The sequence below is a fragment of the Varroa destructor genome, unplaced genomic scaffold (assembly GCF_002443255.2).
Source record: "Varroa destructor unplaced genomic scaffold, Vdes_3.0 BEIS01000006.1, whole genome shotgun sequence".
In the NCBI taxonomy this organism is placed as follows: domain Eukaryota; kingdom Metazoa; phylum Arthropoda; class Arachnida; order Mesostigmata; family Varroidae; genus Varroa; species Varroa destructor.
In genome coordinates, this window is record NW_019211459.1 from 13,887,427 (window position 1) to 13,996,132 (window position 108,706).

At 40.2% G+C, this 108,706-nt stretch overlaps 6 protein-coding genes and 1 long non-coding RNA gene across 18 annotated transcripts in view; 3 read left to right on the forward strand and 4 right to left on the reverse strand.

The window, feature by feature from the left end:
- Positions 1-20,788: 20,788 nt before the first annotated feature.
- Positions 20,789-26,941, reverse strand: LOC147754889 (uncharacterized). Its single transcript, XR_015330195.1, has 3 exons — positions 26,631-26,941; positions 24,328-24,605; positions 20,789-23,580 (listed from the first exon to the last, which is right to left on the reverse strand). It is a non-coding gene; the product is annotated as an uncharacterized LOC147754889 (long non-coding RNA).
- A 3,599-nt stretch (positions 26,942-30,540) lies between these two features.
- On the reverse strand, positions 30,541-33,527 carry ND-23 (NADH dehydrogenase (ubiquinone) 23 kDa subunit). 2 transcript variants are annotated; one of them, XM_022812054.2, is made up of 4 exons: positions 33,421-33,527; positions 32,311-32,472; positions 31,798-32,023; positions 30,541-31,403 (listed from the first exon to the last, which is right to left on the reverse strand). In XM_022812054.2, the coding sequence occupies exons 1-4, from the start codon at positions 33,461-33,463 to the stop codon at positions 31,196-31,198; spliced, it is 639 nt and encodes a 212-aa protein (XP_022667789.1). In that variant the 5' UTR covers positions 33,464-33,527; the 3' UTR covers positions 30,541-31,195. The 2 variants fall into 2 exon arrangements, with proteins under 2 accessions (XP_022667789.1, XP_086848958.1); XM_086992832.1 differs by having other exon boundaries at positions 32,416-32,472; positions 33,421-33,502.
- A 174-nt stretch (positions 33,528-33,701) lies between these two features.
- LOC111253104 (uncharacterized) lies at positions 33,702-41,857 on the forward strand. Its single transcript, XM_086992824.1, has 11 exons — positions 33,702-34,143; positions 35,112-35,264; positions 36,698-36,933; positions 37,324-37,440; positions 37,883-38,323; positions 38,662-38,874; positions 39,278-39,355; positions 39,549-39,761; positions 40,085-40,328; positions 40,692-40,877; positions 41,226-41,857. Exons 1-11 carry the CDS (start codon positions 34,044-34,046, stop codon positions 41,429-41,431), a joined length of 2,187 nt encoding a protein of 728 aa, XP_086848950.1. The 5' UTR covers positions 33,702-34,043; the 3' UTR covers positions 41,432-41,857.
- A 153-nt stretch (positions 41,858-42,010) lies between these two features.
- LOC111253107 (serine/threonine-protein phosphatase 4 catalytic subunit) lies at positions 42,011-49,924 on the reverse strand. Of its 7 annotated transcripts, none has more exons than XM_022812047.2 (7): positions 49,033-49,924; positions 45,833-46,118; positions 45,489-45,704; positions 45,062-45,250; positions 44,305-44,456; positions 42,696-42,782; positions 42,011-42,408 (listed from the first exon to the last, which is right to left on the reverse strand). In XM_022812047.2, exons 2-7 carry the CDS (start codon positions 46,001-46,003, stop codon positions 42,279-42,281), a joined length of 945 nt encoding a protein of 314 aa, XP_022667782.1. In that variant the 5' UTR covers positions 46,004-46,118; positions 49,033-49,924; the 3' UTR covers positions 42,011-42,278. The 7 variants fall into 7 exon arrangements, with proteins under 7 accessions (XP_022667782.1, XP_022667779.1, XP_086848956.1 ...); XM_022812044.2 differs by having other exon boundaries at positions 49,025-49,924; XM_086992830.1 differs by having other exon boundaries at positions 48,934-49,924.
- A 146-nt stretch (positions 49,925-50,070) lies between these two features.
- On the forward strand, positions 50,071-70,190 carry Flo2 (flotillin-2). Of its 2 annotated transcripts, XM_086992827.1 has the most exons (9): positions 50,071-51,596; positions 51,732-53,176; positions 60,577-60,671; positions 61,678-61,761; positions 61,984-62,454; positions 62,705-62,919; positions 63,228-63,423; positions 63,636-63,770; positions 66,336-70,190. In XM_086992827.1, exons 2-9 carry the CDS (start codon positions 53,128-53,130, stop codon positions 66,363-66,365), a joined length of 1,275 nt encoding a protein of 424 aa, XP_086848953.1. In that variant the 5' UTR covers positions 50,071-51,596; positions 51,732-53,127; the 3' UTR covers positions 66,366-70,190. The 2 variants fall into 2 exon arrangements, with proteins under 2 accessions (XP_086848953.1, XP_022667776.1); XM_022812041.2 differs by lacking the exons at positions 50,071-51,596; positions 51,732-53,176; positions 60,577-60,671 and having other exon boundaries at positions 61,685-61,786.
- A 582-nt stretch (positions 70,191-70,772) lies between these two features.
- Positions 70,773-78,732, reverse strand: LOC111253106 (acetylcholine receptor subunit epsilon-like). Of its 4 annotated transcripts, none has more exons than XM_022812042.2 (11): positions 78,486-78,731; positions 78,019-78,141; positions 76,664-76,800; positions 76,392-76,484; positions 75,706-75,815; positions 74,985-75,071; positions 74,493-74,580; positions 72,536-72,613; positions 71,827-71,915; positions 71,364-71,542; positions 70,773-71,255 (listed from the first exon to the last, which is right to left on the reverse strand). In XM_022812042.2, exons 1-11 carry the CDS (start codon positions 78,526-78,528, stop codon positions 71,056-71,058), a joined length of 1,227 nt encoding a protein of 408 aa, XP_022667777.1. In that variant the 5' UTR covers positions 78,529-78,731; the 3' UTR covers positions 70,773-71,055. The 4 variants fall into 4 exon arrangements, with proteins under 4 accessions (XP_022667777.1, XP_022667778.1, XP_086848952.1 ...); XM_022812043.2 differs by lacking the exon at positions 78,486-78,731 and adding an exon at positions 78,349-78,468; XM_086992826.1 differs by lacking the exon at positions 78,019-78,141 and having other exon boundaries at positions 78,486-78,732.
- Positions 78,733-95,534: 16,802 nt separating this feature from the next.
- The window catches only part of LOC111252459 (integrin alpha-PS4-like), a 46,240-nt gene continuing 33,068 nt past the window's right edge, over positions 95,535-108,706 (forward strand). The window contains exon 1 of the mRNA XM_022810389.2: positions 95,535-98,809. Coding sequence (XP_022666124.1) covers positions 98,478-98,809 — 332 coding nt within the window. The 5' untranslated portion in view covers positions 95,535-98,477. The remainder of the gene's footprint in view (positions 98,810-108,706) is intronic.

The window sequence follows — 108,706 nt, forward strand, 5'->3', positions numbered from 1 at the left end:
ATATATACAAGAACAATATGTACAGTAATCTTTGTGATCCTTTGTGCATGCATTCATAAGTAATAGCACAGAGTTTTCTCTAGCAAAACATTTACTTGTTATAGAAATATAGGTAAGTTTTTAGTGTAAATTGTGCGTGACTCGGACAATGGATGTCATTGCAGGTATCCTGTTATTAAGTTATGCGCTTCTAATAATAGGCCGTTAGTGAGCTCACCGAGGTAATTTTGTATAGTTGCTTCGTTATGGGTGCGCTACGGCAGCGCCATATCATTGCTTTTACTTACAGCTTGTTGTATGTATATGTCGTACCTGAGCTGTATAGAAAACACAACGGGCTAAACCTTCTATTTGTGAAAAGTCTCTTTATAAATAGGCCCTTACAGCGTCGAACATAACAAGGCAGCAGCGTATACCTGCAGACCCATATACCTTTACAAGCCCGCGATAAAACAAAGGGTGTAACGTTGGCCGCCGACACGGACTGATGTCTCTGTGGTCTATTTTCGAAATGTGAATTTTTTAAAAGGAGTACATCCGAAAGCCAAAAAATGTGTGCACTAATTCGCACGGCTAACGGCCGTCGTTCATCTCCACTCGAAGATTTTTTTGTACTGATTAGATAAGAGATGCACAATACAACTATCTTTGCACACCCAATTGCACAGTTGAGCTCGGCAACAGATTTGTGTCTGATCAGGGAGTAAGTCCAATCTACCTCAAAATTCAGATTTGCCGGTTGCAGTCTGAGTGCGAACCATACAAGCTACAAATAGATATTGTTTATGATATCTCGGGAACCGCTCTCCACCAGCCCTGATTAAGTGGGAGACCACGCCTAATTTTAATGTCACGGTAATTAGTGTGTATGTGACGTCGCGGCTATCGTACACATTACCTACCACAAACGTTGCAAACGTTTACAACAAATAACTTATTAATAAAAAAGGTAGATAACTCAATACCAAATAAAGTAGCGATTCCTACCGGACGACTACTTAACACGATTTCACTAACGATATTTAAGAGACTGTATCGGAGAGGGGTATCTACAAAATGAATTCCGTACTTTGTTTTGGAACAGCAGAACCTAAATCGACGATTTTTGTTAAATCTGGACTGGCGCAATTGCCATTTCTGTAGAAGCGCAATATGGGTCAAATTGGATGGTTTTAGCCAAAGTCATTTATCGGACCACCTGACGTATCTACAGGGCATGTTGTTCTTACTGAAACAGGATCGTCTCTTAAACGTCCTAAAACAGGATTGCCCAGCTCTGCTTCATACTAGCAGCTCAGGGCAATCCTGCCGGAGTCTAGAGCGTTGATGAAGATGCCGCAGCGTTTGTCAAGACACATTGAAGACATGGCCACACTGAACTATACAATCGTTCCTCTGCTAACTGATTGTGGATTTCGAATACGTTGATTTCGGTCACGATTTTTTAAAAACGATTTTTCGTTTGGCTTCCTTCAGAGGAATTCATACAGTTACGGCCCAACATTTCGCGAAGATGGACTATTAACAGCGAACGGCTAATGACCGTCCATGATATTTATGCAACTCTCCAGGGTCTAGTGCTGGCTCTACTCAGAAGGTAGGTTACCTGCAAGTTCCTATTTAGAATAATAAAGCAAAGCTCTCCAAACTTCGGTATGGGCCTTGCTAATCGCGTACCTTCCTCAACAAGAGGCTGCTGTAGGGCAGAGATTCCTGATCAATTCTGCTTTTGTTATAAATTTGTGCGTGAAAATGATGTCAACCCTAGTGAGATCTCGACCAACACGTAATTACAACTATATTTCAAATATTAGGCAATACCACGAATGAAAAACAGCGCTCAAAATCGGCAGTGCCACATTCAGCCTAAACGGAATACTTGAAATAGAACAAATCATGAAAGGACAATGAATCTACACGAGAATGGGGTTTGCATTTCTATAAGTTCAAAGGCTATATTCACGACCTTAGTTGAACGGAAACGAACAGACGTTACGCTCAACAAAGTTTCGTTTGTAGCTATAATATGTTTTTCGCGTGAACCTGTATAATAAATGCTTAAAGTACGCTAAGAACGAACCATACGAGCATTTTAGTCGCTGTATGACCTAGAAGAATAAAAAAAAAAAAAAAAAAAAACTAGAATAACGAAATTTCACCTAACTGCTGTCATCAGTAAAGCACTAGCTCTGTTGTGAATCTATATGGTGTATGTATATATTATGAATATATACAGTATTGAAATCGGGCAGAAGAACTAACTAGTTGAATAACTATATCAATATTAAACTAGAATCTATTTTTTAAATTGACTTAAGACACATGAATAAAATCCGACCCTATTGAATGTTCCCGCTTTTGATATAAGACAGCATTAAAAAAATGTTCCTCCATCTTCGACCTTCCAAATGGAACCACTCGTCCATGGTAGGGATTTTCAAAGCACTCAAAAAATATAACAAAATGTAGCGTATTAGATAAATCTCAATAAAAGCACCCATAAAGTAGTGTCCCACTTGACCAAGATAAAGCCCATCGGGTTAATCATAAGCAGCCCCTTGTCACTGCTGTAGAATAACAAATACAAAATAAAATAAGAATCACTGTTTCCGGTTAACAGACAAGCAGGGGCACTGGTGAAATTGATGACAGAACTAACCTTAACGACTATTTAAATCTGCGTTATTAATGACAATGGATATTGGGGTTGGTATTAGTCGACAGGAGACTAAGAAATTCAAAGTTGGGCAAAAATACAAGTATTGAGATATGTTTTGACTAAAAACAATGCACAAGCCGAAATAAACAGTGGGAAATTTGTTGCGTTTTAGAGGATACGTAAGGGTATACAAACTTTTATGATCATTATTTCTAAATATAGTAATGATCTAAATTAAATCACCGCGGGTGATGGCCCGGTCGGTAACGTATTTGGGCATTAAATTTGAGATATAGGTAGGGTTGCGAGTTCGAAGTCTGGGGTAGATGCAATTCATTTTCTCCTAAGAGAGAGTGGCGTGTGGTGGAATACCTACTGTTAGTGGCGGACGTAAAACCTGAAACCATTGCTGTTTTATAACTATAATATTTAACGATGTTTAGTCAATGCTGTGCAAACATTCAATTCATGAATGAACCTAAAAGGTGGTATAGAATGTTTCCCTTACTAAAGGCATATAAGAAAAAAATAAAAAAGCACAGATGCCTGATGCCGGCTTGTTTAACCTCAACTGGCGTTTAGGTAAGTTAGAACTACTTTTTACGTAGACAGTTCTTCCTTATATGCTCAAGATATACAGGATAGGTTTTCAAAAACCTATTCTATTTGAAGAGTAGCACAACTTCCCAATATGGCCTTTTACTAAGGCTAAATTATTTGTTTCCAAATCTGAAATGGTCCACGTCAAAGTCAAGCATAAAATGTTAACGACAAGCCAAAAACGATGAGAGCTTACTTTTGAAAAGGTTTAGAAAAAAATTAGTGCGGTATACATAGTTCAGAGGACATAAATAATGCTGTTAGTATCATAAAAGCTTGATATTTATATGATATTTGTTACTGCACTGCATAAAACGGAGTAAATCGCATAAAACGATTGATTCACGAGTGTTCCTCGATTCACAGCCAAATTAATCCAGATGACAGAACTATCGTTATTTTTGTAAATCTGAGTCATTAAATGCAACGATAAACAATTTTGTATAAACACTGTTTTTACCTGGATACAGTTTCGTGTATAAGCGTGTTTTATCGGAATACGAAATTTTTATTTTCCATTGTACACTCTTATCGGTTGACACATACAGCCGATAAAATCGACGTTCAGTTTCGTACCGAATTTTGTATGGGAAAAGTTATCTCTTCTAAAGATTACGGAACGACATAAAATGCGCGTTTCTTACCCCCTTACTTGTTGGCTGGTGGCCCCATCAGCGCGTATTTTTCAATTCTGTTTTCTTGTGTCGGAAAAAAAATGCTCTACATTCAACAGTACTGCTTGCTCATCAGTCTCGAAAGCCATAAATCATGCCGGTGTCAGCGTATCACCGAGTTGTCCTGGCAGATTTAAGATAGTCCTTTCATACGACAATAATTGTCTCAGACAAATGTTAGATGTATATTGGTATAATTGGAGCCGATTTGAAAATGCTACAGATTCAACCCGTAAATATTTGCGCACTGATCAAACATGATATCCTCTAAATAAGGAATTTACCTTTATATATAACTTTACAAAGTAAAGTTGGCTCGCGCTAGCGACCGTGAAAACTTGGTAAAGGTCAGCCTAAGGTTATCAGACGTTCATATTGATAGGAAATGTTTATGCTCACTAACAAAAATAGCAAATTAATTAATTAAGAGACCTGTGAGAAAAATCTAAAAACCGTTTTCAATAAAGATATAAATAGAAAGAAAAGAAATAAATAAAAATGGTATAAGAACCGCATTAAAAAATGTAAGACTATACATTTTTGTTGATGTTTACTTAAGACAATATTCTATGTTAAACTAGCCGACATCAGATTCAGATTTTTTCGAAAAATGCTTTTTATACTTGTTGTATAAATATGGAATAGTAAAATTTTCAGATATATGATTTCGATACAAGGCGATCCACCAAACAAACGGCAACACACAACAATGTTCTGCTTCGTTGGCGAAATCTTGTCCAAAAAACAGCGGCATACTTTACAGCCGTGTCCTCCTTATTTTAGCCAATATTAAGGGGCACACACCGTTTATGTATAAGAATACATGCGTGACTATGCCAATATTTTACTATAGACGAACACATATGGGTTATTTTGCCCCTAACAGGGTTGTATGGACCCAATATTTAGAGCAGTTACGTCGAAAATAAAGTCTAAGAAAATATTCTTTCAGACTTCGTTGTCACGATTCAGAGATCATCAGATTAAGTAAAAGAGGACTAGACTGCAAAAGTGTATCTTTGGCTAGTCCTTGTTTATGTCGAACTACGGTAGAATCCGCTTTAATTGAAGCCAATCACATATCAGGAAACGAAAAAGGAGTGGCGCTTTACACAAGTTTCCGCTGATCAGACACCCCAATCTGTAAACTATCGAAACGTCATAGATGAGGACCGATTTCTGCTTCGCCATAAATAATCTAGCAAACGATACCAATTTTTCATATTATTTAGTGCACCCGGTGTCGACGTTATGTATGCGGGGCGATTCACTTCCGTGCTTTTTCTAATTACTTGTTTATGTATTCTGTTCTATCCCAGTTATACCAACACTTGATAAGCTAATCCTTGGGGCCAAATAAAATGTGCTTTTGAAAACATAGGCTCAATAAAATGGCATAGTATCATTTTATACCTGCCGAAAAAGAGGGCTGCGATTAAACAGAGCGTGTAAAGTATGCCGTAAACTCTAATAAATATCGTATAATGGCGTATAATCCACTTCCCTACTCTCAGCTTGTGGAACACTCTATAGAAGCAAAGAAAACGCTCGGCGAAGCACGAATAGCCCTTATTTGGAGGACGGCCGACTTAGTGAAAACAGAACATGTCAATTTCTCAATGAAGATGCGTTTAACGGTAACCATTTTAACACCACAAGGTACAGACGACATACCCGTTTATATGCTTGACATCATCGTTGGCTTTGAGTGTCCGTTCGTGTTTAATTGGTCTGTCTGGCAAGCCTATTTCGGGCCCAAGTTAGCTGCAGTCTGGGTACATAGATGATGGCAATCATTGCTATGACAGATAAAGACTACTTAAAAAAAAAAGGTTTTTGTGGTGAACCGCTCTTCACATTAAAACGATTTGCTTTCCAAAGAACGGTGTTGCAAACGCTACAAACACTTTGCGTCATTTAACTATAGTGAAGTGAAAGAAAATCTGACCGTAAGCCATATATCGATTCCAGGTGGACGCCTGCTGAATCAGATCGCCGACAGCCCTTCCAAGCGACCTCGTTACAACAAAACGAGTACGGCAGAGGGGATTCGTAGCCTGGGTTCACGAAGAGATTCTCCCATGGGATACTTTTGCTAGACCTGGGCTAAAGGATCTTACAAATTCACCGACTGACTATTATTCGCGTACAACAGTCGCTGTTAGGGACGTACCTTATCGTTTGAATTACTGCTTTAAGCAAAGCCGTCAATCGATATATCTGAATTATCTGGAGGACGCACTGCATTTGCCTAAACGGGATCATTCTATTGTGGCCTATTTTCTTCTGGAACTGGAAATTCACAGCAATTCATTCTGGCCAAGGCTGGCGTACTGATGCAGACATCGCTGAACGCCGCAATGCTCTTCACGATTCAGAATCGATACTGAATCATATAATCGGGTTTCTGCCAGCTCATCATGGCTTTCGTACAAATTCGTTCAGAGAAGCCCATCAAGAAGCGCCCTGCTCAACGAGTTCGTTCTTTTGCAGGTCGATATTTTGAGAATTTCAAAAATCAAGAGAGAACGATTAGCGATTGCGCTTGGTATTCGCGAAATTCTTCAAAATCTAACGAGTCCTCTCAATAAGGCACATCAGATCCCTTCGAGTCTCGATACAGCCCTATAAGTCAGCGAATCCTTTCGTCAAGAGTTTTTCGCGAGGCAGAAACTCTTTTCGTACAGCTCCGAGCCTGACAACGAGTCTTACGTATATAAACTATATATTAGGCAATACGTCCTGAGTATTAGTGAGGGACAATGAACAGGACCTCCGAAGCAGATAATAACAACCTATTCGCTTCGGTTATTACGCTAAGCTCACGATATGGATAAATCAATCCTCTTGTTACCATATTAAACAACATAATTTAATTTTTAACTAATCATTTCAAAGGACGGTAAAAATTATTATTGGGAGGACACTGCTTCAGGTTGATGGTAAGATTATAATTTGCTCCCTTACCTTAATATATAATCTATTAATATACATATTTAATAATATATATAAAAATATATAGTTTATATAATTGTAGGGCCACTACAAACAGAATGCAATATGTTTTCAGTATAAGACAAACATGAAAGACGTAAGAGGCAATACGTGATCCTTTTTCAAAAAACATTTTTGTTTGAAAGAGAAAATTCGGATAAAACAAATAGTGATAAATAATAATAAAACAAAATAAATTGTGTTCATTTCTATTGCACTGATTTCTTACGAAATTAAGTAAGAATTCGAACAGAAAATATTATCCACGGTTTAGGCTCTGCGTCCTGCAGAGTAGACGTTTTCATATTATACGTGTTAACTGAGATTATTATTATAGGGATAATCTAATAGATAGATATAAAATCAATTTCTTCGACTGGAGAAAAACTGTAGGCAAAATAATCATATTCTAGGCATATGAACGTTTTTCATATCTCGACAAGGACTTCAAGATTCAGTATTTAAGGCTCTGCTGCTTTCACAAAAGGCCCATAAAAATGTATTCACCGTAAAACTTTTACTGTAACTGTAAGCTTAATAAGCACTAAATATAAGCCAACAACTACCTCTGTTCTTTCTTACTGACAAAATGAATTAGTGAAACAAATTGAAACTTAAAATTTAGAAAATCTAGTTGGACAAATTATGCGGACAGTTTTCCTAAACATGAAAAGAGAGTGCAAAGTTGGCCTATTCTGTTTGTAGATTGTGTAGTTGGTTCATTTTTGCAAACGATGCCTTTTCAATCATAGTCTTGATTATTCAAACTTTAAGATGCTCCGTCTTTATTTGGTGGGCCTAAACTTATTGTTCCTTTGGTTTACCTGTAAGTACAATAATGCTTTTCTGTTCTATTCTATCATTTGGCCTCTCAGACACCTGACGGTCGTAGTAATGCTTGCACTTATATGTACTGTTGATATGAACTTCTATATGACTATGACGTCGACAAGCAAGGTCCTTCGACAACCGTCAAGATTTTCAACAAATATTAATGTAAAAATGTCAATCTATCTCAAATAATTCATTTTTTGTGAAGAACTGGCTAGAATGAAGGCTTTATTTAGATTGCTTATAAAAGTTTGATGTTGCCCCAAATTTCTACAAGCGTTTATTTAGCAAAATTCGTAACCGGCTAGTTTTCATTAGTGTTTTGTGGTGGCATCGTGGGTGAAGTCATTGCACACCCTTTTCACAGGCTCTGACAGCCTTAAGAGCACATTTTTTTTTTTGTATATCTGAAAACCTGAAGGGACGAGACATGACAATAATAGAGAAAGAAACTGCCGGAAGGTTTGCGTCACATCGGCTGACATGTGCTTAAATTTATATTGTTTTCAAAATTCTATCTAAAACTTTGAACCGGTGCATAAACGAGACAAGATATCAATTTTCGATATCTTGAATTTCGGCAACAATGCGAGAACCAACTATCCATTCGAGTTATTTAGATGTCTATTACTCATCGCAAACCGTTTAGTATGGCCATATTATGCAGTTCCTTCCACATTTGGGTAAAGCACAAGCCTAGCAATGCATATTGATATCTTTACCCGAAAACTATGTTGTTTGTACGCTTCCTTAAATCTAGAGATTTCTTTGAACATTTTAGTCTTTCGCCCGCTACTCGCCTCCCGAACAACAAATTTAACTAATTTCGCATAGGGGATCTATTCAAGTATTTTTGAAATATTCGCAACTTGGCAAAAAAAAATCCAATTTGTATTTGACTCGAAATAATTTGAAATACACGAATACTAATAGGCATTTATCTCTTGAAATTATGATTGGATTATGATTATGATTAAATCTATGGAGAGGTTTTATGGATCATGTGAAATAAAAATAAAGTTAGTCCACTAAATAAACTCAAAGGAAAGGCCGAGATGTCAAAACAGCTACATAGCAAATGGATCAGCAGAAGCTTTTTGAGCCTATTGGCAACGAATATTATCAAACTTCTACTGCTGGAGCTCGCCTTTTCTGAAATAAAATTACGAAATTTAAGTGAGTAAGCACCATTAAAAAAATCTGTCAAAAAATTACGTAAATTATCTAAAGATTCAGCCGGACACCTCCAAATTATGTGTCCTACGCTCGCTCTATGCAATCTGCCACTCTTTTTCTGTTCATTCGTTTCGTTGTAATCGTCAATCGGTATGTGCACACTCGAAGACCGGCTCTACATCATTACATGGTCCAGGTTATGTTTCGTTTAATTGGTTCACGATGTCCACATTGGATAACTGCGTTAGTGATGGACACGCCTGGTCCATGAGATCTGAGACAATATGATGGCTAGTCTTGCGCGAATCAGGTTCGAAATCAGGCGCCATAAAATGTTTCCATTTCAAATTTTAACGCTCAAAAAAAGAAACATGCGCGTTGCTTAGTAAAAAAGCATTTGAATTTAGCCGAAATTCGGAACAGGTCGCATTGCAGGTATGTTCTTAAAGATTTTTATATAGCTAAACTGTTGCTTTGATGCCCTCTTCCAAATCGGAATGTCTTTCTTTTATTTTTATTTTTTTATTTAAGGATATGGGATATATTTTCGCAATTTACGCATATCACAGCTCTTTTCAGTTTCTCCCTTCCTTTCAGTAGAACACTATTCGCCTATTCCAAAGTCTATATTTAGACATGTAGTAGATATAAGTAGCAAAATGTATAGTCAAACGCAAACCTTAAATTCATTTTTTTTACCTCTCCTTCCTATCCCGGCAAGTTAAACGTTATTTTACTCTTTCTACACGGTAAGCCCTTATTGAATTTTCAGTTCGAGCGTGCCGGCATAATGATATCACGTTTCGGTGAATTTTTCTGGGCCAACATTTATTACAACCCTTTTCCTAAACGCGAATTACATGTTCCCCTGGAGAAGCTCAAGCAACTGCTTTGTACAAGTCAGAACACTGCAAATCTTCAACAAAAACCGCTATGAATCACCGAGAAACGATCGTATTCCCGGTAGCACGGAAAGACAAAGAAAGAGACAGTCACGCGCATCAGCCAAAGGATCGTGGAGCTGTTCCAAGCTTCGACGTCTGAGAGCTTTCACCATTATTTTTCTATCGAGCTATAATTAGGTTACGCTATAATGTAACACGTGACAAAGTCAGGCAGTGTATGTACACATATACAGAGAGGCGCGTTCAAATTCAGACGTACTTCGGTGGGCTGCTTGTCGCAGTAGGCACGCGTTCATTCGCTGCCCGTAGTACTAGCAAAAATGCACTTCTTTTAATAACAATCATGGCGAAAAATAATGCATCGTTTTTAAAATTTGAGCGAAGATCAGTTAAGACGTAGCGTATCTTCGCGACACTAATCCCTCACCGAGAATATAATATAGCCCGTAGGCTACAAAGCTTTGACTGATGGCTGGTCCAGTGAGGTGATGGTTCAGCTTCTCAGTCGAATTAATGTGAATTTTATAAACGCCTATGGAAATTCTTAGTTTCTATTCTGTCGCGCAAATAATTGCCCTATACATGCAAGGGCTATAAAAATTATCCTATTGATAATGACAATAACAAAAAAAAATTCATAAAAAATGACGATATGAGAAAAATTATTAGTTTTGTTAAATTGCCACGTTACGTTAACGTCTTATATCGCAAGCTGAAAACATTTTTAAAGCCTTTTTTAGACACGGATGAGAGGCGAGGTGGGCTGTACTTTAATTTTGTCCCTGCTCACCAAATGGCAGCACTCACGCAGGGTGAACCCTACTTACATGTTATTTTTATATTATTTTCTTTTTTGTTGTTTACTACTCGAAAAAAGTAACAATTGGCTATTCCATGCATAAACAGCTAGGCCAGACAGGCTTGATGTACATCGATCCTCAATTCTTAATTCCAAGGTATGCTAATGCAATGAAGTTCTCCAAATATGAATTATATCAGTACCTTTTAAGTGTTTTATTTCATCTACATAATTTTTTATACATACAATCACATGCTTGAGCGTGATTACCTATTTTATTAATCGTGTATCTAAACCAATCACTAGTGCTGCTTTGTTAACCGATACTATTGCAGAAGACATCATGCTATGTGCTACCAATAAATCGAAATTTCAACTGAATTAGTGTTTACATCTTTTTTTTTTGATGATCACGATCAGAGCTATCAACTTTCAACTTAGTGTTAAAGTAATTAGTGATCTACTAAAATAATCAGACCCATAACGATTAAGGCGGAGGCCACTCATTTTCTGCACTGAGCAAGGTTACCGAGATCGATAAGGGTATACAAAATGGCCAATTCGGAATAACTGCGGAGCTAAAAACAACCACCACCGCTATTTATACAATGTTTATTATACTTCAAAGCCAGATTTGGCAAAGCTACCCGAATCACTTGAAATCATTTTTTTCCTGGACTATAACGCTCTTGCCTGGATCCAGTTGAACCCCAAAGAAAATTATCTATGATGCCCGACTATGAATTTTTCGTTCACAAGAACAATTAGGTAGGGTTAACCTCAGTACTTATTATGGACTCCGCCGTCTAAGCCTGCTGTCGACTAAGCACAATCTGCCAACCAAGAAGGAGATCATTTTCACTTGCTATATAGTCCTCCAACCAAAATATGTCCGCCTCATGTTCAAAAAAAGAAAGCTAGAAAAAAAATCTCATCAGGTAACAAACACGTCGTTCCACCTCTCTTCTTTCCAACAGGACCTATGAATTGGCTGAAATGAACGGCTATGACGAAGAAGGCCTTATGCAATTAGAGCATATTTAAAGAAAAGTCAAAGTGGAACACAGTTTATATCATCGACAAAAGTTCTATAATATATATACACATATACAAATATGATTTTTGTCTATTGAGGAATATATATGTACGCAGAGAATATACTTTAACGGAATACCCTAGTTGGAAACATCCACTCGGTGTTAATCGCTGAGAGAAAATTGTTCATCTAGAACAATTGAACGGTTTTTGTTGACTCTAAAATATCCCAGACGATACGTACACATACGATTCCGTATTACTAGTATCTTCGTTGGTAAAAATACTATAAATAGCGTTGTTTATTTCTAACCGCAAACAGAGTACCCCTTGTGGATGTACCGCTAACCAGCTTTGTGCGGATCCCCTTTATATAGCCGCCCATTCGATTTACTCAAATATACTTCTACGCACAAGCATGCATGCGAATTCGTACCACTATTTATATACGTCGTGTACAGCGTTTTTTTTGCCGTACTTAACTTCTTTGTACTCCGTCACTCTGCTGTAGACGCTTGCGCATGAAGCGAAGTATCTCGCGTTAGAGAAAAAAAAAAGCATACATTATGTGGCGGGGCCGGGTGGGCGAACGAACAAAGAAAAGATAAACGTAAGGAAAACACAAAAACTGCTAAGAACCCACGGTGGAAGAGACGGTCACTCTTCGTATGAATATTCATATAACGCAGCTAAGAAATAAATAGCCGAACAATTTCTCATCTGTCCAGCGACTCGGCGTGAGCTGGTTGTATAGCTGACTTCGTCTTGTTTCCTCGTTGACCTCGCGCTCGTAGTTCTGATGGCTACCGCCACAAAGGCCCTGAATTTCTCATATTCGTCGTAGTCCGACTGTCACCGACTGTACAGAGAACAACGAGGCTACATTATCATACTGTTCTTCTTCTCCGCCACGTCAGTAGAAAACCTTCCAATCTATCAACAATACGCAGTAGAGGTCAAAATAAGAGAATAAGTAAACTATCCTTTCACAATTACGATTCGCCGTGCAGTCGGCGGGTGAGGGGCAAGAGAAGCAATAACGTTAACAGAACGGTTAATTGAGGTCACCCTGGTCCCTTCTAGACCCAGATCCGCTTTGGCAGAATGAGGGTTTCTGACGGTTTGAAAAGGAGACAAGATATAAAAAATACGCGTTTACCAAGAATACCTTCTGTGCAATCAACCGTAGACCATTGCAAATCCTTTTTCACCTATGCTATCCTTTCTCCCCCATTACCGCTCCCACGCATTTTCACTTACATCTCTGCCCAATACACCGCAAGCACAGAATAGGCGGTCCCCAGCCTTTTCTCATGCCCCCTGCCACACCGCCATTGCCGCCGCTGCACCAACACTAATGTGCACTTTCCGACACCATCACAGTAGCACTTTCCGAATATATCTACATGTAAAATGGAATAGCAATATGAAGAACTAACGGGTGCTCGTGCGGAGCCCAAGTCTAGCGTAGGCTGGACGTATGCCAATCGCAGCAACGATGACTGCAGTAGACAGCCAGGGCATTAATGGCAAATTGCAATATCTATGGGCTGTTTCTTTTTACATCGAGAAGCGTGTAGCCCCCTCCTCTTTTCTCTTTCAACCCACGTTTCCACTTCTTGTTCATACTCAAAAGGCAAAAGCGGCGATGTTGGAAGGGCACCGGAAATGCGTCAGTCGCGCCACAGAATTCCAAATATAAGCACCGCTAGCTACTGGTCCAAACTGGCCACTGTGCCGAGAGCTAAGTAGGTACGAAGACATTAGCCATAAAGCTTTGGGGTGCGGTCACAAGCAGCTTCGTGTCGCTGGCCTGATGGCGGACGCCAGCGTACTTGGCAAGCCCGCCTAGTCAACTTCTTCGGGAGAATGTAAAATATTCTTTTTGAGCATAGCGTATCAGATTGAGGTAATGGAATTAAAGCCGGCATGGCGTAGCGCCTCTGCTGTGGTAATTCTGCTACTGCTAGAGCTTCACTGCCACTTCAGCGGTCGTAATTAGGGGCTTGTTGACAAGGGCGCCAGCAGTATTTCAGGGCGGCCATGATAATGGTTGTTTACTAATCGCTTGTACCGTACGAAACGAATGCTTGCCTTCAGTGGTCATCTTGCTCGCTGAAATTGTTTTAGTACCGTGGCGATATTATTCCTGACCCTGCTGTATGTTCACAGTGATTCCTGCGTCGTGCCCTGCTTACGTATCGTATGTCCCATCATGCTTATGCAGTGATCGTCGACCAGGATCAATGATGATACGCAGTTCTGGTAAATCTTTCGTATATTTTTTGGTTCTTGTTAGATGCTGAACACTCATTGAAAGTACTCAATCCGAACTGAACGATAGGTAGGACCCATGATAGACTTCGAAGACCGCCACGCTACGTCGGAGGCTTAAATACATACATACTCAAACATACTGCCGAAGGGAGTGCTGCTGGTCGCTGGGGTACACGAACAGAAGAAAAACGGGAATGACTAACTAAAGAAAAACTCTGGCACTCTCAATCTATTTTTCCTGAATCGTCTGATGAAATATAGTACTCGATGCAAAACTCGAGATATTTAGATATAGTTTTATCTTGCATTGTAAGCACTTGAAAGAATCGTTGAATACTATAATAGGTAGTGACGGACTATTTTTTGTGAATATGAAATGCTGCAAAAGTTGTGAATTGTAGATCCACTCGATGGAAACAGTCGGACAAAAGGCGACCCAGTTTAAAGGTTTTATTTACGATCGGCACTGGTTAAGCACGCGACTACGGAGTGCGAACTTAACGCAAACTGTGTGAACGTAATGCCATTATGTATGACCAGTAATGTATGTTTTCGTGTTATCTTAAATGCAATTCCAGCCATTGAACAGCGTTGCAGTAAAACTTTTCTAAGAAATACAGGATCTGAATTTCTTTCGATATATCGTAGTGCTATATATATATATATATATATAGTCGGTAGACATAGTGATCTTAGAATTATTACTGATGTCATCACCGTAGTGTTATTAATTGATGTAATTATTTAAACAGATGAAACATTATCTTAAGCGAACGACCCAAATGTTAGTCGACAATATGCTGTCTCAGTTTGTTTTTTCTGTAAGTGTCGACGAAAATACAACTATGGTTAGCGCTAGCGTACGTATTTGTATTCTCATTATTAATATTTTCGACTTTGTTAATTGAAGACTGACACTACGCAATCGGCTATGTACAGGCAGCTCTGCAACGAGCTTCGTAGAAGTTGGAAACCCTTCAGAGCACACGCGTCCGCCTTTGTGTCTTTCATATGACGTACTCTGCATATCTATACGTTCTATTCGGGGCTGACTCGTTAAAAAGGTAGAATGGCAGCAGTAGTAGCAGAAGATCACGCTCGGCGCTGACGTTTACCATGCCTGAATAGCTGATGCTAAGCGAGCATGTTCACTGCAAGATGGATGGCTCGCTGACGTGCAGCTTACGTGACCAGTGCTAACTCTACGTGCGACACGTGCACGGAAGCTTGCCGAGCCGTCGACTTTATTAAACTGCAATCCGACGAATAATATTGCGCGTCCTGACAATAAGGTTGTGAATGGAAGAAGGTTTCACGACGTGGCAGAGCCATTATGTGCAGTGACCCAATGAGCTGACGCGCACTTTTTTTGACAGAAGTGTATACTCCACAGGCAGTCACAAGCATGTATTAGCAGCGCTTAGCTGAACCTCCTGATGAAACGGTTCGAGGTCGAAGAAAGACTCGGAAATCCTTATATAACATGTCAATACGTCAAACGAAACGTGACCGCTTTGATTTGCAAGTTGAGTTTCGCAATTTAAAATCTTCTACAATCGCACGCTATAGGTCATCACACTCAAATAGAACGGGCCAAAGACGTCCTCTGGTTATTATGTTGTAGGGCCGTGGCCGGGTGAAGAATGTATTTTCTAACCATTTAGAGTTGAAATTTAGACGTGCAGTCTATAAACTAACCTAAACTATTTCGGTAAAAAAAACACATGCTCTTCTATAGATACTTGTGGTTAGGTGGGTCTACGTTAAACACAACGCGTAACAATTGCCAATAAACAAGAGCGCAACATCCTTGTGCGGTGATACAAAGTGATATTATTGCTCTGCCGTATTCGATACGCTATTACCTAAGAAAACAAGATTAGTTCTAGCAATAATGTCGGAAGCAAAATACGGTCAGGATCGGCCGTGCAGCCTCCTGCGGCCGTCTCCAAGGAGATTCGATGAAAATGCTTGCGCTATACGGTAACTTGCATACTATATATGCGCGATAAGTATATAGTTACGACTTCGTTTCGTAAAGAAATGTATGTTTGTCTAAAACTTGAAAAATGTTCGGTACCCGTTTAGATTGTTAGATGCCTACGCATCTACATACGCCACACAGACATAACGAACTTGAATGATACGTACCACTAATAGGCGATATCTTGTTACAGTGCTTAATATCTAGTATATACGGCCAGCATTGGGAAAGGTTAAAATCCTAGAGCCAACGTTCGAAGTGGTGTCGCAGTAAAAGAAAATATTGTTGATACGGTGACTAGTTTACAAGAACATTCTATGTGCATTGTAGTACTATAGCAATAAAACATGTGGACAGTGCTTCAACTTCCCGCGTGGATTCAAAATAAAGTACCATTTGACAAATTGCCTTTGTAAGGGCCTTAGCTATCGCAAATCGTTGAACGATATTCGCACGCTGTTTACATGCATCTTATCATGGCATAACTAATATATATACGCTATCAAAAAACGTTCAAATTCAATAGGGAAGAGCAGCAAAAGAGACCATATGAGGTTACACAGATATTTGTAGTTCACAGAGTTTGGCTGGTAGCATCATCATTCTAGCAGGAAAACGTAGCGTATTGACTCAGGTTCATAGGGCCTTAATTTACCAATGTCATAGGCTTGCAAACACATACAAATATGTAAAAAGCGTCGTTAGGCTCTCACCTTGTCAACTTTAGTTATACATACGGTCCAGAGATGTACCTGCGTATAACGCTCTCCCTGAATTCACTCCACAGCATAGCTCTTTATAACGATTATTCGTTAATAAAAAAAAAATGTAGCATAACTGGTGCCTACCCGATAATATTCTGTAATTTAACATTAACCCATTCAATAGAAAAAAATTAAATTAAAAATGCATATAACCATGAAAAAAAACTAACAAAGTAATATATTTTCTGAGGTTAAAATTTATCACAGTTACGTCACCTTTCATCGTAAACAAAAGCGAAACGTACTAAATGGCAAAAGGCATTAACCTTCAACCCCAACCACTGAACATTCAATATCTCTCCGAGGAGAACAGTTGTTTGTCCGGTGAAATAATTGATATGGACTATGCCGACCTAATAGAGGCAACAAGAACGCTTTAAGGGTTAGGCAAAAGTGCAATGACAGTTCTTACCAAGACAGATTGTCCCGTAATAGCTCCCGCTACAGAACAGCAAGGAGACACCGCAGTTAAATGGTCGTGTAAAGAAAAATGTAGACAAGACACGCAACCCGCAAAACGACTGGCTAAAGGCTATAGACTGTTTGTCCTGAACTAGAACGGTCACAACCGCACAGTTACACGGACTAGGACAATGAAACGATGAACAGCGTAACTCAGCAGAACGAATTTATAATGCAGATGAATAATTGCGAAATGTGGAAACTCCTACGACGTATATCTAATAAAAGCACTAGGATAAATGCTAAGTATGCCTTAATCAGGAGACGAGCCACGTCACAACAAAAGACCTGCAGACAAACCAGCTTGTGTACCGTAAAATATGTACAACGCGAAAGCACAGTGTTGTATATTGAGCGTTTCTGTGTGGAACATGGACAGCGCGCAATGTGGCGCTACTGCATTTGAAAAGGATCCTGACTTATAAGAGAAGGTTCCACATGCACCTTATGACCTCATTAAGTAAAGCATTCTATATCGAAGTATTAGCAACCTCGAGAGTAGACAAACTCCTATAGCACCTGTCTATATACAGAGACGTTGGGCTATTACTATCGGTTATTACTACCTAAATATAAATCATTCAGTTAAACTGCAGGAGACATTTTGCCTACGGAGATAAGTGAATTGTGGTATACCCGTGCAGCCGCAAGGGTACTAAACCTTCGCGCATATACGACAGAAAAACGCCTTACTTATGTACTGTAGACCATTGGCAATACAATTCTCTTCGTCTATGTTTCATATGACGGCCTAATAAGAAGATGATTTTAACCCACTCTGTCAAATATAGAAAAATAGGTCAGTGTGCTTTCGTTATCGAAGAGTTACCACAGTTGTGAAGGGACCGTTGTATACTGAGAACGTCTGATGTCTTACTAAAATTTTTACGCATGCTTTTCGAATACAATTAACGAAAAAAAAATTGCTATAGAATAGAGGACGACCACTGATTATTTCAAATAGATAGATCGATTCCACCCGTACGCAAATTTCTATCCCTAACAGCGCCCCGTCTGAAACTGGGAACTTAAGACTACCGACATCGCTACCTTTGTCCTAGAAAAAATGTTCAATCACGGCCGCCGGCTGCAGGATTGACTAATCCATGATTGAGCCAAAGCTTAGAGTTTGCAAACGTACGCAGGGACCTGACTGGACGATCTGGCCCGACACTGGAAGCGCAAACACAGTGTTCTAATTGACCCAATGCTATATGATTTTTATACTTCGTTGTATCAGAACGAGACATGAAAGACAATTTAAATGCAGGACCAACATTATATCGACTCCGACGAATCGTCAGCAGCGTTTCCGTGCCTTCTAATTACATACAGTAAAAATATTATTGCATTTCTTACGGCAGACAATACAGAACAAAAAGAAAACAACATACTCTGCAACGAGGCTGCACGATTTAGATATAAAGGAGAACAAACAAACAAAGATTTATAGCAAAAACTATGCACCCTAAAGTATTATTACACGTGTCTTTTTCTCAATAACCACAATGAGTGGATATCAGCATTCAAGTCTATTGCTAGGCCCTAGAATTGTTATTACTGAACCGTGAGCAATATTTCACAAAATGTTTGTTTATTGTTACGCCGAGCAGACCATGTAAAACCCAGTAGACAAGGTAACATGATATTCGCGAAAGCCTGACAACTCAAACACGGCGCCTAACGGGCGGGAGTGCGATGCATCTGTGAACGCATTGATGGCCGCTATAACCCATAAACTGCTCCCTTAAGGGCCTTTTGAAGCACATGCTAAATGGGGGAAATGGAAAAGCGAGCCTGGCCTTTTCGCAAAAGTTAGATTATGTTGCCTGATGCTACCCGTGGCGTTGGGGTGCGAGCTCGTTGGTAAGTTTGGCTAAGTAGAAATCGCCGCAACTATTCAAACGCTCAGAATGTAACGTGACGCGATACGGTGAGCGCGGATTCATAAAACAAGGAAGTCGTAGTAACTCAATACAGCCATAATCCACCAAATGTTTGTTGGAGACATAACTTTAATGCGAAAAAGCAGTTTAAAAACAGCTGTTACGCACCAAAAGTATTTGCTCGGCTTAACATCATATCATTTTGCATCATCACATATATATATATATATAATGAGCTTACATTATAAGATATGTAGTTACTTAGGTGATTGAATATTCTGTCGCGTTGCTTGTGCGACGCTCAGATCAGAACTTTAGTTGAACGAAATAAATAAAAACGCACTTTTATGTTGTCCCACAAGCTTATGTACAGGCCCACACTGTAAACCTCTCTTACATTCTAACAAAATTTCTGCGCTCGCTACCACACAGAATTTGGAACAAGTTATAGTTGAATGCGTGAGGGTCACGCAGATTTTGGAATCACGACAATATTTTTGCCACCGCTCTCAATCTGTCATTACGGCCCTGGTTTCCCATTAGAACGTGTGCCACCGCCGCTATGGCTTCGATTCATTGTTGCTCATGGTTTTCCATGCAAAAGAGTGCAGCGATATTTGTCTAGAACGCATTATTCTGCTAGTGAGTGAGTTTGCATGAAGAATTTAGGCTTATTCCAACATAACGTTAAGTGAAGAGGCTCTTCCTTTATCTTCATAAGCATCATCAACATGATCCAAGTGCCTTAATAGCAAATAAGATAGGTACGGCCGGGAAGCCGGACAGGAGCTTTCCATCGGATTCGCCAAAGACACGAACCCTGCCGGCCAGACCGTTCTCAACCCACTATGGTCCTCCACGGTCATCCCTAAATTACGCCGTTACCAATTTCGATAAACTTGCATAATTTGGTTTTCGAACCCATATATCAGTTTGAACAGGTAATATATATGCGGTATCGACGGATCAAAAGGTGACACGTTAAGCTAACTACGCTGGAATGCCACTAATGTTAACATGGGAAAAAACGCTAAATCGAGATGATGACCAAAGGTGTGATACACTCAGCTTGAGAATATGGTGCTAAGTTCGCATTACGTAATTAGACCTGGAAGTCTGGCAGCGCAAATAAACGACCAATAATCAACGCGGCCTCTTTCGCGCTCTTTCCATTCGGATTGCTAGCGATGACTCACGAAGCTGTATTTCACAGATCTTCATGAATCACCTGCAAATTTTTTTAGCGTTGCTTTGTAAAGAAATTAGATTTTTTATTATACTTCGTTGACTATAGATAAGCCTTTTTCAGATATAAGATTGCCTGATGCGAATATTCGAGTCCAGGGTTGTTTATGGTGAAAAATGAATTATTTTTCAAGTTATTAAACAAACTTCATCATTATATGACTTCGTTGAAAGCTTCGTAGCTGTTGCTGCTATGTGCTATGGCTGAATTTTCATTTGTTTAAAGCTTTTATCTTTTTAAAGCTTACTTTAAGCGTTCCTAGCCCATAAGAATAAGAAATAAGAAGCCCTTCGTAAAGCCCATAGTTCTTGGAAAGAACTATCGTCTTTAAAAACTTGGTTTAGTTAACTGTGCACAACCGTTTTTACGACTATCTTCTAAGACCTCTATCTTCGTAAACATAGTTCTTTATTCAAGCCACTTATTGTGGAAAAATTTGACCATATTTCACAGTGAGTGCTGACGATATTATTCGGCAGAAAATTTTCTAGCTAATGGAAATCTAAGATACTTCACAGCGTCAACCTTTGTAACAGCCGGATCCTAAATAGGCCTAGTTAATGACTAGACGAGCGAACCTTTCATCAACGTCTTCATTTATTACAGCTCGTATATATTGATCCGTGAGGCCGCCTACCGCTGCAGAAAACAATATGAGAGGCCTGCACGATGGTGCCAGAGATAGCCCAAACGATGAAGCATCACAAAATAGAAACGTAATAAAGTGGAAGCTCAAATAAGCAATATCAACTAATAATTTTTCTTCTCTGCAACGTAAATGTGGTCGACTATATAAAGCTTCATGCATAACAAATAACAAGCGTAATTAGCGGCCTGAATTCGGTCTCGTCTATTTTTGCAGTCTATAAGCCAATAGACTGAGCCACCTGCGACATCTTCCTTGTCTGGTGAGGGTATTGGGCAGTCGGCCTAACAGGAAAAACTTCGTACAGGTTCACTTCGTAAGACCACGTAAGTCATCATCGCTTGTAACGTATTCGGAGATGATTTCCAAAACGGAAAGCTATTGCTCCTAATCTCAAAGCCCGGCAGGTCTAAGCCGGTGATCTAAAGAATAAAGGAAAATTATTCCAAGCACTGTAGTTCTACTGTCGTCAGGGCCTTATCGATGTTCTTTCAGAAAGTGGTATCCGGGCCAGTTAGTCAGAAGATAATGAGTTTGTTCTTTTAGCTTCATCACAATGGCTCTCCGTCTTACCAACGTAGCCGAACCAATTGAACCTTCCTAGTCTCACCTACAAAAAATATGCTTTTTTTCTACCGTAAATGATGAGGAATTTTAAAGGTCATGGGAACGCATAAAAGGCTTGGGAAATCATTTTAGAAAACAGGTGGTTACAAATAGTTGTGGCTGCCGAATAGGTTTAGCAGAAATAAAACATGTTTAAGTAGAAAGATGAGTTGGTGTAATAAAGAAAAGGTAAACCTACTCGACTCCGCGGTACCTCCTCTTTAGAAAGTGTCAAACTCAAATATGAAATAGGTGCGAAGAAAAACGCAATTATCTTGCCGTTAATTCACTTCATGTTCTAGATTTGATCCGTGTTGGTTTACAAGTCCCCCGACTAGTTTACTGTCGTTATGACGAAAAAGTTTAAAAATATGTACCGAAATGCGATTTGGGGGGTTAATTGACGCGGTGGTTAAATCGAATCGCGGTCATATTGGGTAAATATGTGCGTCTGAGGTACCATTCCGGTTCCAAATTTTGTACAAATATGGTGTCTAGCTGTACAAGCTTTTTTGAGAGTCAAAAATTTGGTTTTTCAAAATATGTCGAAAAATAACCCTTAAAGTAGATACCGCTAGCAAACTAAACGTGACATGCATTTACGACAGTTGGCTATAAAGATTAAGTATATTCAGAGGACAATAAGTTTTGAGGTTAAAATATTGTTTGGTGCTCAATATTGATACATTTTTGTTTGCCAAAAGCGAGAACATTGGTGAGATCATTAAAAGACTGATAAAAATGCTGCGAATGAAAGCGGTGAGCGAAATAACAATTAATGACCAATGTAAAAATTCAGAGGTTAACTCAATTTTTACCAAAATCTAAAAACCTACTGTCCGAGCGAATTTATGCCACATTTAAAGTAATATATAGCGTTAAATTAACTATAAAATGAATTCTGATTGGTTTTCTAAATATTATATTATAATGCGTGATCGAAACAAAAATGTACAAGGCTTTCTCCCACTCTTGTACACATACTAGACATGGATGGGCAAGCAAGCGGGAAGCTTGGCTTATTACGAAATGTTTGAAACTGATTGTAAGAACCTCATAAATCCCTCTGTCTAGTAGACATTAGCTTTCTTCTTATACATTATGGTTTTGTTAAGGTAACAGACCCTAAAATCATTTTCATCCCTCCCACACCAGTTGAACATACAGCTGTAGGTATAGTCTAAGCCGATGAAGTATTTTCTGAAAATAATGAATTTTGAATCACATCTACACACGACAGGTGTGATGAGATAGAAGCAACAGTTAAGCAGCTAGAAGTTGTCTATGTGGTTTTTTTTTGTGTTAGTAATGTATAAAAATTCTTAACAAAGAAGAGCTCTTAGTTCGTAGAAGCGCCCTCTGTTACCCGCAAGCATTCTATTAAAACAGATGGTATCCCCCGTGCCGCAGGAAGACCGCAGCAACAGATATTTTTGGCGCCGTTTTCCTTTCTGACCTTCCTCTTCGTTTTTCAGCTATGGTACTTTGAGCTAGTTTGATTCACAAATGCCAATCGATAGCATACAGCATGTTTCTTCTACAGCTCTTTTGCTGCTCCCTATCGCTTCCACATCATTCAGAAATATACGACCGCTACTGCTGATAGTAGTGCTTCTTCGTACAATGGAATCACTATCTCTAAAGTGTTGCAACCGAAGCTTCGATGGAGCGAAGACGCTAGAAGACTTCGGAGTGCGGGTCCCGCATAGTGAGTGCCAAAGAATTTGTGAGTGGCAGATTCCAGGGGTCAAGCAGGGCCAATGTTACTTGCGCTTTGCGTGACCTTCTTACTGGCCTATTCCCTCTTTTGAGCTTTCACTCTCTTCCATAACCTTAATGCCTGCCTTTTACTGCCCAAGCAAACAAATCGACTAATGGCGCTAATGAGCGTCGTCTGCATTGCCGCCATTGGCACAGCAGAAGAGCGTGGGAGCCGCAGTGGATGGATTGTTCCGCCGCCGGATTGTCATAATGTGAATAAGTTTATGTCAATCCTATTCCTTGACAAGCAGCTTACTGGCTTAGTTCCGCTGCCCCTGCAATGATCGTTACAGAGTGTGTTAGCTAGTTATTTGATCAGCAAGATCCTGAAAAAGTGGTAAAGTACGACAGTCACGAATAGCCAAATTTCAATTCAGATGGGAGCTCGGGTGAGTCTTGTCGTCCTCAAACCAACATTGTCGCTCTGAGATCATTGAAAACACAATGAGTTTTAATAATAATAATAATACTAATTAACGCAAACATAATAAACACTGTTTAAGAAGGATCGAAAAAATTGAACGACAAATATTTGATAACATGCGTTAAACTATTGGCCAATGGTCCAATCATCTATCCCTAAATATACAGTACGCCCTTATATGTATATACATTGAGTTAAACACTGCAGGATATATTAACGCGACTCGCTAGTAAAATTTAATACAGGATGACATCGTAGGTTACACTGTTGCTGCTGTTGGTAGTATTATAATACTGCTGAAACCCTTAGCCTGAATTTAGCTCGTTTCATAGCAGACAGTGACAACGGAGTACATACATATCGAAGGAAGGAGCCGAAAAAAATTAGTGTATAATATCCGCCAGTTACAGCTTGCATAGTGTGTCAACGTTATTATCTTATCTAGATAATTAGCCATATGAGTGAAATACAGACACCCGTAGAAGTTCCGCTAAACGCAATGTTATATGTTAGAAAACAGCTAGAAAATGGGTTTTTCTACTTTTAAAATCGCCGCATTAGCACAGTATTCGGATAGGAGTTCGTAATCGGACTTTACCTCAAATATAACGCTTCTGGAAAGGACCGGATCATCCTTCTCCCTCCCGATTGACTCCAGTGCGTACTCCAAGTTCTGTGGTCTGCTCATGCTCAAACACCGAAAATATCCCCTTCCGTAACATTTTTGTCCATCGATGGGAAATCATCATCAGTGGCAGACTAAAAGGATCCATTTAAATGGACGCCCACGTGCCTCTTCTTAGCATTGCATAAACATAGGTACGACTTTCTTCGCGTCTATTAATCTTGGCGTTGGTTGTTTGCGGCCCAATGAAACTGTAATAATTTTGCGATTGCCTTTACAGTGCGAAAAATCAGTTGTATAGAAAAAAAAAAAGTTCAGCATAAAGCTCCTGTATCGACGGGATAAAGCTCGAAATTAACTTCTGCAAGCATCTATACTTACGATGCTACACTTGACAATATTAGGATATTATACGCCCGCATTGGAAAAGAGCGAGCTCACCTCAATGTGGATAGCATACATATAAACTGAAAAAAAAAATTGTAAGACGCATTTACGCTTGAATTTGTATGCGATAGATTTGTGCGTTGAGACAACTGATTTGACATCGTACGATGTAGCTTCCAAAGTAACTTTAGTTAACTAGATTTACCCATAGCAAGATCCTACCTCAAGAAATTGGCGGTTTGTATAAGGTTCCGCAAAAAAAAGAAGTCAACTTTATAAAAATTATCCCATCCAGTACGTAACTTCCAAGTGTATTTTTAAAATGAATAAATTAATCGGAGCAAAAGTTTCGGGAAATTGAAGTGTTCTTAAACTGGAAGTGAGTAACTACAAAGCATAATGCTTTTAGATTTAGAAACTGGCTTTACAGGCAACAAGTTAAATCGTATCGTTCATTTCTAATATCAACAAAAGCAACATGTTGACTTTTCATACGCTAAAGTAACGAAATCAGTCGATACAACTAGTCACTTTAACTGACCACATATAATCCTTTGCTCAGATGTAATAGCATAGCGTCTTAATATTCTTCCAAAATAATATACTTGGCATAATCCATTCGTAGGACAAAAAAGGATCTGTCGATGTACCAATAATAAGCTACTCTATTATATAGAGTCAGCTTGGTAATACTCGGCCATCAAAGGCAGGGTATTGATTTCTTATAAGCAAACTTAATTTAGTTACCTAAAAAAAGTTGTTTAACCTTGATCTCAATGGCTATGATGCTCGTGCTTGAATGAAATATATCTTAACAGAACAAGCTAATTTTCAGACTGGTCGATTCATTACAACATAAAATAATGCAAAACTCTTGCGAATTTAGCTTTTTCAATAAGTGGTAGTACAATAAACTCTCATCGAAGTCGCGCCCCGACCTTCAAGACCACTGCTATCCGTTAACGATAATAAAGTTTCAAAAAATTTTTTATGCTACAGAAACGTACTATAAGAACACATTAAGGCTGCGGAGGTACCTAGACAGAGTCTTGACAAATCCCAGCAAAGCTTTTGTCCGGAGTAGTCGCTTTCTTTTGAGTTTCACGTGCAACTGTACAAACACTTGAAGTCACGTTCTCTTACTTCGCAAATAGCTACCCGAAATACGCCCTTGGGCGTTGCCTTCGTCGTAAAGTAATCGGCCGCGTATATCTAGAAACTGGACCAATCAGGATTGATACGCTATTGGCTGCTACTTTTTCAAGCATGGCTTGTGACTTTTCAGGCAGACTGAGTCGTACATGCAGTAGACAAAAAAAACTACTCAAAAGCACTTTCTGCTTCAACAAAACTTCTTAATCCAGGAAAGTTTTCTTCTGTAGTAAAGGCCGTAGCAGCTTTATCAAGCCACCAAAAAGATCGAATCTCTAACTGTAATTTTTAGTCCCGTGTGAATTTTTCCGGTCCATCGGTCCTATCATTTTCAAGAGATGCTCCGCCTAAACATTTTATGCCTAGCAAAAGAGAATGGATCGTGGAGAGATTTCAGCCCTTACGAAAAAGTTCCCCAAGAAACCTTTGATATTTTCACTTCGAACATATTTATCAGCCAGCATATGCCTCTCATCACATCATATGTAGACAATATGTTAGATATATCACCATACTGCTATTTTGTGCGAGCTATATTTCTCATATATTAACTGTCGTTTTTTAGATGCCAAAATATCAGGTATAAACTCTCAGTAACTGAGAATTCGATAGTTAAAATGCTATTTTACGATTACGGTTGACCGATCGTCGCAGCATCAGAATTTGAAGCCTCGATTTTCTTAACACTATTAGGACCTACCATGGCTGATTCATGAATATTGATACAAAGTACTCACATAAAAGTACCAAACAATAAACAAAAAGACGGACCACCCTTCTATACTGATAGTTTCGTCACCATAAATAATGTTTACTACGTATAAAATTAGTAAAAATTACACTATCAGCACTAAACAGCTTCAATGTAAAGAAGTAACGAAGGAGCGACACTCTTGTTTATATATCACTTTCAATGAGGATCTGGCTCCAGAAGCTCTATTATGGTCAATATTCACTACATGTTCTTCAAGCCACTTTGCAACGCATTGCCCACTCCCTTCCGCTATTCAAGTATATGCATACTGTTGATCTAAAGCAGCTTTTGGCACGCAAAACATAAAGCAATAACTGGCAGGTTACACACTAGGTACCTTCTCGCGGAGACACTACGCATGGGCAGACACAGCAGAAAACTAAATAACGCATGCGACCTCTCTGTGAGGTTTTTAGTTAGTTTTATTGGATATATACATATGCAATAAAACTATAAAACATATATTATACCACGGCACATATATGTATTGGTATGTATTGCATGGTTTGTAATGTGTTGAAGCTGTCCGATTTGGCCCTATTGCTGCTTAAAATACAGCCTTATTTATCTGTACTTTCAAAAGATCATTCCGAAAATTTCCAAAAATCTCTAAAACAAAAGCGAACTCATAGCTATGAATGAAATAGAGGCATTTAGAAGGAAACTTGTACGAAATAATGCGTCATCAAAATGTGAGTTACACACATTTATACAAATATACTTTCAAATCTTCATATGTTTAGTTACCTCAGTTATATCACATGTCCTTTTGTATACTATTTCTTGAAGCATGGATGCTTACTTATTATTTTCATCAAACTTTACAGAATTTAGTACTAACCTATGAATTTAAAACTGTTTATTTACTTTTGAACAGTATGCTAATCCGTAACGAAACTGTCCTAGAAAAGTAATTCATTTATGTCCTTGGGCTGTCTGGGATTCCTATCCATATTAACCTAACCTCTTGAATATTCAAGCACACTGCCTACATACAAAAGCCTCACACCACAATTTAGTTTAATTTGCAAGTGACGATGTTTCTATCGATTAGCAGGCCACTACCAGGGTCATCGACGCTGTGGTTGGCCTGACAGCAAACATCTATACCCCCCAGTCCGTTCTCGGTCGAAGCCGTACGCCGTAGGCGTAATGGCATTTCTCTTTTCTGCTCACTAAATTTGTCGTAAGTGTCATTCGCACTTTAGAAGAACATGCGATACGACTCTCCTTAGGAGAAGCTCCGCTTTTACAGCGATTGCCTCACTCTGTCAAGCTACTTTCTTTGCCAGTTTCTCGACGGTTGTACTCTCCCGTTCTCCCAATGCTGGTAAGCGATTGGGACCCAAGGAATAAGTCTGGAATTGTGTATCGCAATTGACGCTGCGGGTCACTGCAAATAGGCGCTTGCTTGCTACAAATTTAATTTCTGTTTCTGCGTTATTTCCCTACGGGGCGCCTCGGCGTCTTACCATTTCCATAAAACAGCCTTGAGCGAAACTCAAGATTGGGCAAAGTTCCTATCTCTATTTGAACAGCACTAGTCGTCGGTAAGTAGTTGTGTTACCGCTGTTTGGGTGTCAGTGTAGTAAAAATTGTCGAGGAAGAAGGTGGAAGCGACCGGAACTCCTCTGGTAGATAGGCCAATAAACTCAATGCTCTATCAGAATATAGTACTCCTGTTTTGTTCACTCGATATATAATTCAGTGTAGGGACGGTAAGTAGGTTAATAAATCGGATTTATGCTTCACAAAGTAGCAACACCATGTAAACTGTAAAATGATATGTCTTGGCATTAACATTTATTTGGCGCGCAATCTGTGCACAGCGCGGCCTCAGGAACAGAACCTATGAAGACAAACAATTATGAAGCGAGTAACGGTAAAACGAAGTCTAATATGTTAGTAATTCTCAGTTGAGATTGATTTTAGAAATTACGGTATTCAGAAATCTACAACAGCTGCCATTATAGATGAGTTTTTTTCAAAATGTTTCGGTATTTATTTCTGGAAGAATTTATCATTTAAATGATATTTACAATTGAAGAATATAGACGAGTTCTTGCAAAAGTCCAGCCGTGGCTAACGGTTTAGATAATACGTAGATTATTTGTAAAAATAATTGTATGCAGTAAAAATAAGTAATAACTAAGCTAAAAAGCAAAGGCAAAGGGAGGGAAATGTATAATCTATCGCACTACTGCCAGGGATAAAGACATGGGAATGATTACAGTGACAAATCAAAAAAAAAATATTTTGAAAATTGTGGACAATCATTCCAAGGAATGCCTAATTGGACGAGTACAACAAAAGATTTTCTAGAAAAAAAAAACTGTCGTTTGAACTAAGTTCGAAGAGAAAGCCCACTAAACAAGCATGATCGGTGCCATTGTCCGATAGTCCTTTCCCCCAGTTAATATGCGATTGTCATACTATACTTAGATCCTTCAGGAAAATGGATCAACTGATATTAGCACTACTACAAATTACGAATTTTAGAAAATATCGACAAGTCCTTAGGCAAAATGTAAAAATTATGAATATATATCGTCAGATATCATCTCTTCAGATAGGGTGGTTCCCTAGAGCATCCTTTCATCCGCTTTCAGAGTTAATTAAGATGAATTTTTAAATCCGTCGAAAGTTGATCTTCTCACCGGTCTTACCTGACAGTATACGTATTATTATTACGTACTTTATATATATATATATAAAGTACGTAATAATAATATATACATATATATATTCTTCGTTACGTATTTTTTTCGTATATCACACCGTTAAAGATACTCTCTCGCAACCTTAAATATATGTCTGTTTATGTCTGTTGTCACTTCAAACGTAATGGCTGAGGATATGCTGCTACAAACGGACGATCATATATATTAGCCGGCACTTGATTTAGAATCATAAAGAACCACATAAAATTCACACATTTGGTAAAATTGACCTTACGAGTTACAATTCACTCCACCAAAAAATTTAAGGCGACTCCAAGCTCTGTTTTATCTAGGACAAGTCCGAATCTTTTGATAAGTGACGAAGAGATCAGACTAAGTTTGGTCAGTGAGTTTTGCGCATGGCCACCGGCGCATAGGTGGAACCCACATCCAAAGTACACATTGTACTGTTCGATGATGTTGAAAGGAAGTACTCAACACTGGAAGAGTACCTCAAAACCCTGGCCAAAGAAAAATGCTCTGTAAAGCTTTCACGTGAGTACTTAATACATAACCTGCAATCAGAGTTTAACAATAGTTTACAAAAAATGTAGCTTTGCCGTACTCTCTTAAAAAAATAGTTGAGCACGCTTTCTGTCTTATCAGAAACAGAAATTAAATTGTACGGCTGTCTATTTTTAATCATAATCTGACGAAGGTAACATTTTCTTTTGTAAATACAATCGCCAGCAAAATTGTTTTAAAACACCATTCAAAACCCACTTTAGCAACTTCTATTAGGAATAATACCTGCTAGTTTCTAGTTTGTTGTCGTGTAACAATAGAATTCCTAGTACAACGAAATCCTCGGATATACCCCTGTATCGTGACCCAAATAAAAATGGTAAAAGCAAACCGTTCAGAAAATATACTCGTTACATGATTTGACACACAAGTTGGACATGGAGCCTAAATTGTGCCAATATAGGATTATTGTTTTTCAGTTTGGCATGACCTTGACAGTCCAATAAATAATTTATTCGACAGTGCTGTATGACTCTTAGCAATCGTCGCTGTTAAAAAAATAATTGTAATTGAAACAACAACGTTATAATAAAGCACAGTCACAGATTAGCCTAACATTTCCATAAAATGCTTATGCTTCAACTTCTCTCTATAAAAAAAATCTCCTTGCATGCACGACCAACAATGTCAAAAAAGACAACAAATAAATTAACTTGGGTTTGTATTCTTTGTTGTTTATTATATAATATCACTAAACAACAGATAATGTGGATTTTCTGCAAGAGATATTGAAAGATAGATTCACTAGTTATCATCTGGTCTCGATTAAATTCGTTCCTCAATAAAGCTTGCTTATTCGATTAATGACGCCCCGGTTTCCCAAAGCAGGATTTCCCTACAAAACGTCACGCGGCATAAGTCATTCTAATCTATTGATTTCAGAAGGATCCTAGGTGGTGCTCGAGACTAAATGCCAGTGTAAGGGCCATAAATTTTCAATAACACAACACGCATTGAGAATCGGAACGCAAGAGAGTGCATTACAGCGCTTGCGCTGTGGCAAAACCGGCTATTACGTATTGAAATGTCATGACACGGAGCAATGTATCATCGGTTTTTCCTAGATAAAGACTGTTCATGACAGTTAAATACATTTTTGACGCTGAATTCAGCAACCCAGGTTTTTGTTTTCCGATTTCATTAGTTTCAGATATTCTTTAACTTTCTATCATTGACAATGTACGCAGCGCCGAGCGGTTTTTCGGGTAGCTCTCTATTTGATTGCGCCACAATTAAAGTTTAGGCTCATGGTTCTCATTATCATATAACCATCTAAAAATTGTTATTGACTAAGATGTTTGTCCTAGCGGTACAAATAATCGGCCTGGATGTTCGCCTGAATCTCGGGCTCCCACTTATCGCCGTTGCTAAGGAGTTTCTCTTTGTTGTACAGGAGCTCTTCATGCGTCTCAGTTGAGTATTCGAAATTGGGCCCTTCAACAATAGCGTCAACTGGGCATGCCTCTTGACAGAAACCGCAATAAATGCACTTGGTCATATCGATGTCGTACCTGAACGCGTAGACATACAAACACACAAATATAGAGACAATGCTCTTGTTAGTTCGGCGTTCAGATTAGAGTATCTACTACGAAGTAAGGTGAATATATATAAAAGCATAGAAAAACGAATCGTGGCGCATGCTTAGATAACGAAAGACGGCTCATTATTTGTAGAATGGAGTGATTCTAAGGTAGACTTTTTCAGAGTCATTTTCATTGCCTCTACAGTGGTATGTGGGAACGGCTGCCTTCTTGTTAATTGTGATTAGAAATTAGTGTGATTTTAGGTATTCCCACTTCCTTCCGTTTAAATTATGGACTCAAGACAAAAAGGCTGCTAAGATGGCTGACTAACTTCGAGAGGGGTTGAATTACAGGCCTTACACTACAAGACAGTACCCACCTCGTTGTGCGTCGACTTCCATCAGCACGCTCTTCCGCCTCAATAGTGATTGCTTGTGCTGGACAGATGGCTTCACACAGCTTGCAAGCGATACAACGCTCCTCGCCGCTTGGGTAGCGTCGAAGTGCATGTTCACCACGAAAACGCGGCGACAACGGACCCTTTTCAAACGGGTAATTGATAGTTGCGGGCTCTTTGAAGATACTGCCAATGGTGACACCCAAGCCTGCAGAGTACCAAATGTATATGATATATCATTGCACCAGGACAAACTTGGCATATTATTAAATATTGATCGAAAAAAATGTATTCAATCTTCTTGAGCATATCTGCCTTTACAGTGCATGCATAGACCAATACTGGTTAAAATTTAAAAAAAGATCCCATATACCTACTTATGTTTGTTGTAAGTTAGATTTTTGTATTTCTAATGTCTAATTGATTCTTTGTATTGCTGAATGGCTGACTAAGTTACAAGCTCGTTCTGCGACCTCCCAACAACGGGACGCTTACCACGTATGATTTCGCTAAAAAAGAACTGAGTGGCGGCACGATCTGTGATTGCGTTCCACGACATGTCTTCTTGAACATGCTCATTGTTAACGTTCTTAAATTCACCTTTTCCTGTTAGTGGTGATGAACGCTTAAAACCTCGCGTGCCCGCAGAAAACCCGCCTGAAACACCAAACATGAACGGAACAATTAACAAAGTAAATCGCAGTCACGATTTGTACTAGTATACTCGACTCACGGCTTGTTTTTTACTCTCATGTCAAGTAAAAATCAAAATATTTTACTATACAACTTCTAAGACTGCTAATTAATACTTGATTTTTAACCTTGCGATGCATTTTTACTTTTATTAATAATTTATTACAGATACGTAACCACGACAGCAAATTTTCAGCAGTTTTCTGCATTATAGAACACAGACATAAGTGCTAATTGTGCATCTCTGTTATGGACCATTTCACAAATATATCTCAAGAATACTGGATACGATAGTATTCGCCTTCCACTGTCACCAAATTGTCCATAGAGTAGCTAGATGCTTGTTAAATAATTCAATTTTTTTGTGATTTGAGATAGCCGGCAAAATAAATAGAGATCCAATAGAACGGCCTGACAAGTTTCTCCTTTATAAGAAGAATCGCGACAAACAAACTTTCCTATAACGTAACGAGTGAAAACATTTTTTAGACGCTCTTCTTACAGTGGATTCGAGTTTTCAAAATATGATCGATTTTCTGGACCTTTTTTGGTTGGGCTTAGTATCATTGATGTTCAAGACCCCTTTTCCGTAAAGCAGCAATATCACTTTAATGCTAAATTCGCATGTTTTCGCCTGAATCGAAAACGAACAGCTTTGACTTATTCGATTTTTTATTGGCCAATTTGATGATAACTACACTAGTTTACAGTTATATGCATACGGTTACCGACATTTTCTATGGACATTTCATTGTTGACCTCCAGGAGTGACATTAAAAAAAAAGAATTTTACCCATACAAAATGAATTTTTTTGTACAATTTTCGTGTGTATAACGAATGCTAGTTTTTGTGAATCAATACATTTCGGAACAAGATGAAATTCAGTACATGAATAGCGTAAATTCGCTCACCATTGGTTCGAAGAACGGTTCGAGTCAGCCCGGACATCTTCATTGTTATTGTCAAACCTCGATTATTAGCGCATGTCTGGGACGCGCACAGTCCGTATTTTTCTTCTATTAAAGTTATAAGTAGCTATTCGAAGCGCTAAAGCACGCCTAATTTTTATCTTAAGATTGGTACCTTCCTAACAATAATTTCGTGAGCTACACTTATATCAGAACGTGCCACAATAATCAAAAAAGTTAATTTTTTATAATGTTGATAGAATGCTAGATACGTCACTGGCCCCACGTGTGGTTGTTATGGAGCGTTCAGGGGTTCGGGTGTTGGACAGGCGAACGCCGAAGATCTCGTAAAAAAAAACGTGATTTTAATTCAGCTGACCATTTAGTTAAATTACAGCCTAGTAAAGTGTTCCCGTTCGTGTAAGGTGTGTCTTGTGGACAGCCGCTGTGCGGCGCCACTTCGTGGAACAACAGAAGTTCCAAGTGCTTTTCGTGAAAAAAACTCAACCTACGAATAAGATTCTGACGTCGCTGAGTACTTTTCCGTTTATTAACAATCACGATTAGACATTTTTGTTATTTATTTAACATCATTTTTGTTATTTAGTTAACATCAGTGAGACAATATGGGTCGCAAAGCAAATTATGATGAAAAGCCGAAACGCGGCAAGGGTCGAAAATCACGAGTGCAGCCACCCCCGCCGTTGCTAAAACAACTAAAAGCAAGTAAGTCTATAATTAGTCAATTTCTAATTACTCTTGCACAGCCCATGCTGAGTTAAGACAGATTTAGGGCTTGCAATTCATTATGAACTGTCCTAGCTAAGTTACATACGAGTAAATATCTGCTCATTAAATACACTATTGATATTCAAATATTTACTGTTGTTTCATTGTCCAACATACGGGGTTAAGCACTTGCCTTGGACATTTGAGGTGCAAATGACAGCCTAATATAACATTCTATTTGTTACTGCCATTGTTGTTATTGGTTATCCGTTAGCCTATCTGTTACTTATTACATATAGTTTTTAACCGTTTGAAAGTACATATCACTCATCTATGTTAGGCAAAGCACTAGATTGACTAGTCGAAAATCATTCTGCTTTCGTCACCATACGGTAAAATCAATCCATTGAAGAGTTCTATCATACTTCACGACAAGGGAAGAGAGTGCATTCGAATTCGATTATTAAAGAGATACAAGTAACAGGTTAGTAGCTCCCGCGCACCAAACAACCGTCTTATATTCAGTTACATGTGGAAGTTTTGCGCTACTCATCTCATGCTTGCTCTAGCCTATTTTTCAACCACGTTGTGTGTTTTAAAGCACTGTAAAAACATCAAAACCAATTAATATCATCAACGTATTAAAACTAGGCACGCTATAATAAGCATGAGGACAGTCTAAAGAGATATATTGCAACGGTCATTTCGATTTGGTCATAGGATCATAAATAGGATGAACACAATAGCTTTTTGTTTATTTCGAAGTAATGTTTACAACCGGCACAAGACAAGGTTATGCACCCATGATAGCATGGAAAACCAACAACTTATAGATACTAATCCGACGGCCTTTTCCATTATGCAAAATGGGACTTCCTTTAGTTTTCATCAAATTAAGATACTTATTATCGGCGTTGGTATCTACTGTATTTTAAACGTGTTTTCGCTGCGATACAATTTTACAGAAAATGAACACAAAAAGCTATCACGGAACCAACTAAAACGGCTGAAGAAACGCCATCTCAAGGGACGATTAAGCAACGATGGAGCCAAAAAAAATACAAAGAAACCTGCCTCTCGGCTTGATAATTCCGAAGCCGAACCCGAAGCTTTTGAAGGTTTGTATAGGATTGAGCATCCTTTCTTTAGGCTAATATGTTTGGCTGCAGAAAACAATTTACTGTGAATTCCAAAGGAGTTACGTTCAAGCATTTTTTTCATCCAATACATTTCGCATAGACGTTTTTTTTAATTGTTAATGTTGTATATACTTCTACTTCGTGTCAGTGTCCTGTTTTGAATTAAAAAGTATGGAATTAGAAAATGTATCGGCTTCCTTTCGGTTCAAGGCAGAATATTAATTACGGTGTGTTTCTCAAAATATACCGTGTATAAACGCGATATATCACCAAAAGTTATATACAGTTTTAGTGATTATAACTTTAGTTTTTGTTTACATATAATTAATACTAAATATTGCAAAAGAATCTACGTCAAATGACTAATATTTCTTCTTATTGTAAATGTTCAAAATGAATGCAGCTCTGGTCGATACGCTACTGCAAACTTCAACAAATCATTAATTTGCTGTTATGGCGCATTCTCGCTCAACTGCGTCTTTTGAATCTGTTACTGTAATTGGTTTTCTGGCACAGATGCTATCTTTAAAGTATCTCTACGAGAAAGCATACATTGGCATAGGCTCTGGCGTATGGAAGGTAATTTTCGAATCCCCTTGTGAATTTCATTTGATTTTTATCAAAGTATGCTCTTACATCATGGTGATAGTATACAAATGCCTCGTTCTGTTAAAGATAAACAATCAAAATTTTCCCGAACGCGTGGTCAAAGAGATTCTCGCAGTACATTCAAATAATTGGTACCAGTGACCGCAATGTTAAAAAAGATACGTAGGTTCTGTACCTTTAATGCCGCATCGCATTGCAACTCCCCGCAAATTTAAATGGTGTCCCTACGTAACATGTGTATTCACAGTCGGCCAGTAAGCGCAATTGAATCGACTTATTACACCATTTATTTGAATGCAGCTTCCTTGCTCCAAATATATGTCTCTAAAAGCTGCATTCCGTTTATATTTTTCTAAAATAGTTTTCTTCGGTCTGCATTAACAGCATGTACCACTGTTAAAATACAAATTTTCTGTTTAGAGTGTGTTATGCGATGGACATTTGATTTGTCGACACCACGCTTAGAACTTTATTATGCTACGGATTTTTGGGGTGTTCGGCTGTAACTTTACTGTTTGCTTCTTTGGCCGGTGGATCTCGTTAATGTTTCAATATTGTACTCCCAATAGCCTTTTAAAATAAATTTGTTTATTCAAAAGTTAATCTTAATCCACTATTTTTTCCAATTGATTACACCCTGAAAAGAAAAAGTAATCAGAATCTTATGACCCGTTAAACAGTATACACATATGTTAAGACGTCCGGTACCTATAGATGTATATAATTAAACAGAAAAACTTATTACGTTTAATAATAATTATTATCACTATCATTTATGCATGTAATCGTCCATCTGTTTTCAGAATTCTCGGACAAGGAGGAGCAACAGCTGGCTAACATGGACGAGTCTATGGAAAACGACGACAAGACAAAGGCCCAGGAATACACAGATGATAACAAAAACTGGCTTAAACCCAAAACTAGGTCAGGGTCTAAAGGTGGAAAAGCATTGTTTGATGAGAGTGATGATGACAACGAGGGTGTCATGGATGACGACTTCACAACGGCCACTTCTGGAGAAAAAAAAAAACATGATGGGGTAGGTTTATCTAAATCCCAGTTAATAAAAAATGAATATATGTCAACACGAACTGCTAACATTGCCGAATTACAAGAGAACTAGCAACAATTTAATTCATGATAATTATATGTTACATCCTTATATAAAGTGGTCATTCGTTTTTCTGCCCATCATCTAGTTTTTGTTCTTTGCGTATGGATGAGACCGTGTTTTCATTGCAAATTGTTCTTTATATGTTTTTTTAGCGTCATTACAGGACATAAAATAATGTTTAGATTCGAATGTACCTTTATTAATTCAGAGGTGAGCGCTCATTGTGACGCTGAACAAGGGAAATGTATATAATAGTTATTGTTATTAGAAACCGCTTAACAAGTCATCAATACGTTTGCCTCACGTGTCATTTAGGTGGAAGGCGAGGTAGAAGATTTTTCGGATGCAGAAGAAATGCACGTTGAGCGTAAGGCAAAAGAACTTCTGAAAAAACAGCAGGAAGATGCCAAACTCGAAAAGGATGAACTGGAGGTATTATTACCTTACATTTATAATTTACTTTCTATTAGAACCTTTCTATTAGATTTAAGCGTTATAAAAGAAGTAGGCTAATATCGTAGCACATTAGATTTAATAATGAATCAAAATAAGAATGCAGTAGCACAGGAATCAAAGGTCATTAACGAAGAGTGATAACCTTAATTATACAATATATAACTTGAACATAAAAAATATCACGATCTGCACACGCCGATACCTTTTCAAAGGGCTCCAGGTCCTTTAAAGATAGTCATATATGAGGGTACTGAAATTTAAAATTTAACTTGTATTTGAATTTGAACATCTAAAGCAGTTAAGTGCTGCGCCTACTGACTGTGATCGACGGTGTGCATTGTAGCGATTAGCCGTAACAAATGTCCGTTATCCATCTTACTAAAACACCAAGTTCATAACCTGCTTCTGTTCTTAAAAGGATACTAAACGGATGGGTGGTAGATTTTCGGATGATTTTCGCCTGCCGACAGCCGAAGAAGTGGCTCGCGAACAGGAAGAGCCTCAGGACATGGCGACTATCCAGCAACGAATCAAAGACATTTTATATGTTCTCGCTGACCTTGCATACCGCGGTGAGACTGGTCGCCCCCGTCGTGATTATCTTGAACAGCTGTCAAGAGATTTCTGTACCTACTATTCTTATAATGACTTTCTTATGGAGAGATTGATGCAACTGTTTATGCCCGGTGAGCTTGCCGAGTTCCTTGAGGCAAATCAGGTTCAACGGCCGATCACTATCAGGACGAATACATTAAAAACTCGTCGGCGTGAACTTGCCCAGGCGTTGCTCAATCGAGGAGTCAATCTGGATCCGCTTGGCGAATGGTCTAAGGAAGGACTAGTCATTTATAACTCCCAGGTAGGTTTGGTACCGAAGGCGTTTGGCATGCATTGCCCAACTAGGCCTGATATTCAGTAGTGTTTTACATGGAGAATCTACTCAAGTTCTTATAGATTTCGAGCTTTCATCATGGCTAGGATAGCTTAGATAAGAAAAAAATCACACGATAATATGCGCTGCTATATTGCCAGTCGCGTGTATTTCGTAGCCTGTAAACGATCAACTTTTGTTACTTTGATGTAGACGGCAAACATATTCTTGCCTGTCCATCATTTGTCTGTTTGGAACACACAGTGTAACCACGTTGCAAGTAAATGCTATATATTTGCTCGCCTGCGTATCGGTTTTTTTCTCAGGTACCGGTTGGTGCGACTCCTGAATATCTTGCTGGTCACTACATGCTTCAGGGTGCTGCGTCAATGTTGCCAGTACTGGCATTGGCGCCTCGGGAAAGTGAAAAAGTGCTCGACCTTTGTGCTGCTCCTGGAGGAAAATCGGCCCACATTGGGGCCCTAATGAAAAACACTGGCGTTTTATTTGTTAACGATGTGCAGCCGGACCGTTGCAAGGTACTGGCTTTTTCTTAGGCTAAGTAGTTAGTCTTTGGCAGGGCGGTAACATTTTGTTTTGCTATCCATTTTATGTGCATCTATACGTAAAATATGCTTGTATCTCTTGGCAACTGGCGATCGAGAAGTGAAATAACTAATTGTTGCGACAATGACCTTTTATTTTGTATCAAAAGATACCATTATTTCAAATCCCTAAACATGAAAATCGATGATAAGGTGACTCCTTATGCAGCCGCAGTAAGAATGCATTTTTTGGATGTAAATGATAATATAGGGTGGAAAAGATATGACATGTTACATTGAACGAATGGTCAGTGTGCCGTGTACTATGACAAATATCTCCATTTTGAAAATTAGAGTGTTAATATTTAACAAGTGTTTGTTGAACTTTAATATATAGGCGATCATAGCGAACTTGCATCGTCTTGGAGTTACAAACGCTGTGGTAAGCGCGGTAGATGGGCGGAAATTTAGCAAGGTAAAAAGTAGTTACAAAAATATTAAATGCTGATGAATGAAAAAGATCCGATACATTTCCTTATTTTTAATTTATGTATATCATTATTGGCGAACTATCAACCTATTAGGAATCTGGCTTCTGGTATGTTTCGCCAAAGCCTATCATCCTCTGCAGATAATAGTAGTGCCTGTTTGTTGTTTGATGACACTAGATAATGACCGGGTTTGATCGTGTTCTGGTGGATGCCCCCTGTTCGGGTTCTGGTGTTATGTCAAAGGATGAAAGGGTAAAAACGTCGAAGGACGCTAAAGACATTCTTCGCTGCGCGCATTTGCAGCGAGAATTGCTGCTTACGGCAATAGACTGCGTGGATGCATTTTCTCCAAGTGGTGGATACATCGTCTACTCTACTTGTTCAGTTCTAGTGGGTATTCTAATTCTGTATGTAAATCGTGAACCATCATATAGGACCGAATTCTAGTTTGCGTTACCAAGTTGACGAAAAGAGATTTGGCAATGGATGTCTGACCATCATATGGATTTTTTTCTAGGGTGAAATTTGGGGTGTACTGAGATAATCACTCATTATCAAACAGGATTTTGTTTTCGTAAAACTAAGTGGTCCACTAAAGATTTGGAAAATTTAATGTCCTTTTGATGCGTTTTCTACACCACCAACTAGTTAAGCTGTGTATGCTTAGAGTTCACTTAGTTCTCAACCAATACTCTTCCATCATTTTTTTCTAGCCTGAAGAAAACGAGTGTGTCGTGGATTATGCTGTCAAGCACCGCCATGTCGAAATTGTTGATACTGGTTTGAAATTTGGCCGCGAAGGCCTCCCGCGCTATCGAGAGCATCGGTTTGGACCACAGATGAACCTCGCTAAGCGTTTCTACCCCCATACGCACAATATGGAAGGATTCTTTATCGTTAAGCTGAGAAAAGTTTCAAACGGCCCTAAACTCCCTAAAAAAATAGCTACTAGCCCAGGTAAGTTATACAGGTGTATACTCTGCGTTTTATTGCTTTCTATAAAAACAATTTTCTTTATATGGTACAAATATACACTTACACTAGGACAAATTTGGCGCGATTTTTAAATCGTTCTGTTACGAGTTGAAGTCGCATTTCCTACTTCATGCGCATATAAAACTAAACAATGTAAAAATAATATTTTTTATAAACCAACATGGTTTAATACTGTTGTTCTAATTTTAAATTTTGAGCTCTAATTTTTTTAAGCTCAGTGTTTGTTTAGAGTGCAAAAACTTTATAGATAAACGTTTAAAAATTTAAAAGGTCAGACGAAGTGGGATGCAATTTGCTAATTCACAGGTGTTTGATGCTTTTTAGAACTTACCCAACAAGCTAACAAAGCTCATTCGCGTTCGGAGAACAGAATTCTGAAAAAAAGCACTAAGAAAGCCCAACAAACCGGAGCTGAAGGTAATACTAAACCCAGGATTTTGCTCAGAAAGAAACAAAAGCTACTTGAGAATAGAAAAAAACAAAAAAGCCGACGGTCTTCTGTTGTAAACGGTAAGTCTCATAAACATCTATAACTTAGCTCAAAGAATCTAGCAAAATGTGTCTGGCCTACTATTTGTGGTAAATAATGAAATAGAGTTCAACGTAATACGGCTTCAGTAATAAAGATACTGCTAAGCTTTTGCGGCAAAAAAATTAGTGCTGTGCTTTTCAAGACCTATAATATGATATTTAAACACGTAGCACTAGTCCGTATATTCTTTTTAATATGAAATCTTTAAAATATTTTAATAAAGGTATGCTTCGTGGTAGAAACAATAGTTCAACATTTTTTTATTAATTGCTTTATAAAGTAGTACTTTGTTTCTCTAATACCAACATGCTATATTTCAATTATAGGCAAGTTGATGCAACCACAAAAAGCCCAAAAAGTTAATGACTCTAAAGGATCCGTGCCAACTTTCAAGGAGAATGAAAATGTGAAGTCAAAAGTGTCCAAGAAAGCATTGTTGAAAAAGAATGTTAATGGAGCCAAGAAAAAGTTATTACAGCCGTTAGCGGGTGTAAAAAAATTTGTGAAGCGGTCTGGAGAAGCGCTGGCGTAGTTAGAAGGTAGTCGCATATTAGACGTTGTGGAAACACATTGATTGAATAGGAACTAGCTTCGAATAAGACGTTACATGCTCTAGGGTCTCGAATATGGTGAAAAAAGGGTTACGGGCTTCTAAACGTGCTATTTAGAAGGAAGCTCCACGCGTTCGTTCACGTGTTGCTTTGTATACTGAACTCCTTAGCAAAAAAAAAAATATATATATATATAACGAAAACGAAATACAATATCGATAGTATAAAACTTAATGATTAACATAATGATAATGTTGTATAAAGTAAATTGCAAAGCGTGTTGCATTTTTTATAATTAGCAAAGATGGCACTCGAAACGTAAAATAAAATAACGCTGACACGGAAGTTAATTCTGCATACTAAAGATGCATACCTCTGTGCGGCTGCGCTGAAAAGAAATTAATAAAGTTGTTTTTAATTTCATCGTGATCTTGCTATCAAAATTGCGCTTAATGTACGATAGCGAGGGGTATCATTTTGGGCAAAGCAGACTAATTTAGCTGCAGTCTGGCAATGGCGCACCTCACATTAAATTATGATATCGATGATAAAAGGAGACATTTATTAGTAAATAATATATAGAACCCGTTGTTTTTATTTCCTATGCTCGAAAAGAGTGTACATCGATAGTTATAATAATATAACTGAAATTAATGTGCACATATAACGCCCTCATTTCCCGATACAAGTCCTGCAGTACACGTCCACTTTGAAATATATCCCCGGCCTGTTACATAGTTTTGTAGGGATTGCAGAACCGGCACAGGTCCTTATACAACCGTTTCCTCTTTCGGATATCACCCAAAAGCCAGCTCGAGTGCGTTATCTTTAGAGGAAATAGTCCGGTTGGGGCTTTTTTGTTGGGATGCCCCGGCTTTCTTGAGGGGCTGCCTCAAATATCGTGAAGTCTCGTTGAAGGTACTCGTCTAATTCCAGGATCGCTGCTACGTTTCCGCATCTACAATACATACGGTTAAATGAAGCGCACATCGATCACAAGTTAATATTAATTATATCTAATACAAAATTGTTAGTGTGAAACTTATCTGGAGATATCTTAGATGTTCTAATAGTGAAATCTAACAATACGAATTTGTATGCACAGATCATTCATCTGCGTAATTATAATTTTACAAAGTAGCAATAATTACAACGGTTAAGTATAATGAAGCATGTTATGCAAGTTTTTAATTAAATTTGTCAGAGTGTTGTTGTAAAGCTTTTTTCTAAAGGACAATGTCTTACCGGTAACAGTAATTAGGCGCGGACCAGACAGTAAGAACGAGTTCATTAAAGTGCCACTTGTAACCCTCCATAACCAGTTGATGAGCCCTAAAGTGGAAATAGGGTTTCATTACTGTTTACTAATTATTATATAAAAAATGTCCCAAAAATGTTCAACCATCAATGTCATTAATTTCTGATTGTTCTTTTTCATTATTACTATTTTGTATTATTATTATTTATTCTTATTATTACTATTTTGAATTAATATAGAGTAGATATATATTAACTTTCGAAAAGAAGAAGTATTTTGAAATACTATTCCTATGATAATGTAACAAAAGTAAAAATATAATATTGCGAGTAGCTTCAGGCGGACCGACCTAAGCGGCTTACAATTAGCCCGAAACGAAAAGTTTGAGATGTTCGGAATATTAATAGGCATTGGTCTAAATAACCAAGATTATTAACACGATTCACCAACGAGAAAAGAGGATTGTAAAATTATAGCGAAACTTTCTAGAAAGTATCCGTCGCATCTTAAAACGATGAAACCGGGAAGATTATGTTCCAACAATGAACTATGGGTGAAGATTCTTGGCGCAGTTTATGGGAAAGATTGTTTGGAGCGATGAAGCTACATTAAATTAGATGGCACAACATATCGACGTAACTGGGCACTGTATTATACTAACTGAACGACTGTAAGTCCAGATATTACACACAAACTTATTAGAAGTTATTGTGTGGTGTGGCACTTCAAGCAAAAAGTTAATTGAACTATTATTTCTCGATAATACATTAGCTGGCACCAGTTACTTCAATGTACTGCAACAATCTGTTTTACTACGTATTCAGAAAAATGGTAAAAATGGCGCATTCGTTTCAAATTTTCGCAGCAGGACAAAACGTTTCAACACTATAATCGTCATGTATGAGCATATCTTGGGTCCGGATAAGCTGGACGAAGAAACTTTATAGAATACCCTACCCGTTTTCTGGACTTAATGCCAATAAAGTCTTTCTTAAAATATACCGCAAAGTCTATGCCAGAAAACCAAAAACTTTAGAAGATTTAAAAGCTGCAACTAAACAAGAGTGAGTCACAACATTACCTGGGATGTTTGATAAAATTAGTGAATCAACAGACCGCCGTTGTCAGCAACCTATTGACCATAACAACAATAAACAATAATAATAAACAATACTAATAATAATTTTAATCATCTACGCTAGGAAGAAGGGATATTTTATCAAAATTATTTTGATTATTCAAAAAAAAATTAATTATTTAGAATATGTAAATAAAAGCTAATGCTATATTGAATCATAGTATACATTTTTGGGATAACAAAATTCATCTCAGTCAATTGCATAGTAATTATAGCAACCGTTGTAGTATCGGTATTTGTTTCTAAAAAATGCGAAAGAGCAAAGCATTGTATGCAACAGCCAAGTAAACGTAAAAAAATTCAAAGTTTGCTTCAGAAAATCTAGTGTCAGAAAACATTTGATGACGAAAAGTTCGTCTGCAATATTAGAATTTCTAATTTTCGGACGCCGAATTCACGAGGCAATCATAGGACAAATACCGTTATAATAATTGATCACTTCGAGCCACTTACTTTACCTGCAAATCATATCGATGTTATTGGCCGTGTTAAATTGTTGGACAACATCGCTGCCAAAGAGGTACCCAGCGCCACGAGGGCTAACACCCCAACCCTGTGTTTCCTCGGGGTCAGACCACAAAAGATCGCACATGGGACCGTCATGGGGCACCTATCAAACAAGCAAAACGTAAAAAGCAAAGTAATACGCGTTTCGCAATATCTGTAACGGAAATAATTTTTTCGAGCTATATGTCAGTGAAGAAGACCCGTAATTAATAAAGGTGGCCGCGACGTCCTGTAACTGTCGCACACTTTAAACCGTTAAGTATTATTCAGAACAGGTAGTTCCTAGCGCGAAACGAAGTGTGTTTACGCCCGGATTCAAACCTATATTTAAAATTACTTGACACACGCTTTAGCCACTGAGCTATCATGGGGTTGTTCCTCGGAACATATGAAAATTGACACTCCGTGGTTAAACTAGAAAATGTTTCACTCAAAAATATTCAACAAATTTTAAACGTATAACATGATTTAATTTGAATTGAATGTGTATTTTTCAACAATGACCTTTGATCTCATATGACGAAACATAGCCTTCGATGCTGGTGTAGAGAACGAAAGTCAGACTCTTCAAGTGCGTTGTTATGGGACAGCTCTAAATGGGAAAGCTAAAATTGCACACAGTTAATTGCTGTCACCGAAACGGGGTCGTCAGTATCTGAGCCTGTATGGTTACGGTTTAGCTCACAACTAATTGCCTCAAACGCATACCTCTTGTTTACGGTCGATGGTACGAATTTGGTCGAGCCTTTGGATCGATGGCGAAAGACCACCATGCACACAGAAGATCTTCCCGTCAATGATAGCCGATAACGAAAGGTAGTCAAAAATTTCTGTACAATATCGCCACACCGTAACACTGTTATATTTGCGGAGGCACTCATCGTAAAAGCCGTACACCTGTCATCATAAAACGCGATTAAATAAACAGACGTAGGCAAGCTTCCATGTATCCTCTTTCATTATACCATATATTCAGTAGAGTCGAACGAAACAAGAGCGCTGCCGCTATACGCTCCATAATAGGTACCGCATGATGCACCACAAAAAATTCAAACATGTAAACATTTCTGGTGTGAACTGAAAACGAATCGAGCTTAAAAATGATTGAACGTGTAGTTGCTAATAGACCACTAACCTGTGTAATCTGGCGACTTTCATGATTGCCACGAATTAACGTAATTCGGTCAGGATACCGCACTTTCAGTGCTAGCAGCAACAGGAACGTCTCAACGGAGTAAAAACCACGATCTACGAAGTCGCCCATAAATAGATAGTTTGTGTTGGGCACATCACCACCTACCCGAAATAGCTCTTTCAAATCGTAGAATTGGCCGTGAATATCGCCGCACACCTGCATGACGATACGGGGAAGACGCGCACAGGCGAACATCGCTAACAAACTAATAATGTTCATTGTTTTTTACTTTGATAAACGCTTATTGTAATCTATCATCGTTTGAGATTCATGTAACTACTTACTGTGACAGGGGCATCCACCGTCTGCACGTTGCTTTCCTCGATGAGAATTTCGCGCGCCTTGGCGCAAAGTGCTTTCACTTCGGCTTCCCGAATAATTTCACACCGACGTAACTGTTCGATCTGACGGTCCAAATCAGACGTGGAATTTGCCAGGCCATTTCCGTCGGCCATGATGCTACTGGAGTTGCCACTTCTTGCTCGTCAGTAATTTGCCGTTTGTTGTCTCAACAACGCGGTGGACAATAGGCCTCGAAGAGGTCAAGACTCCCCGAATCGAATGAGATCTCTAGTCGCAAATGGACCAATAAATAATTAGAACTAGACGTTTACAGCGAGCTACAGAACGCTGCAACGCATTTCATCTAAGGTGGCGAATGTCTTATAGTTTTAGGTTATAGCGAGCAAATATGATAGAGTGGGTTTGCCACAGATAACAAACGCTTTATCTTCAATATCTGAGGTTATTAATTCGTTGGCCATTCGCACTAATGGTTTAGTGTGATCAAGACGAACTAATTTATACTATAGCTTACGAGGTATTTGATAATCACGTTCTATTTTGCAGTCAATACTGTATCTGAAGAAAGAGTGATACTCTGTCAACGAAGCATAATTATTTGAAACGTGTTCGTCATTATTAGCGCTAGCTTGGCGGTCTTATTTCTTGTCACAGTCAAATGTCGCCGACAAAAAAACAATCTCGTCCAAAATACTCATCTCAAACTATTATATCTGTCCCATATAAGATGATTGTGATTTCTTGATTTCCAAACAGGCACACACTTTAACGGCATTCAAAAACAAATTTTGAGTGTGAAACGTTGATCTTTTACGGAAATATCGATTATATAGAATTAAGCAGCCGAGGCTGGTGCTTGAACATGCTCCACACATGTCACTCTGATCCTCACTAACAAAGTATATCAGACTCAGGTCAGATATTCATGCGCATCGTAAGTAACTGGGTAAGTTGCGAACTTGATTTTCAGCATAATACTTGTACTAATTAGGGCTATTATTACTAATAAATAATTGTTTCGATTTCAACACTAGGACTAAAGTAGGCGGTAGCGCCAGCGGTTGAAAGCCAGAAGGTTTGATTCTCGTCGAGCGCATGCAAACTGACGGGGGCTAGTACTTGCGCGTTTGTTATTATACTATATAGTTACGTTTTTGTGTTCATGCTTGTCATTTATGCTATACATCTCGGTCTAATAATGCGAATACACGACTAACGGCCGTTGAAGTTGTCCGAACTAATTTAGGTGTTTCTGCGGCCACATTTTTCAAGTCATCAGTCTTAACAATACCTCGTATGCAAATATTGAAATATATCGATTTCTACTGCATCGATATGACCACCAGATAGCGAATTATTTTATTGCTTTCCAATGTCATATGCAACAGTGTGCTAATGGGTGGGTAGTCGTTATGAGATGAGAAAATTAACTTTTCTCCCTAATGAACTTTTTGCTCGATTAACCTTCCTATTTACTAATTCCCACTTATATACGATACTGATTTGAACCATTTTTTTGGAATAAATTTACCAACTGAACTAGATAGAGAGATACAGATATATTAGGGAGGAGACTTGCTATCTTCGTCAAGAACTACTAACAAGATTTTTCCATTTGAGTATAAGCTAATAGTTAGTCATCGGCAACGAAGAAACCCGATTCTATAAAGGTTAAATGAATAATAATAATAATTTTAGATCGTAAATGAAGCATGTCCATAGTGTCGATGTAAATAAAATAAACGTAAGCTTTTAAAAACCTTTTCAAAATGCGAGCCCCATGCCCTATGCGTTGTAGCTATTATATTCATATGTAGATACATTATCATTTTACAGAAAATGTCTGTTCCGCGACCAGGCATGGCTCTCGTTTGGCAGTCTCCTCCACGTGTTTACCTCTGGCTGGCCACTCAATGAAGACCTTTATTAGCACTCTAAAGTCTGCAAGAAGTGCCTTTTCTACTAATACTGCTCATGGCCATATTTACCGGAAGCATTACATCAAAATAAGCTTGACCGCACTCATTCCGCAAATTCACACAGTACCTCGTTTGTACGTAATATATAGGTCCCCCGTTATATTATATTGCTTCACTGTTCACTGCCAAATGCTGTGACTTGGCGTTTTCAGTCTGACTGTTTATCCCAGTATCTCTCTGTTTCGAGTTTTATGTCCGGTATTGCCACTAGGCATTCCATCTGACGGCAGGTTGGCTTCGAAACGAAACCTATCTATGCCCGACCACAGCGTGTCCTTTGGATCAGCAGGCAAATACGTTACCCACTAAACTATCACGGGGCAGCTTCTGCTACAACTTTCTTAAACTACTCTATCTTGTTTCTCAATTAGACAAAAGAAATCGTGCCAGCTACATCGCAAGCTACCGCGAAAGTATTCGATAATTGTTTCACTGCATAAACAATACGTCCTGTCGACTTTCATACCGACTTTCGTATCGTCTTTAATTCACTCAGGTAATTCCCTCTATGAACTCGGCTTTGTATAACTTCCGTGCCTGTTTTAACCTATTCCCAACTTCCATCTCTTGATGAACTCTTTTACATACTGTTTATGGTAGTGATGCTAACTAAGAGATCCTTGCGCAGATGCAATTAGCTCGAAACACTTCCTTTCATCAAATCACAGCACTACGTCAATCGCTATAACTAGCGTTCACTACTGCCAATAAGAAAAAAAGCTTTCTTTTTCGTCTTTCTATTCCGTTTCTTTCTACCATTACAAATAATGCTATGCAATAATTACTAGCGAAACGGTTAATCACTAGCCCATTTATTTGCTTGGCTACATCAGGTTGCAAACACGCGAAGTAAGTGTTGGTTGACAGTCTTTTACCACAGAAACAGACAGAGAGCGACTAACTCATAACTGTTGATCCCCTTTCTCCGGGAAACAGAGACAGTGGCACAACGCCACGATCACGAACGGTCAGTCGTAATCGGTAGTTGACGCATCAGCAGCATGACGCCAAGGACGCTCTGGTCACCGCATTACCAACGTGTGTAGTATAATAGCTAACTGTTGCGATTATATATATATCGACTTAATGGAACGAGCACGAACCGGCCAACAACAAGCTTTCTGTAGCACTGCACTTTTACAATAGCTTCTTTACTTTACGATCACTTGGATTGTTGATGACAGTAACAAATACCTGCTTACAGATCGCCACTCTGAGCGCCAGCACATCGGCGCCCTATCCGTTCTTTTTTGTGTTTCCTCTATCTCGTGCCAGCGTCACCATTTTACGGAGGAACCGAGTAACCGCCGGCGACAGGTCGCCGGGTCCACTTCACGAGCGGTGATGGCTTGCGGTGCTGTCTCTGCCACGACAACCTTCGAATGTTACTCAAATCACCCACTGCATGCTATCATCCACCTAAAGCCTTTTATAAACCGGCTTTTCTACTATACGATTTTAAGGGATAAGCTGATAGCACCAATAGTGCTTGCCTTTCGTCGCTGTGATTGTCCCTATTGCTCGTCACAGTGCCGTCAACCAATTGCCTGCTGACTTGGTGCAAACAACAATAGCGGCGGTAGCAATCGAACGGCAGAATGGGCTGGTGTTCAACTGGACAGGAGACGGTAGGAGATGTACAGCGTTTGTCGTTGACAGGGGTGAGCAACCCAGTTGGTTGTTCAACGTAGTCACCAAAGTGGCGGCGGTATAGCAACAATAGATAAATGAGTCAGCGTACTGGAAAAGTGGCGGCTTCAAACCGGCCTGCGGTGGCGGTTCTGGGTCGCAATCGCTATTGCAGTTGCTAGTAGCCAATGGTCATTTTATTTGAGTGGTGACGGCCGCCCCGCTATCAATGCGTTGCCGGCGGGGGCAGCGGCAGCGGCAACGACGGCAACGGCGTTAGCCGATGTTCGGCGCATTCTTCATGATGACGGCGACAGCTAACGATTCTCATAGGTGACGACAGTGTGAAGCGGCTGGCCTTTTCCTTTTCTTTCGTAAGTACAGATCAACGAGTAAGAGAGAAAGGGGACTTTATCCGCCACCGGCGGGGAATCGATACGCCCCTATGCCGCCGGAATCGTCTGTCTGTTGTATTGTGAATGTATCATGATCATGCTGACGATATTCTGGCTGTTTTCCGCTAGGAGCGATTGCAGACAGACTAAGAACAGACTAGGAGGGGAAGCCATGGTAAGTCAGCGACAAACTACTGGGGTATGTATTTGACTGCGTTTTTGTGAAGCATCAGGGAAGTCTGTCACCGTCACTGGCGGAACAAGGCGAATTTGTGACGCGAGCGGAACTTCGAAACGGTTCAAAGCGACTTTAAGCTAGCGCGGTAAATAGTGGCTTTAATAATGGGGGTATTACCTAGCAGCTGTGTCTTACTGAATGAGCTGGGTCTGAAGACGATTTGTTAGTAAAAGAGATTCGCAGGCTTCGATTATCCGAAGCGTAGAAGGGCGGAATGATTAAGCAATAGACATAACGCGACGATGTCTCTAATAATATTTCTCAAAGCTTGTATTAGATGCGATTTTTGATATTGCTCAAATAGCTCTGTTTATAAAATAGGGTCCTCTATTTGTTTATCTCTACTGTTTAACTGAGTTTCACCATTTATTTTGCCAAAACTTCATACAAACAACACGTGATGAAGTATAGCTACTATGTCGTTATGTCGGCCTACTATCGGCCAAATGATGAATAAACCCTCACTGAAGATAGACCTGCAACAATTTTAAAAATTCCCTGTCTTCTTTCGAGGCTAACCACTGTCTAATATTTCTCGTTTTCCCCTTCTCATTCAATTGACTACTCAAAAATTTAACGGTTATTTTAATGTAATGATGAGTACGATGCGAATGATCGAAGCTTCATCACGAAGGGCAGCAGGCAGTCGCGCTTCTAGGTATTTGGCGATTCCGTCGTCCGCTCCGGATCGGACATCAGCCAATCAGCGGGTTCAACGCGCTGGGCATCAAAATAATCACCCACAGCCCCGCGACCCGTCTCCTACAACCCCTCAATATTCTCACATATGTGTCCCTGGAAACAATGTCACGTTCATTTTCTTTCGTCTGCCTTCTGCTCGGCAAGAGGCTGAGTGGCCACTCTGTCTTGTTGTTAGCAGCGATGTCACCGCTGCCCGCTGCAACCTCAACGTGTAGGAATACACCGCTGCAATCACGAGAGTGTCTGGGAGGAGGAAGGGCGTCGCTCCGCAGGACCGCAGCCGCCTGCCACAGCAGCATTGTCTGTCGTGGTAGCAGCGCTCGCTGTCGAAGTCATAGACAGCATCGTCGCCGCCGCTGCTCCGGTCCTATCCGCCCGATCGCACGGTGCTGTATAATCCTAGACCCGTCGTTGTAACCCTATCGCCGCCTCTTGAAGGCACTGTATGAGCAGCGCCGCTGCTGCGGCACTGCCATCAAAGGCTCTCGCGCTGATAGCCGTCGAGCGCTGTTATTTCCTTCGTCGTTGTTGTCGAAGAATGTTAAAGTCGAAAAGGCTACCGTCGCCCCTCCTTCTGCTAGACGAGCTCTTCCTTACGTGTGATGTTGTCGCGCTGGCGTTCTGCTTGCGCTGCAACCACCGCCAGTGAGGGGTTCGATGTCTGGTCGGACGGGACAGCGCCCAGGTGACGGCGCTGGACGTTCATCACTTTGAAAACGAACGTTGATTTCGTTTGTTGTGCTATGGGTCCGATGGGTGAGGAGGCGGCGGAAGCGGCAAGAGGCCAAAAGGCCGTAAAGTGGTAGGTGGTGTGCGTGGTTGTCTGTTTGTACTGGTGTGCGTAAGTGACTCTATGCAATTATTGGCCGTGGCTAGATGGCAAATTAGGCTATCTACCGAGAAAAAGCAACTGTGCTTTATTTGATATATAACGCAGGTAATGATGTGCTAGCGTGTTCGAATGGCTATGTAAGTGCACGGGTGCATTGTGATTGTAGTGCGCAGTTACGCTCCTGCCTAGCATAAGCTCCACCGGTGTGCGGGACAAACGAAAAAGCAAGAGAAGGTTTGCTGTACGAACGAAAGCGAAGCGGTAAGATTGATCGAGTCCCATCGTTGCCATGTTGAAATTCGAGCTAATCCGCTATTGGTAATGCAGCAGCGAAACTATGCGAGTGCCAGTCGATCAGTGAGTCAGTCGTTAGTACTGTTGGCTGATGTACGTAGCTGTGGCAGTACTTTGGAGCGCCGTAACAGCAGCTGCGACGTTCCACTAGCTGCACAACCACTACATTTACTGTTGCTGCAAACGGCAGCAGAAATCGACTCTCGTAAACAAAAGGGGTCGCTGCAGCGTCACCGAAACTGGTTGCTCAGCGGGACGCCGAACAACAACGAAACCCCATATTCGAAACCTACGAACATTTGCTTCATTGTCGACACCGGTCGCTGACAAAGGAGGAACGACCCGTAGGCCCGCAGCAAGCATCACGAAAAAGGATAAACTTTGTCGAAGGAACGCAACAGAAACAACAGTGATAAGCCGCATCAACGAGGCACTTGTCTGTGCTCATGCGTAAATTGCACCTAGGTGTAGGTGTAGCTCTTTAGCCGTGTGCGTGATAGAATAAAATCAGCAATAAACAAAGGCGCGAAATGAAACAATTCGCGCGATATTTGGACGCACGTTTCTTAGCTTGATCACTTATTTGACTATTTGAGTTTGCTCAGGCAGTCAGGTTGGCGCTGTCGAAAAGAGACGTTGCTGCCTGCGGAGGCAATGTTCAATGACGAATGCAAGATGGTAAAGGTTAGAACCGCGATACCGCGATCTGGTTTGAGTTGAACGAAGTCTTCGAGAGTGACAAATGTATATGTGTGCGTTTGTGAATGGATTGTGATTAGGAGAGCCTTCGAATTAACCGAATAGCGGCGAAGGAATAGCAAGAACGGTAGAAGAATAACAAACGGAAATAACAGCAGCGCCTCGCCTACCGAGTAAGCCAACCACAACAGCCTTAAGTGCTCGATTCTAGGTCCATTCACTGTCGCCATTGACATCTCGGGAAGAAGAAGGAGCCGATGAGGGATAATGCTCTCTTGAAAAAAGCAGTAGTCAAAGTGAACAACAACAAAATTTTCCATCGACAACGAATTATTCAACGGATACATTAACCACGCCAAAGTCAGTTAATGTCATAAAAAGAGGACACAATAGTAACACATCTTGGACATGTTGTTCGACATTACAATTGACTGAACACGTGCAGGAATCAGAACTCGTCTCTCGCCGATCGCAAGCAGCAGCGTTACGTCGGGCAACACAATTTACGATGGGAAACATTCAGACTGTTGGGCCCAATGAGGCTCTCATTGTGTCAGGTACGCAGTGAATATGAGATTGTGAAAAAAAAAACACCTATGCATAGCCAAAGCGATTTTTAAGTTTATAATCAATATTCAAGCATACGAGTATAACCGACTGAATAGCTCGGCAATCAGCCAGCTTGCCATGAGGTTCGTTGCACTAATTATATGAGCACTCTAATGCTTCCAATTGTAATAGTTTATCCCATTAAAAGATCATTAGCTTGTGTTGGCGTGGGCTCAGCGAAGGCATGTTTTAGCTATCCGATCAAGAACAAAACAAAACATGATAAGAATTGCTTTTTCAAGTGTTACCTTTGTCACTTTATAAAAATGTTCTACTTTTCTAAATGACATTGACTTATGTATAGAATCAGCGTGTCTCATTTGATAATTCTCGATGGCAGACAGGTAATTATTGAGCATGAATGAGGCAACGTCAGTTATGCGAGGTAGATATAGGGCATATCTGGGGGAGAAAGGAGGCAATACCTATCTATGTATGTAGTTAAACGCAGACAGCAGCCTAAGCTTGATGGTTAAAACGTACTAACATCTGGTTAGATACAATTTGTAAGTTCAGTAATAACATGCTGCGTTTATAATTGATATTGTACGTGAAATGTAGTTCAATTAGTATACTTTAAGTCAATTAGGTTGACGTCGCGATTTATGGCGTAGTGGTTAGAAAGCTATTTGCAGGACGGAAGTAATTTTCGAGCTTGCGATTGCGAGTCGCCGAAAGAGTCTCTTTTAATAAGAAAGTACGCGTTCAATTACCTCTTCGTATAATCCGGCTCACGGTTTAGTCGCTGACCGTCGAAACAGATGTTGTTCGAAAACGCCGATGACATTACAGGAGGTCGTTATTGGAGTGTCGTTCCGCGCTTCCATTCGCGTGTCCTATCGAAGGTCTTCACTAAGATATATGCCGCTACGTGCTGAGCGATCTAAGTCAATATTCAACGAGCGTTTTCTTCAGCAATCTGCACGCTTGTGTGTCGAATCTCGTCGAGCAGTACACCACTCAGCAGTACCGCGTACGACATGCACAACCGGAAACACCTCATTCGAGTGCCTGTTGCACTTGGTTTATGTAGCATAAGCGAATTTGAAATAGGTCGCTCAGCGCACCTTGACGTTTATTTAATGGTTGAGAAGCATACAGACTAGCAGCGGTTTTCTGTACATTGAACCGTGCGAAATATGACAATTGTTAGCTGTCGCAATACCAGCCTTTACTTTCACAGGAAGCCTTTGATAAATAAGAGCAACTATACTCAGTGAGAAAAAGCATCTCAGTCTTCGAGGGTTTATTGGTCGACCTGGAGTTTATGTAGTTCAAAGTCGAGTAGATTACTGGTATATATTGTTCTCCAATCCCTTTACAGTTGCTTCTTTAAACTTTCTAGACAGTGTATTGATATTTTCTAATAAACAAGGCTTTTTTTTAGTTCATAAAATTCAGCACTGAAAGCAATACCGTAAACTTAACCGCATTCATTAAGTGCCATTTTATTGTGTGTATAATTTTTACTTTAGCAACGTGGCTTACTCCATGTGATTATGTAGTGGCGTGTACATTTGTATTTGTGGGATCTGAGCTAAATAAATTCATGTAGAAAATTGGCTGTTTAAGCCATTAATAGCCTTTAGTGCGTTGGACAACAAATTTATCAATAGTTACAAAATAAGATGCAGCAGAAAGATTTTAAAAAAATTTGCTTAGTCATCAAGGATATAATGACTCATTATACACTTGATGACTCTTGGATTATGCATATTAGTTCAACACGGCTTGAGCAAAAATTATGGTTTTTGATGGGACAATAACGGAGCGTGGTAAGTAAACACGTGATACCGATTGCTCGACATTATGATTCAAGACGGATTTCTAGTTAATCATCTAAAGAGGCATAATTCGAACGTTGCCGTACGAACAGGTTAAGTAATCCTGAGAATAAGAAAGGGCAAACAGATTTTCCGTTGTCGATTCACGATTTTCAAAGATGCGAAATAATCACAACCGTTTGTTTACTATTTATTTCAACCTCAAAGTGCCCTTTATATGTCGATGGAGTTTCCAGTAGCAAGAAAAAATTAATTTGGAAATTTGGCCGTAGCGGCTGCACAGGGTGAGACAGTAGCATAGCCGTAAAAGGGTCGGATGGATAATCCAAACACGCCAGACCCATCTAAATACCTAAGCTAGAGTAATAAATGTGTTTGGTGTCACAAGCGTGCATCTGATTTATTAATGAGCATACAAAGCACTCCTTACCTAATCGTGCGTTTAGGAGCGTTTAGTGGCTTTCTACAGGATTGTTTTCTTCCTCTCAATGATTTATTTTCGAAATTTGCTTTTCAAATGCCAACAGACGTTCGTTATTCTGCTAAATGCAATGGCATTTCTTGGAAAAACCTCAGCGTTAAATGCTCCACTAGAAGTATAATTTCTGCTGCGCTGTAGGAATTATTTCCTATATAATGTTTGGAAAACGAAAGTGTGGAGTCAATGATAGCATCAGGATTGAACGTGCCAATGGACTTAATTTGTTCTTTCAGCTAGCCCATGTTAGACATTATAGCTGAATTCAAAGCTTAATATCGTGAGTTACTATTTATTAACTGCTAAGTTGACAATACGTACGTTCAATTCTTGAATACATTCAAGTTCTTCTATCGCCTACTTGTACAACACTTCGGATGTGACATGTCACACCGAAAGCTATTCAGGCATGTCTTGTTTATAGTATAGGAAAGCTAACTTATGAGCGAACGTTGACGAGTGAGGAATCAACCGTTTTAGCTTCGAACGGCCGTAAGAGTCAAAAAATATGATTGATCTGATTTTTACTGTGGTCACTGTGTGTGATCATAGCTTTGGTTATGTGCACTACACTAAGTGGGCTCCGTTTTTTAATTTTGTGCATTATTATGATCAATGGGTTATAACACATTAAACCAAAAGTCTGGTTCAGTCCCTCCAACGTAATGAACGTTCACAGGTGCTTTTCTTTGTTAGACGGAGCTCTGTAAAGAGTAAAATTTATCCGAAGGCCACCACCCAAATAAAGACTTTGTCAATCCGTATGTGCTCCTACATTGTTATCTAGATTCGCCCACCATGACAGGCCTCGTTTTTTCAAGGTTTAAACGTCTTCAGTCTATCGTTTATAATCATCCAGGATCAATATATATATTTTGTGGTGATACCGTACGACCACTTTTGCTTCTTACCTCACAAAATCGCCGAAATAACATGCTACTGTTATATTCTACATCGCAAGAGTAGTAACAAATTCTAAATATAAATCTAAAAATAAATATAAAAAATAAATCTAGGAATATAGTACCGCGTTCAAATTGAGTATGTTATCGTTCTGGGTCCTCGAAGACACTTGCACGTTATTTAACTACACAAAACAGAGCATTTCTAAAATTCCGGAACTCTAAGGTAGTCGACTCCCCGTAGTGTTTTAACAGTGAATGAGGCATGGTTGTGACATCGTTGTTACCCTGATCTGAAATAACCCAACACGGCAAATGTCTTCATATGTGAGTCGTGTTTAACCGTTCGCTGCATGCGTACGAAACAAGGCTCATGAGCTCGTGAATCGTGGAAACTGCGTTAATGGGAGATCGTTGGAAGTATGCTTTTGGGGATCGACTATGATAGCTATTGCAAGACATGCCATAATGCTATCCGCGCTGATATCGCCATTGGTTTACCGTTGCTATTCGAAGCCCATGTAAAAATGATATGGTGACTAATGGACACAATTCTTGTACAGTAAGCAGTATTTCTGTTTTGAGACCTCCAACGGACTATCCCTTTTTGTAGGGTTTATCCTGAATGTATGACTTTGTTGGCAAGAAATTTACGTGGTCGAGTAGTGACGTTTTCGACAAGTGAAACATCAGATATAGATGAAATAAAAGCTTTGCTAGTGTAAAGTGTCTCATTGAGTGTTTTGATTAAATAACGGAATAGGATAATTATTCTAACATGTTCCAGTTAGCAACATTTTGATATGTGTCAAATTGAATGAAAAAAAAAGGAGAAGAAAGTAGTAGCATATATGAGGTGTATGACACCGAGGACGGCCCCCCAGAGAGTATTTCTAGTTTATTAGACTCAATCACAGGTGCCAATCGCATCTGCTATAATATTTAATAGGTGTTGTTTATTCGAAGGTATTGACCTGGCATGCTGGCGCTTTGCGTGGAAGCGTAAAGCATGTCAACATGTCCATGTTAATATCGCTCAGTAAGGATATTTAGCCGGCTAAGCAACTATCGTATGTTAGGAAATTTAGCACCGTATTCAGTCTTGCATAAATTGCAGGTGTCGATATATTGATACAAACTGTATAAATTAACCGATAAGATATGCATGGCGCTGCTCGATTTGATACAAACCGATATGAGTCCAATAGCGCCGCAGTTACTTTGTGCCGGGTACACACGGCAGCAGTTGTACTCTTAGTTCAAGTCGAGGACTCTCAGACCTAATTGTATTCTGTTACCGCCTTAAGCGGTGTTTTTCTTCTTTTCTAGATTGGTACGAAATAGTGTAGCAGACGCAGAAAAATAATGTTGTACATGTTTGGTGTGATTAGTTTTATGTACTTTGGGTGCATAACGCCTCAGTTCACGAGGTCCATCCAGTAAATGCTTTATAACATATTATTAAATCCCGTAAATCCAGCAAACGCCGCAAAGTCCTATTCGTCCATTTTATACTGCATAGAAATAAGGAACAGTCATAAAATTCGAGAAGATTGGTCCCCGTTTTTGTCTATGCATAGATTTCAATGCGGTTAACGGTGCCTATAGCAAAACGTACTATGAACGATTCGCTTAATTAAAACTGTTAAATAGTAGCTAATATTTGTGTGATGAACGATAGCCAAAAGTCGGAAATAGCTTAACACATGATAATTTACCCATTTTGCTGGCTTTACACTCGACCTGCGTAATTAAAAAAAAGCGCCTGCCACAGCACTCCTTACGTCTTTCTGCCTCTCTAGGCAGTTTTTTTTTAATTTCAGTACATCCATGAACATTTGCGCTGTGAGATAGCGGTTGCTTACGATTAAACCTTAAGTGGGCCCTTATAAATACTGCTTCTCTGTTTTTTAAGCCAGCTAATTGTTGTCAACAGCAAGCCAACAAAGCAATAATTGCGTTTGAGTTATTTGTTGATTACCTTCTATTTGTGCGCCATGTTCGAGGTCTAGCGTTGTTGTTGTTTCGGGGCTGGTGTCGGTTCTACTAAAAACTGCTTAGAGAGGCAGAAAGACGTAAGAAGTGCTGTGGCAGGCGCTTTTTTTTAATTACGCAGGTTGAGTGTAAAGCCAGCAAAATGGGTAAATTATTATGTATTAAGCTATTTCTGACTCTTGGCTATCGTTTATCTGTGTTAGCTCTCGCGAATCACCCAAATATTCAAATGGAATTGTCTGTCTTTCTAACCATTCAACCGCCTAGTGTATGTGTACGACAAAACGTACGTGTGGCTGGCCACGACCTTATAAAACGGCTAGAAATTGGGCCAGACGAAGAACGCTGCGGGTGCATAGGCATGGTAAGCACGCTTGATTTACTTTTTTCTAACGTCCTTTAAGGTCTTTTGAACTATGGTTGCTATTGCTATGATAAAGCCTATTTCTCTCTAAGTCTTGCTCATAGGTTTAAAAGATACTGGCTGGTCTGTCTCAAACCTATATTATGTAATTGTGATTTTGTGTCTTCTGTGATAAAAGGTGAGCGAAAAAGTTACAATGAAAACGCGTAGTTTAAAAGGAAATAAAAATGCCTGGATTACGATTTTCGGATTACTAATTACGTGCTTGGGTCGTAAAGAGTAGGTGATGCCAGTCACCGTTTTCCGACTGCAAGCTGCTGATTCATTCAGGTTTTGTGACCGTATTTTGCTGCACGCAACATTTGTTTGCTTTAGTTGTTGCCAGTTATTGGGGTCTCGAATAAACAGCACAATCAACGCCTCAGTGTTAATAGAAACTGGATAATTTTTTTCTGTAAATTAGAACACATAGAGGTGAACACGAACTAACAACGCCAAAAGATTGCAATGACGATGTGGGTTGTGTGAGCTATGTAGCGGCCAGTTGAACCTTACCACAAAACCATTAAACAAAATTATAAAATAATCAATTAGTTCAAAACTCACGTATCTCATGCTAAAGTCCGCATGAAACTTTAGTGCCTATTTATTTGAACATCGTGGAAGTTGTCTATACTTCGATATTTAGGTACCACCTAATGATCTAATACCTCTCAAATATACTGTCGTGGGTCAATATTGATATTACTAATACTGGTAGTAATTTTCCATTTCGTGTGTTTATGCAAAATTCAGTTCACCATTAAATATCTCTTTTCTCTGAGAATGATGTCGAATTAGCAAATTTTCCTCTATGGTATGTTATTTTCTAATACCGTTCCTCGGCGTTAGAAAAACGGCGACCTGCCTTACGAAGGCTGTCTTCTCGCAGTGACGAACACCAAGAACTGTCTAACTGTTGAATTGACCGTCTTGCCCTTCGGGACAACGGGCGTACGCAACAGACTAATTATGGCTCCCAGTTGAAATCGGCCCTTTGCACTCATTGCCGAATACGATGACGGCAACGACAACAATATCAACATACGTAATAGTAACAGCCAGTACAAGCTGGTAGTCTAATAGGGAATACTTTCGATGGGTACAAGAACTCAAATGATCTCAACGGCGATGCCAGCGATGAAGGGTCAACAGACAGCACAAGCCTTTGTTGTTATTTGTACTAAGGCGGCAGGCTAAGTTTCATCGGCTAAATTTTTTATTCTGTTCTGCTTGTAGCATATGACGGCTTTGCTATATTAGATGAACAGTTCTATTATGTATTATTGTAAGGTTACAAGTGCGATCTACAGAGCGTAAATAACTGCTAGGAAAATGGCTCGATCCTAAAGAGTGCACAGGGAGACGTCCACAGTAGACGTAACAATGGGATTATGGCAGAATTATACGAAGTTAATGTAGCTTGTTAATCAACGCGTACCAAATTTGGTGATAAATGTGTGTCATCTCTTCATCGTAGAGAGTACGGGGTTAGCAAAACTTATTGAGTTTTCTGCAAGTAACGAAAATTTGTTCAGTATTTTTGCACGTAAATGTTTGATTTAATATCAATGAATGATATGTGTAGAGACGTAACACTATCTATCATAATTCGATAATGTACACGGTGCTATACTATTAGAAGACCACCTAACATTTGCTCATTGAGAGTACATTAGTAACCTTAAATATTTCTGGTACATGGTAGATGCACACAAAGATTCTATATGTAATAGTCGTTCTATTGTTTATGAGGAATTTAGATCGAACTCGTTTTTGTTTGCAGGGGGATGTTGTGGCAACAGCGCAAAGAAAATGGTTGTTGGTGGCTGGGCATGGGCCTGGTGGCTTGTCACAGATGTTCAGCGGCTTAGCCTTGAGGTAGGTACCTAATGCTATTATTTACTATTATTAATACTAAGTATTTTAAGAATTTAAAAAGTAATATTAACATCGGGGATTTGTGTTTTAAGAACTTGTCATTGTTGAGTCAATAGGCGATGATCGAATGGTCCCTGTCGAAACGGGTCAGGTGTATAAATGTAAATCGCTTATGGTAGCATACGACGGCTGAAATGATTTCTGAATTTGATTGTGCGGGGCCCAAGGATGAGTTCTGGCGAATAAGTGAGACATATACACCAAGTGTATCAAGTAGTGAGACACATCCATCAGGAAGACGTTATAGCGTAATACGTTGGGCATTCATGATGTTTCCCTGTGTTTACGAACTTCGAACTCTGATCAGGGTTAGATGAATAAATTCTTATCTTAGCTATACTTGCTGCTTAAGTAGCGCCCTGTTTCTTTCTGTAGTTATAATCATGTCTGCGTATTACCAAACCGGAATAATTTATACTAACTCGTCACAGGATTTTGCATTGCCCATTGCGTGATAATATGAATATTTAAATTATTTCGGCATGGAGGCCACCCCTGAGTCTGTGTAAATTATGAGTAGACAAAGAAAACATATTGTAACACCAAACGAATACTTCAACCCACTTTCCATTCTATTTTTTTGCTGTTTGTTTCATTTAATAGTTAAGGCTATCCGTAGTGAGCTTTTACTAGCATTTCCAAAGCTTTAAACTGTGAGCGCACGACAAATTGTATGCTACTCATTAGAGAATAACGGCATTTATTGACTAGGTTTCTAAGGGATTGTAATAACTTTGCACAAACAACAACTGACCCTAATGAATAACAATACAGTCTTCCTAAATATTAAACAACGCACCCTCGAGTGCCAAGCAAAAACGTGTACACTACAAATACTTAATGTAGGACGATTTTATATCTTGCTGTTATTTTAATAAGCCGGATTTCTCCTTTCTTTCCTAAAAAAATATATTCTGTGCAAACTCTTTTTCTTGAAAACGTTCAGGTGATGACTCTGAAGCCTCGCTGTGAGCACGTCGAGACGGCGCAGGGAGTGCCTCTTACAGTCACCGGGGTAGCCCAATGCAAGGTTTGTGTTTTCGCCCCCAAGACAGGTACTTATGCAAATAAGTAATATAATAACTTTGTTGAATTTAAACAAATATATTACTAATTGCTTTATATATCTTACGAGTTACCATATCATGGACGTTATCGTAACGAGGTAACTTGCAAACTAAGATTCTTCGCCGATAGCAAGGGTTTGACTTTCTATTGATATCATTTGTGTCTGAAAATGTGTTGTTTCTAGGTTATGACAGAGCAAGAATTCTTGTCAACTGCAGCCGAACAGTTCCTCGGCAAAGATATCGAACATGTAAAAGCTGTCATCTTGCAAACGCTTGAAGGCCATCTTCGTGCCATTCTAGGTACGCTGACGGTCGAAGAGGTTTATCGCGATCGAGATCAATTTGCTTCGCTTGTCCGTGAGGTAGCAGCACCGGACATTGGCCGAATGGGCATAGAAATCCTATCCTTCACTATCAAGGATGTTTTCGACCAAGTCGAGTACCTGACATCCCTGGGGAAGGCTAGGACGGCGGCCGTTAAGAGAGATGCAGATATTGGTGTAGCGCAGGCGGAAAGAGATGCGGGCATCCGCGAAGCAGAGTGTGATAAGTCTGCGATGGATGTCAAATACGGCGCAAACACGAAGATCGAAGACTCACATCGAATGTTTCAATTGCAAAAAGCTCAGTTCGACGCTGAGGTTAATACAAGGGTATGTGTTAATTATCCGAATAGAAAATTCAACATGCAGTGGCTTGCCCTATGAGTCTGTATGAGAATCGAGCCGAAAACCTAGAAAGTACAATAAAATAGTACCACTCAGTGATTCAATAGGATGTACATCAACATCCTTTCTTTGAGTGACGTAACCACTACACGTATGACAAGCTATTTAGGATCCGACGTGGTCTTTATATCACCAAACTCAACTATTTATTGTGTTGCATTGTTACGGCAAGCAGCAAGCAGAAGCTGCCTTGGCGTACGAACTACAGGCGGCAAAATTGGCCCAGAAGATCCGCGGCGAAGAGATGGAAATCGACGTTGTCGAAAGGCGAAAGGATATAGCCGTCGAGGAAAAAGAGATACTTCGGCGAGAAAAGGAATTAACGGCGACGATTAGATTGCCCGCTGAAGCGGAAGCCTACCGCTTGGAGATGATTGCTCAGGGAAAAAGGTTTGAACAAAATAGGCAATATCAGGACATTTATACCTAGAACCAATGAAATAAATAAGAGATGGGTGGAACTCTCGTGGTAAGTATCATACGGAACATAAACCTTTATTGGAGTTAACTTAATTTCTTGTTTTTTCCATTGATGGCCTTCGTAGCTAAATGACGTACCAAATATATTTAAAAAACTAAATGTTCCGTTTCTCTGACGTCAATGTTTATAATCGCGCTTTAAAGAGAAAGGCTATCATATCTGCATGTTTTGTTTGGTTTTTATTAATGCTGGCTCAAATCCGTTTTTTTTTCTCAAGGACGCAGACGGTAGAAAGCGCTCGTGCGGAGGCCGAGAAGATCAAGATGACTGGTGCTGCGGAAGCGTACGCCATCGAAGCCGTAGGTAAAGCCGATGCAGAGCGGATGCGACTTCGGGCCGCCGCGTACAAACAGTACGACGAAGCAGCCGTTCTCTCGCTGGTTTTGGATACATTACCGAAACTCGCAGCGGAGGTCAGTTTGATTTTCCGTTTCCCTTCTGCTACTTCGTTCCTGATAGGGCTTTCGCTGAAAAGTTCAAACTCGTTCACGCAAACGTTAAAAAATTTCAGCAGTAGAGAGCATTTGAAAAAGTGAAAATGTAAAATTACAATATAAATCATATATTGTAATCGGCACGCGTATGCGTCTTATTTTACTGTTGCATTTGCTCTGTGGCTGCACAGGTGGCGGCGCCACTCGCTAAGACGGACGAAATCATACTGCTCGGTGGGGACGATCGCACGTCGCAGGAGGTCGCAAAATTATGCTCGCAACTACCGCCTACCGTTCAAGCGCTTACCGGTATCGACATATCCAAGGTAAATAAAGAGAAGCGCTCACAGTCAGGTGCAGAGGTCAAGAGTTTTGCGGGAAAAGGCGATATACACCAGCCACAGCATTTTTTAGCAGTGAGGGCTTATGGGTCGTACATAATGCAGTTGATGACAACGTGAACTTTATCATATTCTATTTAAAGTTTGTCTGAATCAACGCTCCGCCTTATCCCGTCCAGCTGATCTCTTTTTGTGGAGTTATGTTGATTTATCGGTTTTTCAACATGTATCTGCATTTCTAGGTAGTTGAGAGGTTGGCGTTAGGGGCTCCAATCGGTAAAGTGACTTCGTCTGTACTGGACTTTCAGCCAGCAGAGACTGGGCTAAGTGCTGCAGCTTTAGGCAGGCATACATTTTGACAGGTCCATATTCTGGGGCGAAAAATTGAAAACAAAAAATTGGTGCATAATCAAGTGGACAGGAGATAAAAAAAAATACAACGCAGTATAAACCGTTGGAGAGAGCCACGGCAGAAATCTTAAAAAAATCGCACATAAATTTTGTATTTTCTTCTCAACCCACTCTACTGGGACTCGCTTAATTTTTACCATTTGCTATCGTTAGCTTATTTCACTGCCTCTATCAGACTACAAAAAATTTTAGTTACCTTAAGACTAATACTCGCGTTACAATTTTTTTCGTCACGTTTGTGTAATGCTCATGATTTGTCACAAAAAGGAGTTTACTATTGATTGAAATCTGTTATTCTAGGCAAACGGGGCCGGAGGCGCGTTCAAAGGCCAATCTCGTTTCGCTTATCGTGACAACTAATTGCTCAGTGACTAGAGCATTGTCTATTGAATTGTTTTTAAACCTTGCGTCTCGATTGGTTTGCTGCCATTGATCTTGTGACGAGCGCTGCGAAGATTGCGGTCCTTCGTTCGCCCCTGTTAATGGCCCGTTGGCAACTCTTTTAAAAAAGAACAATAATCACTACTGATGATGTAATATGTTCTACTTTGTTTTGATTTCGCATTTTTGTGCAGAGTAGTCGAATAAGACGGTGAATTAAATCGGCGTCAACTGCAATAATTGGCAATTGCCAGATGTAAAAAAATTATGCAATATGCTTTCTAGAATACCGTTCGTAGTACGATAAGCGGTAAAAATTTGCAGAAAATTAAAATACGCTGCCAGTCTGGACGCAGATCGCGTGACGAGGTGACGATGGTAGTGAGCGTCTTTTTGTTGCGGCAATTTAAGAAGTTCCCTTTGTGGGAAAGCCAAACCACAAAGCAGGATCGTGAGGACGCTGCCCTACTATCTAAAATACGCTTCCTTACGCAGCAGTACACGGTCAGTGACTGAAGATATTTGTACCTGGAATGTTCTGCGATGGGCTACTCTATTCTAGCATGGCTTATGACATCCGGTTCGAGAATGTGGCCCTTCCTGGCGACTTTCTTTTGAGATTTTTATGGAGAAGCCAAACTTCAGAGTCGTCAACAAAACTGTGTTGTCACGTTGTCAAATATAAAATTAATCTTAACTCTTTCATGTAGTTCGTCTGCTATGATTGATTGCATAGCATTCATTACATTACCGTACGAATGAGAGACTGAAACATAACTGAATGTGCTTTTGGGGCTTTTCTGAAATATCTGAACATCTGTGAAATCAAGAGTACCTTCATTTGTAATAGATAATTGATATTTCGCAAGCGAACAAGTTATAGTTTCTGCTATTTGCTTTTTCTTACTGTAAGTATACAGTATTACTTACACATGACAACAGACAGTGACCACTAAACAGAGTGCTTTCTGAACATACTTTATTATGATTTTTGCTATTATTGTTTAAACTTGAGCTGGATGACGGTTCTTCGTACATTTCTATTTATTTAGGTAGCGGACATGACAATCTTATTTGACCGTTCGTCTAGATGCTGTACGGAATTAGAAGTAGTACACTTGAGTCGAAATACGATGTTACAAGCCGATATGTTTTGGGTAACGTACGAATAATACAGGCAATACGGTCGAAGACGCATTGCGGTCGCAGTTTACTGAAATGTAACCGATCAACTATGAGAACTCGGAAAGCCACTACGTTGAAATCCGCTGTGTTGGGGCTTTGCAATGTACGGTACCTTGGGCCAGTTCCGCGAGACGGATTATTTTCAGCGCCGACGTCAAAATGGCCTTTTTGGTTGTTCAGTTGATTGCTTAATCATGAGTCACAGATACATAAATTGTTGTTGTGCGCCTATTTTATTAGACGTTTGACCTTCTTTCACACATCGCCTACTAGTGATTACGTACTTCTATTATGCGGTTTACGTTAGACTCACGTTTCATCACTCTCGATGTTCTACATTTGCAACTAGCTACTTAATTTTTTTGGATTTTTGGACCAATCGGAATTTAATTACGTGTAGAACCTAGTCTGAAGCTCACCCGCTTACTATTGGTGGCAATATATGAACTTTTTCACAAGCCTACATAAATGCGACATTAAATCAGTTCATCCCCCTTAGTCTCTCACCTGTACTTGCCCTGACTGTTGACACATAACTCCGGTTTGTTTTGCCTCTCCGTTTTTTCATTGCAGATCCTGACCAAGATTCCGGGCGCCAAATAGTCGCGTTAAGCGCGAACACGCACAAGTGCCTCACAAGCGCACCATCGTCATACAGTAGATGAATACGAAAGAAAAAAACGTCGAAACAATTGGCAATAGAATGGTAGAAAACCACAAAGCCACGACATCAACGAAAGCTAAAATCAACCCAACGCACCCCTTATACATCGACCCATCTCATGGATGAGAGACGGGAAAGTATGAAACGAAGTGAAAACTACGTATAATCATCACCTATTCGTGATGTTTAGCAGTGTCCGTAAGAATTTCCTGGTCATTTGGAGTAGCGCAATCAACGGCCGCCAAAGGTTTTCAGGGTTCCAGCGAAACCAGTAAGCAAGCGGCATAGCTTCTTGTAGTTGTTGTCGTCAGCCATTACACGCGGTATCAGATACACCGTTTCATCGTTTGAGAGATGTGATTTCGTATAGCAATATATGTGAAGTTGTCAAGTTTAGCTAACTTAACTTTATCTCAGGAATCCAGCAACTTGCTAGAGATGTCGGCGCTTTACCGTATCATTTAAGTTAGTTGCTTGCGTACAAGATGACATTCAACCTACCAGTAAGAAGTTTTACATTGTCTTACATGGCCATCCTGTCCCTGACCACTCTCAACTAGCTATTTCATTCCTGTAAATCTATCTCGTCAATGAGAAGCTTTACCTTTTAACGATTGTAGTATAATTCGACACTTAAATACCCTCCTAAGGAGATCATTCGCTCGGCAGAATTATCTCATGGCGTGTATTGCGCTTGCTGACAAGCCCGACCAATTTTGCGAAGTGGCCAACGACCATCTGCAGGGTAACTGTGCAGCTCAGCTAAGGTTGGCCGTAAGATTCACACTGGAAGAGATCGACTCATTAGTTTTCGAGAAGCACGCCAGCCAATCGATAATGCTAGCATCAACACGTCCGTGTAGCAATATTCGTGTTGCATATTTGCACGAAATTGTATTTTATAGAAGTTTCCCTTGATTTGCATTAGAATTAAAGTTCACATAGCTACTATGATTAATGCAGCGATTGCATCTGTGAGACACCGTAGGTCGTTTTAACGATAGCATGGCCCACAATTTTCTAATCACTTTCCAGTGATAATTGGCATGTTTGTTATTCCTTATACGTATTGAATATCGATACTCGACATTCATGATTCGTTCCCCCTTAAGAGTCCTTCTGATTGCTATGTACTTGAAAAATGTTGGGTTACCCTCTTCGAGTGCAGCCCTCCATAATCGCAGTATAGATGTCGTGTGTAAATTATCGCCTCGATAACTGAAATGTTCTTAGTGTTGGTAACCTCCCCGCTTGTATTCGTGTATTCCTCTATGCCTCAAGCTTCTATCCAGAGCCTCGAACTGTCAAATTGATGTTTATCGATCTTATCTCCGTAGTTCCGTAGCTTCTCAATCATGTAACGTCTTTTTGTATGAAGGAGCCCGGCTATTCTCGGTCAGAGATAATTTCGTCCTGCAAAAAAGTTGCAGGACAAAGCGAAGCCAAACAAGATTCCGACAAAGACGAAAACTGTAGGTGAATAGTGATGGACTACAGTGGTGAACAAACAAGGATAATTATTATGATTATTGCTGATAAGGCATAAATTAAAAGAATGTTTACATTTTTTTGTATATCAAAATAATATTATTATTATCATTACGGAGTGATTAGCCTCACTGCCAGCCACATCACAGCCTTAGACGCCTTTGACCAAAGGCATTTACTCTATTTCGCCAAGGGAATGCGCAACAGGTGCACAACCTTGGTCCTATTGTTTGAGGCCACAAGGTGTGTCGTAGCATCCGTATAAATGTTCTGAAACACATTCATGGTATTCTCATAGGCGTAATGCTAATCAGGTGCTCGCAGCTTAAACGCACCAGGATTCAAGCGCGATGCATATTATGCAGGTCGTTTTAAAACGATGCGATAACAATCTTGATGATTTGTGGCCTTTATCTCAATATGTATTTGTTTGAAGTGAACGGGGCAACTAAAGCTAGTGTAACGTGTACCAGTTATTACGTGTCAATCAATGAAACAATGCTAAGAATAATTTGCAATGGTGTAGGAACAACGAAGGACAGACAGGAAAACACTCGGAGATGGAGACAACCTGTCGCCTATAGGTCAATGGTCACCTTAAAGTTCCCCATCATGGCGTCGAATTTGATATTGTTTATCCCTAACTAAATACTTTTTTGCAAAGTCATTTTACGGATTGATGTTCAGTTCTCTTAAAACAATCTTCACATATGAGTTATAAAAATCAATGAACACCATCGACAACCAGATTTTACTTTTCGTTGCATCTCTCAGGGCACTGGTGGCTTCAGAATTCGAAAGAGAGTTGGACTTTATTTTTTAAGAGCTTATTTAAGTACAATTTTTTGTTACTTTTTACAGTTTTTGTTAATAAGTTTTTGTAAGCTTTTTGTACCGACGTAAATGACACCTCGCCATTAAACCGAGAAGAGTCTATCTGCGTTGGTCTAATAGAAATTAAAAATTCAAGTTATTTAATTGAATCTAGTCGTCTAGTTAGTCTAGTCAGAAGAAAATATCCTATGCTGACCAAAATTTACTGCAAGATTGCGTGTAGCGGTTTACATCGAGCACTTGAGACCAGCGAATGTTGAACCTAGGATCACATCAACTATAGAGAAGCAAGATGGAAAGACAAAAGCATGCGGAACGTGCTGTATGTTGGGGTATCAGGGGCAAAACAGTGGCAAAAACTAACAACGAAATTCATTAATCGATTGTCCATTAGAAGCAAATCCGGGGCCTTCTCCCTTTGGCTTTCATGATATGAAAATACTAAAAGCAATGTTTTTCACACTGTTTGTAATAGTCTATGCTACTGGACATCAGCGAGGGCAGTTGCGTCAATTGATCTACACGTATAGAAACACAGCCGCTATATAAATATAAACCAGTAAGTACATGTATGTATCCGCCTTGCTATGACAAAATAACCATGGTCACGAGACACGAGTCAAGGACGAATCTGTTTAGCTTCAACGAACAAGGTTCTTCGTAAACTGCGACAAAGGGCTCGATTTGACGTAACGCTGAAATAACCCAATATGCAGATGCGAAATCGAGTGCACGAGTAGGGTCATCTCTCTAATACCGTAGTGGATAACGTGCTTTCCCGCTAAACTTGAGGACACGTGGTAGCATAGGTTCAAATCCGGACGTGGACACACTTTGTTTCGCGCTGGGAGTTAACCGTTATTGTTTCAGAGGGAAAGCAAGGTGAAGGAAAACATGCGAAACAGAAAACTGGCAAACTCGTATAGCCGGTGGATGCATATAGCATTATTTATAGAAGATAAATGAAGGAATATTTATCGAATGGTCGCTTGAAACTATTAGCTGATACAATAGCAGGAACGTTTAATTAGTGCATAAGTGAACAAGCTAAAGAGGTTACAAGAAATGAGAAAGTGATGAACAGACACTTGTGGCAGAATATACCAAAAACCTACTTATTATACACAATATACAATACACAAAATATTATGCACATAGCGTATAATTATATAAATTATATAGATATAATATTGGTAAGGCTATATTGTAGGGCTTATGTTGCTTTATATATATATATATATATATATATATATATATATTACATTATACGCGTTTTTGATGCAACTGAAACGTGCGTAAGCGATGTGTGATTGTGCAGAAAATAAAATGAGCTACACTATGATTTACCGAGAGAGAATTAATGGTAAAAATGACAAATGCAGAAAGCTGGGTAAGAGGATTAGAAATAAACAAATATACTGATCGTTTACATTGCATTATGACTTACGCTGATTTTTTTTCGTGGTACAGATTCGTAACGAATTTGCGGTAACGATGTTGATATAAGAGCTCATTTAACTCTAGCGCCACCTATTTATTCCAGTCGTTCCGATAGTTTTCGCACTTGATTACAGAACAGGTTCGAACATGTTTACGCGCGGTCCAACCTCCGCTTGCACCTTTCGGTTACAGCTTTCGATCTGCTTACTTTGTTTACATCTCGTTTAGAAAATTTTATTATCTCGCATTGCTTTCACGATGTTTTATTTTTAATTATACAAGTTTTTTTCTTTAAAGAAACGAAGTTTTTCGAATAATTCGATTCACCTACATCTGTGGTTTCATCAATCTGGCGCTGCTGTTTTGTTGCAGGAGTATCGCCCCGGGCAACTTCTTTGGTATATTATTATTATTTTAGGCATCGTGAATAGAATATTTTGGGTTGATTCGTACTCAATAGTTACTATAGCTATAGTTACTTACATTATACGAGAGGTAGCGCCTGCCACACGGCTGATACTCTAGGAAATCCCATTTATCTCTAGTCATTTGTTAAGCTTGCTCTACAAACTGACTTGGCTGTATTCATTTAAATCTTTGCATTTATTAGCGCATTTACTTAGAGGAAGCAACGTAATTTGCAACAACGACATTGGCTAATGAGCCTACAAGTAAGCCAAATAAAAGTAACATGAGGAAATATTTTAACCAACCATTAAAGAACCTATAAAAACGTGTTGAAATACAATTGTCGTCGTTTTCACGAACCTAGATCGTCTAAAGCTCCATCGCCTTTGTCGTACCTTCGTCGGTCTCACTGTGACAATGAGAGTCTAACAAGCGGCTCTATTGGGGAAAAGCTTATTGCTAGGCCACGAAAAGCGTCCATAGGATAAGTAACGCTCCTACTGTTGGGTAGCCGAACACGTCCAGTTTACCGATGGCAACTCCAAATGTTTCGTGTCCTTTGATTCGGCCACCGCGTGTCGGTGAGGGGCACCCCTGAAGTATTGAGGTGCTTACAATATTAACAGTAACCAGTCCCAGGCAGAAGTTCTGCAAAACCACTACAAATAAGAATGTGAGACAATTAAACAGTGTACATAATCCTCTGTCCTTCTCAACAAGATTAAGCTAGTTAGAAACAAAAGCAGTCGTTTTTAATTGGTACTCACGGATATTTGGTAGCTTCTGAGCACCCTCTACCAATACTGTAGTGTGCCGTAGCAGGAGAACGTTAGATAGAAGTAAACCCGAAAGCAGTTCCTGACGCGTTCGAATCTGCCGTCGAGGTATCCATGAACATACCAATGCTATCAAAAGGAGAGATGCTGTCGGTATACATACCGACCACCTGTCAAGAGGTAAGTAGCAAGCAGAAGGCATGACATCTTACGTATTCGTTTTCAATCCACAAAGTATTAATGGGACATTTATTGAAGAGTACCCCCTGAAGAGTCTACTTGATATGACCAATTTCGTCTAGATATAGCCCGTCCACGCTCACCTTTAGTATTTATTATAGGCCTTGACCTCACTGAATGTCCTAAGTAGAAGTTTACAAACTACGCATTCTCAGTAAAATCGAACTCCCAGCAAATAATTATGTAAATCTGTAATTGCCTAGTTCATAAATACCTATAATGAGCGGAAGTCCGTTTTAAACGCATTTCGATGACACCTGTGCCAAGCTCTATAGGGCCATAGTTGTTAAAGTGAGTGTACGCCTGTAAATGAAATATTTTTGTTGCTTTGACCTTTTGAATAGAAATTCAACTTTAGGATAGATGCTTCTTCATTGTTCTTTTCAGATGTGTTGGGGCTCTATTTTTTTTATAGTTCAACCAGATCATTTTTCCAGAGGTTTTTCTACATTTTTTTTCTCGTCCTGCTTTTTTAATCTTCTTTGAACTTTCATTTTTTTACGACTGATCGTATTCCGACTTAATCTGTATAGTCGTTTCTTGTTCTTTGAGTTATTACTAGTCTGAATTAACTTTACATATGAACTATTACAAATGTTCCTCTTTCTAGCTTTAATTAGCTACAATGTACACTATATAAGGCCCATGTTTTGTATGAGGCGAAGGCCATCTACTAAATACTGATATTTATCTACATCCTTTCAGTTAATGTGTGCTTAGCTCCCATCGTGCATCGAACCTTAAATCCTCTAAATGAGGTAAGGCTTCAACGAGCAACGTTCGCTTAACACTTCCACGACCAGACACACTCTTTTCGAGTGTTTTGATAAAAAGCTAAAGAAATAGGTCTTCATGGCCCGATCATTTGTATTCTGAAAAGTAGAATATATAATCTTCACTAACCTTTCTGTTCACCGACTCACCTTTATGGCATGCACGATCCATTCGCCGTATTGCACAGGGTGACTCTCGGAGACATTGTTCATGACCAAATTTACCAGCTGAAATCGATCATTATCTATTAACGGATGGCCATACAAGAGCCGTAGCCAAATATAATTATTAGGCATCGTAGACTGGGCGTTCCTGCCGCAGCGATAGAAGTTGACGGGTGTGAAACACACGATCCGATACAATGCTTAGATGAAGTAAAATTTATTATTTATTGAATAGCTATTTTCATCGATGTATGCTCATCAAGTTAAGGATAACGTAGTTCTGAACTACTAAATTATGCACAGTGTTGAAAAATTCAAATAAATGTGTACGTTCATCAAACAAAGCATCTTTTGCCGAAATTTGTAATAAAAGAAAGCTAGAAAGTAACTTATATTTCACCTAGCGATGTATAGTATAGTGTTAAAGCTACAGTCTCACTTGAAATAATGAAGGAATCGTTCGAGTCACAGAATAACGAATATTTCGAATTCCCAAACTTTTTTTTTTGATTTTAAAAATTAATTAAGATTAATTTCTGTTGGACTCGGAGACCTAAGAGTGTCTACGTGTAGCGTTAAATCTGAAAAAACATTTAGTAACGGAGAGTTCAAATGCAGAATTTCTTCGTCACAATTCGATATCCCCACAAAATTTAAGCTTGAAGATATTTCTCCTTAGACTATTTTTTTTTTTTCTTATAATATTATCAAGTGTTCGAAACAGCGGTTGATAAGTATACCACATGCTTGATACGGTCGAAAAAGTGGCAGAAGTTTTAAAACATTTGGTTCTTCTAAAATTATTTTTTGCGAAGCTTCGGTTATGAAATACTGACGAAGGTACAAAACGTGGTCCTAGCTGATTCAGTATATTTCAGCGTTGTTGTGCGTTTTTATTTGAACATAAAATCTGGGAATTATTCGATTAACGTGGAGGAGTGGGACAAGGGCGTCACTTGGCTACCACTGCAAGGTCATAAGCTGACAGGCTCGTTTTTTTTTTAAAGGAAAAGTTAAGGATCTCATCCGCAAAACGTCCCGAGACTTTCATTAATTTCTATTTTCCACTGAAATAGTTTTTGGCAAAAAACATGATTATTGATAATTTTTATAAATACTTTATTGAGACCTAATTGTTTCTAGTTTTACGTCCGGCACCGCCGTTAACCATTGCATCAGACGGCTGGCTCTCAGCACGAAACAGCGTGTCTATTCGAATCAAGATCGCATCAAGATTCCCAGCATTAACAGGCAGGTATGTCACGGGAACTGTAAATTAACAGTAAATATAAACTCTACTCATCGATCCCGAGACACTTGATTGTGTAGAGAGCATAGTATATTACAGATCATAGCGAAGATGTATTAAGTAATTTCATTATAAAGTAGAAATAATAAGCGTGAAATCTTCATTCCTATTAGATATGTTTAATCATGTGACTTGAGGCATGAAAGATAAATCCTGGCCCTGTCGGACGGGCTTAGCAGCTTCACAAAACCCCTTTGGAACCTAGAAGGCACTAGCCACCCTTCCAAACATTCTGTAGTTACGGTCAATTAATGAGGCAGACCGATGTAGCTACGTTTAAAAAAGACAAGGCTTTTTCTTGACCCTGATATTAATACGAAAAAAAAACTGACTGAAAAAATATATTTTGAATGACGAAGCCGGTTCCCCTTTACCAACTTATATTCCCGCAATATTTTGGCCTTTTTCACAAATTTCAACTAAAAACGGCAAAATAATGCCGCTCAGGAAAATGCTTTCTCCTAGAAATTATATCACTTCCTAAAAGTATGATTTTGATACATTTTAAAACACGCCATAGATACCGCTTATACTAAAGAGCTACGAATAGCATAGAATGTCCTTATTTTTGGTAAAAATGGCTAGATTTTATTAAATACACCAGGGCAATGAATTTTTTATGCCGCTACACACCCTTGCCGAAAGTCCATGAGGGCGTAAAATAATTCGGCATATCTGCTCGTCGTAAGGAAATGAAGCCAAATCTAAACGGCACAGTGACCTGCAATAATCATAAATAGATGCAAGACCCTAGTTTTATCTATCTCAGTTGTTTATTCAGAATATTAGTAGATTCTGAAGCTGATTGTCAAGTGTCCTTTAGCATGAATTTTTAATGTGTGCCGAAGTAACAAACTGGCAGAATCAACGACTCAGAAAAAAAATTGGCTTAAAAGGGTTGGACGTTCACAGTTGAAGTCATCGGAGAGACGATGAGTTGAAAAGTAGATGTTTTTCTTGTTTCTAACTCCTATTTTCCGAGCAACGAAGATAAATGATCTTTGTTGAATTACTAAATTATTGTATCTGCACATCATTGCCTGTTGCTTTTTTATATTCCCGTTCATATCCACTATCCGTTATTTGTCCAACATCTAATAACTGTAGGTTCTCATAGATGCTTACCGTAATTCAGCAAAAACACAGCGCGACGCGTTTCCTTGATGGTTAATTAGCGAGTTGAAGCTCTTCGTTTGTACTTCGTTGGAGCGGCTGCATCATTTAGTCATCTGTTTATTTATTTAGTTTTGACAAGGTTGCCCTTATACATGAGGGCCTGTATGGGATGCTCATTTTTGAGAGGTTCATATTTATGGCCACTAGATAAATGACTGCTTTCGTATAAGGGTCGTAACCAACAAGATTCTGAGACCTGCATTTGACACATATAAAATACGATCTCAAAAATAGATGTCTCTAAGCCTCTTACTGGCTATACGTTATTGCAATACATTTACTGCTAGCCTGGACATATACACAGACACCCTATAAATAATATATTCTTTTACAAATCAATCAAGCGGTAGATACTCGTTTCCTGCAATGATACGTGATATTACATTTATGTAAATTTTATTTTATCTACGTTTATATATATCGAAGCGTCGTGTACGTAATGTTTAACAGCACAGTACAGGCAGAGTCTTTAAACAAACTGATGCTTGCTTTTACTACTTCGTTTTTTCATCATTTTCTAGGTTGAAGTGATGTGTAGCACTATAATGGAAACACCCCGCCACATCCAGAATACATCTAGGCTTCATTTTAGTTAAGTAACGTTGGTTCTCTAGATTGAACCACAAACCGTAATAACCGCACCCACTCAGTAATTATCTTCACTACATACCCTATTGGTCCTTGAATATCTGGCGTCCAAATCATTTCTGGCGTAGCTCGAATTGTACTTATGTTCCCATAGTAGCGCTTTGGCCAGCGAATTCGTGGTTCCTTCCAAAACTGAAAATGTTGTGATAGAGTACAATGTTTAAACAAAGCAGAGGATGTGATATTCGACAAGCTTCGACGGTTAGAGGTTAGCTCGAGGAATATCTGTACCTGCATTGAGCTCACCTGAGTTTTTCTCTTCCGAAGTTGGTTCTTTAAACTTTACTACTTATTAAGCGCTTCTAGTTAAAGAGCTTGGTTCTTTTAGTGACAAATATGTAACCGTTTAAGAATGGAACGATTGCAATAGGTATTGCAGTGGCTAACGTATGAAAAGCCCCATAGAATAGATTATGCGGAGGTCAATAGGCTTGTTTTTCCCAATGAATTCTTTGCAAGATGGTTTGTACTCGGTCAGGAAAGTTATCATGTGTATCATCTGTAGCAATTCCAATTACAGTGGCCCTTCATGTTAGGAAGAAACACTGACTGAGAGAACACAGGCTACCTGCCAACCAAATAGTAGTGTTAGATCTATGGTAAAATGTATGTTTTCTATCTGGAACTTTTGATGGGTTTCCATCCCACTGGAAACATCGTTAAGATCCTTATAAAGTATACTTGAAATCGAGTTGCGTATAGTCAGACCGAGCATAGAAGGGCTGTAGAAATTAGTGTGTGTGTAATCGGGTTCAGTGAACGAATGCCAGTGAGCAGGAATTTGAAATGAACATCCACCGCCTGCAAAAATAACGATTTAATTAGCTCTTATCGTTTTTAAGTCAACTTTTATGATCTACATCATTATAGATAATTAAAGATAAGTAGGCTTTATAATTAATATAAGAATCAATGTATTACCATGGTTTCACTAATTTGACCGATGTGTTAGACACCAACACGGTACGTTTCGGCCTCACCTTCGAGTCGTCTGCTACGGGGCGTGCAAGAGGATCATAGACGTTGTTACCGAAATATCGCTCGTTGATTGCGTTAGCCGAAGCAGTTATATTGCGAAAGCGACGCCTAGGCAACAGTCGATAAGGACGTGACACTCCTATAAAGAAAACAGTTGAGAAATGCTTAACGTTTTGCTCAACCCTCGCCTTGAAGTATCCTAAACCTTCCGACTCTGATGTTGTTTTTGAACTTGTAAAACTAGAGAATGCACGAGGTACGCGCACGTAGATCTTGAAGCCACGCAATGTTTATGATTCTTGTGCTACTGTCATTGTGAAAAAACGTTCCGTGAAGCTATACTACTTGTACGTCTCTGGGCGCGTATACAGTTACAATATATATATACAATGTGCATTCTGTTCGGACGCCTCATTACGGATGAATAGCTACGTACACAATTGAACGCATAATTCTACAATACCATTAAGATCTTCATCTCGTCGTGTGGTCTGGAACCTCTTCGTGTTCTTCGAAACAGCTGAGCCATATTTCGCTCGTATGATAGAAATACAGATAAAGTTAAATTTGCAAACATGTCTATTGTTGTAAAAATGAATAGTGTGTTCGGGCAACCGGATGCGGTAGTTCATCCGTGGATGATAGTTAAAAGAAAATGTAATTTTCCAGATTTTTCGAACAAAACTTAGATGACTACAATTTATGGTGAATAAAAAGAGCTTGTTGGTCAGGTGGGGGCAACTCAGCAAACACACACAGAAAGCAGGAAAGTCAATTCTATTTGTGGTCTTTCCACCCAAATCCAAAGAATAAAATACCAAAGGTTTATATCGGAAGGGCCATAACATTATAGCGAACAGACCTTCTTCGGTGTGCTTGATGACGCATGAAAAGAAAGCTCTATTGTGTTTTTTTTATTTATCTTTTTTTTTCTCTCATCTTAAGTTTTCTTATCTTAAAATTATACGCAACAACGTGAGTGTCAATTGCCTAAACTGGATAGCTGAATAATTAAGGAGATACTCTCTTTTTTCTCTCTTTTCCTGCCATTGAGAAGAATTTGAAATAATCGTAAGTTCCCTGTCTTATAACTTCTGTGTTTAGTCTTCATTTCAATAGAAATGACCTACGCCAGCTCCATGACTATGATTGGTTTGTCTTCGACTAAGTTGTTCAGTCTGTTACCCGTGAAACAGATAAACTGAAAAACGCCGATCCCATTAGGACAGGTGGATATCGGTGTGGTCGGCCTCATTAACAACGTCGACAGAAAAAATGGCCTTTGTTTGTGCTGATCTAGGTTAAAGAAAAGAACGGGTGTTTTTAGCAGAGGCTATTCATGTGTGCTACTGCTAACCTCGTGGTCGACGCGTTGATGTGCGAGTGCGTGAATTTATAGTTGTAAACAAAGCTGCTCTAGCTTCACGATGGCATGTGCTTGAATTTGTTGATTCGAGCGTCTTCGGCAGTTCTTCCATTGCTTTGAAATGTAAAGGATTTCCTCAGTCAGAATTAGATCCACGAAGCGTCAAAGGTCTTGAAGCATGACGACTCACGCGTCTGCCTCGCCTCCCGTATACGTCCAATGATACAAATAATCACGCGATAAAAATGTGCGTAATACTTTGCAATAATTCAGATATCACCCCCAGTGTCCTATACTATTATGGAAATTAAAAACGTGTACCAATCTATTATCGGTGACTCCGGTGAATCATTCCGGTTTTCAAATTCGTCATTGCGTCCGAATAACAACTCCTACGAGTCGGAATGAAACTGGGGGGTATTGCGTGTGGAGTACACACCTAGTCCTAGCAGACTTACCAATAGATGTACATATTACCACAAACAGAAGTAAAAGTCGCATGGTACCGCGATATATCCAACGTTATCTATAGAATAAGAACGATCACGTACACATTTCACAAAACAGTGCAAAAAGCCAGCACGATTTCGTCTGTGTATTCAATCCCTATTAGTAAGTTCAACAAAAAAGCAGTTAGAGCCCTGAAGGGTAATAGTGCTAATGACAAGCTGTTCACTCCGATCTACATAGAAGGGTCCTTAACAGTACGTGTAGCATCGCTGTTGTTGGTGGAGGGTAGCCATTGAAGGGCGTATTCGTGAAAGGGCCGATTCGCCTTTGCGACCACCGCTAACCTATTCCACCAATATCATATAGTGGTTCGCCTACCTTTTCCTAGTACATTGAATCAGTCATCGCATCATTAAGGAAAGCTTATAAAACAATTAGCAACCATCGAACGTCTCAGCTCGCTTCCGCTTGGTCACCTCTAGTCAAATATGTTTGTCTTCGGAATTATATAGGCTATTTGTTGTAGGTACAAGTCCTATCAACACGTGGGGGTATTTAAAGAAACAGTTAGCCTTCTGTAGGCAGTATACGAGGACACCGGGTAATTAGCCAGCGACCTCTTTCTAAAGAAACTGAGTAAGGTCGCAGTACTTATGCCTACCTGGGCTATCAAAGGTTTCTGTTAGCCTTTTTATAATTCGTGGGTGTTACACGTACAACACGTTTAGCAATACTACCGTATGACTAAGCTTGTTAACGTAAATGTTAAGCGTGTCGCTCGAATAACAGATCAAGCGTACGATTCCTAATGTTTTTCGCACTAGACTTTCAGAGTTAATCTGGCTTCAATCTGATTAACGTGTAGAACGTGTTTGCTCGGAAAAGAGATGCTTAACATCTGGAAATGGAGGTGAGGCTATGACACAGCTCTAGTGTAGAAGATATGCACAGGGAAAAGGATTTATACATCGAAAGATAACTCGGGCTGACCAAACGGGACAGACAACAATACTGCAGAGACCACAAATGCACGGATGTGCATGTTTCAGGTATTTACTAAGGACTTGCTTCAACTGACGAGGTGTTACACCGCGGCCGCTGAGAATTGATCATTAAGAACGAACGTGAGTACGAATCGAACGACTGCAACGGCTAGCAACATTTTCACCGGATTAAATGTGTGCACGCGGATTGCGAAGGCGCGTACGCACAATGTCCGAGCAGATACCCAGATATAGAGGGAAGTAGCTTTTTTTTTGCGTGCTAAGATGTTCGACAACGAAAGCATTATTCAGCGACCTCCAGATGATCTGGATAACATGCTTAAAGAGATCATCTTAAGAAGTGCCCTTAGAAAAGAAGGTACCCTGCAGTGCATGGCCCAGCCATGCATATACGGCTGTAATTGTAATAGCCAATTGTAGTTTAGAAGTAGTTGTTTTGGTGGTTTTTGACTTTAATGTGGTGGTGCCCATCATAATGCGTTTACCTGCAAAAGCAGAATACTCAAGGAAACTGATTGCAAGATTTTGGTATGAGTGACCGCGTATTTATTATATATGCATACCATGACTGTCAATAATGCGACCTGACTGTTGTTCCATACTCCCCCTTAACCCCCTAGCTTTATTCAAACTCTTAATCAGACCAAGGGGTGTAACATGCCTTGCGATGCAATAGGCTGGATGGTTGCTAAGGGAACTGAGAGATGACATACTAACAAATCATTTTGTCTGGAGACTTAGTTCTGAAATAATCCTGAGCCTATCTGTTTGAATAGAATACAACACAATAGTGTTTCATTACGTTTATAAATATATATCCTTCGGCCTTGAAGTTTTTGGCTCTAGAGTTCTTTCGAAAACTTCTGCTATAGCCATATATATATATATATATATATATATATATATATATATATATAAACAATTCATTAGAGTAAAAAAAGCTATTTTATATACAAACAAACTGCGTTTCCTTTACGTTATGGGTTTTATTGCCAAATATCCGCTGCTTTTTGGAAATTTGCGGCCATTAGGGCTGTTAATAGAATAGACCTTTTTAGAACTTTTTGGAAATGGGTGTTGTATTGACAGCTCCTATTGACCGTTCCTAGAGCATTCTAAGGCCAGTCTATTGACTTTTTACAGTACGCCAGATGAATCAATCGATCACTCTGACACTTCTGTTCTACCTAACTATGCACCCGCTTAATTCTAATGAACTAATTAACTTCGTATTAACGAGGTCACGCTAGACAGCAGTCTAATCTCAATGCTGACAGCGTCCCCCCTCCGACTCCTTTTGTAAGATTTTGTTAGCTCTCGAATTGTCGATGCCCCGAATCTTGCAATCCTCGCGTGTTGGAGTGAAAGCTCCGTCGGGTCGTGCAACCCAGTCTTGAAACCCTGCTGTTTTGAGGTTGGCGAGTAGTTTGATAATGTGTTCTTGTTTATCTGTATCCATAATACACTGTATCACTACAAATATTGATATGTTGTTGGATTGCACTGTTTGGCACATCTTTCGTAAGTACGCAAGCTACTGAAGCCTGTGCCACGGCGCAGGCAGTCATTTAGATAAAAGTCCTCGTTGATATACTTAATACATATGACAGCGCTTCCGTACAGATTCCGCAGGCGTTATGAAAAGGAAAGGATTAAGATGCCAATGATTTTCTGGCTCCTCTTGTGACTGTCAGCAGTTAAATCAAAAAGTCGCCTCTTTTGAAATTGACAAAAATATCAATAAATCCCAAGAACCCTGTCTATCATGTCTTATCAAATGGTTTAACAGTAGATAATTTAGATTGTTACTTTTTCTAGGAGTAAGCGAACGGCTTTTGGGGTCATTTGCTTTGATCAACTCTCGAAGTTTATGCCACTGAATACGTAGGGCCCCTTCCGGAAGGGGCACTCAGCGTGAGCCACTTTCCATCGATCCGAAGTAAGGTTCAAAAACAGGAAGTTCAGCTGGTGAACGAGCTCATCATAAATATATATGGTTTCCTTCTAGTGGATATTATTATTATTGAATCATCAGTCTGAAAACCGTTTCTGTTTCCAACACCCGAACACATTACAGGGTCACGAGCAAAAAGCAATTTACTTTTGGCTAATAAATCGTAGATGGCAGTTTATCAGCATTTTCATTTATATTTATTACATAACATAGTGTTAATATTCTGAGACAATACAGAGCAACACCTCGACGCTTTTACAAATACACCTCCATTCTGCGAAGGGTTATTCTCTCGTAATCAGTGTGCTTGTTTGAATATCAAACAAATGAAATCAAGTCAAGTTCAGTCTATTGCCGTTTATTTAAGAGCTGCTACAAACAACCAGACAAAACTGTGTAAACCTGAGTATTATGGGTTTACGTTGTGCCCTCAAAGACTTACCGACTCTGAAAGTCGCTATTGAAACGCTACGGCAATTTACACGAAACATTCGCGTTGAAGACACCTTATTAACGGGTACCCTTGTCTGCTCTACAATCGCCGCGAATATGGGACATGCATCACGTATTACCAATATGCTTTAAGATCGAAATTCAGAAGAAACACTACCTGCCAGAAATCTTTTTTCAGTCGTCTCTTCGTTAACTACGACGTTATTGATGAGATAATCGATACATTCGTCGTCGACCGCGAGAAACTAAATTAGTACCGAAGAATTTAATTTCGCTATAGGACTTCAGCGACGAAAACCTACTCGCGACAGCGAAGTGGAAAATGGCGCGCCTCGTTCAACAAAGTAAATGTATCCGAATACAGGTGGTTGTCAATAGGCTCGTTCATATATTAATTATTTACGAATTTTCAGATGTAACAATACTTCTTTTGAGAAAATTAGAACGTATGAGGTGTCTCGAGAGGGGGCCTGCAGCGTTATAATAAGAGATAGTATGAATTCAAAAGACGACAACAAAAGCACTTCTCGTTAGGTAAAATAACAGGTTGCAGAAAGTCAGCATTTTTGTTTCTACTTATGTACGACACGCCGCAATTCTGAATTTCTTTATCATAGCGGAAAGCATCAAGCTGGTACTTCCACATAATCGAAATCTCCTTCCATTCAGTACAGAGGAGTCGTCTTTTTGTCTCCGCTAGTATCACTACTAAGCAGTTATTTCGTAGCTGACTTCAAAGTCCGAGACAATAATCCGAGCGGTGCCTTCCGCTGCAGTCAACAGGCACGGAGAATTGACCTCATATTTAAAGCTGAGTAAGCCTGAACTCTATACCTATTCAGTTTTAAGTTAACACTGAGTGTAGGTTAAAGGCGTAGTTATGATATGTCTGTTTCTGAAATACAGAGGGAATGTGGCGTAGTTTGGATTAAAAATTGAGCATAGACACGGTTCGATTTGTGCTGGGAACGAATCGTTTGAATCAATGCTTAGTAAGGCAGCACCCAATTCAAAAAGCATAATAAATTTATCTTGATAATAATCAACTAATTTTTACATTTTTCTCGGTGCCAACTATCTGTAACAATAGCAGCAGATAAATGTAATACCAGACAATGGTGCGCACGATCCCTTGCACTAACCAATACGCACAAATCTCCTCGCTAATTTGCCCTCACTAAGTTCCTGATAAGTTCTTAAGAAGCCTAATGGGCATAAGCTAGCCAATAGGTACTGGATTTTTCTCAACAGAGAGTTGATTATCTTCAAACCGAGAATGGATGGCCAGATAGAAATGATGTGGGTAATTACCGCTTTGCCGGACGGCTCCTGAAAAGTGTATGGAGAATTATATTACATTGTTCTGAGGCTGGATCTTTGCTTCGCAGCCGCCGAAGAACACTTTCTTTTATGGTAAAAATATATACATATATATACAGGGAATTCTGAGCAAAATTTTCAAATCGGTTCACTATTTTGTATTGGTCCAACGTAAGAGCATACTCGTTCTGTGATCGGATAATGCCCTGTAAAAAATACCACCTTTAACCTGTTTTTGTAAAAGGTAAGCTACTAGAGCGCCCTCTAAATGACAGCCTTTGCAAATGAAACATAAAGGCAGATCGTCATTTATGCACAGAGGTACCAGTGCGTACGTAAGATGCGTGGGCATATCTCAATCGCAAATGACATGGTAACATTCAGGTCCTCAGGCGTTAACTACCAGCTCCACCAGGACTTTACTGTCATCCCACTAATTTATGCTCGCTCATCATTCGCCTCCAGCTTGTCACCATATGACAGCGCCCTTTGGAAATGTTAGCCTTTTTTTCTGTCTAATCTTGATTCTTGCAGAAATTATACGAGAGCTCGCTTCCCGGTATGACCGAATTTTTCCTTTCGTTGTGGGTCGCGGGTGACACTCTCAGCATACTTCGTTTTTTTACTCATTTTTGCTTAAATACGCCTATAAAAAAAACTACAGACGAATTCAGACATTGTCATTAGTAATAGCGTGAAAGTCGCTCCACCGGAAGGGCAGATTGCATTCCGACCGTGAAGTACTGCATGTGTGTGTACGCAATCTCAGTTCTCGATGGTGAAATGTACGAGTTCCGCCCTACCGACAGCGAATGAAGAGCCATCATTCACCGAAGTGAACACGACTGTCGTTGAGGGCAGTGTCTTTAAATCATTTGGAAGAGTAGATCGAGCTGCTCAACGCTTGGTTCAGTGAGACATGAAACTGACCGGTCAGTGTCTGACGTTAGTTTAACGCCTGGTGAATGGACTTCATTAGAGCCAGTCTTGAAAAGTATAAATGATAATCGATTGATTTTTATGAAGTAGGATTTACAACGCGAGCTCACCATAAGATTACATGCATACGAGAAGATGAAAACGCGCTTCAGTGAAGCAAATCTCATACATCGGCTTTAAAAGTATCACATCGTAGAGCAGGTACGCGTAACCATGAACCTTTCTCTAGCTCGTCCAACCGATAAACTCTCGAGCACTAGGCTCATCAGACGAAAACAGTCTCGACGATTGACACAAATCCTAAGTCAAATCTTAAGGGTGACAGAAGCAGTCTTTTACTTCATGCCGATAGATTTGTGCATTGTGTAGTTAGCAAAGGGCTTTCCCTATCATTAGGCAGTGTCAATGTCGGAAGCAGAGCGTGTCCTGCCAAACGAAACGCTGTTTGTATAAGCTATTTTAAGTAACCTTGGCCTAGTTAGGGCAGGGCGATGGTCCTGTGTAATAAATAGCAGCGTCCATGGTCGGTAGCAGAAACAACACGTAAGATAGACGACATTTTGGAGATGCGGAGTATCGTGTTCGGCTGAGGGAACTGTTGTGGTCGGCGAAACTTAGTACGGCGGCAAACATTACAAAGGTGAAAACGTTCGTTTTCTATTACTGCTACGACCAGAAGGATATAAACTCGAAAGTGCTACGTTAGGTCTTCGGAATCAAATACAATGGGAACGACAAATTAGGTAAGGCCAACGCTTAAACGCTTCGTTCGCGGCAACTAAAAGAAAAAGGAACATTCGTGAATCAAAGACATTGGAGAGCTGCAGACGACGGCCGCGGTATGATTATAGTATCACAATTATAGTAGTCCCAATAAAAGAACAGAAGTATCTTTCCATAGACCATGAAGCAATCATAGTTAAAATTCAACATTTCTTAAATGTCATCATACGATTTTAAGGCCATTGGGAGATATCTGGATTAAAGTATGTCCTAGATTTTGAAATATATTAGACTACTGTAGATGGATTTCTTCCGTCTCTTTAGATCTGCTTTAGGTTTTGCTAATCACTGGTCTGAAGAGCGGACGCGTTCTGCAAGTAGCGAGTCGATCTTAAGAAATTCGTTTCTACTTGCCAGTTCTGTTTCAGTATCAACTTACGCTAGAAAAGCTATTATAGGGAAAATAACAACGAAAAATTTCAGGCAAGCATATCTATAAACGATAGAATGAAGCGAAAAAATCGGCAATGAAAACACTGTATTTGGGGTACCAACCAGTAGATAAATATGTTGTTTACGTATCAGTATCATGCGTATATTTACGTATCGTTTAGCTTCTTACTTTCAAAATTAGTTTCCATTGCTCGTTGAATGCAAAGATAATATTTGTATTAGTCCTTGACGAGGTAGAACAATATCGATATAAACCAACCATGTTTACAGGCCAGTAACAGCTGGAAACGTCGCGCCATCAGGTGGCTGCTTAAAAATGTTTGTACGAAAATGAGCGAAAAACAGCGTGTGACATCGCGTCGTCATGGTAGAATAATAAATACATTCGAATAAACATTACTTATATTTTTTTAATATAAATATCAGTTATCACATCTGCCTCAACTGTGGCCTATTTTTTTCAAAGCGTAAGCCTATTTTTTCTTCCCTAGTAAGCCTACTCATTTCAAAGTATAATTCTCTACCCTGTTTGTAGAACGGTAAATAGGTTTAATTGTTTAAATGACATTATGATATAGTATTACGAATGGTCAAGATCACATTCCGGTCTCAACTGACGGGAGTATTATCGTTAGGTCCCGTCTCTCATACGCTGAAAATTTCCTGTCTCCTTTGCTTGGCGAGGTCAGGTAAAGTCGGCCGTAATTGAAAGTGACTGTGGTATAAAATATTAATTTTACTATAATAGATCTTTGGCCTTCCGCACTAATTTCTAATTTGCCTTCATTTTTGAAGAAATTATTTTTTGTGCGAATTTTAAACGATAAACGGCCGTTAGATTGGATGCTGTATAGGTACGCTGGCGACCGTACGATATGGTGGAATCCTTTAGCAAATTTGTTTTTTTCGACCAGGATTGGAAAGATGAACGAACGGAATGCAACGCAACTGAACACGCAGGCATATCTAGTGTACGCTTATACCGATTTGAACTCCTCCGATGGCGCTTGAGTAAACCCACACACTCCTTAAATATATTACAGCGTGTATATATTAAGACCTAAAGTAAGAACTTGGTTCATTTACTGTTTCAAGAGGAAACCTTAATGTAGACCTGAACCGTAATATGCTGCTACCAATGAAAAATCTAGAAAATTATTAAGGCAATAAAAATCATGATAAAAAGGACTAGTGCATTCACTAATTTTTTTTAAGCTTTAGCTACAGATTCAAGCCACAAATAATTGGGTGTCAACCACGGCGACATTGGTCTCACAGTTCCCACTGCACTGTACTGTACTGAAGTGAAGATGTAAAAAGATGGCGTCCGCTTGCACAGGTCATCATTTATGAGGTGTCAATTATGGCACATACACTTCGTGTGAATCATTTTACCATTTTCAGTTGCAGACACGATGCAGCTATGACGGGCAGCGTGTTTACTCCATTCATAGTTAAAATAACTACGGTTATGTGCAAAGCTGCAGATTTATCAAGGTCAGGCAAGTTTACAAACGCAAGCATACCCAAATATAGCGATATATTTTTTTCAAGCGGAAATCTTACGCCGGAACGTTTTATTTACATTAGCGCTTTCGGTGATCATATGTTAGTGAGTAGATAATAGTTGAACGAAAAACTCCCTACAACTTTCCATTGGTCCTTACAGAACCATGAATTTCCCCTTGAGAGCATTTCTCCATTTTATACATTGCAGCGTTAGCGTTGCGGGTCACTTGTTGTGCATATTGTGCGGAAACAGCTTATACCAAATCATTTAAGTTTTAAGCACTTCTAAGTTCGCAACATAAATTTTCGTGAGAAAAGAGGCCACCATTCAAAATTGGGGAACACTATTTATGAATTTTTCTTAGCTACATTCTTTTGGCGGTCTGCCTAGCAATTCTGATCATGACCACACGTACGAAAAACCTAAGTTTTTTTAGAGGTTGGTCGCCACTTAAAATTTAAGCTGCTACAAGTGGGGGTCTCCAAGGCACCTAAACATCTCGAAGTATAATACAGAACTGAGCGTAACGGTAGGTTCGAGCGGTTATCTTTACACACCGATAATGCCTTTGATTGGTTCGAACAAAGGACTTGCGTTTTGGTTTGCGAACTGCCGCCACTCTTGTACAGGACATTATATGTCGTGACGCTTCAAGGGCCCTACCTCCATTCAAACTGCGCGTTCTGGCGCATACATGGAACGTCTCGCATCACAGTTCAGGTTTTCCAGAATTAAAACATATAATTTGCTGGAAATTTTCGTTCTAAGTGTGCATATTCGTTAACATTTAGCCCTTCATCTACAGCTCCGAATCAAGCAAACTAAAGAGTAAGAGATAGCCACAGCTCTACTGTAGGCATGCACGATCAGACTACCTGCCTGCCACTTTTTCGTGCAACGATTTTAGTAATGCTATTTTCGTCCGATCGGAAAGCACAGAAATTTGCGGTAGGTCAGTGTGGGGCCCAGCCCTGATGGCTATATCTACTTCTGTTGAAACAGTAGCTGTAAATTTTAATTACCTTTTTTGTTTCGTTTGATGCCAGCTTGGACTTTCTTTCAATAGTACTACAGACTAAAAAAAACGGAGAAAATGACAGACACCACCAGTTCAACAGGTCGGGGTCACTGTAGTTGAGTTCGATATCCAGTTAGGTTCTTGGCAGAGCTGCCCCTCTGCTCACTTTGTAAATCTAATCTGTCAACTTCCTTTTCTTCGTCACTGAATCTAGCCGAACGCTTTTTCCTGGGCCAATTCTTCTCGCTGAGAATACGTGCAGCCAGCTTCTTGCCTTGCTTCCATTGCTTTCCGGACTTTTACTTCACGATACCCTTATTTACTGCTGCTAATGCTATCTTAAGTTGGAAGTCGGCGAGTTCCTCTCATACCGTACTGCAAACGGCGCGCTGTGCTAGGTTATGCACCTTGTAGTCCGACCAACTTGAGTCGCAAAGGGTTACGAATCTGAAAGTGCCCTGTCCATCCGGTGGAAGTTGAATAGGAAGTTCCCGTTCCCTGGGAGAAACTGAGTAGAATAAAAAGCAGGTGAATTTTTCGCTCGCCTGATCTAACCATTAATAATTACAGGGATGTATTTTCAGCGTTAGCGTTAGGAGCGCCGTGCGGTATGGATCTCCGTTTTCCTTCTCTGGGGTGTCCGGCATCGATTTCTTAATTTAGACCGATGTCTCTATTGGTTGCTAGCGCGTCACGGGAAATGTCTCTCATTGCTTGATCTCTATAAGAAGAACCACCATGCAACACAAAAGAAATAATCCGGCAGAACTTTGCTATAAAAATCAGCCGATTGAACGCCATAGGGGGAGCTCGAGCAATGTGTCGTTCGCGCTAGGGTCCAGCTTGTCTGACTCTCGTGTTCACCCAGAAACTATTAGATCGTCGGGCTGCAGTACAGGTTTAATGCCGAGGATAAAGCCTCTAAGCGAAGAACGTCGTAGCAAATAAGATTTCACAACACGGGATTAGATATTGAACTCTGAGGTACTTCTGCAGCCATAAGAAGGGTATTCCTGTAAGATAATTTCGAGGCATTTTCCGTCCTCCGCTAGCTAAGTATCGTTCTCTTTGGTAGGCTGTTGAACACGTTCTTAGTTAGCATCAAACATCACTGCCAGGAAGACACTGCTTTATCTCTGCAGAGATCTTGCGTATGGATCCCGCCTTTTGTAGCGCCGACTTGCGACTTAAAGCGCTCTGTAAAAGGGCGATTCAAGTCACACAATGTTTTCAGTTAAGTATAGTTTTTAATTTAGCCAATGTGACGTACTTCGGAGTTAGCAAATTTATAGCTGTCACGTAAAATGCAAAGTAAGCTTTCAAGCTTCGGTTCATTTGCTCCGGTCGTGCGGCGTCTCAAACGTAGCATATTGCGAGGGTATAAAGAGCTCTTCCTGCTTGCTTCTAATCTTTTTCACGTTTGCTATATTTCACACAGTGGTCTACATGCGTCGCATCGACTAATTCCTCTTCTGTACGTCACTTAAATCTGGCAGCGTTTCCTTCCCGCCAGTATGAGTACTCTGTGGTTGAGTCTGATTGGTTTAATGGTAGTAGATTGTTGAAAGAGCAATTAAACACCCGGTTCATATACTAACTCTAGATCTATCGCATTTGTCTACAGTTTAAAAGAACTTTTTATCAAGTGAGTTTCAATAGGATGCCACCTCGTATTTGCGTTAGACTGTTTCTGTGAAGATAAATCTAGCGACATATGGATGTGCTTTGCCCTACTGACGTTTCCCTCATAATCTGTTCCTGCTACTCACGTCGACGTGGATTTGTTACAGGGCGTATATTTTCAAGCCAATAGGGTCGTATTTCGCTGGATGTGGAGAGTGGATTTTCGGGGCCGTGGATGTTGGTGTTTTGCTTATTAAATTCACGTTTTATAAGTTTACTTTTACACAATTATTCTAGATGAATCCGTTTGGAACTCGGTAGAGCAAGTTCTCTGTGGAAAAAATCCCCTTCTCACATAAATTCCCTATATTCTTATGTATCAAACGTTTCCAGTGCTCTGTTGATGGTGCCCTAATAAAATCTACGACGGTTACCTGTTAAGATCAGACACGTTGAACGATTCAGACACAGGCAGAATTTCCGTATGCGTATATTTAATAGAAGTGTCTGTCAACTTAAAATAACAGCGTTGTTTCAATGTAGCACGCGTTTTACAGTTTATGTGTATATGGATGATAAATGAATTCGGCATTTGTAGCGTCAGTTAGGCTTTCCGACATGTTATTATTAGTAATTTTATAATATATTCAGCGAAAAGTTCTAATTAGTTGCTTCTATTATAAAATTAGGCGTTAAATGGTTGTTTACAAACGTGTACAGTAACGCTGTTCTTGAGATCGGGTTAAATGTCGGCCAAAAATCCTTTGATATCAATAAAGTGCTGCTTATGTGTCACCAGTTGAATTTGCCAATCCAACATAAAACCAAAGGGCACGCCCTATAAACATCGTTACTGTTTCGGTTTAGGATTTTAAGCTGAAAAATATCGTATGGCGTGACATTGTCTTTAGAAATCAGCTCATGCAATTGATTTCGTCATTTCATACGAAAACGCAGTCAGACGACTCGGTGAGCTTAGCTTGGAAAACGTTTTCTTTAATGCTGGCCCCCTGTTAATCGCGAGACAAACGTCTCGCGATTAACGGTGACCATAGCCGAGCAGTACTGTTATATAGAAAGCACACATCGTTCGAGAAGCGTAACACTATAATATAGAAACAGAGAGCGCTATCCGATCGTGCTGTGCTTGTATATGCACTGGGCCGGTGTGAAACCGTGTTGCTTGTCTACCTATGGGCGGCTCACACTGTGACAGGCAGGCAGGCAGCCAATATGAATCGTTTGTCGGAGAGCGACTAGGATGGCAAAGCCACATTTTTTTCTATTGTTCGTGTACGTCTATGCAGACGGTAACTGAAACATTTCGCCGAAGCGTCAAACCGAAAGGGTTATTTACAGGTAGCCAAAACGTTTGCTTGCGTAATTTTTTACTGTTAGTTTCCGCCAAATAATCCATGGGGTCCGTCGTTCACCAATGCGTATTCCGACATTTCGATACCAATGAATTACTATGGAATCATTTATTTTTTTACGTAGACATAACAATCAAGAGTAGTTTGACCTTCGGACATTATATTATAATGTTGACAATGCTGTATCTTCATCACTCCGACACTAAACAAGCCTAACGGTACTTAGTCGCGTAACCGCATGAACCATCGACGCTGGAAAATTCAGGCCCTAGTCTCAGGTAGTCTTGTGAACTGTCGTCCCTGCTGTGAGAATAAACAATCCGCTCGCTTCCATTGGCAATAATAGTATCAGAAACTCATATACTCATTAATATAGCGACATTTCGCTCGCAAAACTATCAATTCAAATACAAGTAGTGTTTGCGCTGGTATAATTAACTGTGAAAGTACACGGGCCGATCCCGTGATGATAAGACATAGTCACTCTACCTAGTGTCCGAGGCTTACTATCTCAATGAGCTATATCAACTAGAAGTACCGTAATAGACGCTGCCACGTTTCGACCTAAAGGACATTGACGTAAGGAAGGGTCGACGAATTGTTCTATCTGAAAAGTCCACTTTCACTAATGACATTGTTCACTACGAAGGTACGAGAGCGCTCTTCAGCGGTTCTCCTGACTCATTCGTTGTTTCTTGCCTTTAATGAGTTCATCTAACGTGAGCCGAAACGAGCTTATCTGTTATTCTTGATAATGTAGAGTCGCAACAGCTGACTTGGTCAACATTGCAAGCAGCGGCCCAAATACCCCCCTAACCGACAGCGGGCCAACCGTTTAAACAGAGCACGTGCGTACTGAGCGCGAAATGACCGTCGCCAGGAGCGACTGCTAGGGCCGATTCGCTTATTGTTTACGATATCAAAAAAAAACGCTAAAAATAATCTAACATAGAGTTCAACTTAAATAAAACTCAAATACAAGTGACTATCGGAAAAATTGCCTTAGCCGTTTACTTTTTTATCACAACCTGAGTTATAACTATCTCGCGTTTTTGCCAGTAATAGTATTGCTTAGTGACTCATCCAATGAGAATCATAAACGTATCGCTACCGAGGATATTTTACTACGCTCTAAAGACAATACTGGCGTTAAGCGTAGCCCCATTGCTGACTAGACATGCCCACGGATGACTAAGCGGTATTACATTTCTTCTAGGGATTTGTTTAAAGCTAGGATATGATGAACATCTAGCATCCTGTGCCATTTCGGAAGGGATACATTATAAAAATTTCAACGTTTTCAGCTCCGAGCAGACTTCTGCTTTGGAAGAGAGGAGTGGTAATTATATCTTAGTAACCTCACGTATGGATTCAAATACGAGACCAAGGACGTTATTAGAAAAGTGAAATTCCGATACGGGTTAGTGTGGTGTTTTTTTTTGTGACTGTAATCCCAGATCTTATTCTCAGAAACAAAACTAGCTAAAAATTGATACTAGGGTAAGATATTGAATATTATACTATATTCAGTGATATACAAATTGCATCTGCCATTTTCTTTTTCAACTTAAACCTAAAAATATCGAAAGAAAACGCTTACAATAGGTCTCTTTACTTATACGGGTTTTGTAGTAGTATCGGTGGCGAAACCCGAAGCAGAAACTTGGCTAGCGTCCTCTCCCAATTTTTCGTATTCTTTGATGTCTCTCGGACGTGTCACCCGTACAAAATCCAGTACTGGCAGGCTATGTCCGTGTATATATATTGATATATATGTAGCAATATGCGGATTGCATCATTTGTGAAACTGCGAACTGAAGGCCTTTCTTCGTTCAGCGAAACGAACAATGATGCTGTACCAAAAACTGACCGATATACCTGATCACCGACCCAACTGAGCTGGCTGGGTCTCCTTGCGATCGAATACATAGACAGCTACACCTAAATGCTCTAACAGAGCTCGCTGCTCCGTCCTTTCAAGTTCGTTATCTCGCCCTGTCCCTCCCTATCTGCGTATTGTGCATCCCTTTGGCGTTGTGTGCATCCATACAACCCTTCAGGGGTCTAGGTATGGTCGTATGTGCCGCTAGCTAAAATACGCTATTTTCGCAACGGAGTAGTCGCTTGTCTTGCGTTGTGGTGTCTTGAGGCGCACGTTAGTAGGCCGGACATAAGCTCAGGCTCGGACAGAACGGGTTTACAAACAACATGATGAGGCTCTGAAAATAGCGTAACCGCTTTCCAAATCAACGCAAATAGAAACTAGACTGCTTGTTATTGCTAATATGTTACGAGATCTTTTGGTCATATTCTCACGAGCCGGACCTGGCTCAGATGGTAGGCATCGGTGAAATTGTCGTAAAATTAATAACTTCAAACTCTTTAACAAACAACTCTTCACATTGTAGTAAACAAGTTAAAATTTAACATGTAAAAACGGCTTGATTCAAGACGGATTATGATCTTCCGCGTGTGATAGGTAATCTATGCGGGAGTTTCATTCGGCCCAAATTGTTTAGTGGCTTCTTTCAGATTGACACTAACTATTCGTTATTTCAGTGTATATTATTCCGGTTAAACCGTATGAAGTTTAATGTGAATGGGATCCTGTGGCTGTCTGATAACACGCGAGTAAAAACCGCCTCCTGTTACGAAGCCTTAGCGATCAGTGTCGTCGAGTCAAGGTATATATGCCAGAAAGTGTACACGACTCTCATTTTGGCATTAATTGACTAACACCTTCAAGTTTAATAGTCTGAGACGAGTTGAATCAGTCCATCTAGATAGCTTATATGGGCCGTTACAGTTCAGCCGATAGACTTTGTTAGGAGATAGCTTAGTCGATGTATTCAAATGCTCATCGTTAAATTGCTGGCAGCATTGTTGTACTTCTGAAAGGAACAGATGCAGGTGAAAAGCGTAGCTGCTTTCGATAGGCATATGCTATATCTGCCCCGTCATGCAGCTCTGCACACGCTAGCGGCACGATAAGCCTTAGGCGAAAAAAGCGTTTGAGAGTAGTGCATAAATTCGATTTTTTGTAGTGCAGTACAATTTAGACGGTTACTATCATTCTGCTCAAAAATCAACTAATAAATCCGTTGATTTTTGCGCACGGTTATTTGGCAAACCTCTACGAGCCAGCCTGCGCCCGCTGTATGTTTATAACGGGCAAAGCGACAAATTGTCACACACAATGGAACTAAAGGCGGTCTAGCGCATATCTGTTTGCTCAGCAAGTATCGGCAGATATAAATATGCGTATCGAAATAATCGACCAGCAATTAAAGATGTCATTTCGTAAAACGTATACGGTTAATTCAGTTTTGTCTGGAAAAAAAAAACCCTTAAAAATGTAATTTCGACACGGAGACTTCGTAGCAGTTGCCTTCAACGCTGATTCTGAGACGAGTCGGGTCCGGGGAAGATAACTAGCTTTCGTGCACGCCTTGATCTGAACGAAACGTCTATCGGACTATAAAATGATCATATTCCATATTTTTTCTCCCAGTTTCTGTCATTTTGCCATGGATAAGCTCGTTTAGCCAATATATTGTAACGTTCTATGCTACGTTAATGCAAGGTCACAAGCGACACTCTTAATGCCAACGAAGAAGATGCCGAGTACTACATATAATTGAACCATGCTATTTACGATGGCTCAAATCTAATTCCTGCAATTGAAGCTATTCTACGTGTTCGCATGAGAAAGCTGTTGGCGTTAATGCATTCGTCTGAGGAACTTTAAGTTCTTTTTCGCCTAAGCGTAGCGGCCGCTCCTCGGCTCCTCAAACTTCTCTAGCCCATTCTGTCTGCCGAATCAGTTTGGCAAATGTAGGTAAATGTATCTGCGATAAAATTCTCCTCATAATACTGATTATCTCGTATATTCAAACACAGAGTAAGGGTAATTACATGATTCTCTCGTAACCGCGGCACGGCACTGTCTTTCCGCGACGAAATGATACAGGAAACATTACGCGGCCGACACTCGCCACCGCCATACACAACAGGTCTATAGCCATTGGAGGATACCCGCTTGAGATCCCAGCCACACACATGCATACATACAGAACCGCACACGTGCACATACACACACACACACACACACACACACACACACACAGACACACACACACACACACACACACACACACACCCAAACACCGAAAACCACATAAGAATATACACAGGCACACCCACACGCAAACACACCCACACGCGCGCAGACACACCCGGGCGTAGACAAACACACACGCAGACACACACTAAGACACACATGCATGCATGCACAGACACAGGTACACATACAAACCCACGGAGACACCTAGACATAGATAGAGATACACTTCACAGACTTACACACGGACAGACATACACAAACATATACACAGTGTGTATTATTATTCTATGCGACTAGACCACTAACGGCACTGAAATGCTACTAAAAAGCAACGGCGTAGCTATGAGCGAGGTACGATCGCAGCGCCACTTAAAATAAATGTTTCGAAAGTTGCCTTGACGCTTGATTTGATCTCTCTACGCGAGTTGCTATTGCCAGTACCGTCAGCCGCGTTGAGTTGTGCCAGCCCGGCGGACACGTAGCAGCCACTAGACCAGTGGGGGCGCTGAAGTGGAAAGGGCACCAGCTCCAAGCGCGCTACGAGCGCCACTCGGCCGCTGAGCGCGAAGACCACGGTCGTTCCACAGGTGGTGACGGCGAGCGCCAGTAGTGTGCGAGCGACGCTTGCTGTCTGTTGCAGCTATCGGCTTAGCTGGCAGTGGAGGAACGAGAACGGCTGATGCCAATGACTTAACTGAGCACCGATTGGATGAGCCAGGCCGGATCTGTGCGAGCAGGAGGCAGTGACCATTATTGACTTGGTCAAACCTATGAGCGAATTTTGAGTGCGTCAACAACGGGCAGTTTAATTCTAAGAACTGCGGCGCGTTGCCCTGTAGCCGATTTACATAAAGATGCGGAAAAGTCTGCCTATCAACCCGCGGTAACGGCGCCGCTGTGTGTAGTGATAAAGCGCGGGTATCCTGTCTGTATCTAGCCACCTACCTACCTACCTACCTACCTACCTACCTACCTACCTGTTTATTAGCGGTAGTAGCCCCTGTGTCCCGCTGTCTGCGACTCTGTGTCCGTAATCAAGAGGGCAAAGAAAGGGCGGACAAGTGCCCCTCAGCGAAACAGTTGCCTACTGCCACTACGATACAGCTACATCAGACAGGAGAAGTCAGTTCGATTCGCGTCGTTACCGTATCTTCTGACAACGATCACGCCGCACTCATTCGCGGCCGTTGGGGCGGCGTCTGCCGTAGCTGCGTGTGTCGTCGTCATCGTTGTTGCCGCCGCTGTAGTCGTCGTCGTTGTTGCTGTTGTTGAAGGCAGAGTTTGCGGTCTCACCGCTGAACGGCCGTTGCAAACTTCTTGTACACGAATTGTCGGTCTCCGTGTCTATTGATGCATTTTGTGGTACGACAAGTTCAATATGATTGGTCAACGTGCATAATGTGTATATATGAGCTCGTGATTAATATCGTCTTAAGTGTTAGCAGGCGATTCGGGCCTACGGGTTTGAATATGCAATCGAAAAGCTAAGAAAAGATGTTGTCTGTACGAAAATACTTCGATTATGTGCCATAGTGCAGATACAGGCTCGTTCGCATAACAGTTCTCCTCCGTAGTGCATTTAGGCTATGGACAGTGCCGATCAGTACATCCCTCGATTGCTGTACAGCTCAACAATACCTTTCGGGTTTTCGAAGTTCGTTTTGACATCTGTGATGCCCCTACCCTAGCTGCTGTGTCCAACTGGTAATACCCTGCAAAATATAGTCAACCCTACGAAAGTCATCCGAGTTTGAATGTTCTTAGCTAAAGTAGCTCTGGTTCAGCTTCTGTTGCATCTAGCAGCTCCCCTAAGCTGTGTTTACGTTTATGAGAAGGTACCTGTGAAAAAGAGAACGATATATGATCGGCGCCAGTGATTGACCGCGTACTAGAAGATGACAGTCTAACAGGTTCGACGAGCGTCTACCAAAACGCTTTGAGACCAGTATCAATCAATTCGCTGTGTTCTTAGCTGAGAAAAGTTTGTCTTACATATGAAAAAATTTATACGCAGAGATATACGAGAGAAATATGGAGAGGCAAATGAGGAAAGATCCAACGTTTGCAGTTCACTTTGCATCTGCTTTCGATAGGAATCGTTCGGCTTGCTGTTCACAGTTGACACTAATATTAGTGTAGTCATGGTTGTGCTTCGAAGCTGAGCCTCTGTCCTGTATACCTGCATGAACCACACATCCAGTTACACAATCGCATGGAGGTATGTGCATATGATGTCTCATGCAGTGGAGCCACTGTCGCCCGAGCTGGCTCAACTCAGTTTGCCCTCTCTCCCATTTAATACCATGTGCTACGGCGGCTTGAATGCTTGCCCCTACCGGCATTACACTCATCGTTGCCGCGTTCCATTGCAAGAGGGGGCTGCGACTACAGCGTACCTATCCCGCACAAACTGCGCATCGCAACGAGTTCGACGGATACCTTTAATGGTTCTTCCGGTGCCAAAAAAGTGAAAACAAGTTCCGCGCATCACTTAGTCAAGACAAGCAAGCGACCGGCCGTCCGCCCGCCAACCTGCACACTCACCAACCAAAGTATACCCGGAATACTCTCGTAGGATTGTGCTGATCGGATGCGTAGCCTTCTAGTGAACAGAAAAGTTCATGATCGGTAGCAAATTTATCGATTACGATTTCGCGAACAGTAATTTATTCCCATTGCAGCGGCGACCACAACGACCCCTAACGGATATATGTTGTTCATATGGAATGTTTGCGCTACGAAGTGACTCTCGTGTACGTTAGTTCATTTATATTGGATGACTCAACTCGACTACAGCGCCGGCATCACCATTACCATTAACAACTAAAGAATAACAAAGCGATATACGGAATGGATGACAAATTGGCAGTTTTCGGTGAAAGCTGGAGGTGATTCGTTGGCCATTTGTGGCGGCTTGTGTTTCGTATGTACTATATTTAGTACTATTTAGGTTAGTCGCGCAACCGTGATTCCGATACTGGTTGTATCGCTGTTTTCCAATAGCAGTTGAGTATTTCGGCGACACCAGAGGTGTACGAAGCGCGATAAACTGTTAACACCTGCCGTTGGCCGTGCGGCCGAGCGCGAATGAGTTCCCCTTAAGTTAACCTCCACGCACTACGGCACATGGTCCAATTGCTCGATAAAGCTCCTGCCCGGTTGGTTGCCATAAAGGATCAGGAAATCCCTAAGAAATAGGGCTCGCGTCTAATCTGCAAGGATCTAACAAATAGCACATGGTTCCCCTCCGTGTGATAGTATTTTCACCTCCTATCGTAGTGTGTCGAGTTTGCATAGATGGACGGTGCTGCCGCCTGAAAAAAACTACTTAAAGTTAACAGAGTTACATAGCTAGCTAGCTAGTTCTAAATAGCTAGCCCTACACGCCACACTGAAAAGGACGCCGTTATAGCTATACCGTGGCATAGTATAAATCAAAAGTAGCATCAAATAACGATAAGCAAAGAAGAACGAAGTGTACACCTAGGCTAAATTAAGGGTATAAAGATGACGCACGCTACCTGCTCATCTCGGCCGCTGCTGGGAATACGGAGCCGCCGGTTCCTACGTTCGTGCGACTATTGCTCATCCGTCATGTACAGATGCCCGGCGCGACTGACCCAAAAGCTGGCGTCTCTGCTGCGTTTACGGACGCGTACAATTGTTCTTCTTGTGGTGGCATTCGCCGTTCAGCTACCAGGTCCGTGCTTGGCCTCTGAAGAGCTGGCGTTGAACCTCGACCTCAGTAAGATCCAAATGTTCGGAGGAGAGCCTGTACACCGAGAAGGCCAGTTTGGTGCTAGTGCTGTGCTTCATAGACAACCGGATGGAACGAGTTGGCAAGTGACAACTATTTAACAATTTTAATTATTAATTACTATTACTCTTAGTAAAGATAAAAATAACATAAATGAATATCTAAAAAAAAAAAAAAAAAAGATGTGTGGTAACCAAGTTTCGTATGGGATATTATTGTTAGCTTATTAAATCACTAAAACGAATCGGCCAACCCTCCAATAAGCTTTCAATAACATATTTTTTTATTTCTAGTGGACAATATTTAAGGCTGCTGTTCGTTAATCTCCCATCAATAGCTTTTGTACGTTACTATCCTTCGGTAAGACTCATTCCTGCCATTGGTGTTCAACTATGAACCAAGTCTGCAATGCTCACAATCTACAGCCATTCGTCTAAGCAGGTCTCTCGCGCATTTGGACTTTGTTCCATTCGAGCTGAAATCGGCCGATTGTAAATGTCGCCATACCAACTCTTTGGGAAGTCATATCCATCGGGGATTGTATTTCGTTTAGAAGTCCTCCAAGTACATGGCTTTGCTTCTCTGTGAGGCTAAACAAAATAATGTTTGCAGTTTCCTGATACGTATAGTTGCCAAAGCAAGGTAAAGGCGTTCTCGTATCAAACAGTAAAAACGTCTACTAAATATGCCAACAATTCGAATACCGGCAAACAACTGTATAAAAAATCTGCCGATCACGAACGGGCCCCGAAAAAAAACATTTGATATCGTTATGAAAGTGACATTTTATATCGATTATATTCAAATACGACTGATGTTATTGAACGTAAGCAAACGTTATTACCAGAGTAAGTTATTACCAGAATGTTTTAGTTGAGCTGACCGAAGAGAACGATCGGTGCTAAGTAAGTCTGTTCTGTAAATAAAGCAGGATGCAAGCAGTGGAATGAATTATACACCACAAAAAAAAATGTTATCGTTCCAGCTTTGTCGCTCAAGGCACATGCAATCAAAGCTAAAGTAGCATTTACATTATTTTATTAGTAATTAATTTGTATGTGATTAGTTATTAGAATTTATCAAATTAGTCGTTAGAAAAAGCATCGGTCTAGTTGGCTGTATCTGCTTTGTTCACGTACACTTAGACGTTACTAACAACATTGTGCCAATTAATTTAAAACTGCATTAAAGGTCGTCATTATTCAGCGCGGTGGACTAAAGTTCAATTTCGAAAAAATAATTTTTGAAAAAAAAACGCGGTAGGGCCTATGCTACACGCAGGCTGCGGTTTAACACTGAAATGTATGTTACGAAGAGTGTCCTACTCACCGTCTAGAGGCCATGAACAACGTTGTTGCTTTACAATTATCAGAAATGGCGAGTGGTAACAACCGTTCGGCTTTAGAACTCTTACTACTACTACTACTACTACTACTACTACTGCTACTGCTATCGGGAACCCGATCCAATTCCTGGATTCATCAGCGTTGTTAGGTATTACGAGTGCGTCACCCGAAACGATCGCGGCTTCACTAGTGTCGGGCGTCAGGTCAAATGGGCTTTTTTTTTTGTTAGCAAATATCTATCTACGTGTACAAAGTCATCTTCATACAGCAAACTATGCTAAAGCTTTCTAATCGGAGTGCTAACATGTCACGAACGCTTAATTCTCTCCTGCGCAGGACTTACTGATTTTTAATATATGATATATATATGTGTGTAGCTATTTACAATATAGATAATTTCATCTATTTTGATCCAAGTTCCTGTAATTCATTTTTGCAGACCACGTTTTTACTTTTGCTCCCCTTTTTTTACCGCTTTTATTAGCGCTCGTCACATTACGAAAAATTAAAGGGAAGGGGAGAACGCATAGTTCGATACGCTAGACGCATTCTAATGCCAAAAATGGGTCATTTCAGAAGGTGCTATTATGATTATTCAATGCGTCAATAAATTAAACACCACGGGCAACAAATTCGGCTGTACATTGGTGACAGCGTTTCGCACATGATTTATACGACCAGAGTGTTGTACATTTTTTGGCATATTTTGACCTCGTTATTGTTTTTGCCGTTAAGGTGGTTAATTGTAGCGCTACGTTAAACAGTGGCGTGGTTGTGTCAACCTGTGGCGTTACAATGGCGCCGTAATGGAAACAATAGCAAGGGTGGCAGTCTTCTCCATAGACACCGCTAGTGGCAGATCACTTGAAGAGACATCGCTGGACGAGCGACGAAAGAGGATTGCGCTTCATATCGATCTAAAAAGAAGGAGGAGCGGACGGGAGAGGGAGGGGAGAGGGGGGGGGGGGGGGGAGGGGAGGGACCGAAAAACGGCGAACAAAGATAGAACAGACAGGATCTGCTGACGCTGCTGGTGTCGTGGTAGTAGTAAAGATCTGAGCCCCACCCGCTGCGATGCGAAGCGAGGATGGGCAACACCGCCATCAAAGCCAGTAGTAATGATCTTCGGCAAAGTCGTCTAAAGTACGGAATCGATACATGGCTGTTTCTCTGCTGTGCTCGCATGCATGGATTATGCTAGAAAGCAAACCAGATAAAGCGAGAGGATGCGAAAGTGAGACAGGTAGAGGTTGCTGGGGCCGACCTGTAACCGGTGGTGGGGTCGCATTGATCACACTCAACATACAAGCACGGCCTAAAAGAATTGTTGCCTATTTTGGCAGAGAGGAAAAAAATCGGATCTCATAAATCGCATACTTGTCCTGTACTAATTCCAGATTGAGCATTTAGGTAACAATGTCACTCGATGTTGTTACCTAAATGCTAGAAACCACGGTTAATATATAAAAAGGGCCTTTTTATGTATTCAAGTGATTGAAGTTTAGGTTGTCAGCTGCAGTTGTTGTCTACTGATCTTGTGAATGTTATTAATCGCAAATTGGAGTAAATAATTCATCTATAATAATAATAATAATAATATTCTATTTTGGAAACCGCCAACGTGCGTGTTCTATTCTATTGCATAATACTCTACACGTGCTCGCTACAGCCACGTCATCATACACGAATGTGCTCTGGGTGGAATTGCAAGCTTTATCCTGAATAGGTCAATCAACGCGATGATGTTACGGCAACGCTGTGGCCATTGACAATCGGTCTGCATTGCCACATTTGCTTCTTCGGCTCCCTCATTTTTGGGTGGCAATAGCAGTGCCTTCCAAATTGGAACCCTTCATTGGAGTTCCCATCAGCCGTAGTCGTGTATTGTGTCAGACTGTCGCAGTCCCTACGTTAGTTAAGAGTGTTACATTTAGAATCTTACAAAGGAATAAAAGGGTGACAGAGGGAAATGGGTCGGCTAGCTACTCGAAAAATAATTAGATTCGTTCTTTCAAACCCGTATAGGATGGGCCGCGCTATGACGTTGTCGTAGCAAGCTTTTTTTGATGACCGCTGTAGCAGGTACGGATCTATACGCGAAAGTGTTGCTTTTAGGGAAAACTTTCGGCGTTTTATTAGTTCCGGTATACTTTGAACAAGATGAGTTGACGAGAACAAGTGTTTCATGTTGCTTCAACTTCGCAATCGCGTATGAAACACCGTCTGGAGTAAATGTGCACCGATTCTAATCGGCTATTGATTAGAGTCTCTGGATATAATTGGAATATTCTGGTTTCCTCCCAACAAAGTGTGTAATTTTATTGCTATCGAATTCGCGTGTTATCTCATCGTTACTGTCGTCAGCCAACGATTACGCTAAGACAGTCAGAGCAGTACCTCGAAAGTGCTGTAGTCGTTTTGGCCTAGTTACGCCGTGTGTGTGCGGTCAGGCCAAATGTCTCGCGGTAAGTACGTAAAAATCTAGTGGTTTGGAATTATTCAAGAACGACACAGAAAATATTAAAACTCACCAGAACAAAAGCGTATTTACTTTGCATACGCTCCCAGCTCAGTGATCGCAGATGGGTGAGCTCGGCCATTGAATTCGGCTTCGAAAAGCTCAAAGAATGGGAAGAACAACATTTATACTATGGCGATCGGCAGAGTAAGTACCATTTGACGGCTCTTAAGCGCTCGACCCGCGCTTGTCTGTTTGGACCAAACGATCACTAAACATTCGGCACTTTCTGTGTGTGGCCGGCCGCCATAGATGGCTAACACTCTACGACTGGATTGGCTCAAAGCCACTAGTAGTAATAATGGTAGCTGTTGTAGTAGTTAAAATATGCGTCCTTACGCCTGTTGGCGCCAACGTTACGTCCACCGGATTGTATCGCACGCCGCTCGACGCGCATCTTCGTTCTCGTGAGACTTCTTCCGCTCGCAACGGGGCAGTCTCCATTCTCGAGAAACGGCTCTTCCTGCCACAACATTGGATTTATATGTATGCTACCAGTTTCCTACTGACAACAATAACGACAGCCAAGAAAGACTAAGGATCCAAGCAAAAACTGTAAAATTACTGCTATAGAAAAAAAGGCATGCGGTAACGTGGCGAAATCTCGTGGTACAATTGTAGACGTCTGATTATTCGTTGTCTCCTGTCAGCCTCGATTCTTCATGGGTTCTCGATATAAGCAACGACTTTCTTTCGTTTCAAGATTCTGAAAAGGGGAGCAGGAAAAGCAAGTCAACGCCCGCCGTAAAGATGCATTTCTGACGCTGCTAATGTTGACATCGCAGCGTGATGGCTCTAGACGGCGGTCAGCTAGCCACTGACCAAAAAAAAAAGAATGATTCTTTCATTCTATCTGACGTTACTGATAATGGGTATAGCGAGGCTGCAGTGCTTGCGCTCGATAAACGTGGGTGTCCCATAACGTTATCTCTGTTCTAAAGTAAATTAGAGCATCACTTCGGCTAGCGGCTGACGTTGGGGGGCTGATGCTGTGAAATGCTGCTTACATGGAGTAACGAAGAGATTGCAGTAAATCCAGGCGGAAAGAAACTACTAATAAACTTGGCGTGGATGGATAGCATATCCCTCATCAAGAGGTTAGGTGCAATGAGCCGCAAAGATAACGATAAAATATATAAATGTATATTTGAAACTCAAGACTCAATAGCTGTACGATAGCGGGCCTGCCCTTCAGGCGCTGGAACTGCACTTCGACGGGTCGTTGAGACCCATCCAAATCCAACATGTAGGTGTCAGCATATCTAATAGGCAATATGTTGGAGAAGGTAATAGCTGAAGTATGCGACACAAACCGTTAAAGATTCAATCAGTTGTTGAATATTTATTGAATTTGGTACAATATCTCCACCTAGGGAATGAGTTGGACCGAAGAAGGATTGCAGTATGCATCTCTAGACAGTTAATGCGGTCCTAGAATATTTCGCCAGAGGTCATATTGTAGATGAGATACATTATAGGGTTACAGCGCATCGCAGTCACTCAAACAGTCATCACGGTGTAAAATGTCTGATGGTAGATTTTGTTGGACTGAACTACCCCAAACAGCAGACAATTTTCGAATCTATGATTTGAGAAAATCCATGGTCACCGAAACAATAGCTTAATGATAAATTACTACTGCATGTGCAGAGTTATTGGTTGAACTTGCCCATTAGGAAAGAAGGACGTGCATACTGTAGACATCGACAGGACGCCGATCTTCTTTTCTAATGTTTACAAGATCGACGGCCTGGCTTTGGTTCTAGTGTGTGCGCGCCTTAGTATATATATATATATATTTTTTTTATTCTTTGTCTCAAACATTTTTCACTTAAACTTATAGTTCGATTCACGTGTGAATGATTAACTACTGTAACAGAACAACATTGTAAAATCACGCGTCTGAAAATAAAGGCCGACAGCCTTTAACAGCTGAACGGCGGTTGTCGTCCTATGCACAAGAGAAACGAGTGCGGGGAATATCGTTTGTAACAATAACATCGGTGGTAGGAAATGCCTGCCTTGACCTCGATAGAGCTGTCGTTATCATCTTTATTATTCTATCAAATAATCGGCTGTGCGCGAGGTGACGCCAGCAGCTCGGTTCTCGCCAGGTTGAAACACGACCATATCATGTCGTCGGCGCGGTCAAAGTTACTATACACTGGCGACGAAAACAGCAGAAAGAGCAAGCATGATGGCACGCTTTTATAGCGCTGTCATTTCTAATGTGGGTAATCCTACTGTTGAAATCGCGTTAGCTTCCGCAAAAATCCAACAAAGAAACCTTGTGATCGGACCGATTGAGATCGCAGGAGTGAGAAAACGACCAAGTTGTCTCAAATACGATTCTTAGTTGCTACAGTATTGATTTGCATGCTACCCGAAGAAGACGACATGATTATTACAATCCTCATAGCTCGCTAGGGTTAATAGCCTTTCCTTGCTCCGATACATACAAAAGTGCAGAAAGAACAGCGGTACACCGAAAGGATCTAGCCGATCGGTGGTTTCTGCTGCTGCTGCTGCAGAAGCTCATGACGACGACGACGACAGAAATTGGCTTCGCCTTGCCGTCACACACGCATAAATCCTGACTAGACGAGAGATGGCAGGGTCAATGGCCGCTCTAGGGCTGATTGTCCCCCAAAACGGCGGGAGTTGTGGTCACGTGCATTTGAAAAATCAAATGGTACAGTTGTTGTGACGTCCAATCGGGACAGACGGAATCCATTGTCGTTTGGCATCTACGCGAATTTTTCTCTTTATAAGCACCCATTAGTTATCTGTTAATAATGGTCTGAAGAGAAGGTGATATACGAAATCATAGAACACATTTATTATTACAATTAAATTAGATTGGTACCATTGAAAAGAAGAGGCAACGGGCTTTTTCGTTTGTGTGGTAATGTAACAAAATTTTATAAGCGTTCTAACAACTTCGAGATCGATAACAACTCAGTAAACGAGGCCGTAATACATGTGTGCAAATAACAAAAATTACAAAAAAATTACCCCTACAGCCCTGACCAGTAAGCTGGCCGGGGCAAGATGCTGTTAAGGAGACACAGGACTGAAAATGGGCCGTGTTACTATTGAATTTTATGCCACTTTCCGCCAAGGGACACGAACCCTTAATTTAGATACGAACTGCCCTGTTGCCATATCATCTCCGTTTTATTGCCCATCAGCTCCACGACAATCTCACCCTTACACACGATAATAACGGGCTGCACTGGCGTACAACTCGGGCCAAAATTCGTGGAATTGCCGACTATTATTGTTATTACTAGCAACTATTATTGTTACCATGAAGCGTCTGTTGTTGAACAATTGATAACAAGTCTAAGAATGTAAGCGTTTTGTATTTTTTTTTTTCGTCACGGTCTAAGAGTCAGCCCGATCTGGCCCAGTATGGCGTCTGGCCGCAAAATTACCCTTACGCGAAACATCGATAACCCTAATTTGTAACATTAGGTAAAGCATACACTTCAGGCAATTAAAACTTCTATATTGCAGCGGGCATTGTAATCGCACACCGAAGAAGACTGAGCAATCCACACTCTAAGCAAGGGTATTGTAAACCGCCATTCTGGTGGACAGCTCCGCTAACCACCACAACCGTTGGCTGGGACGTCCCATTACTTCAATCGCGTACAATAACTAGTTGTACTTATTAATTAGTAATTAACGCTTTTCAATACTTTTCAGAGTGAGAAAAATGTCCTTCGCATATTGTGGTTTCCACTATAACTGTGGTCGTGATAATATATTTATTTACACATTATCTTGACTAGCCAATGTCAGATCGATGCCTTACACGAACAAGACCCTGTGCAGTCTACTGACGACTCGGTGAGACCGCTTTTCGAATAGCGTTCCTTCGATCTGATTCTTGTAAAGATTTGATTCTCTTAAAGACCGTACTGGCAATTTATTGGTTGTTGTTAACACGTTGATGGCGCTCACCTGCCGCCGATGCCTCGTACAGACAACGTTAGCTTTTGTTCGCGCTGGAGATGGCTATTATTGCCACTGCCGCCGTAAGGCAAAACAAGCAAACCATAGTGAATCAATCCCTATGCGAAGCAACAACATTCAGCTTATTCATCGAGCGTTGCTTGTCAAGCGCCTGTTGAGTGAGAGTCAAACGAAGTGCCGTCACCCCTGTCTGATGGTTAGTGTTTATCAGGACAATTCATGCAAGACCGTTGGTGACCTTTACTAGCTTTGGGGACTTCCCTAAAACAATTCCGTCATTCATCCAGATTCGAGGACACCGTACAACAAATCGCAGGCTGTGCAGGTTAGCGGCTGGGCTCACGTTGAACGTACGTAGAAACGTAACAAGATGATTTTGTGGGTTCAGCAAAAGTACGATTTAATGTGCGCTACACGAAGATCCAAACCAGTGCCTCGCTCTTCATTTCATTTCGATATATATGACTGTTTACGATAGTGCTCAACACACTTTTCGTAGCGGGAGGCCGTTACATGGAACTATATTACAGCCGTTCATTTTGCTTAGGACAAAAGTTTTCACCATCATATTGGCATATCCTAGCCATTTTAGTATCTGTATAGGAATAGCCTAATGTGGTTGGGCCAGGGCACCGGGGCCAGGGTAAACAAAGCTGGCCTGAGGTCAAAACATAACATTTACTGAGGATAAGGCAGCTCGGCACGAAACGGTTCGTTCACACCTAGGCATGGCACGTATGGACCTAGTTAGCCTGCTAGTTTCTGATTTTCTTCGCTGTTCCGATGTATAAATACCTGCTTTTATCGGTTTTCGCAATGGCAAGTGTTGTTTGATTCATCCGTATGTACAAACAGACAGGCATATTTGAATGGCTTATGATTCATAAACCACGGTAAAACGTAAATGGATAGAACTGTGGCCCCACTGTTCTGTCGTGAAGGCTGAGCAATATAAAGTTCAAGCGCTTTAAGTTACCGATGTTCGTTGTAACGAACTTCTCGTAGACTAGTCAATTTCTATAACGCTTGAGCATTTATGCAGTCTTTTTTTTATGCAGAGAGATGAAACTTCGCTATGGTGTTTGCTGTGTGAGAAGAGTTTATAATACATTTGCAGTTAGTGTCATTAGATTAGGTCTAAGCAAAAAACGATGCTTTAACAAAATTCTGTATACACTAGATGTGTTGCTCCTGACGACTACTCCTGGTTGAATACGATTACCACTTACCGCCATTACAAAGCGGCTTCAATCGTGACCAGAAGCACTTACTGACCCCCCCCCCCCCCCTTTACTTTTTTGTTAATTCGCAGATAATTTTTTTCGCTACCACCTGTGAGTCTAACGGCATTGGTGAATGTAAGCGAATAGTGGTCAAATAAAAAAAGTTCCAGTGGAATTTTAAGCTAAAAATGAAAAGGCCTAGAGTAGTTAAAAACTTCAAAAAGTGCAAAAAATCTCAGAAAAACTATTCGAGTTTATATATATGACCTAAAAAATAATATGGATTCGTTTCAAAACGGCCCTTAAGGGTATCAAAAATGTTTTTAAGCCTTTTTAATTTTCGCGCCCTTTAAATCTAGATCCTACTGAGATCTCATATAAATCTTACTTGGATTTTTCAATAGCCGTATGTAAAGAAGCAATAACATAGACCGTTGATTTCGGACAAAAAAGTTTCTAATTTTGGTGGGGGTCTGTCCACCGCGAAGAAATTGGATAATAGTTCGTTTGTTGGAATTGCGGAAAAAATACACTGTTTTTCGAGGTAATGGGTTAAGAGATACCTTTTTTTTTTTGGCATCGAGGCTGGCGGATAAACACATGTCGTTACAGCAAAGATCCCGGCAAAGCTAAACCCAATTCAAAAAGATTACTATATGCCATGAGATCCATGCAATCACGTTCCTCAGGCTGCCCTTAATTACTTCTGAGTACTATGAATTCAAGCCTGATCCACTGAAGCGTTCATTGGATTTAGTAGACAGTCGAATCGACGCAGAGACTCCTCTGGCCGCCGGGGAATACTGATATCGAAGAGATGCTCTAACCTAAAAAAAAAAAACCTAAAAATTTACAGCTAAATTTTTAGGTCTATTCTTGTATGTGGACCAATAAAAGCATAAATATATATA

What these genes read in the sequence shown, in the direction of transcription:
- LOC111253104 (XM_086992824.1), top strand. Translation starts at nt 34,044, where the DNA reads ATGGGTCGCAAAGCAAATTATGATGAAAAGCCGAAACGCGGCAAGGGT. An exon ending in TAGTCATTTATAACTCCCAG is followed by an intron (nt 38,324 to 38,661) that starts GTAGGTTTGGTA and finishes TTTTTTTCTCAG; the next exon opens with GTACCGGTTGGTGCGACTCC. An exon ending in ACGGTCTTCTGTTGTAAACG is followed by an intron (nt 40,878 to 41,225) that starts GTAAGTCTCATA and finishes TTTCAATTATAG; the next exon opens with GCAAGTTGATGCAACCACAA.
- ND-23 (XM_022812054.2), bottom strand. Translation starts at nt 33,463, where the DNA reads ATGAAGATGTCCGGGCTGACTCGAACCGTTCTTCGAACCAATG. An exon ending in TTTTAGCGAAATCATACGTG is followed by an intron (nt 32,024 to 32,310) that starts GTAAGCGTCCCG and finishes GGTACTCTGCAG; the next exon opens with GCTTGGGTGTCACCATTGGC. An exon ending in GGAAGTCGACGCACAACGAG is followed by an intron (nt 31,404 to 31,797) that starts GTGGGTACTGTC and finishes CTACGCGTTCAG; the next exon opens with GTACGACATCGATATGACCA.
- Flo2 (XM_086992827.1), top strand. Translation starts at nt 53,128, where the DNA reads ATGGGAAACATTCAGACTGTTGGGCCCAATGAGGCTCTCATTGTGTCA. An exon ending in ACGCTGAGGTTAATACAAGG is followed by an intron (nt 62,455 to 62,704) that starts GTATGTGTTAAT and finishes TACGGCAAGCAG; the next exon opens with CAAGCAGAAGCTGCCTTGGC. An exon ending in CCGGTATCGACATATCCAAG is followed by an intron (nt 63,771 to 66,335) that starts GTAAATAAAGAG and finishes TTTTCATTGCAG; the next exon opens with ATCCTGACCAAGATTCCGGG.
- LOC111253106 (XM_086992825.1), bottom strand. Translation starts at nt 77,509, where the DNA reads ATGTTATGGCCCTTCCGATATAAACCTTTGGTATTTTATTCTTTGGAT. An exon ending in ACGAGATGAAGATCTTAATG is followed by an intron (nt 76,801 to 77,124) that starts GTATTGTAGAAT and finishes TTTTCTTTATAG; the next exon opens with GAGTGTCACGTCCTTATCGA. An exon ending in CTACAGCCCTTCTATGCTCG is followed by an intron (nt 75,816 to 76,391) that starts GTCTGACTATAC and finishes CAACATTTTCAG; the next exon opens with TTTTGGAAGGAACCACGAAT.
- LOC111253107 (XM_022812047.2), bottom strand. Translation starts at nt 46,003, where the DNA reads ATGGCCGACGGAAATGGCCTGGCAAATTCCACGTCTGATTTGGACCGT. An exon ending in CGGTGGATGCCCCTGTCACA is followed by an intron (nt 45,705 to 45,832) that starts GTAAGTAGTTAC and finishes ATCGTCATGCAG; the next exon opens with GTGTGCGGCGATATTCACGG. An exon ending in GCGCCTAATTACTGTTACCG is followed by an intron (nt 42,409 to 42,695) that starts GTAAGACATTGT and finishes TATGTATTGTAG; the next exon opens with ATGCGGAAACGTAGCAGCGA.